This window comes from Astatotilapia calliptera, chromosome 19 (genome assembly GCF_900246225.1).
Source record: "Astatotilapia calliptera chromosome 19, fAstCal1.2, whole genome shotgun sequence".
Lineage (NCBI taxonomy): Eukaryota > Metazoa > Chordata > Actinopteri > Cichliformes > Cichlidae > Astatotilapia > Astatotilapia calliptera.
Window position 1 is genome coordinate 24141697 of NC_039320.1, and position 141299 is coordinate 24282995.

The window sequence follows — 141299 nt, forward strand, 5'->3', positions numbered from 1 at the left end:
GGGCTGTGGGGAGGGCGGAGGGGTTACTGACAGGTCTGGTGGACAGATAACAGAGCAGGAAGCCCTCTAACATCTCATCCCCTGTGTTCTCTCAAATTCTCAAGATAACCCCGGTCCCCTGGCACTTAATCCTAACCTTTCTGACACTGGTTTTGCTGGAAAAGTCTTCCATCTGAACCACACTTAATCACATGCTGAACTTTTCCCTCTTGTTAATCCTCCCAGTCAAGTGACAAAGGGTCAGCTGAGTAAGCCGAGAAGTAATTCAGAGCTAAAAGTGTGGAAAGGCTGGCAACGAATTCAATAAAAGCTGCAGGCAAGTAGGCCGGTAATTCGTGCAGCATTATGAAGTGTCTGGCAAGCACTTTTCTTTGTCTCCTCCATCACAAAAGGATTTAAAACAAAGGGTGAAAGCTGACGTGGATGATCAGTAGCCCAGCTTTTACTTTCCTCTTGTCTAGTTTGTCTCTTCACGTCTTGTCTGGCCACAAAAGAGAGAACTAGTTTTCTGCTTCCTGTCTGCTTGTATTTAGTAAAAACAGAGTAAATGGAATTACTCATAAACATTGTCTCTGACTTATTTATAGGAAACAATACGCAGCACTGACCGAGTTTATGTTTAGCTGTCAAAAATGCAGTCTTGACGAGTCATTTGATCCTGGAATTTTCTTGGTATCTAAGCTGCTTGAGGACCTGGGAGCAACACAAGGTTTCTCCATACAATCCTCAATGAGGCACTACTGCCCTCTGCAGGAAATAAAAGTGACTACTGCCAAAAATGCCGAGCTTTTCCGCCAGGCCTGGGCAAACCTGTCTCTCAAGGGATAAGAAGTTTACTGAAGGGTTTCTGTTACAGGCTGGAGGGATGAGGAGAAAAGCACACTGGAAAACAAATGTGGCTCTGGTTATTTCATAAGGAGTTTCTTAGGAAAATGCTTAGCCTGCCTGTTTTGTCGGAGGCAAAGTGAAACAAAACTCTTATCTTTTTTAATTTTAATGATTACATGTGCTTTCAGTAGAAAGCCTGTGACATCATAGCTCAAAGGTCTGTCATATCTAAGAGAAACAGTATCCCAAGTGAGGGCTGTAGTTACAAATTTAGTGTCCAATCGCGCGGTGTCCGATGTTTGACTGGCATATCTAAGGGCCACTAGCCAGATTGGGAGCCAGAGGGAGAGAGTGAAAGCAGACAAGGCGATAGAGAGTCTTAGAGTGAAACAGTCTAAGAGATAAAAGTAGAAAGCAAAGAGTTGGACCACACATTGAAGGAGGCACAAATAGAGAAGAAGCAATCAGCTGCTTACACCTAACTGACCAGGAAAGACGCTGTCCCGAACCTCTGTGGCCATGTCTGACTGTGAGGGGCTCCCTATGGGTAAGAGGAGCCTGAGTCTGCGTGACTTTTGCATGGGAATGTTTACGCATGTGTTCGAGAGAGATATATGAGAGTGCACATCTTGCAGGTCTGGAAATTGGATTCTGTATCATCTGCATTTGCTTCTCTGTTTTCTTTCACTGTGTGTACATTTGAAGGAGGGGAAGGATTTGGGGAGGGGAGGAAGGGGGTGGTGGTGTGTGTGTGTGGGGGGGGGGGGGGGGGGGGGAGCAAGTGGGAGGGGTGGGTGTCTTTCTCAGCCCATCCTGTTTTAGTCTAAACCCTCTGCTGGGACAGCTCACCCAGCAAATATTCAACTGCAGCGAGGAGCCTGTTCAGCTTGAGGCCTTATATGGAAACTTGGAGCGAATTCCCTTTTGGTTTCATCAAAATAATGCAGAATGACTGCCCATAAGTTTTAATGTGAGATGTGCAGGGAAGGAGAGAGAGAGAGGAGGATGAAGGTCAGGTTGGATTAAGGCAGGGAAGTCCCGGCAAAGCTGCGCATTTTGTCGGTTTCTCCAATTGTTCCTGTGAGAAGGATGTTTGGATACAGCAGTGCTACATGTGTGCCACAGCATTAAGCTAAAGGTCATTTTTGTGCAAGTGCAGCCAAGCTAAGAGAAGAGATGAGGCCTTACTGCTTCCAACAGAAACAATCAGTTATAAATAGAAGCCTTTCCCCTTGTCTGGTCCTTTCACTCCTGCACTCTCTCACTCATGTTTCATTCTCACCTCTGTCTACCCCCCCCCCCCCCCCCCCCCCCCCACACACACACACACACACACACACACACACACACACGCCCCCATTCTCACTGTGGGTCGTGCATGACTCTTTCTTCGGTGTAATTAAACGCGACTCAGCAGAATGAGAAGCCTTTGAAGTCGGTAGTTATATAAACTGCAGCTTTGAGACGAGCAGCCAAGATTTTTTGTGATTGTGTTTAATGAAGAGCTGACCACGCGGTGGCCACGCCTCCTTATCCTATGATATCATTCCCTATTGCATTTGCCAGGAAATGGCATCAAACCCGATAAGCTAAATCACTTCCAAGCTCTCATTTCAATGCAGATTCATTTTTAGCCCCTCCCCCTTCCCTCTTTCTTGCCCTTTCTGTCCTGCTGATTTCATAACTCAATAAAATTCCATAACTTTAAAAGGCTTCTGCTGCAGATCTATATTTCCAGCTTTACACTCCAGTTTTTATGCTGTTTAAAACTAATGTGCTCAGCACGTGCATATTAAGTTCGTTCATTCATTCCACACGCGGCAGTGACTCAGATGTCTTGCACAGGCTTTAAACCTTTTATCCACACATTCTGTATCTTTTTGAAATCTTTGCAGTGCAATTTTTAGGTTTAGTTAAACATGTGTTTCATATTTTAAACAGCCTGTTTCAAGAGCAGATGTTTGTGTGCAAAGATGACAAAGCAATGGTGCACGCATGTCTGGGAATGAAGATGTTATCTGTAGGAAGCGGTGTTTGGGAAACAGCACTTGGAGAAATAAACAGTTTAAAACAGCAGCCTAACGGTCAGTGAGTCTGATATAGGGACGCGTTCGAGTTCAGTTTCTGTAAACAAACTCCTTAAAGAAATGCACATTATGTATTCATGCTTGAGTAATATCACATGTGTGCATTTAAAGCATGGCTTGTACTGATGATTAAAATGTATTTCTTAATCCTCATTAGTTAGTTTTGGGGACACCATGGACCTGAACCATGTGGTCCTCTTGTTGCATGTTATCTGTGTGCATGCGTTGGTTTTCTCACGTTGGCATGTGTGGCAAACAACCACACACTCTCACATCCACAACCACAGTCAACACACAACAACAGTCTGACTCTCTTAGATGGTCTGGTGACATATTAAGGTTGTATCTTGCTTTTTTTGTCCATAGCTGGGCCAGCTCTTGGATTTATGTAAGCATCCTGCTCATGCTTTAAAATTAAGTGTAACTATATAGTGTAGAAACTACGTGATATGCAGAGAGGGTAGATTAAATTGTTCATATCATGTTCGAGTGAAGTAAGTCAATAATACAGCAATGTTAAATCTGGCAACACCGCACATGATTTCATCTCGCGCGCTTTGGATGGTGGTTTGGTGAAGGCATCCATCTCAGTCAAGTTGAGCAGCCGCCTCTACTTTTTTGGGTATACCGATAAAAGGAAATTGGGCGGTTGTTACATTTACAAAAGTCTAACTTGTAATTTGAACAAAATAATGTCTTGTGTGTTTGGTGAACGTAATTAAATTATGTAGGATTTGTATGAAATTCAACAACTTAATTAGTTCTTGTTGAGGTGATCTGATACAATCTAGTAAGAGTGATTAGTTGCTGGACTCATGAAATTCACAAGATCACATGAGATTTCAAACTGCAGGAAAATCACTGGAGTTATAAGAGGCAGACAACTACACACACACGGACACACACCACGTTTATGCTATCGCCATTTGTTGTGGTTTAACCTGTCAAGGACAAAAACATACTGAAAATTCTGCATCAAGCCTTGAAATCATAGCTTTCCTGCTTTTGTTAAGCTGTTGCCTCACAGCAAGAAGGTCCTTGGTTCAAATCCCAATTCTGGCGGATTTGCAGTGGGTTCTCTCTGGGTATTCTGGTTTCCTCCCACAGTTAAACATCATGTAGTTATTAGAGTTGTTAAGTTTGCCGATGACACCACAGTGCTCGGACTTATATCCAACAACGATGAGACAAACTACAGGACAGAGGTGCAACAACTAGAGTCATGGTGCCACGACAATAACTTGGTCTTAAACACCAAAAAGACCAAGGAGATCATTGTAGATTTCCGGAGGAAGGGTCATAACAACCATCTGCCTCTCTTCATTGGCAGTGAGGCGGTGGAGAGGGTGAGCAGTTTTAAATTCTTGGGGGTAACTGTGACCGAGGACCTGTCCTGGGGCAACCATATCACCTTAGTTGCACGGAAGGCCCAACAGCACCTCTACTACCTGAGGAGACTACGGAGCGCACACATTCCCAGATCTCTGATGTTGAACTTCTATAACTGTGCCATCAGCAGCGTCCTGACGCATGGATTTCTAGTGTGGTTCCCCAGCTGCACCAAGGCCGACCAGCAAGCACTCCAGCGGGTGGTGAAAGAAGCTGGCAGAATTATTGGAACAAGTCTGCCAGAGATTAGTAATATCTTCCCCACTCGCTGTCTGAGGAGGGTGCACAGTATCCTGCGGGACCAACATCACCCTGCGCGCCACCTTTTCCACCTGCTGCCCTCAGGGAGAAGGTACAGGTCTATACAGGCCAGAACATCCAGACTGGCCAACAGCCTGTATCCACAGGCTGTGAGGCTCCTGAATTCTGCCCCCCTCCCCTCTCTGCCCCCCTCTCACGGACAATAACCATATCCAACTTCTTAATAGCACTGAACTGGTTTGCATTGGTGCATCATATCTTTATTCTCTCTTCCCCCCCCCCCCCCCCCCCCCTTTCTTAAATAGACAACCATCATATCTCACAGTACAATAATATTGAACGGGTTGCATTGTTGCATTTTGTCATGTTTCTCAGGTCTTTGTCTGAATGTCCTATGAACATTACCTGTCTTGTTCTCATGTTGTTGCTAAGGATTGTCTCATTGCACTGAAGTCACACTGGGTTAAATATTTACACTTGGGTTTTAAGGGGTATTTGTTTGTTTGTTTTTTACGGGTTGTACGGAAGCCCCAAACGCAATTTCATTGTTCTTTGACAATGACAATAAATAAATACTTGACTTGACTTGGTGATTCCAAATTGCCCATGAATGTGAGTGCAAATGGTTGCTTGTCTCTATGTGATAGACTGTCCAGGTTGTACCCTGCCTCTTAACCTATCACTTTGGGGTTATGCCCCAGCCCCCTGCAACCCGGATAAAGATAGGAGGATGGTAGTAGTAAATCCATTCAATTTTTATGTAAACCAGACTCTAGACCTTGTTGAACATTGTGTAATATGAAGAAAGCATGTAGTATTTAAGTGACCAATTACTATTGGAGTAAAAGTTATTGAATAGTGTTGGGATAAAATGACAAAATTGTGAAGGATTAAAATATTCTAAGAGCTCAACTTACTTCATCTAAACATGTTTCAATCATCCACTATTGAATTAAGTAAATCCAACACTTTTTTTAGTGTATAACAACTAAGATGAGATACTTAATGCAGAATTAAGTGATACTGCCGTCAAAATGTCTAATGAAAACAGTCCTCATGTTGCAAAAAATCACAAAACATAGCGGCTGATAATCAATTTGATTTTCCTTTTTTCTGTGTGTTAATACTTGCCTACAATTAATAGTTGTAGTCCTACTACTGTCCCATAGGTGGCAGTATTGGTATGCTGAATGAGTGGCTGTGGTAGTGGTCATAGAATAAAGGCAAAGCAAAGGGCCATAAAAGGTGGCAAGTTCAGCCCCGTTTTATGGGGCTGGGAAAGTGAAATAAAATGGAACAAAAGTACATCTGAAAAGCAGCTCCGGCTGCTGTGTGTCACTTAACTGAGACTTTTGGGGACAGAAATAGAAAGTGACAGAAAATGTTGAGCATCGAGCCACATTAGATGCAGTATACCTGGACGCTCTTGAGTGTGCATGTCTTTGTGGCGAGTGGGAAGCTTGTAAGAGTATGTGTGTCTCTGTGTGTGTGTGTTCAGAAATGCAGATGACAGTTAAAGATGGCGTCATGCACGACTCTCTGACGTCAGACCTCCATCTGTGCCCTGAATATGAGCACAAGTGGCTCTGCTGATGTGGAACCTTTTTCTTGGTTCATTTGTCATGTGGGCTTTGGAGCAATGACCTGCAGTTCTGAGTGAGTTTCCTGCCACGAATTACCATAAATTCTCGAGCAGAGGCTTACTTTAGCCCAGGTTATTTAAGGCTGAACTGAAGAAGAACTGCGATGCTGTGACTTTAAAAGGGACAGGAAAGGATTGACCGGCAGGTTCAGCGAAAAATCATTCGATTCAAGACCAATGAACATAAAAGTTGTTACAAAAAAACGCAGAGTGGAAAGACATCAGAGAGTTGTAGTATACGGCTGTTGAGGGTGGTGCATGAGCGAAGGAGAGAGCCAGAGTTGGTTGTTCAGGAAATGGGGGGAGGGAGTGGATGGGTGTTTCAGCGGCCGAGTCAGATTTGATTAATGTTGTCGTTGCTTGAGAGAACACACAGCTCCGAACACTCTTGGATACACACTGTGTGTCCATATTACGCACCACAGCGCTGCTGGGTTTTCATGGTGGTGATGAGGTGGATTTAGATTCCTGTCCTTTAGATGAGTAGAACAATTTTCACAGTAGTAGAAAGCTGATGAATTCCAATCCCTCCCACTGACCTGCACGGGGCTCTTTTCTGATTTTTAATGGCCCCGCACGGCAATGGTTGCAAAGACTTTCATGGATTGCAGTCCATTGAATTACACCAGTCCTGTTCTACCTCTGTGTCCGAATTATGCCTCATTAACATATAGATTAGATTTAGAGAAGTCAGTCTGGTTTATAAACCTTCTTTCCCACTTCCATACCATCATTAGTGTGAAGGCGACGGGGTCAGGCAGGGTTGGGGAGGAGGCGGGAAGAGGTATCAAAGGTTGACAAGAAGCAATGAAGGCTGAGGTAATACCCACAGTATGATTTTAAAGGGTGTCACGATGTTATGAATTTCATAACGTTGTAGCAGAAGATCAAGTTCTCCTCTTTTCACACTTTTTTCCGCTCAGATCATCTGCTTTTTTCTTCCTGCCTTTCAGCTCAAAACAGTCCTCTCAAAGGTGTCTCAAAGCGTGTTTAGTGAAAATTCAATTCTGTTCTCCACACATTTACAATCTCTTTTGAGGATGCCTCTTTCATCCTGGAAGAAAAGCAGTGTCCTCTTTCAGTTTACTTATAGATCTTTCCTTTCATCCACATTAAGATTTTTTTCTTTAAAGGTTTTTCTTTATCCAAAATGAGAGTTTAGATATTGAAGGAGATATAAACTGTGTGCACTGTAAACCCCAAACTGCATTAGCTGTTCATCACATTGGTTATTCTAAACCAAAGGTGAGGTTTTTTTTTAATCTTAACCGTGTATGAAAACTTTAATCTCCATCTGTATTTAACATAAAATGTATCTAAAGATCCTTACTTATTTTTAAACTGTCTTCCAAACCTTTTCTCTTGAGCTTAATTGAGAGAAATGAAAAACACACAGCACTGATATGACGCTTATGTGCTACTGTACGTCCTAAAAACAATAATGACGGTATTTATGGTCGACATCCAAAGGTTCTCTTGGAGGTTCTGTTTGTATAAAAGTTGAAAATGTGTGGAGATTTTAAAAAATGACAAATCTGTTGAGTTAAGCTTTGGCTTTAGAAGCACTTCCTGATTTTACAGCTGCAAACCATGAACACTTGTAAAGCTCGACTCAGTATCAGATTACACTGAGCTGAGTATTATTGTTGGAAAGCACTGATCAAGTTTACATCTGCTGAACAGAAAAAGAGACAGCATACATGAATACTTGCACTCTATGTGTTTGTTGCTCTATTAATATTTTCTTTACCTTTACCTTTCTTTACCTATATTTAAAGGTTAAAACAGATTGGCCTGCATTGACTGTAGCTCCAGCACAACTTCTAGGCTTGCAGTTAATCGATTAAAATAAATAAATGCATTGACACTGACTAACAAAACATATCTACACAACTCCTACTTTATTATAAATCTGTGTAAATAAATACGAGGCTCTGTGGATATTACAGAGACTGGCAGTGGATTTGATTTGAACATGAGTAATGCTGTTAAGAGTTCATGACGAAAGGAGTGCATTAAAACACAAGTGGTGACCCAGTTTTCCTGAATGGTAACATCATAATTTGGCACTGCTGCTGCTTGTGTGGCTCACAAGAGTGCACTATGCTGTGTGGCTGCTATTTGATTTAGCCATGCTCCTCTCTGTTATGTTTGCAACATTTGCGAGCCGACTGTCTTCAGAGGACAATTAGATGAAGTATTTAATTTTAGCAAAAGCAGATGGCTCCAATTGCTTACTGCAGGATATTCATCTCTAACAGTGTTAGCCACGCTAGCATCGTCACAGGAGGCACTGGTGTCTGTGGCATACATTTGCATTTGCATCTAGCTTCATGTAGTGGTGATACAATTTCTATGGCAGGGGAGGAACTGCTTTATTGGGATAAGTAACTGTGCATGTGTCAAGCTGTGTATTTTAAAACAGTGTATGTCCTTATAATCTATGTGATGCAGGCTTTTCTGGTTTCTCAAACAGCGCTGCTAACACTCTGGATCCCCCACTCACCCACGCCCCCTCTGAATCTAGGTCACATTTCTACCACATAATTCATGATAACAGAAACTCTTAACAATGTATCATCCTTGCAAATTCTTGTTGATCTGACAGGGTTAAACTAAACTATCTGCCGTTCTCTCTTATGCAGTGGAGCCAGCGGACTGTCAGGTTCTTCCCACATCGTGTCGGGCTGGACCTTGATAAATGAAACATCAGCTGAAATCACCGAGATATGCAGTACCATGTAGGCAGCCCTTGAAGCTAATAATGCCCGACACACGGGTACCATAGTTCATAATTAAGTGTCATAAAATATGTTTTATTCTGCACTCAGAGGCTCTTCTGTTAAGAATGTATTAGAAATGACAGCTTATTTTTTTCCCAGCATGTGGGGGATGATGTCTTTTCAACAGACTCTCGGCTGATTTGCTATTCCCTCTCACACTCAGCTATTAAAAAGAGTAAGCCTGTCAGTCACAGAGAGTAACCGGTCGTCATTTAGGTACATCAGTGGCACCACTGATTTTAAAGGATATCAAACAGGCCAAAATATTACAGTTCCTAGAGGGGAAATTTGGATATTTCAGTTCAAGAAAAAGTACACTACTAAAAAAAAACATAAAGGATTTTTTTTTATCAGACAACAGCATCAAATCAGTTAAAGTTGTGGGATAGTGATCTGGTCATTAAAACAGGTGGTTTTACAGGTTAGGCCACTGGAAGTTTTGCTTTCCTCATCCTCCTTTCTGACTGTTTTTTCACTAGTTTTAGGTTTGACTAGGGTCAGTGTCACTATTGTTAGCATGAGGTGATACCTGGACCCTATAGAGGTTGCGCAGGTAGTCCAACTCCTCCAGGATGGCACATGTGCCATTGCCAGGAGTTTTCTTGTGCCCCCTGGCACAGTCTCAAGAGCAGGGAGGAGATTCCAGAGACAGGTAGTTACTCTACTAGAGCTGGACAGGGCTGTAGAAGGAACTTAACCCATCAGCACAGCATTGCCCAGCTTCATGTGGCGAGAGTATGCAGGCAGATATAGGAATTGATACCATTGATTGGCCCCCACACTCACCTAATCTAAATCCAATAGAACACCTCTGGGATATAATGTTTCGGTCCATACGACACAACTTAGATTTTTGTTTTCTGGGGTTTTCCCATTGAGATCTGGTGTGTTTCCAAAGTTTTCCTTTAGTTTTTTGAGCAGTGAACATAAAGTTAAATTCATTGTTTCAATCTTTATTGTTTCTCTGTTTCTTCAAAAAAAGCCATGCTGGAGACTCTGCATGAACAGCACTGCTATCATGCAGTTTAGTCAGTTTATACCTGCTTGACCACATGCTAACCCTAGTTACCAGTTGCCATTAGCACAGCACAAAGCAAGGCAGGAGTTAAATCACTGTACGATTTAAAATGTGGCCGTGTTGATGGGACAAAAGAGCAGGTTAAGGTTAAGCGATAGACTAAGACATCCTGAGGGAATTATGAGTATCTGTCGAGGCGTTTGAGACTGTTATTTTCATTTCATTTGTAAACCAGCTTGTCACGCAAGAAGGACAAGGAAAGAGATTGTAAAAGTCATGACTCACATATGCATTCTCTGGCGACCATGAATGTCTGAACCACATTTTATGCGTGTCATCTCTGAGGCATATTTACAGCAGTGCACCAAAAGATCGCTTTGAAATGAAAACCTGCAGTATTTTGCTGTCACTTCCACTGTGGGATGATGAGTTAACACAACAGCTAAAGAGCCAAGTGAATGTTCTCACAACCACGGAAGTAAATGAGAAACACTCGTTTAATGTGGAGGGTTTTATGCTCGCTCTTTCCTTTTGGCTCATCTTGTCCTTGGCACAAGCTCATAGTGGCTGACCTTTGCTACCTGCTGCTACATTTACATTTTAGATTTAACACTTCTCCTCTTTCCATGTGAAAATGTAGCTAGTCAACCTTTGTATATAGTTTTAAAAAAAAAAAGGATAGGTTAAAATTGTACTTGATGTAATGTTTAACTATTATAGCTGGAACAACCCTCAAAGCTGCAGCCCAAAAACACAATCACTAAGATGTGTGTATGGTCTTTAGCTGGCCAAAAAATCTGGGAAACCTGATCCTACATGTGTCCATAGGCTTTGTTTAAACTCTGTGTTTATATAAATCAATGGGAGCCCAGGTTGAAATAATTTGTGGTGTAAAGCACAAAGCAGCCCAATAACCAGGACAGACACACAGATGGTGGCTGGATCATGCAGAGGATTGACCTTGTTTCCTCTTCAGCTCTGGATTTGATTGTGTATAATCCTGGCCCACTGACAGACTGACTGATCATCTGTTGATAATAAAAAAATGTCAGCAGTTTCTTTTTTCTTTCTGAAACAAAAATAAGTTTTAAAAAATGAACAGCACGCTAAATGTTGAATGTGACCTTCAAGTGCCTCATGGGAACAAAAGGAGTAAAAACAGAGCCAGTTGAGAAAGCAATGGAGAACTACAGGCATGATGCCAAGCTGCCAAGTTAAAAGTGCTTTTAAACAAATGACGCTAACCCCTGTTAAATGTATCATGCAAATAAAGTTGAGCATGTGCTTTAAAACTACCATGCATTCCCCTAATTTTCCACTGAACTAACCATGTGCCCAACAGTATAGTATTATTATGGAATAAAAAGAAAGTAAGGATAATTAAAGAAAGGATTAAAGAAAAAGCAGTAGCAATTAGAGTAAATCTGTGGTTTATGCTTTTGTTTCTTGGCCACTAGGGGGCAATAAAATCAGCAGACCACAACACAAAGGTATCATCGCTTTTTTAAGCTGTTATGGCTAACAGTTAGAAGTTAGAACAGTTAGCAGTAGAAAACATATAGCCACTATATCTTTTTATGAAGTGTAGCCACTTTAAAAAAAAAAACATTAACTAAAAATATTTAGCTGATAAATCCCCCTGTTTGTCAGGTTTTGTTGTTTGCATGTCTAACTGACTGCACAGATTGTGTGTTTTAGAGGCCGTGCACACGCAGTATTTGTTAATAGAAGTGGAATAGCCTCACAGTAAGTGCAGCACTGTCCCGCTTGTCTTACAAGTGGTTCACTGATGGGCAGTGAGGGTGGGAGCAATGGACTGAAAAGGGATGGAGCAGCAGCACCAGCACACTTCACCACCTGCCACCCTCTGAGTTGTAGGTGGGGTCAAGAGCCCCATGGGGCAGGATTTTGGAGGGAATATACTCTCCTCTGGCACAAGCATATGCACAGAGAGACAGATACACATAAAACCAGACCCTCTAATCTAGATCCCACATCAGACCCTGCAGTGAGATGCTACAATGGGATTTACCATAATCTGAGCCCCTTCAGACAAAACACCACTGTGACCTGCAGTCTTTCAGAACAAAGCACAAAGGGTGCATGTTTTGCTTGTTCTTCTAGCAGAGAACTGCAAGGAATTCCTTGTTTTATCTCAATCAAAACACTGGATGTTGTACTACTCAGGACTAAAAATACACAGACTGTATATTAATGCAGGACAGCTGGGTGCACAGTTATATTCTGTGGTTGTTGATAAGAATATTAACTGAAGACAGTGCAAAGGTAAGACTTTTTACATTGTAGCATTCTTGCGAATAAAGAGCGAAAATGCAGCACGGGTCTACAAAGAGCACCTTGTTTCCTTGCATAATCCTGTCTGCTGGTGAGCTTAGTCGATCTGCTGTGGGCTCGATGTTATTGTGTAATAAGTGAAGCCAAGTGCAATGTTTTCCCCGAGGTTGAAGCCGTGGAGGGCCTCGAACCATAAACTGATCACTGCATGCCTTTCATCCTCCTTTCCTCCCATGCTTCTTAATTCAGATAAAACTGAGGTTATTGTACTCGGCCCTGAAAATCTTAGAAATATGGTATCTAACCAGATTCTTACTCTGGATGGCATTACCTTGGCCTCCAGTAACGCTGTGAGGAACCTTGGAGTCATTTTTGACCAGGACATGTCCTTCAATGCACATATTTAACAAATATGTAAGACTGCTTTCCTCCATTTGTGCAACATCTCTAAAATTAGAAATATCCTGTCTCAGAGTGACGCTGAAAAACTAGTTCATGCATTTATTACTTCCAGGCTGGACGACTGTAATTCATTATTATCAGGATGTCCTAAAAACTCACTGAAAAGCCTTCAGCTAATCCAAAATGCTGCAGCAAGAGTCCTGACAGGGACTAGAAAGAGAGAGCAGATTTCTCCTGTTTTGGCTTCCCTTCATTGGCTTCCTGTTAAATCCAGAATTGAATTCAAAATCCTGCTCCTCACATACAAGGTCTTAAATAATCAGGCCCCATCTTATCTTAATGACCTTGTAGTACCATATCACCCTATTAGAGCACTTCGCTCTCACTCTGCAGGCCTACTTGTTGTTCCTAGAGTATTTAAAAGTAGAATGGGAGGCAGAGCCTTCAGTTTTCAGGCCCCTCTTCTGTGGAACCAGCTTCCAGTTTGGATTCGGGAGACAGATACTATCGCTACTTTCAAGATTAGGCTTAAAACTTTCCTTTTTGCTAAAGCATATAGTTAGGGCTGGACCAGGTGATCCTGAATCCTCCCTTAGTTATGCTGCAATAGACATAGGCTGCCGGGGATTCCCATGATGCATTGAGTTTTTCCTTTCCAGTCACCTTTCTCACTCACTATGTATTAACAGACCTCTCTGCATTGAATCATATCTGTTATTAACCTCTGTCTCTCTTCCACAGCATGTCTTTCATCCTGTCTTCCTTCTCTCACCCCAACCGGTCGCAGCAGATGGCCCCGCCCCTCCCTGAGCCTGGTTCTGCTGGAGGTTTCTTCCTGTTAAAAGGGAGTTTTTCCTTCCCACTGTCGCCAAAGTGCTTGCTCATAGGGGGTCATATGATTGTTGGGTTTTTCTCTGTATCTATGAAGCGCCTTGAGGCGACTTTTGTTGTGATTTGGCGCTATATAAATAAAATTGAATTGAATTGAACTTTTAAAAGGTCAAATCTAGCAGGGTCACCTTTAAACCAGAGATATCGTGACAGGTACCTGCACCAACAGAGCATCGTGTTGACTGATAGTATCACGTGTTCTGGACTGCTATGAAAAACATCATGTATCCTTTCATGGGCTCGTCCCTCTGCTCTCTTTAGAGCTTCCCTGCCTTTGTGTGACTTTTGTCGGCTTTGCCTTGTGATCTCGGGGGGAAAAAATGGGGGAAGTGTTTCCAACATGAATATAGGCCACAGACACTGTGTTCTTAGGCTTTATTAGTTTTCCCATCAAGCCTGAATTATAAATAATGCAGTGAGACCCCTCCTCTCCTGCACATACAAAACCCTCTCTCTGTGTCCCTTTTTTTCTATAGGGTGCCCCCACCCTCACAAAACTCCCACCCTGCTCACTTTTTAATTTGCTCCTTCTTTCTACACCCAGCACCCTCCTCGAGCACCACTCAATTTCTTTTTCCTCCTCCCCCCTCTACCCTCCATTTATTTCTCTCTTTCCTCAATCCCCTATAGTCTCCCTTTCATTCTCTCCCCCTCTCGTCCTTGTTTTAAGGAACCCTCGGTCTCTGCGCAGTCTGCAGCAGGGCAGATAAGACGGACAGAGGACAGAATGATAATCGTGTTTAGTCACAGCTGAGATCCCCTTGGCAAGGTTCAGCTCAAACGCTTGGAGGAGGTGACGTCGGTTTTGTTGTGGTGTGTCCCCATGTGACTCCGTACTCACACCTACAGTATATGTGACGTTGCTGTGCATGTGAGAGCAGGAGGATAACATACCAGCTACTCCTTGCTGACTTCTCTTTCAGCTCTTTTTTTCTCCTGCCTCCTGTCTAATCTCTGTTTTCTTCTCCCCAATGCCCTTGTCTCATTCCTCTCCCACTTTGCCCTTGCTTCTCCATATTTCCCCATCTGCTTTCTTTCTTTCTTCCTCTATTTCCTCTCCTGCCATTCCTCCTTTCTCTTGAAGTCTCCTTCCTCTACCATGTCCTCTCTTCTCCCCTTTCCTCCTCTCCTCCGCTCCGCTCCCACTAAAGCTGGAGGAGGAGGAGGCTGTAGCTGACAGGCCCAGCCCCCTGCGCTCTGACTCGTCCACGCTGTGTGTGACGGGAAGGCTGGGCTGTCCCGAGCATTATCTTAACACTCACACAGCTCCTGACACACAAACATACACACATATACACAGCGACAGCCTGTGCCAGAGCTCGCCTGCGCTGTCAGCTCAAGCCCTCTTAAAGCTGTTTTTTTTCTCTTCTCTCTCTCTTCTGGAGATCAGCGAGAGCTAATGACACACAGCTGTCTCTCCTGAACGCTGGAGAAATAAGGACAAGAGGAGCCAGGGGAAGGGAAGGAGAGGACGATCACAGGGGAAAGAAAAAGAAAACACGACCGGCAGCCTCTTAACTTGTGTCCCTGTTCAGTCATTCTTCTGCAGGGAGTGTTTTCTGCTGTAGTTCAGGACTTTTCTTTTCTTTTTTTTGTGAGAGAGGGGGATTGGGAAAAAAAGAGGGGCTGGAGTTCACATGACATAATCGGAGTGAATGGGTTGCCATGGTGACTCACCCAGGGAGCCTGACCCGTACAGAGTGAATGGAGGGAGCGCCTTGGACGCCAAGTGAGCGATAAACTAAAGTAGGGGAATCACCAGAGAGAGAGAGAAGGAGCGAAGGAGTGGTGGGATACCAGAGGGAGGACAGAGGTGCCGAGCAGAGGCTGAGAATGGAGGACGGTTTTTCCAGCTACAGCAGTTTATATGACACCTCATCACTGCTACAGTTCTGCAACGGTAAAACTAAACTAACCCTTCATATACTCCCATCCCTCTCTACTATGAACTGCATGCTGCTTTCTGGATTTGACATGTCACCAGCTGACTGGTGTGACTTGACACCCTGCAGAGGTGTTAGATGTTGCAGACATGAGCTGGGTTTTTTTTGTAAAACTATAACATTTTCCATCATTGTTTAGATCTGGATGCTCTTCAATTGATTAATCACTAGACTTACTGTCAAACAGACGGATGTTTAAGTCAAAGCAGGCGCTCCCGGGTTGACATTTACAGGATGAAAGAAAAACTAAAAGCACTGCAGATTTAACAGGAAGTGTTTGAAATCAAGGCCGGGCTGATGTCAACAGCCTCCATCAGGAGAGAGCTAATAAACAAAGAGGAAGGGAGGATGAGAAACAGTCCTTTGCTCACAGCGCTGCCCCGGCTCTGCTCGATGTGATGAAGGGCTTGTTATGAATGTATACACAGTGTACGTATTCTGCAGTTTGCCGAATGAGACAAAACGGTGTGACAGAACAGGACACTCCTTCTCGCCTGCTGCAACGTGATTTCTTTGCTGGCACAGGGAGAAACCGTACTTCAGGCTGATAATGTTATGGGTGGGAGAGGGTGACTCAGGGAAGAGCGAAGAGCAGCATGACACATCAATATTAGGATTCATTTCCAAGATGCGCCCATTCTTCTTGACGACTGAGCCCTCGTGTGAGACGTATGCTCAGTTTATGTATCGACAGCATACTTTAAGTGATGCCTGCATTTATCCCAGTACAACGGGACAGTTTTTTCTTTCTGTACGGCTCAGTTTGTTCATAGTCACTGCTGGTGTGTACCAACTACAGTGACACACACATAAGGGGATTATCCCCAACACAACCTGTGTCTGTGATAGGGAGCAGCAGAGGGAGTTTAAACCACACTGTTTTGTTGTTGTTACTAACATGTGCTTTAAAATGTTGATCACATGGAAAGGGGGAACACTCACTTCACCCTCTTTTATTGTGCTTGTCCGTAGCAGTGACTGTGATGTCGTGGTTAGCGTGAGCTATCACTGCTGAAGGATGGAGTAACATAATTGCCATTGGTGGATAATGAGAAAATCAATAATATTTACTGTGCTGTGTAAGCACCAGCAATCAGTGAGATGAGGGGAATACCACTGGCCAACCGAGCAAATCAGAGGTGTGGAATTGCACTGACGAATGTCCCACCAGGGTTACTGGTCGCTTCAGTATTTTAATGCATAACTGATGAGGTGAAACTACTTAAAAGCTTTCACCCCATATGGATTTCCTTTATTAAATTTATAGCCAGCCACAGCAGCTTAGATACAGACAAAGAGGGGGGTAAAAAGGGGTAAGAGAAGGGTATCGAGTAGAGAAGAAAAGCATCTTCATCCATAAATGTGTTTTCTTTTTACCCTGTTTACCCTTTGGAAGTCCTTTCATAAGACTTGGAGGAAAACTGGGCACCATTACAGGGTTACAAAAATGATAAAATCAAGCATAACGAAACCAGCTGTTGGATAAAACAAAGCACATAAGTATGTAATACAAAATCCTTTGAATTCACAGAAGCAGAATAATGAAGCCCTAGTGTAAAATAGGAGACTGATTAAAAATGGTGCTTCGTTTTTCCTGGTGTCTACAGTCACAGGGAATAATAAGGAACAAGGATATGTGAAAAAAGACGAGGCATCAGGCCAAATCTAGTTTGTACATGATCGAATGTTTCCTGGTCATTCCTGTGTGATGAGTAAAGTGCTGTCAGTGCCAGTGATAAGAAGAGACATTGGTTTGGTTGGACTGACCTGAAAAACAGGTGTAGCAGCGAGTGTAGAAGAACAGGAGGCCTGCAGTTTCCTCCTAGGAATTGCCTGACCTTTATAGCAGTGGCAGGTACGGCTTTTCTGATGTGTCAGACTCGAGGTTTAGTTTTAGTGAAGGGTGAAAAAGTGTGACGTCGGAGCAGTAAAGGACAGCTGCACCACATTACCACTTCATTGACTTGAGTTACTCCATGCTAAATGATTTTTTCCCTCTCTTCATGCTGCACGTTTTGCCAAGTCATGACCGTGAGCAGATTTGAGTTGTCCAACACCGCAAGGTTGTTCGTGTTAATTTTCTGAAGGGATGTCAGTGAAGTAAGACATGCCGCTCAGAGGCTGTTGCCAGGGATTTTCCGACCTCTACCTTCTTGCTTTCTCTCTCTGCCTCGCTACACAAACGCACACGCAAACTGAGGAAGCAGCATCTTGTTTGTTGTTTCGACAGTCCGCTTAGTGCACGAGCTTCACTTTAAACCAAAAAAAAAGAATATATCTGTGTTTGTGGCGGTCCAAGTTGGATCTGTTGTGTGTATGGAGTGTACTCACACATCTGCTCGGCCACTGTGGGCTTTGTTTGGTCCTGTAGGCCAAAATGACATCATGCTGCTCTGCTTCTGCCATCCAGCTGAACCCAGATCAGCAAAAGTCAATGATGTCATTCATTCCCCTCTTTTTTTTTTTCCATTTCTCTGGCCCGTGTGTTGTGGAGCATCCAACCAGACTAATGTTCAGAGACTAGGTCAGCTAAACTGCATTCAGGCTGCACGCTTTGTCCTTGGGAGCTCAGGGTTATCTTAGGCTAAATGAAAATTAGCGCCATTACACTGTCATCACACACAGGTGAAGAAGGACGTGAATCCTTTTTTTTCCTTTTAAAAATCTCATTTCAAACACCTTAGTTCTGCAGAACAGGTTTACATTGAATTAGCCTGTTTTCTTGGGCTGGTAATACTATTGCCGATGTCCTGAAGTCAAACTGGTGTGGTTCTTGCCCATTTTAAGTGAGTGTTTGTGCATCACTTCCAAGTGCCGTCCCAGTGGTTTCCTGTTCTGCCTGCATATACTTCATTATTCACACATATGGTCTAGATTTCTTTAATAACACGATTTTGACACAGCAAAAGAAATCTGACTGCAGCATGAAAATGCAGCATGTAGATGCCACAGCTAAAACATCCAAAGCCACCAGACTAAAACATCAGTTAATGCGATTCCTAAAAATCCAGTAAATCCAGCTCACTTATGACAGTATAATACTGATGATGACATCCTGAGGGTCATCTCACAGGGTCCAACATTGCCATTCTAACTATTATTAATCACCTGTTCATTTATCTTTTGAGCTAATAAAACCTGATTAAACATCTCTTTATGTCTATGCTCCACGCTGGCAGTGAGTGCGCTCACCTAACCATCACTGGCTCCTTGGCAACTTAACACACCAGCAGCAGAGGGGGCAGGGCGAAGAAGAAAAGACTGGAGCCAAAAAAAACAAAACATAAAGAAAACATCGCGATAACAGTTCATAAGAAAAAATAAGGATGTTAGAATTAGTAGGAGGGCAGACGGATGGAGCAGACGTGTAGGGGAAGGAGGGAAATTAATAAAGACGGAGAACGCTTTGATGTTTGTTGGAGGAATCTTGATACGCAGCAGAGGTGACACGACTTCACCCAGTCTCCCCCACTTCTTGGCTGTGGCTCTGTGGGTATGTCCATCCAAACCCTGACTGATGATGGCACGTGGAGAGGGATTAGGATTAAAGCCCCGCTCACGTTACCGTCCACAGTAGCCAAGAAGGGATGGCAGACAGGAGGATGAGGTGAATGTATTTGTGTTAGAGCGGTTGGAGTCCATTTAGTTTTGAAAAGCCAGTTCAAGCAGTTTCTTCATTTCTCTTTTACGTATCAATTATGGGCCTTTTGCATGTTTTTAGTTTCCCTGGTTTTCTCCATTCTGACTTTATTTATTCCTTTATTTCTCTTTGATTATTCCATATCCATCTATCCAACTATCCATCAAAGCCTACTAAAACTCATTGCAAACTGGCCTGTGCTCTGAAATTTCTTCCACTCTGATAAAACTGCACAAAAACATCAATGTAGAAACATTAAGAAGAAAGTATTAGGAAATTATGTGTCTCTGTGCCATCAGTCATCTGTAACTGCCCTACGCGTAAAGCAGTCTAATAAATATCGACGTGAACGGGTTAACTCATCCAAAGCTGCTGATTCATGCAAAGTTTGATATTGATTTCCTATGGCCGTGTCAGTGAGAGCATAGACACACACACACACACACCACTCTCTATTTAGTCTAATTTTTTCCCTCTCTCAAGCCCAGCGCGCCTGGAGTTCTTTCATTTCTAAAACTCTGACTCTTCTGCCCTTCGCTTCTCGAGCTCTTCCCCTCTCCCTCATCCCTACGTCAGACTTTCTCAGGCTCTTTGTTTGATCTTGTGCGAGTGCCCCAAGTGGAGCTCAGAGTGCTTTTCTGTTTTGTGTTTTTTTTTGTTTTTTTTAAATCTGCAGACAGTCAGATATTGAGCCAGGCCACTTAGGCTTCAGTACTCACGAGTCACACCGCCCCCCCGCCCCCTCTCTACTCCTTATCTCCCTGTTTCTTTCTCACTTTTCTCCTGATAAGCTTTGCCTCGCACTTTTTTCTTGAATAGGGGCACATTGGCTGCTAACAGATAAAAAAGAAAAGTGGCTCTGTACTTACCGTCATTGAATGTTTGTATGTTTACAGCTACATCGAGCTGCTTTTGAGATTTGTGAGAAATTCATGCCTCCTATGTAGTGCGAACTGTTCATTTCATGGCAGCCTTGACGCAGCTATTCATGAAATCTCTATCTTAAATACTTCTAAATATGGCATCCCGTAGTGTGCACTCCACTGTGTGCACAGTGGAGAATTTATCTGCGTATTGCAGCATGTTGTATAAAATCTGCATGGAAGAGGAAGATTAGGCCATGAGCCAGGATCCCACTGAGCAATTTTTGGCACAAATGTGTCCACCCTCAGTTATATAGCGTGTTACTGACATCTGTCGAGTACATGCATACATGCAGAGGTCAATGAAAAGCCAAATCTGCCTTAAAAGCCAAAGGAATAGTACAAAGTATGTCTATAAGATTATGTATGAAAGAAAGAAACATGCATGGCACACAGTAATGTATTCCTTTGTTATCTTAGTTGACCCGCTGATCAGTTGGGCTTTAAAATGTTTCATCTCTATTGCGTTAATAGCAATTTTTCTTCAATTTCTGCAATTCAAATTTAACTGCTTTATATTACAACATAAGGTGCTTGAGACATGATATCTTCTTATCTAATTATGATTTGTAATCATGTGAGGAGAAAATATAACATATGTGTACCCAGTATATTAAAGATCTGTCTTCACTTCAGGGGTATTTCCTTTCTTCTATAAAACAGAAAGCTCTTTTGACTAAGTAAAATATAGTTTTATCCCTGCCTTTCCTTTTTATTGAGACATTTTAGGTGCTCAGATATTGTTGCATGATTGTCTTGTGATCAGCAGAACAATCACTGGAAACAGCTTCTTGGAGAGCAACTAGGAATTAGATGAAATTTTTGTCAAGTGCTTCTTCTCTTCTCTGTCTACCATTCTTCTCTTTTCCTCCACTGACACACATCCAAGCAGCCTCATCTCATGACCTACTAAAACAATCAGGCATGTAAAGCAGGATCATGTGAGTTCCTGTGCTAAATATATACACTGACTCCGTGTATATGTGCGTGTGCATCTCACTAATGCTTCTGGCAGAGTACTGCTCTCTGTTATGTATGCGCTTGTGGTTGTGTATGAGTGTCTATGTGTCTGTTTTCAGGTTCAGTGTGCACATGTGCATGCACAACCTTCCAATGTCAGTACAGGAGGCATGCAGGCAAGCATGAGTCCTTGAACGGTATGTCAGGGATGCATAAAAATACCCCTAAAAAGTGCCGGAAACAGGATCATGTACTCCATCAGTGAGTAGGATGCTCTCAATCTGCACTGTAACACTAAATGTGCTCAGCAGAGCGCAGAATTTTACCTGTGGGGGAGGGTGACCACTAATAAATCACTCAGGTCAGCAAAATCCCAAAGATGTGGCATTATTTTTAGTTTTTGTTTCATGCTCAAAGTATTCCCAAGGCTGTTGTTCCCAATCAGAGAGATATAATGCATAAAGGATTTGGTTACGTATTCTTTAATCTGAATGTTACACAAAAACGTAAAGGTATTTAAATTAAGTTACTATGCAAATTATTTCCAGCACAGATCATCTGCGCACTGGTATGTGTACATGCATTCATGTGCGCACATGCATGTCTGTGTATGAATGTCTGTGCATGGATCTCACTCTTAATCCTGCACCACCAAGCCCTCTTATAGTAATTAAAGATCACTTCTGTAGCCTGGAAAAGATGAGTGTAGGTTTGACTGTGTTGTGCAATTATTTCTATAAGCGTATTGATTCGTCACGGACCAAAGATTTGGCAACACCTCTGTTTTTAAACCTTGGCCGGTTGTAAGGTGAATAGATATAATTAACCTCCTGGTATCCGTGGTGCAGCTCCCAGGGGCTGCTCAGCACTCTAATTGGTCTCTTACATCTGCTGTTAATGGAAGAACGACGGGGAGAGCGCCAGCTCTGAGTGTGAGGGTGTATCCCCCATTGCACGCATTCAGCCGGCCTCTAACAGATGGGCTGGGGAAAAGAGGAGAATCCCATTAGAAATTCATCAAGATCACAGGTGCAGAGATGAGAGGAAAGGGGTTATTTGGGTTGTTTCCTTGTCTACTGACAGCCCAATTTTGTTGTTAGATGGCAGTTGTTTTGGTCCAAAAATGCTTTTGATTCTTTGCTTTCAGTTCTAGGACAGCTACCAGCGAGTGATTTCAGGACTCCTTCATGGTGGGCGTGCATGTCACATTTTGCTCTTACAATGGAAGCATAGATGTTTTCAAGACACATTTCACAAGAGAAAAATCAACAGTTATAGAGGCAGAAATCTACTGCTGTCAGACTCCTTCTCAAAGCCAGAGTGTCAAAACTGTACCGGGGTATCATCACAAAGGCCAAGTGGTGGTGGATGGGTGTAGTCCAAGTTGTTGGTGTGGATGTGTGTGGTGTGAGACTATGACCAGATGGTCTCTAACTTTTACCTTAAAAATTTGTTTGTCTCTGTATGTATCCTAATGGCAAACTGTGGGGCTGTAACAGGATTCGGCAGGTGTTTATAAGGATGTCTGTGGCTAGATGTTAAAGATGCCGCTGATCCAAACGAGATGTACTAAGAGCATCTGAAGTATGCACACATTGCAATTTGTATGCTCTAACTCTGGCTGATGTATAAACATTAAATATTATAGAAGATTAGTGAAGTCATGATTGTGGTTGGTTTCCTCCCGAGACTGTGTCACAGACCCAGTGTTTGGTCATGTTCTCAAGTTTGGAGTCCTCAATGAATATGTTTGCATTTGAGTTTCTATTTAGATTTTTCCTGCATTTTCCAGAGTTTCGAGTTTAGATTTTTGTGTTTGTTGTATTTATGGATTGTTCCATTCTATTATTTATTTGTTTTTTGGTATTTTTCAGTTTTACTTTGAAAGTCAGTTGCCTCTTGAGTCTTTCTTTGATGGTTGCCAGGATTGTCTGTAGCTGGATGCCATTCTCCAGCTTCTCCACTTACCTCTGTGTATAAATAGTCCCGTCCTTCCTCCTAGTCTTTGCCATAGTCCTTGCATTTTCCTATAAAAGTTGGTCCTGGCTGCCTGTAAGGGATTCTGTTGTGACCTGAACAATGGTTTGCCTTTTGTTTTCTGATTTAGTAAGTCTACCTTAAATCTAGTGTCTTCAGTATATGGTCTGATTTAAGAGCGGACACCCGGCATAGACAGACTGACAAAAAAATGCTAGTTGGTCAGATCAGTGAACTAGGAGAAGAATTTAAAGGATGTTTTGGTCCTCCTAAACTATTTAGAGCAGCCACTGAAATTAAGAAACTGCAAGTACTGCTTCTACTTTTACTCTTTAGTTTATTCCGTTTTGAAGCCACAGAAGATCACGAGACCATTACTACTGACGACTCTTTAATAGCTCTTTTCCACCTTTATAGTTCCAACAATGTTTTATTACAGCTCACTGAATTGCGTGTTTATCTAATCAGATGTTTGAACCATTCATTTCATCAGAAAACTGTATAAAAATGTGTCTCACATAATCAGCTTAAACTCCCCTGTCTCATCTGTGGCTGCAGGGAGAAGAGAAAATCTAATAATGTGGCCTGTCAGGTTCACTTGTCAGGTTCACTCAAACTAAACACAGTTGGATGTGACTCGGGTTTCTAGGTGCTGTCAAAACTCCAAAAATGCAAACAGAGCTGGTTTAGTTGATGGCAAGAACAGAGAATAATAATAATTTTAAAGTTAAAGCGAATATACTGAAAGAGACATGTAGTATTTATAGGGCAGAATCCAGACACTGAGTTACAAACAAAGGAAAACCTCTGCTTACACACCAAAGTCTGTTTGTAATAATTCTCCTCAGTTTTGTTCTGTAATGATCTTGTTTGCTGCCAGCAGTGCCACTGTATGTTCTCTCCCCTCCAGATGGCAGATATACGATTGGCCTGTGCTCAGTGTGGCAACAGTCTCTGGCACACTGTCTCTCTGTATGTGTGTGAGACCATTTCTGCACCATGGAAGTCTGGTATCCCATAACAACAATGTTACTGGATGGGACAACACCAGTATACACACACTGGATGGAACAAGTATCCCGCCTCCTGTTCCTTCCTGGTTGTTTGTTACTGCGGGACAAAGCCGTGTTTTATGTAGACGAAGGCTGAGACTGAGAAACGGGCTTGTGTTGGAGCCTGGAGCTGCTGCCAACCATGACTTTGTGCTTCTGTGGTCTGCTTCATCCCTAAAAGTCACAGCAATAAAAAGGATGTCTTTCTTCGGCTGTTTATTACCGTTTTAGTTTTATTCAGATTTAGACAGGGATGTTATATAAAGTTCAGCATATTGCTTTGTAAGTTCAGAAGCTGGGGCTTCATGTCTCATATATAGTATTTGACATATTTTTTCTCATGATAGTAACATTAGAAAAAGACTGAAGTTTGCCATGTTTAAAACAGTGTCCCACTTGGACACTTTGGACAGGCAAGATCAAAATAAAGATGTTTGGCCGTAATGTTCAAAACCAAACACAGCATATCAACACAAACACCTGATACCAACTATCAAACACGGTAGCGGAGGGATGATGAATTGGGCTTGTTTTAAAGCCACAGGACCTGGGCACCTTTCAGTCATCGAGTTAACTACAAACTTTTCTGTATGTCAAAGTATTCCAAATTCAAATATAAGGCCTTCTGTTTGGCAGCTAAAACTTGGGCCAAATTGGGTCATGCAACATCTGATTGAAATGTTAGAGCATGATCTTAAGAGAGCTGTGCGTAAACAAATGTCTGCAAACCTCAATGATGTGTTGGTCTCATTGTTTTCTCTGATATATATATATATCTTTTATCTGATTCCTGCAAAACTAAGGGAATTTAAGGCAACTAAGACAGTAAGCATCTCAGCATGTTAACAATATCAGCATGAGGATATCAGAGTACAATACTGGCTGTAGGCTTATATATGTGTTTGCAATAGTTTAATTCTAATAATAATAATAGTAAGAAGAAGAGTTCTAATTATGAAGCTTTGGCAGTGTTTGAGAATGTCTAGACTTCACGTGTGCACATTGCGGTTCGTTCCGATGGAGCTTTGGGGCTTCAGCTACATCTTAGTCTATTGACGCTTCAAGTATCCCACACTCTGAAAGCCCCACCTCTTGAAACAGTCTACCACTAGGAGTTAATCTCTAATTGGGCGAACAGCGTGGACAAGAGCAGGAAAAATGAGGGAGATAAATGCTAGAGAAAGATAATAAAAACATTTTACTGCCAAGTCCTCTTTACGTTTAATCCTTCAGGCTCACTTTTTCTTCCCACAGTCAATTTATTTCCTGCTTTGTTTCAAGAATTCATCCCACAAGACTTTCAGGAGAGAGGAGAGCAGACAAATAGAGAGGTGAAAGAGGTTAGAGACCGAAGGAGGGAGAATAAAATTCAGCCTGCTGCTAAGCTCAACCCCCCCCCCCCCCCCCCCCCCCCCCCCGAGTTTAAGGATCACTAGCATTGAGCAAGATCTGCTCCACAAATCCAGCATAATCCCTCTGCCACACTGTGACCACTTCCTCTTTGACAGAGGAGAGTGTGTGTGTGTGTTGGAGGGAGTGTGTTTGTGTGAAGCCGAGTGGAGTTCATGTATGTCATGTGCTCGAGGTAAATCTGCCTTGATTAGGCCTCTTTTATGTAGTTTCTTTTTCTTTTTTCTGGAGTGTTTCTTTCTAAATCACTGGGGAATTACAGGGCTTGAGCAGGTGTTTATATTTGTTATTTCAGATCCTCTCACATCTGAAACACGCATCCATGTCCTGGCCTTAGGCCTTGTTGTTACGGAGACTTTGTGGTTGACAGCGACTGAATTTGATGTTGTTCATTGGAACGTTGACAGCAAATACCACATGGTTAAATTGGACCTATCGGTGGGCTGAGCTTCAGTGCTCATAGCCTGAAACAGTCTGAAACTGAGGATTGATGACTTGTAAATATGCTGACTTCATTACAGGAAAGTTCCGTGTTTAACATGGGCATCCACTGAAACTGTATAGTTACATAGTCTAGATATGTGACAGAATAAAGGAAAAAATGCACAATAAGCTCCTTTAACGTGGATTGTGGAGACAAGTTCAAGAGATTTATGAGAAAAGCCTTCCATTTTTTCTGCCTTCCTCCATTTCTCTAATAATTGGTGTGCAGTCCCACAGGAGGCAGGGGAATAGTACTGATGGTGTTTAATACATTATCTGATCAATCACTCAGAAAAATAAGCAGCACTTAACACCATCTATTTGTAAATCACCGCCGCCAGCATTTCAGCTCCTGTGCAGTATGTTGGATGTGTGTAGGTGTGATGGTGAGAGGAGCAAGGTGGAGCTAGCTCCCGTCTGACCTCACTCTGACCCCAGGAAGGATGTAGCTGATGTCAGGAAGGAAGGGTTTAACATCTTCTTACAAGGACAGTAGGATCTCTCAGAGGGGGGTCTTTTGGCCCCAATTCATACCCCTGTTTGACCCAGACTCACTCTTTCTGACCCCTGTGTGTGCAAAGACACACACTTACACATGCACACAGCTCCATCTTTCATTCTTGTCTTTGTCAGCCTATTTGGGTCTTTCAGTGCTACCGTTTTGACAGGACAAAGAAGCTTTTCCTCCGTTGTTTATCATCTCCATCTTCCTCTCAGTGGTTCCTCCTCTTTAATCTCCTCCCAGGTTGCCTGTGAGGGCTTCCCTTTCTCTTATCCACCTCTAGATATTTATTACCTCTTAAGCCCCGGTCAGGCAAAAGCCCTCAGTGGCAGCTTGTAAACTGCATCTGTCTCCCTAATCTGACCAGTTGATTAGCTAAAGCTATCAGGTCGTCCCCTGCTCTCTCCTGCAGGTGACACAGGGGATTGATGGGCTTTTAAGTAACTCTCAGTCTGTTGTTTCTCTCTTTCCTCATTTTTCTCTCCAGTCTGTAACTGTAACTAAACTCTCCGACCTCCTGACAGGCACCTGATGGATCATTTCAGTCGTCCCTGAGGCACACTGTAACTGTGTAAATGCGTCACTTTTAAGCACAACACTTTTCTTGTCTTGTACTGTGCATAACATTAGAAAAAAATAATCATCACACATGTTATTAGTCTTCCACTTAGTTCTAGTATTGTGCTGAAGTGCCCTGAAAGTTGACATTAAGTTATCATGAGGTAGTAACAAAGTGCCATCATTAGCTGAAATTCAGAACTAATTGTCAAAGTAGCATGTTGATTTGCTACATTAAGGTAAATGTGCTAAAAATATGCTAATATCACACCCACGTTTCATCAGAGTGCTTACTGAAATTAGCATTCAGGTCAAAGCACCACCTGCTCTGTGATCACGGCCACACACCCACCTTTATTCTCTCTCATTTAGCTCTGTATTTCTCATGCCTGTCCTTAAATCGCTGCCTCCTTTCATTCCTTTGTGCTGCTCAATGGTGATAAAGTCCAGACCTCCATTAGTGAATCATGCTGAAGACTGGTTGTTTATTAAGTGTGACTCAATTTGGAGCAGCTGAACTGGCGCTGTGGCAGTAACACCACCTGGTCTATGTGCGTCTGTGTTGTGAAATTAAAAAGGGGGGGGGGGTAAAAAAAGCTGGCAAGCTGGAGCACAAGCAAGTAGCAAAAAGATGCACCAAAGCTGCAGCGATATCAGATCTGCCCTTCTGCCTGAAAAACAGGAATAGTTGTCAAAATGTTGTGACAACCTGTTTCCTGCAGCCTCTCGCTCTTTTGATCTGGTGGTTCTCTGCAAACACTGGTTGCGGCTTTTTCGGTACCTCCCATTGTGGCACAGCTTAACCTGGCAGCTGAACTTTCCATCAAATCAGTTTAGCTTTATTGTTTGGATCTTCTGCACCGCTGAGAGTAAAGAAAACAGACATCAATCACTCTGTTTGTCAGCGGGTTATTGGCAAAGTGAGCACGAGTGCTCGAACACATGGGGAGACAGCTGCTATAGCATGACATTTCCTCCAAGGGAATGTCCCTAACCTTGTCTTTTTTCCCTTCCTCGTGTCTGTATGTGCATTCATATCCTTACATATTTTACATATTGAAGGAGTGACTCAGCTAAAAAGGCTCCTGCAGAATTTATGAGGCCGCTGTGCTTTGCTCCCCTTTATGCTCGTCATAAGCATTTTCCACATCTATTTTTACTCCTTTAGCGTATCGATTCTTTGGAAAGCACGAGTCCAGAAGAAGGGGAAATGAGTCAAAGCATGTGTGCCCTCCTCCTCCAGTGTTCATTATTGATGACAGTGAGGTCAGTAAATAAGGCGGAGATGCAAGCTGGAGTGTTGGGTTATTTTAGAGCTGTAAAAAAAATGAACTGAAGAGCGTTTTTCATTTAATCCCCGTGGCTGCAGTGATGGACAAGCACTTAAGCAGGCTGCTGGTTCTGCCAGAATCACATCTACTTGCAGGAGGAAGGTAATAGGGAGCAGGGTGTCAAAATGCATTACGGCGAGCAGACAGATGGGCTCTGAGATCCGCCTCGGATTTGTGACCCAGCCGGGTATTGACCAGATAACAAAATAGGGACAGAAAGAAAAAGTCAGATAGAAGCTGGAGCAGACTGACAGAAATGAAGTGATTTAAGCAGATGGCTGACAGGTGTGAATACCACACTGGTGCAGCAATCTTGTTTTGTGGTGATGGATTTGCTGTTAAATGAAGATTGACATCTTACTGATACTGAGTCTCTGGGCAGAAGGCATGTGACCTGAGCCCCAGACAGAGCTGAGCAAATTTAGCTAAATCGGCTCTCTGTGTGATCGCGCTGTCGGCACATAAGCATCACGCCATCAACACATATTCCTCCATATGAAAACAAACTTGTCTGACCTTTTCCGATTCTGGTTGTAGCTGTAAACATGTTAGTGGGCGTTAACTCGGCCCAGATGTTGGAACCAAGGCAGAAAGTGGCATATGTTGGGATGGTAGCACAGGGCTGGGTGGAAACGGGGCCGTGACAGCCAGTCATTGTGCTTCGGTATTACACTGTCATTGTGTCAGTGTTGGGAGCAGACCCACGACAGATGCTCGACAGATAATAGAAGCGTTATCTCTGGATGTTCACTCAGTGACACACTGTTGCATGTAAATATGAACAAGGATTGCTTCAAAGAGAGAATCTCAGGTGAGCTAAATGTTATTAAGATCTGTGGAAAAGGCTTTGTCAGTGTGTGTCTGTGGAAAAGAAGGAGCGAGATTGCGATTTTGCTTATGAAACAAGAAAGCATATCCTTGGAGTAGAAATCTGTCTGTATGAGCGTATAATGAGACAGACATATTTCTCATTGAACCTGTAAAGCTTCTGCTGTCGGTGTAATGTAAAAGATTGCACACCTGCAGTTTTCATCAGATGCCATTTCTCCACAGCGGGGGTTTCATTATAGGATTCTCACCAGGCGGTGAAAATATTAGAAGGTGCATACAAATAATACCTATATCAAGTGTGTTACAGGCTTTGATGCCATAAAAAATACCTGTCACATGACCTGAATTCTAAAGTCAGCAACTCTGTTAACTCTGTTTGTGTTTGTAAGCACTCTACTCTGGACATGGCGATAGTTGCTTGCTCAAATATCTTTTCACAGATACTCATGGTTGAAGATGAATAATAACGACATTGCTGATCTCTATTCCTCATTAGCAGGTAAACATACAAATAACCATTGGTTGGTTGGTGGCCATGAATCTTCATAGATATTTATCTCCCACTTAAAGTCATTTTAATTTGTGTAATTAGAACAGTTAAACTCAGACTTAGGGTCTTTATGTGATAAGTAAACAGGGTAAGACGCCTATAAACAGAGAATGGACGGACAGGCTTGATGTTCTACTCGATCGATTCCTGACTTGTCAAAGAAGTCGACTGTGCCGGTGTTGTGCCAAAAAGTGATTGTCTGCCAAAAACTGATTTCCGGTATTTGCCAAAAACTGATTGCTCGTATTTAAACTGCTATAAGTAACTTGTTGGGCTATAATATGTGAAATATATGTCAAATGCATCCCTCATGGATGACATAAAGTCAACTTGAGCCACAAACAACATTCGTGTAACAAGGTAGAGTTGTAAAGATACTTGAAAAACAGATATTGTTTTAATTCTCTATATAACCCCTTTGTAAACCCTGTTCACCAAAGTCTATTTATGAACATAGGTAAAGATATTACACATAAAAAATACACAGAAACATTGGAAATCAGTTTTTGGCAGACAATCACTTTTTGGCACAACACCGGCTCAGGTGTGGATATGAAAAGTGGAGGTCAGTAGTTTTTTACTTTTAAACAAGTTTTTGACAGATTTCTAAAATATTTCTGTCTTCTTGTTTTTTGACAGAAGGTCTAATAATTTTTTAAGCACTATACTTATGTTAGTCCAGTCTCAAAACACAGTTAGCATTATTATTGCAACCTTTCAGGGAAATCTCAAGTCAGCAGTAATGTGTAGCCGTGTGCACAGCTGTAGTCTGTGTTTGTGTGTCGACTGTAATTGCTTGATTCAGCCATTCTGTACGTATGCAGATTTCCATTTTATGCTACAAGCTTCACGTGCCCCATCTGCTTAATGCGCCAGTTCATCATCTTGTCTAATCGAGGGTCTCCTTGACCGAAGCGATTCATAACCAGCTAACGGTGAATTTTGCTCGCTAATGGAATTTCCCACTTGTAAACAAATCGGTGAAATTGCCTTTCCGGCATGTTTTGACAATTAGATTACAGCGACTTCGTTGGATCTTATGGGATTATACACTTATGAATACTTATGATGTAAAATTGTAAGAAAAGGAGTTTGACAGTCCTAAAGTCGCACACTCTTTTGTGTTATTTGTGCTTAAATGTTTGCCATTCATTTTGGAAGAAAATTTAAATTTGAGTAAAGAATTATTTATTTCAAATTAATAATCAAGTATTACAATTTCACTAACGACTCTTTGTTCTATTTAGATCATATTTGGTAGGAAGTTGTCTTTATGTTATTAGTGTCATTGATCCAAATGTGTGTTTTTATTTATCTAATTATTTTATGGAACTAAAAATACTGCAGTTTTTCTGAATTTCTATCTACAAGTGAATATTTGGGGAACTCACGCCTCCGCAGAGCAGCTTTTGCTTCCTTAGAGCATCATCACACCCGTTTTGTTTCACCAGATTGTCTGAAAACAAACACATTTCAGTTTGTCTGAGACACTGTTGCGCTACATTGTTTGAGAATGTTATTTACAGAGGTCAGAAGCCTTTTTCACGATTTCCATAATGTCACCAAGCAGTTGGGGTCTAACTCAGATTCCCAGCAGAAACAAGGCTGCAGATCTGTCTAATCACCAGATGCCTGCTCTCTAATGCATAATGCATCAGGCTGTTATTACAAGTCTGCAGGGAAAACACAGCAGTGATTTACATTAATAATTCATCAAACCCCTGTGACATCAAAGTCTTAATGGAGGAGACCCTGCATTAAGATGCGCGTGTGTGTGTGTGTGTGATCATTAATGAAGTGGACCCTGGTGGCCTATGCTTGGCCTTTATTAGTGTGTCAGGTGGAGAGGTGGTAATAATGTGTTAAGTTAGTTTAAGATCAGAGAACAGACACTAAAACCAGGCTGGCGAACAGTCTTCATAGTCAAAGATGCTGAAAGTATAAAAGGATAAAAGTGAGTTCAGGGTTTGAAAGTTGTAGCCGCCTGTACTGATAATGTGACATTATCTGAAAAACCACTGTTTACTTTTCTCATTAGTTTTCTGCGTTTTCTAACGTGAGCTCACTGCGTCCTCAGATGACAGTGCGTCAGCGGCCAGCAGTATGGAGGTGACCGACCGCATCGCCTCCCTGGAGCAGAGGGTCCAGATGCAGGAGGATGAGATTCAGCTGCTCAAGTCCGCTCTAGCTGACGTGGTCCGCAGACTCAATGTGTCTGAAGAGCAGCAGGCCATGGGTGCACGCAGAGGACCCACCAAAGGTAACATACAGTCCAGCACAAAGCCTAGGGGCTTGCTATTATAGTATATGCATCACACACAGACTGGCTTGCACACGTGGTTTTTCAGGACTCTTGGGTCTGTTTTTCCACTCTGACCTGTCGATGCTGATCTTCAAATCCCGCTAGTTTTCTTTCATCTGACTCATCGCTCTCCTCTCCTTCCTGTCCCATCTTCTCTTGGACTGTGTTGTCTTGTTGAATGCTTTTGCCTTACATGTATAGACCCCGCTATGATGAGAAAATCTCCCTCAGCAGACAGCAATGTTGGGAAGCCAGGTAGGCTCACTGTGTAGCCTGACTGCACTAACCAGACCTGGTATTGTGTCACTGCCTGCCCTGCTACTATTATCCTAAATATATAGTATTTCACCAGGAAATGCACAGTTGCATTCAATACGGCTCACTGCACTGTGATCCGAGTTTGAAGACAGATCTTTGTGGGAATTTGTGTCAGCACAAAAACTGTTTTATGAGGTTTTGTTTGATAAGAGCCAGGCTAGCGTTCTCCTTTGTTTCCTGTCTTTCTGGTAAGCTCACTAGCTGCTGGCTGTAGCTTCCCACTGAACAGAGGCTGTATTGATTTTCACAACTCTCTCTCTGGAATGAAAAGGAATAAGAAAGCATCCCAACCTATTCGGCTGAGGTGTAGAGTTAAATCAACACCTCCCTGACACAGGCTCAGTTTATTTTCCAAAGTCCAGAATGTGATTCACCTTCACGAATGGTTTTATCATAAGTCAAAGGCACAGTTGCTAAACCTTAAAATGCCTCACTCTGATGATCTCTCCACCTGGTGTCACACAGCTGCATGCTCTTCTCATCTGTGCTGAAAACATTGCATAAACTTTAAAAAAAGCGAGCCCCAGAGAGTGATAAAAGGTAGACTTTTTTCACATGTTTTTTGCATTTTTATTGCTTAACAATACTGCATGCATCGATTTTTCAGTGGAGATGTGTAAACTTTGGTCATGAAATCGTGCTGTCACTCCTGAGGCTGATAAAGGCTGCATGGGAAATCAGCTGCACTTCATGTGTTTCAAGTCCTCACATGTGCTTTAGAGTAATGAAGCAAAAGCAGATTAGGATTCTTAGCTGCTGACAGCTCCATTCTCAGGAGTGAGTCTGGACGGATGGAGTTTCAGTTTGATTGGGGAAGTGGAGGATGACTCGGACTCATTGTTCCCCACCAGCAGTCTGCTTTCCCTCGACTGAAGCACAGTGATCTGATTCAGAAAGTTTAACCCAGTCGGGCTGACTGCATGTGGACAATCGTGTACACAGAGGAGCACATGCATTTGTCTTCTTTGACATGCTAACAAAATTACAAACCTCGTTTTGCCCCTGCTGCGTAATTACTACATGAAAGATAACAGAGGGAGTGTGTGCACAGGCCTGAGTATCAATGTGTGTCTGGATGAAGCAGTGTCTATTAAATATTTATCACTGCAGATAAAGCTGCAGCTTGGATCTGTTAGTCTATGCTGCCTGAATGAATTGTGTGTGTGCGTGCGTGTGCGTCGGTGGGTGGGTGTGTGTGTCAGTTTTTCTGATACCACTCCATTTTCTACAAACTGTATTCCATCTCAATGAGAAACCTTTAAAACAATTACATTTAAATTTAGTTTACTTGTTTATATATAATCACTTAATCTTCTCCCTCTTTTTTAACCTGAAGATATAAAACACTGTGCAGTTATTTCCCATCTCTGAACCCTCACATTGGAATTATATTTACATTTGGGAAACAAAACCCTGAAAGTCAAACTACGCTCACTGGCCAGTTCATTAGTTACCCCTTGCTAGTACCGGGTTGGAGCACATTTTGTCTTCAAAGCTGCCTTAATGGTATGAATCCAACAATTCCATATTGATTTGGAATCTGCTGCACATCCGTAATTGGAATCTCCCCGTCCACCACATCCCAAAGGAGGACCCTAACATCCTATCCAAATATCACAGCGGAATAGGCAACGCTTTTTCAGTAATCTTTTGCCCAGTGTTGGTGAGCCTGAGTGAACTGTAGCCTCAGTTTCTTATTCTTCACTAACAAGATTGGTAACTGGTGTGGTCTTCTGCTACTGTAGCCCATCTGCTTCAAGGTTGTGTGTTCAGGGATGTTTCCTTCTTCATGCCTTTGTTGAGTTACTGTTGCATTCCTATCAGCTTGAAGCAGTCTGACCGTTCTTCTCTGACCTCAGGCATCAATGAGGCATTTTCACCCAGGAGCCTGAAGCTCATTGGACACTTTCTATTTTTCAGGCCATTCTCTGTAACACTAAAGGTGGTTGCGTGGCATAATCGCAGCAGATGAGCAGTTTCTCAAACCGACCAATGAGTCAAGGTCATGCATTGAGCTACTGCCAAGTGATTGGCTGGTTAGATATTTGTGTTAACAAGCAGTTGAGCAAGTGTATCTAATGAAATGACCAGTGAGTATATACTGTGTATATTAAATGACACAAACGTGTCTAGGCCAGTGGCAACCCTGGGGGCATTTTTGGGAAAACCAGCACTACTGTACATTTCATTTATCCGTGTTTCTACAAAAACATGAAGAAATATTTCAATAAATCCATGACATGGCAGCGCATGGTTTGACTCGGCATGGCATGTGTCCAGGACTTATCAATCCTCAGCTCCTTTTGCCCCAGCAGGAAGCCCCCCCACCCCCACCCTCCCCAAACCCATGGTCACTCTAAGAAAAAAGTAATTTTCACATGTTGAGAGTTCAGCTAAAAGCAAAGTAAACTATCTTCAAATCAAGAATTCTGAGTTTAATTGTTTGTTGACTCCAAATTCAATGAATGTGTAGACAAATAACCGAGGTGGCAGTACATACAGCATTATTTTAAATACACTACAGGTGCTGACTCTGATACTGGTTCTTTCTGAACGCGTCATGTCGTCCTCTTTCTTCCAGCCAGGCCAATGATCGCCACCCTGCCGTTACGGCCCACAGTAAACAACGGGACCGTCCTACCAAAGAAAGGCAGCGGGACTCTGCCATCCCCATCTGGATCTGGATCCAGGAAGGACACCAGCGCGCCAGCCAACAAGACGTAAGGAAACCCAGTATGACTGTAAATGTATTTGAGCATTTTTTTCCTCTGCTCTTCTTTGTCTGTTCATTATAATCGATTTTAAGGAGGCTATCGGCATTTCTGGAAACCTTTTGCTTCCTTAGAGCAACTTGAAGGTGTGGACTGTCAGAGTCAGCAGATTTTGTCTTGTTTTTCTACAAAATCCCAAGCGTCATTAAAACCGCTGGAATGATTTATTGTTCTTCACCCCAGAAGTTTTATGTGTCTCGACATTTCTTCCCTCATGTCTGCCTGTGCCACGCCAGGTCATTTCAACCATAAATCGTCACATTTCTGGCTTTTTATCATCCACACACATTGACATTTAACAGCCCTGATAAAGGGAGACGAAGCATTTTCATCATCTGCTGCTCTGTGTTCTTTGTGCGTCCGTGCGTTTACAGGTGAATATGGAGTGCAGGTTATCAATCTTGCCTGCCAGCATAACAATCGCCTTTCCCCATTCTCTGATGACATTAACTAAATCAGATGAAGCTTGGCACACAGCAGGGGCCTGCTCCAGTCCACGCAAATGTTAACTCTGCTTCTCCGCCTCTCTTTTAGAAGTATTAAACTCAGGAGCTCAAGCTTTGACACTGAAAATATCTTTTTTTAAATGTATATTTCATTATATATATATCCAACCCTGAATAGTCATAGTTTTAGGGTTGTCTAGTTCCAGGCTTGGCATCGTGACATGAAACAGCACTTTCTTAGTTGAAGGATGATGAGTGGCACTGGAGACTAATGATTAGCCCAACTGTTTTTACTTGTTATGTTGGCATGGCTGTGAATCAGTGTTATGGGTCTCTTGCTACTTGTTAGGGAAAATCAAATCCATCTTCCCTGTGGAGGCAACGTCAGGCTAAAGATGGAAATAGAGTGAACGCTGATAACACAATAGCAGCAAATCTTATACCCCTTAAAGTCTTTAGTTTTTAGTTGTATTCCAAGATAGAGTTATTTCTCATCAGATATCTCTTCCGTGTAGTCTCCTGTATTGTGCTGGGTCCTTCCCATCTTTTTCCTGTCTTCATTGTCTGTCTCTGATTATATGTCGTTTCCCACTGTGATGCATTCTGTTTATGTCTCATTCACCTATGTTGTTATGTCCTGCCACTCTGTCCAGTTTCTCCTCCCTGTCTCGTTCCTCCAGAATTCTCTATCTGCCCCTCAGGTGAGACTATCACCACGTTACAGTATGCTGTAGATTTATACAGCGCTTAACTGATCTAACACATGCTTAACTTGATCTCCAGTTTTTAAAATTGCTCACTAAATTATATGAATTTTTTTTTTATTCGGTGTGATTAATCATATGTTTTTTAAGTCTTTGGTGCAGTGTGTGTGTTATTTGCTGTGCCTGTGTGGGATTACTTAAACTGCAGACTGATCACAATCCCATCAGCACTGGTGTACACAGAACAGCCTTCAAAGCCCTGTGGTCCAATTACTGTGATTCCTCATGGGATAACGCGGCAAACAACGGTGTCTCTCTTTCTCTCACTCTTCTTTCCATCCTGTTCTCTTCTTTAATGAACAAACACACACAGAAGTTATCCCAGAAGGGATAACAGCCACCGGCCAGTTTTAGAATTTGAATAGACTTTCCTCCCATAGGGTGGATTAGGTGACTCGGCCTGCTGGTCATTGGATTGCTGATGGAGCCTTTTTATTGTTGTGAATGGGCAGGCTGCCGGCACCACCAATATGCAGATTTACAGAGGTCTGTGCAAATGCTGTGGTTATTATAATCACAGAGGAGTAAACACAGTAAAACTCTGAGGAAACGGCACTGTGCGGTTTTGTAAAAAGTTGTTTCTTTCTTCTTCCCAACTTTTATTGGACCTGATGTCCTCAACTTTCCTGTTTTGCTGTTAGTGAGGTAGCAGTGTTTGCTAAGCAGGCCCAATGATCAGTGGTTCTTCACACTGGGCTGCAAGGACCCTCTGCAGGTTAACAACCGATAACCATTCTCAAGGTGTAACAAACCTCTACTGCTGCTGAACAGTTTGACCTCCTAGTGAATGGAGATGGCGTGAGTAAATGAACATCTCTATTCATGCTACCATTATAAAGGTGTCCCTGGATGATGTCCTTGCCTGAAAGGGGTGCATGGCCCCAAAAAGTTTGAGCTTTAATAATCTTCTAAGAAAGATGCTTCGAGTCCTGAAAGGTGTTCTTAATCTCCTCAAACAACTTTGCTCATACTGCTTACTTGTAATCAGTAATACTAATATTACATAATATTCACACACTCTGATAGGAGCATCTCAGGGTTCAGTATTTTACCTAAGGATACTTCAGCATCCAGGCTGGAGGCTCAAACCACCAACCTTTCAATTAGTGCACAGCCGCTCTACATCCTGAGCCACAGCCAGGAGGTAGAGCGGGGATAAAGCTATTCTAGTACTTAAGTTGTGTAGTAATGCAGCAAAAGCAGCAACAAGCAGGGTTTATTTATGTAATGAATTAATCCAGAATTAAATTAATCTGTATTACTTAGTATTTAGCCGTCTGCCAGCTTTGCCCTATTTGTGAGTGGCCGGTTGTCTCTAGGTGCCAGACGGGGACAAATCTGAGCTGATTAAGGGGGGGAAAATGTATACATCTGGATGAAAACTTTACCAGATGGCATTTTCAGAAAAAGCAGCATCCGGTAAGTTTTGTGACCTATTTCTTGTGACTTTGTCTTCCATCCTTTTAATCACAGCACTGTGAGGAGAGCCAATTCTAATGAACAAATGGGGACACTCAATCGGAAAGATTCAGGTGACTCCAAGGGCAACCGAACCCGAGCCGGATCCACCGGAAGCAACTCCAGCGGCAAAAGGAGTGACAGGTTAGGCAGAACCGGCAGTGAATCAGTTTTTCTCCATTCGGCGCCACATGGAAGCTAAGATGTATAACAATGTTTGTGTTTTGCAAACCAGAAACTACAAGGTTTTTCTTATAAGGCTCTTTCAAATTAAAACATACAGTAGCGATGGTTTACCCAAAGTTGGGGTGCTGATTGACAGCTGTCTGTTTACTCGTTTACTTTGCAGCAAACAGAGGGACCCAGTGTTCAATGCAGGTAAGAAGCATCTCCTTTATGGCTGTCTGGCCTTGATGACTATGGGTTTCCAAGCTATGGTCCAACTCATTGAGAGCCATTACTACGGAAGCGTAGAGCTGCCACCCAGGCAAAAGAAAAATACAAGTGTATCACGTTATAACGTGAAAGGTTTATTGTTCTAACAAGATACTTTTCCTGTTTGTACAATATACTATCATGTTTGTACAATATACTTTTCACGTTTGAACAACATAATATCACGTTATTACAATATACATAATTATCACGTTCGTACAATATAATTATCACGTTCGTACAATATAATATTTATATTGTACGAACGTGATAATTATATTGTACGAACGTGATCATATATTGTACAAACGTAAAAAAAAATACCATTACAATAACATTTTTTATTGTAAGAACGTAAAACGTGTTGCATTCGGAAACCCAAATCCATGGTAGTTGTGGAGAGTGCACGCTCGTCAGAACTGGCACTTAACTTTGAATGCCCTGCTTTCAACATGGACACAAACACTGATAGCCCACTTCTGAGATTTCTTCGGAATCGTGGTGTACCTGAGGACTGTCTCTTACGAATGCTACAAGAACACGTAAGTGCACTCTTGAGGGGGAAACTTGTAAAACTCGCTTTTTACGAAGTTACAGCGTCTAAAAATGTGACATATTGCTAAGTTAGCAACCACAGCGGTTTTCGCTTCTCTCGCTTTGACTGCGTAAGGACGTAACGGTAGGCTGCATTGGTGTGGATCTTTAATATGGAATGGAAAATGTAAAACAAATTAACCCGCTGTATAAAACTGGGTCGTTGTATGACCACATGTTACTACTTAACCCGTATGCAGATTCCAGGTTTCTTAAATATATCGCTATATTATGTGATGCACAATGTTTCCTTGTTTATCTAAAAACAAATGAATTAAACTGTGTTTATATTGATATTTGTCTTCAATTAAAAAAAAACAGTGAGTTCAACCCTTTGTGCTCTGTGCAACTGAAAGATACGTGAATACTAATTTACTTTTTCAAAGGTGGGCGTTGTATATACTGTAATATTTCTATTAATAACATGTTAGAGAATCTCATTAATGTTGCTGCCATAGAGAGAGGAAAAGAATAAATGCTAAATATTGATGGCTGCCACTAAAATAATAACAGACAATTATCAAAACACATGTGAAATTTACATACATTTTTTTAGTGAGGTACCTCATGTGGTGTGGCAGCAGGTATACCTTGTACTTCTGTATAGTAATAAATATCCCTGTTATTACAGATTGATGCCACAGTGATTGATTTCATGGATGACAAGACCCTGTCTGATTACATCCCAACATATGGTGACCGGATAGCTGCCAGACGGTTCTGCTTGGAAAACAGTGGTGCAAGTACTAAGGAATCAAGAAAAAACTCATTGCTCGAAAAATTGAAGGAAAAGATGGGAATCAATGAAAATGAGAAGAAACCTGATCATGAGGAGGCATTTGTTTCTAAGAGAAAAAGAACATATGCAAAAAACAACAAATGGGCTGAGAAAAAGACACGAAAAATTGAGTTAGGGTGGATCCATGAAGGTAAGCAAGTGAGAAAGCGCAGAGGAGGAGGAACAAGGACCTTTGATGTGCCCAAAGACTCCAAAAAAGCTGACATATTACAGTATGCTAAAGATCTTTTCTTTCCAAGTGGAAAAAGCAAATTTGGAAGATGGGAAGTGTTCAGTCATGACATATTAGACTATCAGGAAGAGGCCGTATTTGATGAAGATGTCACAGTTGGAGAACTCTATTCAGCACTTAAAATGGGAATGTTGAGATTTTACTTGTGCACAAGAAGATTTTCCAATGATGAAGATGATGAAGAAGTTTATGATAGAGGGAAAACACATGTAAACAATGTTACACAACTGACTGACTCACATCAAGGAGATGAAGAAGCTTCTCACACTGTTGTGATCTCATCATCAGAATCTAGGAATGCTGATGAAGATGTATTATTAGACACATCTGAGGTAATGATTGGACCCTACCTTGGAGAGCCTCTGCCTTGTCAACTTGATGACACTGTAATAGATGAACCATTCCTGCAGTTTGAGGAAGATGATCTGGTCATCACATCCATTACACTTCCTCCAACAAACACAGCAGTCAGTAGTCCAGAAACATCTATAAGCAATGAAGCAATAAGCTCTGCAGGATCATATGATGTTGTCTGTGTTACCATCAAACTTCACAGGGTTACTATTCTGGAGGAGATGATCAGCCAGTTCAAAGATCCAACACTCCTCATACACCCTCTAAAATACACCTACATTGATGAAAAAGGAGCTGACGCAGATGGCGTATCAAGAGATGTGTATGCTGCATTTTGGTCAGAGTTTGTGGACAACACAGCTGAAGGAGAGGAGTTCAGAGTGCCATCACTGTCTCCTAAATGGCAGGAAGAAGAGTGGAAATCCATGGGTAGAATTTTACTGAAGGGATTTCAAGACCATGGATATTTCCCTTGTCGCCTTGCTCCTGTTTTCACAGTGGCACTCATCTTCGGTGAGAATCAAGTATCAGATGATCTGCTGTTTGAAAGTCTTCTCTTTTACCTAAGTCAATCAGATAGGGATCTGATAACAAGGGCACTAAAAGAAGATCTTTCAGATGAAGACAGGGATGAAGTGCTGGATCTCATGGATCGCCTGGATGTATCAGTGCTTCCAACCAAAGAGAACTTAAAAGGCCTTCTTCTGAAAGTCGCACACAAACAATTAATCCAAAAACCAGCATATGCCGCAGAGAAAATGTCCTTAGTTGCAAGCTACTTCCTAAAAGAAGCTTTTCAAAGCCCACAAGATGTCCTACAAATGTATGAGGATAAAAAGCCAACAACGAGAAAGCTTTTGAAGTTGCTTACTGCCTCTCCCACCACTCAAGCAGAGAAGCAGAGCTTCAGATTTCTGCACCAGTACATCAGAGGACTTGACGATACAGGGCTCAGAAGGATGTTCAGGTTTCTTACTGGGTCAGATGTCATCTGTGTTGACAAGGTTGAGGTACTGTTCACGCCTGTGGATGGACTGGCACGACGACCTGTGGCACACACATGCGGCCCTCTTCTGGAACTACCATGGACATACACGTCCTACCCAGAACTACGAAATGAACTGAACAATGTTTTGGCTGCTAAAAGCTCTTATGAGTTCAGCATAGCTTGATTAAAGTCCATCATGTTTAAACCAAAGAATGAAAGGTTTGCACTAACAATGACTGGCTATGAAGCTCTAAAGTTTGTTAAACCCACAAACAGGGAACACATCATTGTATAAAAAAAGAAAGAGCTTAAATTTCAGGGAAGTGTTTTATTTCATATTTGAATTTATTTTCAAAAATTGTGGATAACATCAATTTGTTTCCACCATGAAAAATGTAAATTTCAGTTTAAATTTTCATACTTAAAAGTTTTACTAGTTTAAATGTTAACTAATTATGTTTAATAAGTTCATATGGTTAGCAGCAAGTGGTGAACTATGCTTATTATTAGTTCTTATCATGTGTCAAGGTCCTTTTCCACAGGTCTGTGGTGCAGTTTTGTAGGATACAAGATGTCTGCTAGAGGGGATGTTTTGTTTAGTAATAATTCAAAAGACTTAATATTAATTATTTTCAAGTATATTTTTTTTACCTTTCCACCAGTCATTTGTTTAGAACATATTTTAAGGGAATAACTTTGGAAGGCAATGTGTTTGATGCAATAGTTGACTGGAATAAAAGACAGAAAATTGGCACATAAGTTAAGTTTTGTAGTGTTTATCAAGAGTCCGTGTTTTCTTCTCCTTGAACACAAATAAAAGGGAGGTTAACATCTAACACTATTTGTTAATTATTAAATAATGCAGAATTTGTACATTTACCAGTTTACAAGAAACTGTTCGTGGATGAATAGCAGTTGCACAATGTGTTCAGTAAAATTGAAAACAATATTTCATGAATGATAATGTATAGGATCAGCAGTTTAAAAAATGTTTTTTTGACAGTCTTAAAACAGAAATCAGATATAATAGAAATTCCGTTAAAAAATAATTGGAAATGCCAAAAGGTTGGAGTACGCAGATTTGGTTAAATATATTTAGACATGCTTGCTTGCTACTATCTTGAACCGAAAATCCAAACAAAATAATAATGAATGTCTTTTCTATTGTTTATTGCACAAATAAAACATTGTACCCAAAAATATATGCGTAAAAATTCCCAAAGCCCAATTATATTTAGGTTTATAAGTCCTTCAGTATATAGGCTCTCAGGAAGAGATACAGTTCAATGGATTCATCTGCTGTGCTTGGTGGAAGTAAGAAGTTCTCTGACATTATAAGGCAACACAAGCTGAAAACGGTTTCATCACAGGTATAAGGTCCTCTCTGTTGGCCTTCTTGCTTACAAGCATCCACTGCCTCCCGAGAAACCTCTTTCAGATGATCCTGTCCTCCAAAGAGATGAGGGATGGTGTACATGAGAATCGGACGTCCACTTGGAGCAACTGCATTTCTGCTTCTGCGTATTATGTGGGTGTTCCACATATGTGCAACTTGCTGCAGCTCTTCCTATTAAATATTAAAAATTAAAAAATCTCATATCAGTAAAAGAACACATTTCTCTTGGCTCAACATGTTACCCAAAACGGCGCTGGCACGGCTGGCAACCTTAACCCAATTTCCCTCGGGATGAATAAAGTACGATCAATCAATCAATCAATCAATCAATCAATCAATCAATCAATCAAACAATCAGTCAATCAATCAATCAATCAAAAGCACCACACAATGACAGTCGGAAAAACAGAGTTTATCAAAAATACTCAACAACAAGAATAACAGTGGTAGACACGTGATACTTTGGAAAATTTTAAGTAATTATTAAACGTGAATTGTTTTAGACAGTGCGATTTTATGTTTCTGGCCAGTGAAATATGCATTTTTTTTCATATCCTCAACGGAGTGATAATAGGGATGGTGCATGGTAGGTGTTAAAGCAAACTTTTTATTCTCTCTCCGTGTCTCTCTTTCTCTCTAACACACACACACACACACACACACACACACACACACACACACACACACACACACACACACACACACACACACAATGACTCATTAAAAGAATATAAACATGGTTACATACCTCGATGACGTTCAGGCACGTAAACAATATGAGCTGCTTGTCCAAAAAACATCCAGAAAAGCAATCATGGTCTTTTAGTTCCTGGAGACGATTTATCCAGTGCTGAGCATGATGTCGTCTCAGAAAGGCCCACCAGCCTTCAATACGCTGATTGTGATTGCTGGATCCAGTAATAAAACAGTTTCTGACATTCGGATCCATAGTCCAGCGCAAGAATCGTTGCATCTCGGCCATTATGACATTTTCTGTTCCCAAATCAGAGCGAATCCTAGCAGGTGTTCCCATCCTCTTTTCAACTTCTGCTATGAAATATCCAGCAATGACTTTGGGATCATTGTTTGTTGAATAGGCATGAAGCCAAATCATAACTCTCGAAAACCCATCAATAGCTCCATTTATACAGATTCCAAAAGGCTTCAGTTTGTCATAGGAGTCAACATGCCACATGAAATTTGGTCCAGGATTTACATACGTGCGTCGCATTAGGCGATTTCTGCGTCGTTGCTCAACACCGTAAGGGTCAAGATATTTCAGTAAATGTCTCACAGTACTCTGCGTGACAACATAACCTGCCTGAATGCAGTTCAGGTGATGTAGTTTGTATCCATGGAGCCTCCCATGTCCCTCCAGTTGATCAATAAGAAATCGTGCCACCTCAATCGGATCGGACTCATTCTTTCTCCTGTACAGTCCCATGCGTTTTAGGTTTCTTCTAAGTGTCCGCATGCTTATCACAATACTGTCCAAACTGCTCAATAACAGCAAAATCTCCCCATGCCTCAATCCAAGCATAAAATAGAACTTAATTAATTCCAATAAACGAGCCATTTTCTCGCACTCTGATCTGCACTGTCACCCACTTCACTATGTTTTACACTTCCGTATCTTTACGGCAATATATCATGCTCGAACAATAAAATATGTTATAACGTGAAAATTTTATTGTTCAAACAATATAATTATCACGTTCGTACAATATAATATTTATATTGTACGAACGTGATAATTATATTGTACGAACGTGATAATTATGTATATTGTAATAACGTGATATTATGTTGTTCAAACGTGAAAAGTATATTGTACAAACATGATAGTATATTGTACAAACAGGAAAAGTATCTTGTTAGAACAATAAACCTTTCACGTTATAACGTGATACACTTGTATTTTTCTTTTGCCTGGGTGGCAGCTCTACGCTTCCGTACATTACATAAAAGATGCTCAGTGGTTCTCTGTGTCAGTCGGAGGTCAATGCATTTTTTTAGAAATCCTGTTAAAATACAGAATTATGTATTCACTTTTTTGTTTATCCCTAAAAGGAAGCAGTGCAAGAGATGCCTTGAACTGTTTTCTGTACCCAGTCGACCACTGACGGCTAACACACAATGCTTTGTCTTAGTGTTCATTTTCTCCATTATTTCCTCCCTCACAAGTAACAAGCATCCTACATCCTCATCTTCAAATTGCCATTTGTCTTTTTTTTTTTTTTGTAATAAGTTCTTCCTGCTTCTTATGTTAAACTGAACTTTTGGTTGCACTGCTAAACAGTTTGTCATTTATACTCAGTTAAAAAAGCAGATCCTAATATTGTCCAGTGAGCTGATAAACTTCCTCTGCTTTTGTTGAAGAGATTCAAATGCATAAATATATCAATAGCAAGCCTTCAGGGGCTTTTCCAAGTAAATCAGAACTTTACAGGAAACTTTTTAAGGGTTTGTCTTTGAGGCCACAAATAATGATATAAAGTACACTCCTGGGTAAACTGTTATAGCTAATTGCATTGGCATTTGCTATAGTAACTTTCTAGCTAATTAAATTAGCGGCCAGGTGATTTCCATAAAACGATATAAACGTTTTTAATAGCGGAAGGAGTGCAAGGTTAATATGACTCACGTAATATGTGATATTAGTGCAGCAATGAGAAAAAGTACGGTGGCCCTGAAAGGTCAAATGTGTAACTTAAGAAAACACCAGCAAAAATTCTGCAAAAGTACACAAAATAAAATAGAAAAACCTTACAAAAAACTAAACAAAACTCACAAAACAGAACGTGTTTTGGGGGGACAATAATGTGACGGAACACCAGCGGAAGTGACATGCTAACAGTTAACGGCTAAAAGCAAACAAGCATCTACAGAATTATATGAGTTATGAGACTAAAACAGTCAGCCCCTTGTATCTTTTTCCTCCTCACAACACTGAGGCGTCTTCCGCTTCTTTTAAGTTTGTCTCAGGGCGATTCTTCCCATGTTTTGGTTTCTGTCACTTATGCAGCCGTTCCGTCATGGTAATGCTTCCCCCAAGAACACAAGTTTTCGGTTTTCTTTACTTCCATTGTGGGTCTTTTTTTGGATTTTTTTTTTTCTTATCTGCATTTCTGTTGTGTTTTGTGTACTTTAGCAGCATTTTTTTTTATTTGCTGGTGTTTTCTTAAATCGTAGTGCATTTAACCTCTCTGAGTTACTGTAAATTTTAAAAAGTTAAAAACATACAAGCATCTAACAGCTGAAAAATTCCTCTCAAGAAAATCCTTCAATCTGATGCTTTGAATCTTTTTGAATCATGCACCTCACAAGTGAACCAGGTCTTACACGGTGTATCCTTTGAACAAAATCCAGAAAGCACATTGTAACAAGACAATGGGACTGAATATAAAATTAGATGAGTATTGATCAGAATTTCCATATCCAGCATGCTATTGATTTCTGCCTAAATTGCACCGCTGCGTTTCATCTGGTTCCATATTTACTCGGCTCGATCTACAGAACGAGACAAAGCTTTACCAGGTTTCTGTCTGTGTTATGAAAAGATAAAACAGCGTGCAGCTTACTGATCCACCACATGTCACAAACTGCCTTAAATATTCAGAAGTTTAAGGCCATAGTTTAAAAAAAAAAGAAAAACAGCAATTTACGACACAAAAAATGATCGAATGAGCCAGTCAATATTCCCGCTAATTTATTTCACTTATGTCATGCTCTGATGATTTAGGCTAATTGATCATAGGCAGCTTGATAGGCATAACCTATCACTATGTGACAATAAACCAATGTGAGCAATAATTGCAGTCTTAGCTTTTATCTCATGCTTGCCTGCAGGACATGAACGTAAAATGGTACATTTGATATTCAGTAAAAAATAGTCTTTGTCCTCACATTAAACTAATCTAACAAAATAGACATTTTTCTTTGTTTTTAGCTTAACAAGGACTAAAAGGGTTAGTAGATGGGGGTCAGGTGGGGGCTTTAATTTAATTATTCACTTACAGTGTAGGAGCAGAGGGTGGAGCACCAGGAAACGAGCATTGATTCTTTTGGCCATTTAAGGAAAGTAGCCATTAGGAATGAGGCTGATTCATTAAGAACATTACGGAGAGAAGCTGCTGTTCATTAAAACCAGTAAACAGGAAGTTCACTCATATTAGGACAGACCAGGAAGTGAGGAAGCGATGCCACGCCTCACCTGGTGCTTGTGTGTCTCTCTGTGACCTTTACAAGGAATGCGACGTGTGACCCACTGCAAAGGTAGGCCACTCACCCCCGTCCCCTAATACACATCCGCTCCCAGTTATCCACAGCTCTCTGGACACTGCAGACAATTTGTTCTGATCTCTGAACACATATCACTTTTGCTCTAAGCCTCAAAAGCTATTTTACTCTTCTGGATAAAATATGGAGTGTAACTCTGAAATTTCAACTCATAGTTTTGTTCACCTCCAACTTTTAGGTATCTAAAACTTTCGCAGTACACAGAAAGCTGTCCAGACAGGGGCGGGAGTGGGTTCACAAAAACTGTGTGAACATAGCCTTCCCTGGATTAATTAACATAAAAACGCCCACACCTCCTACCTAACCTCCACCGAGTGCTGCATCAGAGTGGGATTGCAGTGTTTGCAGTTTACTTATTATTCAGCTGTGGGCGAAGCTGCCGCCTTACCACAGTTGTGCCTGTTTGCTCACAGCCTCACTTTCGCTCACAGGCATTTAGTCTCTGTCACCATAGTAACCACACAAAGATTTCTGACACTTGCTGCCTCGCAGTCGCTTTGAGTTTTTCTGCAAACTCTTTAAATCCTCTGTTCTCAGATCCTTCGCTTCAGTTCAGAGCATGTAGATTTGCCACTGCTTATTACCTCCCCACCCTCAAAGTGAATATTTGCATTACAAACACACTGAGTATCTGATTTTGGGTAGTTCCTATTGAAGTCTGTTTGATTTTTTTTTTTCAGCTTGTAGTTTTCTCACACAGCCTGACGAGTGTGAGTGTGTGTTTGGGTGTGTGTACGTGTGTGTTTGTGTGTGTGTGGTCCCCTTCAGATGAGTGTTTGAACAAAACTGACCAAAGTGAAAGCCAAGCCCACTTCTTTAAAGATATATTGGTGTTTGCACAGCCTTGTTACAGGGGAATGTAATCTTTAAAACAAACAATGAGATGATTGTGAACATTTTGTTGCTAAAAGCATCTGGTTCCAACGTTTCAGGCTAGTGACTTCTTAAAATGAAGTCGTGTGTGTGTGTGTGTGTGTGTGTGTGTGTGTGTGTGTGTGTGTAGCCTCTTGTCGCAGACTGGACGTATTTGTGTTTTTGAGAAGTTAACCCCCAAAAAGGTCTTGTTTACCCCCTAAACCTTTCATGTTAATGTTTTAATTAAAATAAAACCTGAAAAAAACAACACTGAAGTTAGACTTTCAGTCCAATTTGATTAATCGGAAATTCAGCAATAAAGCTTTTTTTTAAATGTAATTAAGAGATTATAGCCCCATAAAATATAGCAGTTATAAAATATATGGTCTTTTTTTGTAACACCATTTTCTTTATTTTGCAATCTCTTCCAAAGGCTGTAAATTATGATCTCCATTTATAGTAAAATAGAGGATAATGCAGGGAATGCTTTTAGGGCGTGGCTACCCGCAATTGTGCTATGTCTTAGTTTTTTAAACCAGAAATGATACCCAAGGCACAAATCTGACTGAGAAACCCAGATGGCCAGAACCAGTATTGTCAACTCAAAGCATTAATATGCAAACCAGTTGACAACCATGACTGCTGCCATCATTTATATACAGTTTATGTAAAGGCTCCAAAACAAGGTTTCGAATGACTGAGGGGGAGATCTTATATGAGACCAACTAAAAATGACAAATTTAATTTGCATTGCTCAACAGATACTAAATTACTACTTTTCTAAATATATCCCAGTCTTCAACAATATGCTGGCTTAAATTGGGAATAATTTCCATAGTTTCCCTGTGTCCTACCAGTTTCATAATTCTTGTACTTAATGTAAAAAAAACTTCATGTGTCTAACTTCTTGCATTTCTTGATCCTGCTTTGTCCCTATTTTGCCCTCTTCATCTGTCCGGCCCTGACAACCTCTATTGCCCCGCTTCATCAACAACTCCCCTGCTCTTTCTCCTTATCTATGTTATAGTCACAGTACAGATTTACCTCAGCCGCTCTACAAAGTTGACTGGGAAAGGCAGCGTCCCTGCAGCTTCAGGGGTAACAACCCGTTCAGCCGCCAACACACAACAAACCTCAGAAATCAGCAGGGCCAAAAAAGGCAACTCTGCTAAGGTTTCAGTGGCCAGAACGACCCCGAATTTTAGCATCCAGTTGAGGAAGACCGGGAGCCTGTCATCCTACTCTCCCCTTAATACACCCAGCTACCGCAGCCCTATTAAATCCCCCAGCCAGTACTTCCAGATTTGTTATTAGCAAACATAAGCAAGCTTATCTAGAGAGGACAGCATGTTTTATGTCTAAAGTAATAAAGGAAGATTCATGATTTTAAACCTGATCTTTCCCTTTAAAAACAACACAAGGAAAGAATCAGAGAAAAAGCAGCAAAATGAGTACAAAAACCTTTAAAGCCATCAATTTGATCCATTAGTCAACCTTTCTGATTATCTGTTAACATTAAAGTTTTGTTCATTTTGGTTTCCTTCTGCATGGTTTATTTTGCATGTTTTAAAATGATTTCTCAGTGTTTCCTCTTCTAAGCCTCAATCTGTTTTTTTTTTCTTTTCACTGCTTCTTGTGTCTGCGTTTCATGTTGGTCAATCTCTGCTGTGAGCTGAATATTCCTGAGTTGTGAAGATTTTTAACAAAGTGTTTGCAGTTTTATTTTGTGCTGCTTCTTGTCATATATGTGTTTTGAAATGGCCAATAAAAGTCCGTTAAAAAGCTGTTTGTCTTCCCAAGCTCTGTCATTTTTTGATCATCTCACATCACTTCATCCTCTCGTCTTGTCTTACACTCAGTATTATCACCCTTGTCATTCACACCATAATGGATGTATTAAGTAGCAGTGCTGTGTGTGCTTCTGTTTTGCCGTATAGTAAAAAAAATGACACTGTAAGTGATTTAATTCCACCCAGGATTCAGGGGTTCTGTGTTTGTGCATCTAAACATTATCTCACCGATTATTCTTGTTGCCTTTTCTAGAGGAGGGTTATGTGAAAATGTATTTGAAAGGACGCCCCGTCACCATGTACATGCCCAAAGACCAAGTGGACAGCTACTGCCTGGAGGCAAGAGCAGAGCTACCTAGCAACAAACTCAAGCTGGACTGGGTGTATCCTTTTACTGCAACCTATTTGCCAAATACCGGAGGCAGGGAGCTTGTGTGAGAGCATTTTGACATGTTTTGAACAGAAAAAGTTCAAGTATAATCCCACTTTCTGATTTGGAAAGTTTCTCAAAGTAATCATCTGAGGAAATCCACATTGTGATGTAGTTGTGGGAGTTAAGAGGAGGAAGGCGCGAGCCTGTCTTTTTGCTTTCCCTGCTTGTCAGAGCAGATCTGTTCAGATGTTCATTTTCACTGGATTGTGCTGCCGCTGTCGGAGCCGGGCTCATCGCTCTGCGGCCTGGAGTCAGTAATAACCTGCGCACAGCTGGCAGGCTAAAGCACGGCCAGTCAGCAGCTCCTCTTGTGCTGTTTTATTTTTACTTTGTGTCACTGCGGTTTTATTTCTTTGCTTCTTTTGTTCGTTGATGAAGGAGTGAATATAGCTGGTTGTTAAGCCTGTCACAAACCCAGAGGCAAAACAGAAAATGATCAAATCTGATAAGGAAAGCACAAACAACAAACACACCGACAGAAATACAAACGTGGGCCGTGCATTTTGGATATGATGAATTACCCATTTTTAAAATGGACCTATATAGCTTTTGGTTGTTTTCTTTTGCAGTGAAGAATGTCCACATTAAACATGCCGAAAGTGTAATTCAACAATAATATGAATAGAGCAGCATGTAATGCTTTAAAAAGCTCTAAACGCTTGGTTTCAGACCGTTTTCCTTGGATCTACATGATGTCAAAGAGACTGAAATCTTTAATGCAGTCATCTCAGCCTTAGAAGCCCCTCCCACCCACTGTTCAAGTGTTCTGTTTGCAAGTGGCAGCCAATCAGAAGAAAGGCGAGATTAGCTCACTCAGTGGATGAAATGAAAAGAATGAAGACAAAGGATTCCTTTTCGCTATGAATCATGCAAAGCTAATTTTATAGTCTATTATTTTTGCTTCTCCTGATCTCAGTTTTAATCCACACAGTTTAAATTTATGAATGCTACACAAATGAAAGCACATAGCTGTTTGTGATTAAAGAAAACAGAGCAAAACATGTGTTATAGACCCATTTAGGGTTTTCCTTTCTTTCATTCCTTGACCGCTTTCTTGTTCAGCTATGGCTACCGTGGTCGAGACTGTCGCTCCAACCTTTACTTGCTCCCCACTGGAGAAACGGTGTATTTCATCGCCTCCGTGGTCGTCCTGTTTAACGTGGACGAGCGGTTGCAGAGACACTACACTGGACACACAGACGACATCAAATGGTAAGAGACGTCAGCAGCCCAGATCGAGTCTTTAATCTCGCTCTCATCTCTTTGCTCCTTTTGTATCTCCTATCCCTGAAAAATACACAACTGACTCATGTAACTACAGCAGGCGAAGTAACAGGTGCACTCAAGTGTTGCATTCAGGCACAAGGCTGAAAGTATATTTGTAGGAAAGCTCGGAGTGCAGTGAGAGTAACCTTGAGCAGTCACTGCCATGATTATGTTATCACACGCTGAGGTTAATAAAAGTTCATCTTATTAATCACCAGTTTGGATTACAGATCAGAGGATGAATCAGAGAGATTCTCGCTCCTTTTAAGACAAAGTGTTTGAACTTCCTGCGAGTGGTGCTGCACCGCCAAAGCCCCCAAAGGAATTCATCTTAATATGTTTAATTTCCCTCCACAGTTTGACGCAGACAGCGTGTGGTAGCTACAGCGAATATCATATTCATATCTTTAAAAATCTCACTCACCAAAAGCGGCCTTTCATGTCCTGGGAGCACATGGCTCATCTTTATTCAAACGGTCCTTTGATGTCAAAAAGCCTGTTTTCACGTCTACTTTTCACATCTTTCTCTCCACCAGCCTGGCTGTCCACCCTGATAAAATCACCATAGCAACTGGGCAGGTGGCGGGCACCTCCTCAGACGGAAAAGTAAGTAAGATCTGCTCCTTATGTTTTATCAAGTTATCTGTTATCATTTTTGATTTATTGTGTTTGGCTGTAAATTCTATTTTCTTGAAGGAACAGATTTACCTAATTCTGGCAGAGAGTTCCTGCATCCAGCGGTCACTTTTTTAGGTACACCTTACTCTTACAGAGTTGGACCCCTTTTTTCCTTCCAAACTGCTTTAATTGTCTATGGAAACATTTCTCAAAGATGTTGGTTCATGTTGACATGATAACATCACACAGATGCTGCAGAAATGTTGGAGCACAGCCATGATGCAACCTAAACAGCCTTTGGGTTGTGGTGGAGATCTGGTGGCTGTGGAGAGCATTTGTGAGCAGTGAACTCATCGCCGTGTTCAAGAAACTAGCGTAACCCTGGCTGATTAGATATTTGCATTAATAAGCAGCTGAGCTGTATCTAATAAAGTGGCCAGCGAGTGCATTTTTCTCAGTGAATTTGCTTCTTCAAGCCGTACGTCACATCAAACTGATGTGTTGTGCCGATGGTTGTGTGCACTCCCTGTCTGGCAGCAGCTGGCTCCTCACGTTCGTGTGTGGGACTCCGTCAGCCTCAACACCCTCCATGTTCTGGGCACCGGCTTCTTTGACAGAGCGCTCGTCTGCTTGGCTTTCTCCAAGTCGGTGAGGAAACCCCCTCTGACACACTTAAATAAATAAATTAGTGACTTCATAAATTAATTACAGTGTCACAAACTGCATGAACTGATGTATAAATTGTGACATAAGTTCATATTTTGTTTAAATTTCTTTTGTTTTTTATTAACCTTGGTTTCCCATTTAGTTTGTTCTATATTTAATTAATTCTTCATTTCTACTGCAAGGACAGGCGCTGTCATTCACAGCAGGTCGGAGGTTAACTTCACCTCTGTTGGTTTATCAGTGCCAAGCTCACAATATATAGTTCAAGCACTCAGATAATCTAGTAAAAATTAATACTGTCAGTAAATTAGTCTTAAATTATTCATTGGCTACATTAATTTTTAATATGTTTTTATTACATTTAATGAATTGATCATTTATTTATTGAGTCCATTTATTACTTTATTCATTTTTTATTTTGACAGTTCCAGTTCTCTGTAAAATTAACCTCTTTATTTTCAAAACACTTTTAATGTCAGAACGGAGGAAACACACTTTGTGTCGTCGACGACTCCAACGACCACGTCCTCTCTGTGTGGGACTGGCAGAAAGAGGACAGACTGGCTGAAGTTAAGGTATCTGCACATGTATTGTGTGATTTCTTTGTGTTTGTGTTTGTGTGTGATTGCCTCAGTAGGCTCAGTGTTTAATGTTTCTCCTGAGCTTCATTCTTTCTTTTCTTTTTTTTCCCACGTGTTTTGGCTCAGTGCTCCAACGAGTCGGTGTTTGCTGCGGACTTTCACCCCACAGACAGCAACATCGTGGTGACGTGTGGCAAGTCCCATCTATATTTCTGGAACCTGGAGAAAGGCATGCTGGTCAAGAAGCAGGGACTGTTTGAGGTAGGACTGTTCCTCACATGTTAGGAAGCATATTCACATCTAGAGTCATGACAGTATGTAACGTCATGAGTTGTTGCGTTGCCATATATAGAAATTTGGGGGTAGCTGAGCAAAATTCAGTTCATGTATGTTCTTGTGTTTACTGCAGAAACAAGAGAAGCCCAAGTTTGTGTTGTGCGTGACCTTCGCGGAAAATGGAGACGCTATAACCGGAGACTCGAGTGGGAACATCCTGGTGTGGGGAAAAGGTACTTGACTGTTTCACGCTCGCCTGTGAAAAGGATCATGTCTGTAGGGTGTACACAGTGAGTGAGTCTGCAGAGAAAGAGAGCGTACCACGGCTGAAAATAGGGGTGTGGTCAAAAATAGAAAAAGCTGTGTGCTTTCACAGAAGAAGTGTGCGTCAGAAGCACAACGAAAAAATGGACAATAATGATTCTGTCTGCGAAGGATTTTGTGGTTATAAGCTCGAAGATGCATCACTGTGGTGGTGGAATCAGGAGACTAGGAGTCAAAGATGTGTCTCAATCTGAACTGTTTTATATAAAAGGAAAAAAAGGTGCAGGAGATGTGCAGTCTTACAGTTTTATACCCTCATCACACCATCTGTCTCTGTCAGTTTATCTTCCCTCTGCGTACAGTCGACCTTTACGCCCTTCTCTGTCCCATCTTCATTGTGCAGGCACTAATCGCATCAGCCACGTCATCCAAGGAGCTCACGAAGGCAGCATCTTTGCTCTGTGCATGCTGAGGAACGGCACTCTGGTGTCTGGGGGGAAAGACCGCAGGCTCATTTCCTGGGACAGCAGCTACCAGCAGACACAAACGGTGGAGGTGAGAAAGCATAAACGCTCTGAGGCAAATGCAAAGTTTATAAATTACACATAATTTTACAGATGGGGTACACTAGTCATGCTGTTAAGCATTTGACAGAATCCTTGGGTTTTTAATGCTTAGTTGCTCAGCTCTATAGCTCTTAATGATGCACCAGAAGCACACACTGTTAAGATGTATCAATAAAATGTTAAGCTGAATATCAAGCACCTTCCTCCAAGTAGGTCTCAGTCTGGAATATTAGCCAGAATTTGCATGCATGCCTGAGGCGGCTGACTATGCATTCTGAATACTGCATCTTATTATAAATATTACAGAGGATAAGATGGATTTGTGCTTTCAAAGAGATTCACAGGCATTTATAGCAATGACACTCGGGGTTCACATTGACTGTATTATTATTATAAATTAGCTTGTCTTGCCTGAGGCAGCTGTTAGGTTCCAGGTGAAGCGGTGCTGTGCATGATCGCTGCTTTTTCTCTACAGGTGCCTGAGTTGTTTGGTCCCATCCGGACTATAGCAGAGGGCAGAGGGGAGAGTGTGCTCATCGGGACCACAAAGAACTTTGTTTTGAAAGGCAGTTTGGATGGAGAGTTCATGCCCATTACACAGGTACATGCAGCAGTCAGGTTTATCTCTACATTGGCTGTCCAATAGGAGGGTTCCTTCTTCTTCCTTTCCTTAGAACCTACTACTAGCTCATCTCAAGTTCATGCAGATGAAAATCAAATTTTAATGAATAAATGAATGTGTTTGATTAAGTTACAACAGGATGTGTTCAAATGCTTTGCACAACCCCAAAACAGTAGTTTGCTGATTAGTTTTATCAGCTTTGTTTCTTTCTCTTTCTTTCTCTTCTTTTCTGCAGGGTCACACTGATGAGTTGTGGGGTTTAGCCATCCATCCCTGGAAACCTCAGTTCCTGACCTGTGGGTATGACAGGCAGGTCTGTCTGTGGGACTCAAGCTCCCATCAGCTGATCTGGTCCAAGAGCCTGGAAGTAAGTTTAGGCAACACTGGCCCCTGGGGTCAGTCACTGGAATTACACAGCAAACATATGAAGATCATTTTTATGTCTATTAGAATAAACAGGACATCAAGTAGCAAAAGTGCATGTACAAATTTACAGCAAAGCTATCAGCATAACATTATTTATACTTTATATAAATTTGGATTATTTGAATTATTGATCACATTAAAGATTCCCTCCAAATACATTTCATAACACAATTCAGTAAAAAATAAATCTTCTTTTTCTATTGCATCTATTTCTTCTCTCTTGCTAAAGAAATCAATTTATATGTGTGATCCCAGTCATACGAGTGAGATGTGAAGTGCTTAACTGATTCCGATTTTGATTAGCATGATGGTATACATCTTCTACATGACTGAGATCATCATTTTCAATGTCTGCGCACTGTAGACTACAAAAGTAGAGCTCACAAAATCATGCTCATATGTACCAAACGCATCTTAAATTTAAGGCAAGCAGTGAAACCAGGAGATAAACGTAAAATCTGCACACAAGTGAATCTGCATAGTGAGGTAACAATAATCAAAACCCATTAATGAGTGAAGGGGTGGACTTTAAATGTCATATTCTTTCTTCTTCTCACAGGATGCTGCACAGTCAGCAGGTTTCCATCCTTCTGGAGCTGTGGTTGCTGTAGGAACCCAGACGGGCAGGTATAGACACCATCACCAAAAAGCATTTAGTGCCAATGCGCTTGGTTAAGAGATACAGCCTTTACTTTACAGCTAAAAAAAAAGTATTTGTAAGATTTTGATTGGTTCTGTCATCAATCCTGCAGGTGGCTGGTACTGGACACAGACTCTAAGGATTTAGTCACAATGCACACAGATGGGAATGAGCAGCTGTCGGTTATGCGCTATGGGCCAGGTATGGTGTTAATCTCATGTTTGTGTATTAATGTTAGGAAAATTAAGAAGACTACACAGAAGACTTGTATGTGTTGTAGTTTATGTTGATTGAAGAGAGCTAAAACTGCCAAAATCAAAACAAAAGAAGTCATATACTCATGAGCCACTTTATTAGGTACACCTCTCTTCGACCCCATTTTGCCTCCAGAACAGGCTTAATTGTTTGCGGCATCGATTCAACAATGAGCTGGAAACATACTGACATGATAGCAAATATCACGTTCCATCCTGTCCCAAAGGTGCTCTACTTCATTGAGAGCTGGTGACTGTGGAGGCCGTTTGAATACGGTGAACTCAAAGCCAGTTTGAGTGTTGTGACATGGCACATTGTCTTGCAGCTATCAGACGATGGGTTCACTGTGGTCATAAAGGGATGGACATGGTCATTTGTGGAGTTTAAACAATGATCACTTGGTACTAAAGGATGCCAAGAAAATATCCCCAGTACTATTACACCAGAATCAGCCTGAACCAAAAATACAGGGCAGGGTGGATCCCTGCTGTTATATTGTTTATGTGAAATCCGCTTAAGCTTAAAGCAGTCTGGCCATTCTTCTCTGACCTTTGGCATCAAAAATGCACTTTCGCCCAGAGAACTGCTGCTCACTGAATATTTTCTCCTTTTCCAACCATTCTCTGTAAACCCTGGAGATGGTTGTGTGGGAAAATCCCACGTCAGCAGTTTCGAAACACTCCTGCCTGGCACCAACAGTCACATAAATCACCCTTCTTCTCCAGTCTGGTGCTCAGATTGAACTTCAGCAGTCTTGACCATGTCTACATGCCTAAATGACTGAGATGCTGCCATGTGATTGGCTAATTATAGCCTTCTTGTTAACAAGAAGTGGAACAGGTGTACCTAATGAAGTGATCAGTGAGTGTATATGAATTACCAAGTAATATTGTTATAAAAACCAAAAGGTTAATACAACCAGCTAACTGCGCTAACACGTTGACGCCGTGCAGCCCCGCACGGGGTGATCGGCGTTAACTCGCTAACGGAGATTTGCTGCATTAATGCAGTTAAACGTCATTTTAACGAGATTAACGCTACCAGCACTAATATATACATTCAAAAATTACATTAGATTATTTAGTTTTAAATGAATTTTGCAAATATCTGATATTGTGCCAAGAGTGTGAGAATGCTTTGATCCATATTTTCCTATATTAGGTAATGAACATCTGCTATACCTGCAGCATCAGATGTATCGCCTGCCTCCTCACAGTGGATATCCATCTACAACAGTCTAGTTAATTATTTGCCATTTGCAAACCTGTTTTTTAATTTATATTTCATTTTATGACCTCTAATGTTCCTCTTTTCTTCATCTTATATAGATGGTAACTTCCTGGCCATCGGATCCCACGACAACTACATCTATATCTACGCTGTGGCAGAAAATGGGAGGAAGTACAGTCGAGTGGGGAAGTGCTCGGTGAGCACCTGTATTTATAATCCCCCTCATCCTTTATTTCAAGTTCCTTTCTGCTTCACCTTTATCTTTAGCTCCCTCCTCAGTTCTGCATTTCAGTGCTTTCTGGATGTGTGTTTACAGAGAACCGGCAAAGTCATAAATAACAACCCCCAGAGTCATACCCTGCTGAGACTATGCATCAACATTTCTAGGATTATTTATAGTTCTTGGATACCCATACTGACTCCACTCTGAAAATACTGTGAAGTGTGTGTTGCTGTGTGTGTCTGAGATGCATTTTTAAACTTTTCTAACTTCTCCCAGGGTCACTCCAGTTTCATCACTCATCTGGACTGGTCTGTGGACTCTCAGTACCTGGTATCAAATTCCGGCGACTATGAGATACTGTACTGTAAGTCACTTATCCTCAGGTTTCCTTTAGGATTGATATAATCCTTAAAAATGCCACGAAATCTAGTAAAGTTGGCCTAAAATGATTTTTCCCCTTTCATGCATTCATGAAACTAGTCACTGTGCAAAACTGTGTTCACAACCTGCTCTGAGGTAGCAGGAGAGCACAAACTTGGTTGTGCATTTGAGCAATCTTACGGTAGTTAGTTTCGTAAGATGTTGAGTGTAAAGTTTTCAGTCACAGTAATTTGGAGTTGGCATGCCCAACAGCACCCATTCTAAGCCACGCTAAGACCTGTTTTGTATTTGCTTTGTATTTGTTTCCTCAGGGATCCCATCAGTGTGTAAACAGGTGGTCAGCGTGGAGACAACCAGAGATATTGAGTGGGCCACCCACACCTGCACTCTGGGCTTCCAGGTCTTTGGTAAGTGGCGGATCCTTTGATCTCCCTCTTTACGTGTATGTTGGTGTTTAATTGTGCATTCAGTAGACATTTCCGGCGCCCTCTGCTTCCCCAGGCCTGTGGCCCGACGGCTCAGACGGCACCGACATCAACGCCGTGTGCAGATCCAACGATAAGAGCCTCCTGGTTACCGGAGACGACTTTGGGAAGGTCCACCTCTTCTCATACCCCTGCTCACAGTTCAGGGTGAGATGCTGCTCACGGTGATGTTAAGCAGGATATTCGGCTCAGTATCGAAAAACAGTGTTGTTTTTGTTTCTTTCCAGGCTCCCAGCCATGTTTACGGTGGCCACAGCAGTCACGTGACCAATGTAACCTTCCTGTATGATGACAGCTACCTGGTGTCGACAGGTGGGAAGGACATGAGCGTGATGCAGTGGAGGATAGTCTGAGCGAGCACAGAAATGGATACTGTCCAGCTTCTCGCTGCTGCTGCTGCTGCTGCTGCGGCTGAAGCAAAGTGAACCAAACTGCACTAAACTGAACCAAACCAAACTGAAACGAACTCATACGCTAACACAGATGTGGATCTGAATTAACTGAAGTGGTTTTGATTGAAGAGAAACTTTTTGACCTGAGGTTTCCTTTCCCCGATCCACACACAGATCCTAACTGCGACAAACTGTCGGGGGTCTGACATGCGCCTGCTTGAAAGACAAAAATCCTCTTATTTCCCCCTTTCTCTGTCTCCGCACTACATGTAAAAAGAAAAGAAATCTCCCCCTCACGTACTGTAGCCTTGCACCCAGCGACATTAAACAAAACAAATCAAACGGATCAATGCGAAAACCAAAGGCCCTGTCTGACCCGATGGGTGCGTTTTTACAGTTTGGCTTCACTGTCCTTGTGTAGTACACACTCCTGCCACCAGATAATGGACTGAAGAGGTTTGTTTTGCTGCCTTTCAGAGCCCCTCCAGACTGAACTGGAGATCCGAGAACACTGCAACAAAAACTGTGCACAGAAAGAAATACAGTGTGATTTTTTTCTAATTGTCAAACTTTTATTTTGTATTTAACAACTCAGGAAAGCACTAGTGAAGCAAGGCCCTTCCCCGTTTTGTTAACACTGTCACATCAGAAAGAGTCTCTGAAAAAACATCTCACTAAAATATCCAAACGTCTCATTAACGGTTAATATTAGATCCAACTTTTGTTCAGCTTTGTTGGTTTTGTGGGACTGAGGAGGATACTGTGAGTGAGGAGGTTGTTACCCACTATTTAAAACCAGAAGGATCTAATAAGAAATTTATTTGAACATATTCAAATTGTTTGCGCTTCCATCTCTTTACACAGGACCCCTTTCCTATTATTTATTGATTGTGCGTAAAATCCTTCACTGCCAGCTTGATTTCCTTTGACCCTTTTTCCTGCAATAAATCTCTGTTTAGATCGGTAGATGTACTAAAAAGCTTGAAACTGATCTGAGGACGTTGTGGGTGAAATATACACTATTTTGGTTTGCTAGGTTTCTCTGACTTTTGCCTGGAGTGCAAGGAGAATCAAAATGAAGCGTATGCTGAGGTTTTCAGTGATGTGAAGCCCTTTCAAATCTGTGTCTTTCCACTTTTTATTGTACCTACATCAGTTTATGAAGGGGAAGAATGAGACCATTACACTGTAACTGTCTGATGTGCTTCTCAGCTGTGCGCCATCAGTCACTGGCAAGGTATTTAACAGAACTGTTGAGATGTTTTTTGGGGGTTTTTTCTATAATGCACTGCTTCTGCCTGATTTAAAAAAAAAATACAGCAGGTCTATTAAGCTAATTAACATTTAGCACTTACTGGAGCTTTTCATAAACCAATGTCTGCTCTCAGGCTTTAAAGCTGTCTGCCATCCGATCAGTGGTACGATGTGTAGCATGTCACACTCCTTATGGTTAACAGAAAAGCCAAATGAGCACACGTGCATGAGTAAATGGGACTTTTTTTTACGTGATAATTGGTTGGGGTTTAGCTGATTTTAGTGTGAACATAGCTGCTGCTGTTATGAGGCACACTGAGGTGGTTTAAAAATCCTGAAGGCTGGCTGATTGTTTTATCGGTTTATGTCCTTTTATCAGGAAAATTTCAGATCTTTTAACAACAGTGATTTAAAGCTGCCACTCTACAGAGTGAATGTAACATTTATTTGTCTTACCACTTTAACACTTGGGGCTGCAAAATACCATTGAACATTAAAATCTCTCTGGAAGTAAATGATGAAATACAAATGATCTTTTGTCTTATATTTTTCACTTTTCTCTTTTTTATTTGTTTAATTCTTTCTTTGACATGTGGCTTTTGTTTTATTGAAAATTCTAACAAAGGAAATCCACTCACAGGGACTATAGAGTGGAAATTGAAATCTGCTAGTCGTAAAAACAAAAAACAAAAAAAATGACAACAACATTTCACTCTAAAGCAGAATACAACATTTGTAGTACCTGTAGACGCCCTGGAGGGCTAAAATTGCCCAAATCAAAAATAAATAAAAAAATAAAAATAATAATAATAATAATAATAATTATATATATATATATATATATATATATATATATATATATATATATATATATATATATATATATATATATATATATATATATAAATAAAAGGTGGAATTAAATGCAACATAAAATAATTAATACATAAATTAATAATTAATAATTGGATAATAAATTCAATGCTAATATAAATGTAACTGGTACATGTACAAGCTCCAGTATTCTTTGTTGTGTTTTGCTATAGGTCACGAAAAGAAAATGAGACAATCCCTTTTAAGGTCTTCTAAGTATAGAAATGGAAAAAATCATTCATTGTAGCCCATTGGTAGGTGGTTGCTGAGCAACCTCATGATATCATAATGCATAATGCACGGTTGAAGTTTTGTGGAGGTAAACAGGATGCCACTGTCGTAAAATTAAAAAGGACAGTGTGCTTTAATAAGGCATTGTGCGTGCATAAATTCTTAAAACATCATTTTAGCCCACTGAAAGGTGGTTGCTAGACAACGTGACAATATCATTAGATCTGATATAGATAAGAACCTTCAGGGATCTAATGCTGTGTCCACACTGGAAGCACTTCACAGCAGCGTGATAACTTCAGGCAACTACGGGAGAAATAAACACTGGGGATGCAAAGTGAGCGGAACCTCACATAAGTTTTTCTCAACTTGTGAGTGATTGAAGAGACTACCAGTGAGGATTCTCTTGACTAACATATGACCTGATGACTTGGTAGTAAACTTGGTAGTAGTACATTAAGACAATTATTTTCCACCACACCAGCCAAGCACCTCAGTTCTCTATAGCAACTATTCGAGGGAGTAATTTCTGTTAAGAGCCTGAGGTTAGTTAGAAAGAACAAAGCTGACCTCATAAAATAGTTGGAAAAAATTCAATAGAAATTAATAAAAGAAATGTAAAAAGCAAAAAAATATTTTAAGAAAATAATCATGTAAATGCAATGATGCAGGGCTGAGATAGATTGTGGTCGCCCGACCAGAGGACGTCGGGCTAGCGATTTTGCAAGCCCTGATGCGTAAATCAATAAATAGAATGTAAAATCAAATTGGAAGACGAATAAATAGAGGTTTAATTAAACGGTAAAGAAATACACAAGCAAATCAAAATAAATATAAATATTTGTGTGTGTGTGTGTGTGTGTGTGTGTGTGTGTGTGTGTGTGTGTGTGTGTGTGTGTGTGTGTGTGTGTGTGTGTGTGTTTACTAACAATCATTTGTTTAGTTAGCTTTATTTTTGGCTCATGTGGTCCTCCATACATTAGGGGGCTAGACCAGACTACTTGTTTGCCTGCTGAGACTCTGACGGGTGGGGTACTTAGGGGGCGTCAGTTCCCTGCATGTGTGCGTCTTGGCCGCAGGTGGGCAGCATTGAGCCGGTCGGCTCGCACCCCCTCCCCTCTCCCTTTGCACGCCGTATTAGCATTTTCCCCAAAATCTGTCCATCTCACCAAAACACTCCGAATGGGAAGAAAATATGGCATGAAGGAGGCGGCTGACGACCACGGTTCACCGTCTTCTACCGAGCGCGAGCACCGACTGAACATGGACTTAAGGACACGCGGCGTAAGCAGCAGCGCGTGCGGAGAGCAGAGACAACGGAGCACAAAGCGGATGGAAGAAAACGCTCGGGTTGTCGCTTAGCGTTTCACGACCCATCCTCAGCCTGTGATATCGCCACAGACGCGCAGAGAGGACACAAGGTGGAGGCCGGCGGGCTGCTCCGAGCCTCACACGAGGGTATATACTGAAATAATAGCGGGACGTATTGAGCAGCCTCATCAGTGCCATCAGCCCCGGTTGAATAAAAGAGGAGGAAAATGAGGTAAGCACCGTATCGTGCGCTGTCATGGCAGATGCGCAGCGACACGGAGCCCTCTCCGGGGCTACATCTGCATTTCCACAATAACCTCGCTGGAATGATCATTTACTGAATAACTGCAGCATCTTCTCATATTTTATTGCCAGTTTTTCCTCCGGGTGCCCACCCACCCGGCCTCATCCCCTTCACCCACCTTCCATACGTGCGCCCTTTAACTGTGCGCTTTTATGTCATATTGTTAAATGGCGAATTATCGAAATGACTTCTCCGCTTTCCACCCCCCTCCACCCCCTTCTTTGTCACCGCCGGACCCACCCAGCGCATTGAAGGCAGGATTCAGGCCAGGTTGATGTTGTCATGGAAACGACAGCATCATGTATTTCCCTACATAAGCAATTCGGGTGCACCCGGTGAAGTGATAAAAAAAATAATAAAATACTGCTTTCGTTAAATGTGATTGATGCACCGCCGGGGTGAGTGGCTGCAGGAGGGGAGTGTGTTGGTGTGGTGGGTGGGGGACAGGATAAATGAGGGTGCTTATAACCGTGGCAAGAGGAGGAGGAGGGTGTTTATTCCGGTGGTTGCTAGGCAGGTTAACAGACCCCCACCCCCTCACCCACTTCCCATATACACCTACAGAAACCATGATGGTTGCATATATGCATACTATCCAGTCTGTGGCTCTTTTTGAAGTCATTCTACATCTGAGCTTATGGGCGGTATTTTGAGCCCTTTCCTGGTTGTGCTGGTATGCAGAACGCGCTGAGGCCCAGATCTTCTTCTTCAGCAGGAGGAGCAGCAGTCTTTATACTCTGTGCTATTTATGAAGCAGTCCTTTTATGTTTTCCCCTTCCTGCCTTAGTTTGACTCCTCCATGTCTCCGTAGCTGCAGTCAGCCTGCACCATTCCGTTTTACAGCCTCAGATTTACTCTGACAGCTCTCCTCAGATACAGTGCACTCTCGCTCTGCTTTTCCTGTAGCTACCAGTGTTGGTCTGTATCTTTGTGAGAGAGTCTGCTGAGAGTCTGTGGAATCAAAAAGGAAAAGGAAAAAGAGAGAGAAAGGGAACAAAAAATGGGATAAATCATATTTGTGAAGTGCTTCTGTTTTTTTATTTCCAGTCCCAATAATTCACCGTCATCCTGTAACCTCACCCAGCACAAAGCCAGTGGCTCAACTGCTCCAAGACGTAAACATGCAAGATTCATATCTTCCAGTCCAGTCAGATGAGCACGCCGTTTCCTCTTTTTCTGTAAAGCAACGCTGCTTGTATCCCATCCTGTGTGTTTGTCTTCACCCGAGGCAGATCTGCTCTTTGACTCAGGCCCAAAAGGGAAGTCTTAAATCTCCACAAAGCATCAGCGAGGGGCGACCTGGCTTTTATTTTTGCAGGGTTAAAGGAAAAAAAAAAAAAAGAATTACATTCAATGGGCCCATTTGTTCAACCTCGCCGCTTCCATTTGCTGCATTTATGTGAGGGTGCGCATGCATTCATGTATGTGGATGTGGATGCCCATGCACTCCTGTACACACGAGAGTGGAGTTATTTTTAGAGATTTCATTAAGGGGCGCTTCTTCTCTACCGTCAGTCTAGACCTGGCTGTTTCTGCATGCTTGTGCGTGCGTGTTACGAGTAGGCAGAGTGGATTGGGAGGAAGAACCGTGAGCGTGCATGTAGGCGTCTGTCCATTGCTATTATAGGACAGGATTATTTCTGAAGGGCTCGTTGTGGTGATTCACTGTGCAAAAAGTAGAAAGAGCGAGTGCACTCACTGCAAGGTAAAACGCTGAGTTATGCCTCCTACTGCAGGCTGCTGCCCTCTGAGCTGATCAGAGAGCAGCTCCACGAGAGACGGCATCACCGCAGCCACAGCGCTCCCATTTGTGATACAATGATAAAGCCTGGATTTCAGGGGAAAGGAAAATGGCTTTTAGCTAGCAGTAATAGTGACAACTGAATATCACAAATGATTAATTGACTCTCACATGGAAATCCTTTATGAATCTACCCTTATCTGGTTGTTTTCTATCTGCTCCTGTACATCATCCATAAGGCTGTGTCCTTTGGCGTGGTGGAGGTCAAACAGGTTCAGCCTAACCTTTAGTCTCTCCATTTTCACTCCCCAAGGGTTTTGCTAGATCCAAATATTGATTAGTATTAATTCCAAGGCTGGTATTGGTATCAGATCAATATTAACTCTCCAAAAGTAATCAATCAATATGGACGATACTTTTCTATCCTCTAAGTTCAGTATGTAGCCCCCTGGATTGTGTTAAATAATTCTTACATGAAATACAATAAAAGCTGAAAAGTGGAGTTTTTTGTGTGAACTCATTACTGTGGAAAGTAAAAATCACCATGATTTAGTAATCATTAAAATGTCTTCAAAATCAGCAAACTGATGACAATGATTCATCTTATAAATCAAGACACGCTGCTCTCTTCTTAAAGGTTAAAAGTTCTGGTATCAGTATTGGTATCTGGCCCTGTATTTACTTGCAGTAACAACATTTTAACACTTTTTTTCTGTTTGTTGTGGAGTTCAAAGTCTGCTTGAAAGTTTTCGCTTAGGCCTCAGCCGAATGTCACTAATCCTGGATGCACATGAACTCAGACCTTCTGGGTGCCACTTTAGAACCCCGGATCCGTTGTGTGTTTCTGGCTATTTTCTTAAATCCATAAAGCTTCCTAATCTTTCAGTGGATCGCTCTTTGTTTGTTTCCTACACCTCGGCTCACTGCTGCAAAGAAGCTTAAAAGCCTTTAAGTTTGCTCCTGCCAGATGGACCGCCGTTGGAGGGCGAATTCTGATAAAAGCCACAGGGATGCCGCGAATATTACGCCACATCGGGGAAACTTTTGTTGCTCGTTACGCTCTGTTGTTCCTGCAGAGAACGGGAATGTTGTGTCCATTATGATATCTGAGCTGAATGAATGAACTGTTGCTGTTGTTTCCTCTTCTGTAGTTAATTAGTGATAAAAGGCTGACATGCAGAATCTATTTAAAGCTCCGGTATAGAAAGGGGAGTGTAAAAGCGCTCCTGTTTCCAATACAGGCTAACATGTAATTTCCATCCAGTGGAAATTATTCCTCGGAGGTTGAAAGACGACGACTCGGTCCCCGAAGCAGAGGGAGGTGACTGGTCTGCGCTGGTCACATGTTCTCTCTCTCTCTCTTGCATTCCCTTACTCTGTTGCAACACTCCTCATCTCTCTCGCTCACTCCTTCCCTCCTACTCTCTCTGTGTCTCATGCTCATGACTGCCTTGCTGGCGTAGTAGATTTTTTCTCTTTTTTTTAACTTTTTTAGAGGGATGTGAAGAGGGGAAAGACTGAGTTGACTGCAGCAGAGTTGGACAGCATGCGTATTGCTCTCTCTTCTCAAGGTTGACATTTCCCCCTCTCCTCCATAATCTCCCTTTTTTATACTTCCTTCCATCCCGTGCTCGAGGACTGTGCCCTCTTCTCCTGCGACATGTATTCCCTGGACGACTTCGGGTAAGGCAAAATGACTCATCAGTGATCGTCTCTTCTCTGTGTTTTTGGAGTTGTGTGAGTAAAGCTAAGGTTGGCTTTGGGTTGTGCGGTAATGATGTAGCCTCCTTCACTCTGTGGTGTTTCTGTTTGAAGCCTGGCTCAGCTTGCAGACCACACAATCTGTTTGCTCCTTGAAACAGAATTGTGCGCCTGCAAGAAAAACCCCTATTTCACCAAGCCCGACATGCCGCTGAATATGTTGAATTGGAGGAAAAGCTTGGAAAAAAATCTCCTCCAGGAGTTGCTGACTTTCTCTCCTTTCCTTTTTTCCACCCCTCTGCCTGTGATTCTTTGGAGCCAGCTGTTGCAGAGAAGTCTGATTGGTTACCCTCTAGCAGTCTTTCATTGGTTCAGTCTTTTCCTGGCAAATAAAGGAATGAGTTTCTTGCTGCCTGCCATTGAATCTGCTCAGCTGCTTACTCTTGTTCACGGGACTGATCCCATCTGACTCGTTGCATGTGCGTGCGTTTGAGAAAGGAAGTCGAGAAGAAAGAGATAGAAAGTGTTAATCTGACTGGCTGATTGAGTGAGACTCTCAAGAGAGGGTATAGTCCAGTATAATGTGGCCCTGCCAGATTAGAGCGGGTCATGGCGATTTGTTAAAGCACAAATACAGATACAGAGCCGAGTGGGGCAGAAGAGATAAGACTGATGGTTTACACTTGACCGCGTGCACTCTAGTAATCTCCATCACAGGGAAGATCTCTCAGCATCTCTCACAGTATGCTCACTATTTATGACAGTGTCATTCTGATTGTAATGTGGAAATAAAAACAAAAGTTGTCCAAAACGTAACCTCAAATTGTGAAATCAAACCTAATGCTCCGTTTTTCTACCGTCCAGACCTCGGCCCATTCTTATTCCCATCAACGACACAGGATACAAAGAAAAATACGAGCTCCGCAGGGTTGTATATTATTCTCCGGCTGAGAATGTTAATCAATCTGAACAGGCTAACGCTCGCTCTGTTCTTCCTGTGTTCTCGTTTGTGTAACCTACAAAGTATTTTCTCTCCAAACGGAAGCGGCGGATCCCTTTAAGGATCAGGATTAGTGACGGTGACGAGGACTGGAGAAGGTGGAGGAGAGTGGTGGGGGAAGGGTAAGACAGTGAAATGTGGGGTTGCCATCCATATTGTACTGTATGTGATCACAGTCGGTTAGCCTGAGGCCCAACTGGCATCTACAGGGTAATGAATAAGTGATGGTATTATGGAGGTCAGTGTGCTGATTTTACACATTACAGATGATCCGCCTGAATCTTTGTATGTACGATGAGATTTCCCAGTGTCGGTGGTTATTTCAGTTATTTCACTGTTCTCAAACATCGTGTGATGACGAGCTAAAAGATGTGACTACAGTTAAGTTACTGTTTCCCTGGCACAGAAAGAGGAACAGCAACTGGTATCTCAGGAGTAATGAATAAGTTACGGTATTATGGGGTTAGTGTGGGAACACTATTGACTATCAGGCAAACTGTTCATGTTTCATGATTAGTGCATCCCTGGTGTCGGTCTTTATTCAGCTCTACTTTATGTCTAGTTTTTCTTTCAGTGCTTTCAAATTAATTACGCTTTTTTTTTTTTGTTAAAATTCTGCACTTGAAAAGGACTTTGAGATTTTGAAAAATTTTGACATTTTCAGTGATTACCAGCAAAAAAAGAAAAAACAAACAAGCAAAAATAAATCAATTACAAAAGGTTTTTTTAGCTTTTCATAAGCGTATATGAGAGTAATGTTGTGAATCATCAAACACCCCATGACTATCACAATACTTCACCTATTGAGGCTTCTGCTGCACTGGAAGCCTCAGTAAAAGAATTTACTGCAATTTTTAACATTTTGCAATAAAATATCACCTTTTTTTAAACTGCAAATTATAATTTCGAATTTTAACTGTTAGTATATTTTTTTTATCTCACTTCAGTTATTTGAATGGGGTCAGTTTGGCTATTACATGCAATCTGATTGTGATGATACAGCAGTTAACTGTGATAAATCACTGAAAATAATATATCTGCTGTTGTGTACATGGACAGAAATTCACATTTAACTTTCACATTTGCGCTCTGCAGCCTTCCTGTTCCAACAAGAATAAAACCAGTTGAGTGGAGATTTTTTCAGACTGGCAACACGTTGGAAATCTGTCTGTATCTTTGAGTGTTTGCAGTCAGTCCAACCAAGACTGCGACTGCAGAAAGGTTGCCATCTATCAGGTATGTCAGGAAGTGCTGTGTGGCAGGCAGGAGTTGGACCCAAGATGCAGGCACTCAGACTCGAGGGATGAACTCAAAAAACTCAGCTTTATTTGCTGACAGGGGAAAAGCATACAAAACTAAACTACACAGGGAAAATATAAACTTACACTTTGCAGGGAGGCACACGAGGAAACACACAGCTTGAGGGACGACACGACACTGACTCAGAGAAACACAGGGTTTAAATACACTGGGAAGTAAAGAGGGGAATGAGACACAGAAGGAGGGCACAGCTGGGGGAAATCAGAACTGACGAGACAAGGAAGCGTAAGCTGAACACATTCATATAAGACACGGACCTTCAAAGTAAAACAGGAAGTATAACACAGAGACGCGAACTTGACACGGTAGAGACAGCAACTAAGAAACACAGAGACATAACCATAAGGCAAAGAACCAAAAAACTAGAGATGATAAATAATACACAGAGGGAAATCCTGAAACACAAGAAGCTCAAAACATGCGAAGACACAGACCAAGAAACGCAGACTTTACACAGAACAAAAGGGGGCACAGGAAAACAACAGGGGCAAACTAGAAACCATAAAATAAATCACACAAGTACTCGACAAAATACAAAAATCACAAAAGAACTAAAAACGCTGGGTCAGGAGACCCAGGATCCTGACAAGGTAAGGCAACCTTGATCAAAAGTGCTTGTGAGTGTGCAGTGACTTCAAGCTCTGGGAAACCATTTAGTCACCAATAGTTGCAGTCGGTCACAAAATGTGAAAAAATTCAATAAAATCATCAGAACGCTGCCAAGTTTTTGTGTAGAGGTAAGAATGTTCCTGTCTTATTTTCCCTCATGTGACTGAGCCATTAGCTTACTCTGATTAGGAGGTATTTTAGTGTCCAGTGTTGGATGGTTAATCAGTTCATTTAATGTAAGTTTGCTCAGCTAACATTAACTCGGGCTGGTGATGCATGAGATGAGCCCTCTGTGTAATAAAACTCCCAGACTATTTAATTTAATTTAATAAAATTTAGATATTTGGTGTCCCTGTATCGATACAATATTGTCATGCAAAATATTGCAACACTATGCTTTAATTGCTATCGTCCTATTTTTTAAAATAAATATTATTTTGCTGTGGCATACATTTATCGGAAAAATCCTAAATAGAAAGAATAATAGCACCCTATGATCACTGTGAATGTGTCTTTTTCTTTCTAAGCAACAATGTGGCCTTCATGTTTGATTTTCGATGCGCTCACTTTCCCTGCAGCAGTTTAGCTCTTTCCTATTATCAGTTTATAAATGTTAGTGAGCAGGCAGTGTCTCCTCCTCTGGGCACAACAGAGCCTCGTCTGCCACAGATCGAGCTTGTTAACATTTACCCGTCCGGCCACAGAAACGTCCTGCGGTCCAGCTGGGCCATCTGAGCCGCACACGAGCCAAGAGTAATTTCACTTGGCATGGCTGTTACCCCTGAATAACAAATCGCTGTTGATCGTGACCCCGGTTTAACCAATGTCAACGTGACACAGAGTGCCCTGTCACGCATCTTGGTGGTGGGACTCTGTCGTTTGGGTTGTTTGCTCTCTGAGCGGCATATGATGTCAGCCGTTAGAGCCGAGCGCATGTGAACCAGAGAGGTCAAAGGGTAATGCTCTGTCATCTTAACACTGGACTGCTGTCAGCCCAAGGTTGTGTGGATTTGTGTGTGAGAGCTTGAGAGGGAGATCGTTTATTTGTAGCCTGCAGGACAGCACACAGTGGACAGGGTCCTTTGCCAGAATCAAACCGGGAACGTTCTCTACCTCTGGTTTTATTACATTTGGATCGAATACTGCCGCTCCGCTCAACAATAACACCGATGCCTTCCAAAATGCCCCCACCTCCCTTTGCTGTCTCACCCAGGGAATCTAAACCAGATTGAGCGTTAGCTTGTGAGTTATTCAATAGCTTTTAATGGACATTTAGCACATACACACGCATGCACGCACACACATGCACACACCACCTCCAGTTAATGTGCATGCCCCGTGAGTGTTCATCCACTGTCCTCAGAGGTGGAGGACATCCCAGTCAATAGTAGCTGACCACAGTATAGACCACTGGTTGTTAATTCGGGCTCGGCTTATTTGGGTAGCTATGGCAACGGCAGGTCAGGAGGAGGGGCGGTTGGAGATAACAGCAGGACCCCCCCCCCTTCATACATCCAGTAAACTGTAGTGTGTGTTTGGATTTGTTAGGGGAGGGGGGGGTGCTGCTGGTTGAGACGGATATGAGGTAATCTCCCTTGGGTTTTCAGTACAACAATAGCGCAGAGGTTCAGTGACAATCGCACATTCACAATCGTGTGTTAGGGATCGCTGGCTGGTCAGTGACTTCATCTCTGCCAGTCTGTCTGTCCGTCATCGCCTTTGTTCCTGGATGGAGGGGCCATCCGTCTGGATGTGAATGCAGCACTGCGAGAACTCGGGAATGTTCTAAATCTCATTTCGCTTCTAAGTGGATGATTTTAGTTACTCATGCAGCTGTTGCTCTTGTGCGTAATTTCTCGCAGGCTTTCAGGAGAGGATTAAACCGCTTTTAATAGGTTAGAGTTTAAATGTAACGCAGCAGCACAGAAGGGAGTTTGTGTTATAGAGTGACGCTGCTGCTGCTGCTGCTTTGTTTTGTTTTCCTGTTGACCAGCATGGACATACACCGGTTGCAAGCGCTGCGTTACTGCCTTCCTCAGAGTGTCAGTGACTCGGGATTGTTTTACAGCCACATCGCTGCCAGGTTTGTGCTGACACTTTGTTTGACGTCTGTCTGATCATTTCTACTTCCTGTAAGTAAGTCAGTGAGGATGAAGGGTGAAGATAGGAAGGAAGATGAAGGAAGGATGTCAAAGATGAGATAAAAACAGTTTGGGATGAGTAAAAAAAGTCTGATTGTTTAGTCGATGAGGTTTGATTATCGTCCACAAAGAAAGCACTGTAATATTCCAGCAGCACAGACGGACAAATCTTTCCCTGCTGTATTTTAATCAGAGCTGAAATACTAATCTGTCATCTTAATCTGGCCTCAGCAAACTGACACAGAATGGAGGCTATTTTGGATTAGTTATTGTGTGCATGGAGAATGTTAACTTTGCCATAAAGGTGGAATGAATCAGCTCTCTGTTTTTATGTTAAAAGTGCACAAAAGTGTGCAAAGTTTTGACTCTGATGTGTTTTGATGACTGTTCGCCTGATTGCAGCATTCCCATCAAAGCCAGAGATGCTGCCAGAAAGATGCGGTTCAGCGTGTGCACGTGATGCGACGCCGAGCATCTTCTTTATTCTAAACACGCTGCAGCTTCACACAGAGCATCTCTGAATAGAAGAGCTCTGTAAGGGCTCTATACATGTTTAATTCACACACGTGTTAAAGACTGCTTAGCTTCCGGCTAGAAAGGCAGCCTTTCAGGCCAGTGCACTTCCCCCCTCTCTCTCCTGGACGATGAAAGATCGAGGGAAGACATGGAAAAAGAGAGAAAGAGGGATATTTGGTCGCTGCTGATGTTCCAAATGAGAGCGGTAGGATCAAACAGCTCTGTTGGCTGCCTTGTTATCACGAGGGAGAAGAAGAACGAAAGGGGGAGGCTGGGGGTGTGAAAATAAAGGACAATGAGGATTTTATGACGAGATGTGCAGCCGCTGCTTAAAACTGACTTCCCGTCTAATACATGCAACTCCTGTTGTGTCTGCTGCAGCACTGAACACTGAAAATGCATACGATATTGTGAGCAATGTTAAATTTTTAAGTAAGAACGGGCATTTCATACAAAAGTACTGTTTCATATTCATTCTAAACTGCTCTTCAGAAATTGTCCCCCGACTCCAAACTCCTCTCAGATGGATATGTATCCTCGTGGTAGATTTATAGCCCCTTATTTTTCACACACATTATTGGCTTTTCGTCTTTCGTCTGGTTTGAATTGAAGATTTATTTGGGGGTATTTTAGCGTTTATTGGTGGTTGGGACAGTGAAGCAGATAGGAAAGGAGGGGGAACAACATGCAGGAAAAGCCTGGGGTGGAATCAAACTCATGTGCCACAGTGGCCTTGTGCCACCTACCTAAGCCAGCCAACCCAGGACCTGAACTCTATATTTTAAGATAAGCAATAGTTGTGTATCTGTTTCTATTTATTTTTCTTATAATTAATTGACTCCTCGAGTATTTTAAAATCATTTTATTTATTTGACCTGTAGAGGATATTCATTTAAACCTAAACCTGAATGAACAGGGAGAGAAGTGGCAGTGATAGGGGCAGAAACACAGACTGAAGAAGGACACCAAGTACACAAAATATACAACATATAGATATCAAGTGTAATAAGCAAACTGTCTGATCATTGTTTATGTTTTACATGGCTCTGAATGAAAAGGATTGTGCTGCAGAAGGATTCAAACAACTGAACCTTTTCCACAGAACAACTGGGGCATTTGGCTAAGAACATAAGCACATTAATGCAGTTTGAAATTAATGCCATTAAGACCACATCACTCTGTTCTCTCTCATTTAGGCTTAGTTGCATTTTGCAATATTGTGCAGTATTCGTATATGAGTGGGGCAGGGGTCAGATAAATGCCCTGTGATCTATTAAGAGTGAGGCACAACATGATGGATCTGGGATGTGAAAGCCTTTGTGAATCGGCTGTGTGCTGTTGCTTTAAAATAGTCTTAGTTGTCTACTTAGCGGGACTGTGATACACGAGTTCAAAGGTCTTTTGAATAAGTACACCTCTGCTGTAGAATTAAATATATGTTACATTTGTTTTTCAGATTTCCAACTCTATATTTTTACTCTTGAACTCAGGAAAAGTACTTAAGGTGTTTTCACAGCTACACAAAAACCATCCTTTTCTGGGTGCAGCTGTCTGTAAAAAGCCCGTTTAGCTCCTCTCCCTTTAAGCCACACTTTTTCCGATTGGTCAACCCTCTGTAAAAGGAGATTTAAAGAGCTAAACAGCATGTGGGCGGGGCTCCAGGGCTCATATATTAAGGATATCCGCTCTCACTGACATCATACAGAGACAAGAGTGAAAAAAATCATGTCTGATACAGATTGTTTAGAGCAGTCTAAAGCCTGAGCTTCTCCCTCGTAGGCATTATTTGTACACTTACCCTCATTTTTTGAAAAACGTGGTCCATATTTGATATAATCTTCCATTATTATGGGACTAAATCTGTGACGGACATTAAAGAAAAGCAGAAATGGTCCCTTTAAGAGTCAGATTTGGCATGCTTGGCAAAATGCAGACAGCAAAAACACTGTAATTATAACTCTGTGAGTGTGTGTCACTCTTATTTATTTTTAATGACTGTGCTCCATATAGTTTAGTAGCAGTGTTAGGTTACATGCGGCAGTTACTACAACCCCTGCAATCTGGCCCCTGCCTCATATCTCACTGCATCCTTTAAACAGACTAAGTGTGTATAGCTTGCCGGGTTACCAGTGACCCAGCTTCACACTGTGTGTGAGCCACAGTGAGCTTGTGCTGTTTTTAGTTCCTCGGGCCTCCTTCCCTGCCTGTGCCTGTGAACACTACTTTCCCCCATGGAGCAGATTAGAGGTCTTGTACGAGAGTTAAGCCCGGGTTAATTTAGATTTAAGGCTGCAGTGAGGTAATGATCTGCCTGCTATGCTCTGTCTCTAATCCAGACAGACCTCTTCCTTCTGTCAGCCAGACCCCTTCACCCACTTAAACACACACACACAAAGAGAGAGTGGCATCCCGTCTCTAAATGTATGGCTTTGCCCTGCTCTAAAGCCACGGGGGCTATAATCCTCATTGTGAGCATAATAATAACACTAAACTGGATCCTTACTTTACAACCAATCTCTCTGTCCCTGTTTCTGGCCCTTCACTAAAAATATCTGTTACCATGTAATGGTGTATGTACACTATGGGTACCATAATATACTGTGTGTGGGTGTATAATTATGTATTTCTCTTCCTGTTTGGAAAAAAAAGGGGCAGCACCTCACATCACATCATAAGACTGACTGCCTCACCCTTAACGAGAAGATACTAAGAACCGAGGTGGATTTCTGGCTACTGTGCATGGTGTTAGTGGGTTATGTCTCTCCTTGTAGTTACAATTAATAATGTTTCAATGGAAACTTTTACAACAGTGGTTGCACTGTTGGTTGTTTGACTTCCTGACCTTTCCTACAACCAAATTTCCAATATGGGAGCAAATTCCTCTGCAGGAATGAAACATTTTTCACTTGAGGCTACTAATGTTTATTTCCCAAACATCTCCCTGACACTGACTGCATTTCTTTATTAGCTACAGCACCAACAAGGGATGCATAAAGCTGTGTAATTATCACTTCTGCTGCCTCTCTGGGTGCTTTATTCTCTCTCGGCTGGCTTTCGTTGTGCGGGAGGTTATGGTGGGTTTTTGTTTTTTTTAGGCTACTTAATTAGCATGAAATGAAACTCATTAGTTGGATAGATTAAGCTGTATTTGTGGCACCTCCAAGTTGCAGTGAATGATAACTGATGTGACAGTTGACAGAGTAATTAAGTGAGATTTATGGTGACGTGAAAGGCTGGGGGAAAGCAGAGGTGCTGAAAAAGACCTCGGGTATGATAGCATGGCATGTGTCTTATGTTTGGTCTCACTGCTTCTCCTTTTAGTTAATTAATTTTAGATAAAAGTTCTCCCGTATTATTAACCATGGCCAAAGTTTCAAATAGTATCCTCTATTGTGGTACATATGTAAAAATATACAGTAGGGAGCTGTACATTTTTATAGTAGATTACTGTTTTTTTCCCCTGCCAACGACAGAACTAATTGGATGGAAATGTTTAAGCACAAGTCATTAATTCAGAAGTGTTGTCATGGTTACTGCAGTCATTTTAGTTTTGCTGTGATTGTTGTGGGCGTGTGATGTGGTTCCCATTGATTACGTGCCTAAAAATAGTGTAGAGAAAAAAGTGTTATAGTTTAGCTAAAAATGGGCCACCGTGAACCAGAGTTCAACTTAGAGTAGTTGTTACTATGAGCAGTACAAGGGAGTAGGAGAAGAAATTGTTGTAATTTAACATGCAAATTTCTTGCAGTGCAGTGTTATTCCAGGAAAATTTAAAGGGAAAACTAACCTTCACTAACCTCTTTTTCTGTCATAGATTTGTCATGCATTTGTATCAACAGATCTCTGCTGACGGTGTATTTCTGTGACGCTTTAGTGTCCTTTAATAGTGTTTTTGACATCTAGTTTTCACAGAAACAAAGGCCTAACAATCCGATCCACGGTCATGAGCCGGCCATGCAGGGTCGTGCTTAATGACTCATCAGTTGTTCAGATCTGTTCGGGTGCCTTCCACTGTGAACCAGCAGGATGAAACAATTACCCCAGATACAAAAGCTAATTGCCATGATAACAGAAGCCCTGCCCCCCGGGTGCTACCCAAAGAAGACGCCTCGTGCAACCCACCACGACCCACTCGCATCCCTGCCAAGGTAGCACTAAATACAGCCAGTGATCTAATCTTTGATTTGCCAGACCTCACAGAAATATGAAACTTCTGTTTCTAATATGTCTCGACCCCTAACGTATGCTCTTAGTATTTTCTGGTCGTGATCAGTTTGAGGAGTCATTTCTGAAAATAACTGATCTCTGAGGGGAAACACTCAAATTGTATAATATAGGATTTGTGTGGAGGAGGGTGGGGTGAGGCAGGCACATATGTCTAACCATGTGTGCAGGGAAGTGCTTTGCTTAATTCAGAAGCCTGGGAATGTGGCCTCATTTTTACCGCTCGCCTATGAGGCTTTATTTGACATGAGGAAGGCTTCAGTGCACCAGAAGCCTTCATAGCTTTCTCTGTTCTTCTTTTATTTCTTTTCAATCACTGCCACTGTTCTCTTCTGCTACTTTTTCTTCTCACCGCACTCGGGCTGCCTTTGGGGTGGATTTATTATTCAGCTTTAGCCTACTTATTCCAGAAAAAACAAGGTGCAACGCTCAGATGGGATCTATTGGGAAAATCGCATCCACTTTTTCCAGGAAAGAACTTGAATATTCAGAGTACTTGTTTCCTCTGCACCAATACAAATACACCAGCCACTTTATTAGTTACAACTAGGAAGTCCTGGATTGGACTGCCGCTCGCCTTCAGAACTGCTTCAGTTCTTTATGGTATAGATTCAACAGTTGCTGGAAACATTTCTCAGAGATGCTGGTCCATATTTTGCACACAGTTGCTGCAGATTTGTTGGCTGCACATTCATGATCCAATCTCCTGTTCGACCACATCCCAAAGATGGTCTGTTGGATTGAGATCTGGTGGCTACGGAGGCCTTAAAGTGTCATCATCATTTGTGACTTCCAATTGTAAGCAGCCATTGATACAAAGAAGGATGAATGCATGCTTTCATGTTATTTACACCAAATTCTGACATTGCTATCTGATTGCTCAAGCAGAAATCGAGACTCATCAGTTCAGGCAATATTTTCCAGTATTGTGCTGTCCAGTCAAAACAGCATACAAATTGTAGCCTCCCTTTTGCTGTTCTTTCTGACAGGAGTAGCACCTGGTGTGGTCGTCTGCTGCCATAGTGCTTCTATGTGCATTGAGAGATGCTCTTCTGCATACCTACTACTTACTATTGCCTTCCTATCAGACCAAAGTAATCTGGCCACTCTCTTTTTGTCATGGTCCTGCGACCATGACTCAGTGACTTTATGTTTATGTACTTATTGTTATTACTTTCATTATTATTCATGGCTGTTTTGGGATGGTTTGTGTTTGGGATTTTAGACACTGGGTTCTGGGTTTGTGCTCCCTCTGTTGGTCCCTGGTGTTAGTGTTCCCCTGTCTCGTCAGGTTAATCAGGTCCAGCTGTTTCCCCCATCTGTGTGTGATTTCCCAGTGTCTCTTTGTGTATTTATACCGTGTGATTTCCTCTGCTCCTCGTCGCGTCGTCTGTGTTCCTACCTGTGTTCATCCTCTGTGTTACCCTGCGTACCCTGCATCTACCCTGTGAAATCCTCTGCGTGCTCTCCCTGCTGTTCTCCCTTCGTGTTCAGGTTTGCCACTCCTTTGTGTAGTTTCACCCAGTTTAGTTCATCCGTAGTTCTGTTTTGCCATCTCCTCTTTATGTTTGTTATTATCAATAAATCACCCTCACACCTGAATGAGTGCTGCGCTTTGAGTCCTCCTTCCACTCTCCACACGGCCGCTGCCCCGGACCGTGACACTTTTGATTTTTGCCCAGAGAACTGTGGATATTTTGTCTTTTTTTTTAGACGATTCGTTAAAAGGTTGTGCAAACATATCAGCAGTTTTTGAAATACTCACCAGCACGTCTGACCCCAACACTTACCTAAATCACCTTTTTTCCACATTCTGATGTTTAGTTTGAACTTCAGCAGTGGGTCATTTTCACATGTCTACATGCCTAAATGCTTTGAGTTCCTGCCATGTGATTGGCTGATTAGATATTTGTGTTAACAAGCAGTTCAACAGGTGGAGCCAGTTTAGAGGCATCACTTAGAGTTAAAAACTGTCTAAATTCTTTCATCTTTAATAAAACGATCAGCATTGCTGCTTTACCAGGTGTAACTATAAACTTCCAGGCATCCATGAAAACAAAAGTTATTACATTTAACGGAGTTAGAAGTTAGCAGGAAGCTAGCGGAAGTTAGCTCGCTAGTTTCGCTAGTTACCTAAGCATGATATAGCATGTTCTGACTGAGAGATTTCTGAAAAAAATCAAACGTACAGCTCTGCTATCACTTCCAACATAAATGAAGACAGGAAACTAAACAGCAGTGACGTTTGTAGGGTTACTGAAGTTGGGCTAGCTGGTATATAATGATGTGCTACGTGATCGCTAGCGACACAGCTATGTTAGCATAACATAAACAGTGAAGCTGGAGGACGAACACTAACACTTTTCCACTTATAAAAGTTAACGTGAAGGTTCTTCATGGTTAGAGACAAATGCAATCGCATGGCAGGATGCTGTAAACGGACCAAACTTCAGTCAGGAGAACAACTGAGATAATCCATCCACAATACGAGGTTAGTCATTACTATACTGCAACAACATGGGAATAGAGCAGCTGCCAGAGAATTCAACATTAATGAATCAATGGTACAGAAGTGGAGGAAGCAAGAAGAATGAGTTTAATAAAGTTTGATTTATCTGACTGCTTTGTTTCGCTTAATGTGCCTTATAATCCTGTGCACCTTATGGTCCGAAAAATGCGTACTGCACACTGCAGTTTAATGTTGCAAAGCACCTCTTTTTAACTTCAGTGGATATTATACATGGTTATGCTCAGGATATGTCAGCCCATTTCTACTGGAAATGCCTTTTGGTTAAACTTTCAGCAAGGAATTTGCATTTGCACTGTTACATTTTTATAAAGCTTTAATGTACATAAAAACCAGCTTCTTGTTTAAGTGAAAATAAATGGAAGGTTGTCTTTTTGCGCTAGTAATGTTGTGGAGTTGTATTTTGTCTCGCATCAATTATATTATTGATTGTATATTAAATAAAACATGAATGTACAGGCTTATAGAACTGCTTTCTGCTGAATGCAGGTCTCATTAGCCTGTCAATATAATGTAAAAAACACATGTATTTCTTTTTCTATTCATGAGTTATGAATTATGCACTTTAAAGATATAAGATGTAGTCAATAAAGAACATAAGAGTGGCCTGGAGTCTGAAACTGCCCAAATGATCAATGCACTATAGTTCATGCAAGCTTTCTGCACTTTGATGAAATCGCTTTCATTAGCCATAATCAATACTTTTAATTTAGCATGCATGTAAAAGGTCACTTGTAATGATGAGGCCATAGTGAAATATTACCTTACTCTGCATGTCCTCTGAGCTCTACACAGCTCAACGATTTCTGTCTTTTACATTTTAACATGGCACATAAATAAAGTGCAGATGTGACATTTTAAAAGCAGACTGCTATATAAACAAAAAAGCCTGCTGCAGCCGTAATGTATGTCACAGAAATGTGCCAAAAAAATCAGTCTTTCACAGAAGAACTTTCTGGTCTATGTTGGCTGTCTCAGTTACATAAAATGAGCCTGGCTCCTGCGTTATAACATGCTACTGCCAGCCCAATTGCAATTATTCATGCAGTTTTTTAAGCTACTCTTCGTATTGTTTAGTCTTAGCTTAGCTTTATTATCACACCTGCAAAGTGTCTACCTATTTTCAGCTACTTATATCTGCAGTCTTATTCATTTGGTCACTACCCACAGCTTGGGACCATAAATGGGGGTGGTAGGCCTGTTCAAAAATAGTGTTAAGAATTGATTAAGTATAAACCTCAATATTCCGCTGTCCTCTGTACAACCTTGAACATCAGTTTGATTCAACATGTTAATTTTAATGTCACTGATTTTGATATTTAGCCACAGCTGACCTTTTTCAGATTATGCCATATCGCCTTTCGTCACAAACACATAGTCACAGCCTCTCCTGTGTGTCATCTCTTACTCAGTCATCTTTGCTTTCTGCCTGAAAATCAACCAGTTCACTTTCTTTTTTAAGGTGAGCTATCATTCTAATTTACAGATTTGTATTCTTATTCTTAGACTACCTATTTTTATTACACTGGGCCTTAATTCTGCACCTCAGTTCATCTGCTGTCCTCTCCTCCTCCCACTTCAAGCTCGCTTTCTTCTGACTTGATGCCTCTGGATTTCAGAAGGCTTAAACAACAGATTGCTGGGTTCATAGCCAGAGTTTTATGCCTAAGATGATCATATTAAAGATATCTCCTCGCTTTCACATCATGCGGATTCTTAACTGGAAATACAAACTGCCTGAAAGCAAGCGCATAGAGAGGTTTGAAGCCTCTGCTTTCAGTTCACCGGCATCATTTGCACAGTTTGTATTGTTGCGTTCTTTGAAACTGAGCATTTTTAATATGAGCATCTACTATCCTCATGCTCTACCTATTTTCTTTTCTCTCTTGTTCCTTGCCATATGATCTATACTCCAGCACCCCCAAATAGTAGATCACACACAGAAGCATTTAGCACACTATCGAAATTGGTGAGAGCTCCTGTGTTATGGTCCTAATTCACACTTTTATACTCCTACAGTCCTCCTGTTTTTCCCTTTTTTTGCTTTATATCACATGATGTGTTGATTGAGTAACATGCAATGTCTAAGGATCAACTAGACAAGACGGACATTTTTTTTTTTTAACTTGTTGAGGAGAACTGAAACCATCCAACCTCTGGCACAAACTGCTCCAGAAATAGGGTCTGTTTTTGTAAGAAGATCCATCGCAGAGATGCAGCCGCCTCCCTTTTCCCCGCCCTGATCTGCCCCACTGGGACTGCGGTGGTCTGTCAGATCTCTGAAGTGGAGAGAAGTGTCTGTTATGTGATTAGAGGGTCCGTTAAACGTATTTAGAGGCCGTTTGTACTTGTCCCGCATCGTTTTGCATTGCTAGATTATAAGTTGATTTTAACTCTAAGCTTGGCTAAGCAGAAGCAATGTGTTTGTATCTATTTTAGATGCCAAGAAATGTGGAGGTTAAGGATGAATCATACCTATCAAATACACAAATCAACCTGCCCAATACTGTACGGCCCTCATCGTGCCACCAAAACAGCTCTGACCCATCAGGTCATAAACATGGGAGCCTTTTGGTCCACTTGGTTGTGGGTTAAGTCTTCAGTATTTTCAACACATGCTTGATCAGATTTGGATCGTGGGAGTTTGTGTGTTTTCATTCCTAAATAACATTCACTCAGTTGCCAGGACTCCTGATTTTTCCAGCATATCATTGCAGTGCAATGGCATGATCGGTGTTATTCAGGGGTTTTAATTTTGTCTGATAAAACTTGCAATTCTTTCCTGCAGCGGATTGCTTTGTGTTTCAGATTTGTGCTATTTTCAGGGGACTTCATATTTCCGTCTGCCCGCCTGAATTTCCTGTTTCATTTTGAAGTTCCTGTTTGTCCCCAGACAGAGATTTTTTTTTATTGTGTAACCATTTTCCAGGCATCAGCGCTCACTTTTGTCTTGCTTTTTACTCTCACATGGAGATATTGCTGCCGGTTAGCTCAACAGCAGTTGTGCAGTGGGGAGAGATGGATACTTGACAGAGGGAGGGAGGTTGTAACCGTGGGAGTCCGTCTGTCAAGCGAGTTTTAAAGTCTCCTCCCTTAGGAGCGCTGCGATGTGCTGCTCACTTTGTTCAGACATTTTTACCCAAAAATGATGCACTCGACACAGCTGTCATGTGTCAGAGCGGTGCTTTTATTTTGACATTCCCAGATAAGTGGTTTCGAAGGGATCGGAAAACATTTTGACAGCAGGTTATTTTATACCACTAATAACATTTCTTATTTTACAACGTCTTTATCAGAAAACATCACTTCCTTGTCTGACTTACATTTTCTGAATAATATAGGAATTTACTGCATGGGTGAATCCAATAGAAAATGCTGCTATCTCATCATCGCTGACTTTTTTGTGAGGCTGTTAAAACAACCACAAGGGAACCAGAGAGCAGCTGATTGCAGGAAAGTAAGAGGAAGCCGGCTGAGACCGAACATGTTAGTGCTGCACCGGGGGGTCTCTCAGGTGTCATGCTGTCTTCCTCCTGCAGAGCGGCACGTTGAAGGAAAGGATGTCAGAGAAGGGTCTCATACGGTGGCATTTCAGCGCTGATGTCCTCAGAGCCTTTGCAGCAAATCGTGGCTCCTAATAAATTCTGTGCAAACCAACCTTCTTTTCACATCTCCTGTATTCTAATTTTTGCCTTGTATTCTAATTTTTGCCTCATAACTTTTGCACTGTCCACTTCCTGCTGTGACAAAACAAATTTCCCACGTGTGGGACTAATAAAGGTTATCTTATCTTATCTTAACTTATCTTAGCCGTCTGTTATTTTTATTGATCATTTAATTTTAGTAAATTGTTCTGTCTGTAACAAGGTGGCATATAATAAGTTCAGTGGCACTTTTAAATATTCTCTCTGCAATTTTGCATGCATTTTTTTGTCTTTTCAGTCATTTGAAAGTCTCAGTTGACTATATTCATATTGAATTATATATTCTATATTAAAACCATATCCAAACTGTAAACCTAAAGGCAGCTACAGTTTGTTCATTTATCCATTTTTGAAAGGACAAATGGGACCGGCACGCCCTGAATAATTCACAGCCTTTAATTGTGCAAGCATAAGAGAGCAGCTGTGTCAGCTGCTGAGAACCTTGACATTATTGCCAATTGATCCACTTGCCAACCAAAGGACGAGAGGACATAGACTGTATATAAAAGATGGACACAACAGACTTACACACTAAATATCTAATCTAACAGAGAAAAAGGTCATGCAATAGGAACCGCTCCTTAAAGCGTACCATGCCCTTTTTGTTGTATGTGTTCTTCTGACTGAGGCCATATTTTACCAAATGAACTTTATATTTCATTTAGTTGAAATGAACAATTGAGATGGTAAACTGATTTTTGCTCAGGTCATAAATCAAGTAAGAAATAGGGTCATTTTCCCATAGACTTCTGTACAGTCTTGATTTCTTTTATAGCTATAGCCGCCCCTTGTACCGGATGAAGGCGTCACTTTTCAGTCCCAGGTGCAATGAGAGGCCTCTTATAAATATAGTCTATGGTACCTCCCTGTGAAATGTGAGGAGTTTGCTGATTTCCTATATTGTTAAAGCTGGAATGAATTCTGTGATTTGTAATCTGTTTCTGAATATTTTTGCCAGCTAATCCACTCCTTCAGTGTGGGAAGTTTTGTTATGCTCTATGTTATTTTTCACAAACTGTTGCAGAGTTTAAGGCAATGTGCACACAACCAGCGCTTTGTTAGTTTTCTTTCTCCGGCCCTCACACCTTCAGGCTGCTAATGTGTCTAACGTCCAGAGAGTGTCAATCTCTGAGGTGCTGAAAGTGGAAATTTCAGGAACTTGAAGTTGTCACCTGTTCTTTTCCTCGCCACCTTCTCACATGTGCTTCCACGCTGTGGCTTCAGCAGCATGAGTTCACTTTTAGGAGCGCGTGCTGCTAAAGTCAAGGCGGTCGCCACACGCAAAAAAACGAGTTAAACTTTTACAAAGCTGCGTCCGCTGTAACTGATAATTTTGTGATGTGACTTGTGTAAGCCACATCAGTCAGTGGCCAAATGCATCTCTACACTGAAGTAATTTCTTTGCAGTTCTGTGGTTGTGAACACGGTTATTTAATGCTCACTGGTAGCCGTGTGTCCTCTGACTTTTCATTAGCTTCTTACCAAGGGTGCCTGTAGCTGGCAACATGTGTGCTGATCAAACACATGTTTTTAACACAGTGTGTCATTAGCCAGCACGCCACACACACTCACACACACCCTTCTGCATCGATGCCTGTTTTGTTTTTTTATGAAACTGCACCACAGTAAAGGCCACAAGGAAAAGGGGAATTTTCCAGAGTTTAGTTTTAGTTTGAGGTCTTGTTTATAGATTTTAAAAACAGCAACCCGTCCTTTACTCAGCACATGCACGGCACATATATAAGCTGTCAGATTCCTACAGTGGCAAAATGTTCCTCCTTAAGTGGTGACTGAAAAAAGGTGTGGCTCGCCAGTCCCAGTGGCCCTCGGCTCACCAGAAAATTACACACTAAATCTGTTTCACTGGTTTTATTTTATTGACTGCCGTTATATTTGCTTTTAAGGTCAACGCTGACAGTATAAAGAGTGAAACGAAGCACTTTTTCTAGGATGTTTACCAGACCTTCTGATCTTGTGTTCCCTCTCCCCTTCTTCTATACCAGTGAACAGAGTATCTGCCAGGCGCGGGCCTCTGTGATGGTCTACGATGATGCCAGTAAGAAATGGGTGCCCATCAAGCCTGGGCAACAGGGCTTCAGCCGAATCAACATCTACCACAATACTGCCAACAACACCTTCAGAGTGGTGGGCGTTAAACTGCAGGACCAGCAGGTGAGAGTCACAAGCAACCAGCAGCGCACGTCGCATGACGAGTGGATGTTTCGCTGGATAGTGTTAGTGACAATTCAGTATAAATACAAATCTATTGATTTTTCTATTTCCATATAAGGTTGTAGATTACTATTATTTTTATAATTTACTGTATCACTAAAACAGAGAGGATTTCCAATTATACACTCACCAGCTACTTTATTAGGTACGCTTTGCTAGTCCTGAGTTGGACTTCCTCTAACCTTAAGAACTAGCTTAATTCTTAATTTTTTATTCAGCAACTCTCACATCTGGAGACACAGATGTTGCTTGACAAAGACATGATAGCATCACACAGTCCTGGAGACTTGTCTGGTGCATGTTGATTATGTCCAGCACATCCCAGAAGCACTCTGTTGGATGTAGATCTGGTGACTGTGGAAGTAGAGAGAACTCAAACGGCATCTCAAGATGTAGCCTCAGTTTCCTTTTGTTAGCTGGCATTAGTGGCACCTGGTGTGGATGCTGTAGAACATCTGCTTCAAGCATCAAAATGCTGGACATTCAGAGATGGTCTTCTGCACTGATACTTACTGATTGTAACAAGTAGATATTTGAGTTTCTGTTGCCAACCATCAACTCAAAGCCGCCTGGTCATTATCCTCTGACGTCTGGCATCAATAACTAAACTGCTGCTCACTGGATGTTTTTGTCTTTTTGGACCAATCTGAAATTCCAGCAGATGAACAGTTTCTGAGATACTCAGACTATCTGACACCAGACATCATGCCACATTGAAAATCACTTAAGCCAACTTTTTCCTTCATTCTGATGCTCGATTTTAACTTCATCAGGTCGTCTCGACCATGTTTACATGCGTAAATCCATTCAGTTGCTGCAAAGAAACACTGCTGATATTCATGACTGGATTTGTGTTTTCACTCCTGTTTTAATGGTTCTTTAGTTTTATATGGTTCAGACTGCTGATTTCGTTTATCTTCATGCAGTTGTTATTGTGTCATACGCATGCAAGATAATAGCTCATGGTTTATAGATTGCATTTCAGAAAATGTAATCCCTCTTTTGCTCTGCACGTGGACTAGTTTAATGGCCGGCTGAGGCATACCTGCTCAGACGTGACTACAAATAAACTATAAACCAGGAAGCTTCAGCTACAAAAAAATCTTCCCTGCTCACGGGTCTGCATATTCATATTCATCATAAAGATGCAGTTAAATAGTTTTTATAAGGTTCTTAATAAGAGCAATCAATAAATCATTGCTACAGTCTACATACTAAATAAATACTATGCTAAACCCTGTCCCTTATAAACACATGTTTATTCCCCTTTTTTTTAGAATAGTTAAGCCTGCAAGAATATTTATTAAGTAGGGGTGTTTTTTAACACATTTCACCGTGTATCTTCAGTATCATATGTATTTTCAGCTGTATCTTAATTTAATCGTTATAAGCTTTGATCTTCAAGTCCCTGTAAGCTTGTTTTTCTGTAGTTTGACCACAAGTGTGCAGTATAGAGTGAAATACAACATGATCTGAACAGAGACAGTTTGTTCATCATCTATCATTTGATCTGGAATAAAATGTACAAGATACATGATCTTGTTAAAGGCACTCAGATTATTATCAGACCGTTTAAAAGCAGGAATTCTTCAGTTCTTTAGATAGATGATATTTCGGAGATTGTGCTGCACACTTTACACAGAATATGCAGTACGGAGCTGCTGCTGCTGGGTGCGTTCAGCATTACAAGTCTAGAAGGACTTTGTTTAATGCTTTCAGTTTACTCAGACAGATCATCACTAAAATGATTTAAAAGAAGAAAATGTGGACAAAATAAAGATCATTAATCCCCCAAATGAGACAAAAACAACCTGAAATCTTTAACAAACAAGTTTTTACCTCTGTATTTGTTTATAGTTTCATTAGAGAGACAAGTCGGAGCCCAACATAGGTTTGAAACAAAAACTGTGACATTAATAAAATCATTTAATCTACGCAGCTGAATTCCTGCTAAACATTTCAGAATAGGCCTCATCCTCTGATGAACTGCTAACATTGAGTCTGATGGCTGTCGATCATGTTACAGACAGAAGCCGTCGTCGTAATAGCATATTTAGGATGTTCATCATAAGAGGTTTTATTGCTGTTGCTATAACTACAGTTATAAATTTTTTCCAAGTACTTATATCTTGTATGAATAAGGTTCATTGCCTGGGTCTACCTGCTATGACCTTTAGCATAATAATCAAAAATCTAGCTATTCCAGTTAGGATGAACTTCTTTATAATGTTAGCAGAGCTTACTGCCTTCATAAAAAGCAGGTAGACATGTATTTATTTAAGGATTTTTCTGGACAGCTCATATATATGTTCAGCATGTCACTGGTTAATATTATGCTCATCGGGTATGCAAGTAATTCCTGTGAGCACAGCAGCCTCATCCACTGTCTGCTGAAAGGAGGGTTCCCCTAAATGGATATAGCTTTTTCAGCCAGGATGAACTGAAAGCTCAGTATAAGATAAATAAATTGAACTCTGAGTCTTGTAAAAGTATGTCAGGAGAGTCATTAATAAAACATATGGATGTGAAAATTAGAATAATACATCTACTTTAACAATAATAAATTCTAACCTTGGCAGAACTAATTGGCAAATATTGAGTTCCTGTCTTAGATGATCACATTCACGTACACCGATTCTTTTCTTTCTTCCAACAAAGGTGGTGATCAACTATTCCATAGTGAAGGGCCTGAAGTACAATCAGGCCACCCCGACCTTCCATCAGTGGCGTGATGCCCGGCAGGTCTACGGGCTGAACTTTGCCAGTAAGGAGGAGGCCACCACCTTCTCCAACGCCATGCTGTTCGCCCTCAACGTCCTCAGCTCACCTGACAGCGGAGGTGAGCATTTGTCAGTAATGGAATAAGCACATGTTCTTGATCACTGTTGCTCCTTTTTCTAGCTATTTAAGCATTCACTCAGTTACCTTTTTATCATTCAGATTTCTCATTAGAAACAGGCATTCTGCTTTTGCGTTTCACTTCCTGGCAGGCTAAGGACATTTTCCGAATGCTTGATTCAAATTAAATCGTTCCTCTCTCCGCAGTGAAACGGGAGATGAAAGCTTCTGAGCTGTTAGCTGTTGGTGTTGGAGAACTTTAATGTTTTAAGTGGAACTTCAGGAGGATTTTGGGTCGTACTTCAGGCAGCTGTCTTCAGTTGTTCATCTGTGATCAATTTACATCTATTTTTATCTGAAAAGAATGTCAGGTTACTGCAATGAAATGATCCAGGTTGTTTTCAGCTTGTTTTCATTACCTGGGTGTTCTTCAGTATGGGTACTTGCTCATTCGGGGAAAGATTTGCACAGACAGCATGAGCTGGTTTAAGATACAATACATGAATATAGCAAGAAAGTATGTATGGCTGATAATAAAGCCGTTACACCCTCAGAGGTCTAACTGCTATGCTAAGCTCTACTACACCCTGCTGGTTAAATGTATGTACTGCAGGTACAGGCTCAACGGTAAGCCAAACAGCAGGCATGAATTGAGTCCCTGGATTAATATTTTTTATTATATGTATTTGTGCACAGAACCATTCTAGAGATTTAAGGATTCAGATCCCGTTTCTGTTCTGACTCCAAAAAAATGTATTGCTTTGAGTGGTGCCAACCGTAACTTCAGGTTTCATGCAGATCCACCCTTGACCTTTCAAGAGACAAACGAAAATACATAGAAAAGAAAACAAAAAAAATTGATCGCATGATCTCCTCAGCAGAGGTAAAAATAACAACATGAAAGGGCTGTTGGTGGCTGCCTGAAATTTGAGATTTTTCAATGTTTTTTTTTAGAAAATGACAAAAAAGAGATCAGGATATTTTAGTTCTTTGTACAGCTAACTGAATAAATTCAGTTCAGGCCTAAATTCAGTTTAGGCCTGAACTGAATTTGACACTAACCTCACACTTATCTCTGGTTTACTAAATAGCTCCTGAGTATCTCTAGTTACAAGCTACTTATAAGCTCTGTGTGTGTGTATGTGTGTGTGAGTGTCTGTGCATAGATACTGTGGAGATACTGAGAGAGAATATCTGTGAGTGTTTAACTGCGGTGTCATCCCATCCCACCCTTGTGACCCACCCCCCATTGGTGGCTAAAATATCTCATAGGGAGCCTGAATGTCGTACCCCGTCATGCTCATGTGGCAGCTCTCCTTTTTTTGGGTGCATTTCGATGTGGGATCATGGGCCTCAACATGCAAGGCATTTCTGCTCCTGGGACACATATCTGTTCCTACTCGACAACGCTGTTTGTGCTAAGCTTCCACACTGACACTCTAGTGTCACGCAGTACTGATCGCTGGTAGGCTGTGGAAAGTTTCCCACCATGATCACTCCAGAGGTTTCACCTGGAGTCCTCAGGCAGGTTTCTTCAGCCATCATCATCCTCAGTAAGTGCCATACATGCATGACTGATTAAATCATCCAGCAGTTATGGATATCTTTGATCGTCTGAGACTGTTGGAAACATGGAGGGAAGTTAAATATTCACCATTTCTTTTGATAGGAATAGTTTGGTTATGAAGGTAATTGTGCATTGTGTTCCCTTCAGTGGTGAAATGTGTGCACTTTGGTCTAATATTGAGCAACTTCAGCTTTGTTTCAGTGTTTTTACATCCTTGTACTTCCTCTACATTACATTCCATGTTAAACATCCAACACATTCAGTTCAGTTCATTTTCAGATCTTTCTTTGTCTGCCATTTGTTAGATTCTCCACTCTGCTCTTCTCTAAATACCTCCTGAGACTCACAGGTGTGTCCAGTATTTTACATGAAAGGAAATTTCAAGATACAGATTTCCAGCTAATCATTGTCAGAACCCTAGATTTGTCTTTCTTTCCCTTTGAAGGTCTGCTGTGAACCTGCACTAAGTTACCACACTCAAGAAAAAGTTGTTACACATTGACCAGGTACACCAATAAAATGCTACATTTACTTGAGTAGTGTTTTTATTGCAGGGCTTTTAGTTGATCTATCAGCACTTTGTCTTTTAAGCAAAAAAAAAAGAATTATGGGTACACTCAGTTAAACTGCAGGGATTTCAATCTGCTCAGTTAGGAAGGAAAAAAAACATTGTGAATCCTTTTGGCCTGCTCTGGTGCAAATGAAAGGAACAACGAAATAGAGTGGTTTAGCCACAGACCAATGCTCTCTCTTTATCCTGCCTCACTGATTTTTCTCTAGTCTTGCTTTTTGTTTGTGACCTTGTCACTGCTGGTAGCATCAGACCTGCAACCCATTTAGGTGGCAGGGGCTTCCTACCAGCCCTCTGCCCCCAGGATGGCTGCTAGGAAGGCTTGCTGTGTCTTCCAGCACAGTCTCGAGATTGTGAAGTAGATCCCATTATATGAGGAGAGCTGGGCAGGGCTGTAGAGTGGACAGCACCGGGTTATGAGCACATTTCCCACTAAAGATGTGGGGGCCTTGTGTCACCCTCATGGAGTCCGATTAGAGCAGTTTGGTGAGAAATCTGCACATAGCCCGATGGAGGTCATTTATTAGGGTTCTGGCAGTGATCCTCCTCTCACAAAGAAGCAGATACAGGTCCTGCTGCTGCGTTGATACCCTTCTCTGGCCTTGTCCAGCTCGCCTTGTGTAACAGACACACTTGAGACTAACCTAGGAGACACAGCAGACCTTCCTGTGACAGCATCCTGAAGCAGGTGGATTATCGGTGCCACATGAATGGGCTGCAGGTACTGTCACGAGGAGTAAAGAGAGAACAATGGTCTGTGGCTACCACCTGTAAAACATTTCCCTTTTTCGGGGTCTTCTTGTTGCTTTCTCTTCAGTGCACCTGCTGTCAATTTCATTTGCACCAAAAGCAGGTGAATGAATTCACAATGGTTAGTGTTTGCTAACCAAGCATACTGCTTTGACTGACCTTCTGTCATATTGTGATAATCAAGTGTTCTCTTTTTTACTGAGCAATGCATTTAAGGAGCTATTTTACATCACTGGTTGTAGTGATGGTTGTAGCTTACCGGCCAGACGGCTGACGATCTGTCCAGACACTCACAGTCTGTGATTACAAGCAGTAAAAGTATCATACATTTGCACTGTCAGCCATAATGAGGCTATGAAGTCTACCTGAGTTGTTGCACACATCGGGAAAGGAGAAGCAGAATCTCATTACACTCTGTGATGAATTCATGGTAGTTTCTACTTGAGTAAATGAGGCAGGTTATCTAAACTGACAGCTTAGTGGAAAGTACAAATCAGAGTCATATTTACATAATACTTAAAGTAATTTATTTGTGGTGATAGAAAGCATTGTGTATCCATTTGTCTGTTTTTGTCACCTCGTGCCTACGTCTATGGTAGCTGTTGTTTGTAATGTGTTATCTGTGTGTGTGTGTGTGTGTGTGTGTGTGTGTGTGTGTGTGTGTGTGTGTGTGTGTGTGTGTGTGTGTGTGTCTGTGTGTGTGTTAATGGAAGGGAGGGGGAGGAAGAGCTGCTTCTTTGTTTTTATCATCACATCTAATGTACACACAGTCAGTGGGCTCCTTAGTTCCAGTAAAATGTCTACAAGCATGATCAGGTCCCATCCTCCCCCGGGGCTCCATGTTCTTCCCTTGCCCTCACCATGACAACAGGAAGAAGCATATACGATGCTTCGTGTCAACAGCAGAAATACAAACAAACCCACATTTATACATATTCATGGACACACAAACAGCACAGCGCAGGCTGACGAGTGTCTCGTTAACATCTGCGACGTTACTATTTGTTGAAGGGTTGTGAAGTCTTGATATTGTGTTAACTGGCTCGTGTTTCACGATTGAGTCCCTGAAGTATCACTTTAAAAGTAATACATGCTGTAGATGTTAGCATGTGCATGAAGGAAAGTTAATAATTACCACGAGATAACGAGCTGAATTTATGGGAGCGTCAAAGACACGTTCAAGTCTTCTGTCGCTTCTGTCTTCTGTGCGTATGGTTAAAGCTAAAGAGCCATTAAAAGAATCGAAAACCAAACCGTTTTCAATTTGTCAGCATGAATTGTAGCTTGTGGTAACTGACAAGTGAGCCCTGGATTTAAATTTCTTTCTCGGCATTGCGCCCAAGTATTCTCACTGTACCGGTTCGACAGGTACACCTGTTCAGCTGCTCGTTAAAGCAGAAATTTAGTCAGCATTATGTCATGCAGGTGAAGGATGTTGAAAAGAGAAACTATTGAGCAGTGTTGTTGCCAGAGGTCAGAGGAAAATGGCTAGACTGCTTTGACCTATTAAGAAGGTGACAGTAACTCAAATAACCATTTGTTACAACCAAAGTATGCAGAAGATTCTGAAAGCACAACACCTTGAAGCAGACAGGCTACAGCAGCCCACTCCCATCAGCTAAGAGCAGAAAAGTGAGGCTACAATTTGTACGTGTTTTCCACTGCACAACAGAAGGAAAACTGTTGTCTGGTCTGATGAGTCTTGATATCTGTTGGAGGATTCGGATGGTGTGGTCAGAATTTGAGTAAACAACATGAAAACGTGGCTTCATCCTGCCTCGTAATAATGGTTCAGGCTGCTGCTGCTGATGTAACGGCGTGGGGGAAATGATCCAGACTGAGCGTCTCAAGCTGCGACTGTGCCCAGTGTTGACCGCCTGCTGCCCCACATCCTCCAGACGCAGCGAACGGAAATATCACCCGTCGGTGATCTTGATGTCACGGTGGGCGTTGAAGTTTAATGACTGGTATTCTGGTGATATGTGATAAGCGCTCCCCCCGTTAATAGCTGCTCCAGAATGAGGTGCTGACTCCTTCGCTCTGTCTGTAGTTGGTCAACAAGCAAAAGTGCTAAACTGAGATGATCATGTGGCTGATGTTGATTATCCAAAACCAGCTACTAACAAGAGAGATTAGATGTATTTTACTAAATGAATTTTGCTGTTTTGCACTATATGCAGTATTTTTTAGATTTTTCTGTCGGGTTTCTGTTTGTTCCACTTGTTTCAGTTCTTTTCTCTCGTGTTTCACAGTTGAAATTTCTGTGGCTGGCAACTTGTTCAGCAATTATAAACAGCTTGCAGGCCTCCAGGGCAGTGCCTCACATGATGCTGTTGCTATCTGTTTATTCAGCTTCTCTCCCTGAGCACACTACTTAACTGTTTTCTGTCATTTGAGTCCTTTTTTATGTGGTTTGTCTCAATATGAAAAAAACTCCCTGTTGAACTGAGAAATGTTGAACATTTTTGAAGCTGTCTTTGCTTTTTTTTCTGTCGGTGCGGTCACAAACGAGTGTTTGGTATGTGGTGCTATAAGGGGTGATATTCAGCACAAAGGGGAAAGTGTTGGAGATGAATAAAACAGTAATAAGGGCTTACGTGTACACGCATAGAAGCTGATTATTTCTGTGGTTTAATTGCTTTTTTTTCCTCTTATTTTGTGTCTTTCAGGCCCAGTCGTGCAGCGCCAAAATGGGCCCTCCTCGGACGAAAACGAAGCACAGAGGAGGTAAACTTTTACAATGAGAGCACGAGCAGAAATAGTGTAAAACATGTAAAGCTAGTGGAAGACTTTACAAAACAGTAAGCTAGTCTGTAGATCCAAACTCGCTAGTTAATGTTAAATGTGTAAGTATTAAATGGGACCTATTATGCTTTTTCTTATTTTCTGTCATATTTTTATACCGTTACAGTGGTGCATGCTCATTTTTGAGCCAATGATTCAAATAGTCCAGTCAGCATGCACAGGTAATCCCTTTGGGCCTGCGAGGCTTTAGAGCCCTGTAGACACTCTTTGATCTGAATGATGTCACTAACAGCAAACATGTCAGGCATTGGCTGTAAATACAGAAGCGATCCATCGTATTTTACAATCTCCTGTTTGCGAGGGTTAACCAATCAGGAGAAAGTTGGTTTCAAGGATGAGGGATGGGAGCTAAAGCAAGGTTAGGGTGCCTTCTGGGCACCTGCTGGGCGAGGTGTTCTGGCCATGTCCTAACAAGAAGAAGGACCCGGGGTAGACTCAGGACTCAGGTGATTATGTTTCTTGGCTGGCCTGGGAACCCCTCTGTGTTGCCACGGATACGCTGGTAGCACTGGCTGGGCTAGACGGAGGTCTGGGCTCTTCTATTTAGGCTGCTGCCCCGCATCCTGGCCACAGATAAGATGTAGAAAATGGATAGGGGTTGACAAACGCCTAGTCTAGGACGAACAATGGAACATTTTGAATCATGACGAGTTTCTATAGCAGAGTGTAAGGATATAAATGGAGGTAGCTTCCAGTTCAAGAAAATAAAATCAATGTGGAAGTGTCTTAAACCTGCATTCTAACTGAAGGCCACCAGATGGCGATAGCTGTGGTTGCAAGAAGATTTGCGCTCCACTATAAGTCTATGGGAGAATAGTTTTCTGACTTGACCTCAGTAAACACTTTCCTGTTGAGTTTATGGGCTTAGTCAGTCATTGTGGGTCATATTGAATAAAAACTGAAATTTGTTTTCTAAATCTTTGTCATGATAGGTTTCAAAACGGAGGATTATCTTATTAACAACTGGTTAGCTAATGAGCCAACTGTTTACAATGAGACCTTTAGAAATGATTGGATGATGTCACGGTAGATGCGTCTGCTTGTTATACCATCTGTGATTTTAAATTAGCATAACAGGTCCCCTTTAAAACGATTAGTAGTGTTTTTAACAGAGACACAGTCAAAGCTACACATTAGGCTGATTTATCGCCACAAACTGCAGCTTTAAAGAGTCGTGAAAACCTTGCACTTGATAGGATGATGGAGCAACATCAGATGCACAAGGAGAGGGAGCGACGGACGTCAGGATCAGGTGAGGTTTAGACAAACACACCCACACCCTCATATATAAACATGCACTCTTTTTGACACTCGCGCTCACACTCACACACTAACAGGAAGCTCTAGAGACCAAAATGAATGGAAGGGTTTGTATTCACCTAGCTACACAAACATTTTACTGACTCTGGCTGTCAGTAAACAAACTGTTTGCCCCGCTTTTTGCGTTTTTGTTTTTTTGTTTTTTTCCATTACATGATGGACGTTATCGCCATTTAGTCAGGCAAAGCACACTTTACTTTCCCAGAGCAAACAAGTGATTTCATCATTAATACATAGCAGAGATTCCATGCTAGCAGGTCCTAGAGGTAAATAGGCTTCCCCAGTGTGGTTTGTGTTAGTGTTTCCCCCCTTAGTTTCAACCACGACTCCCCAGTCTGTATGCCCTTATGCTTTTTTGAACCCATGCACACATATAAATGTTCAAGTCTGCCTGTTAAATATCCATACAGACTTAAACATCCTCCTTTTGTCCCTGCCGCCACCGGCAATATCAGTGCTCCCCTGCCCCTGCAACATGCTCTACTGCCATCTCTTTCTTCCAGCTACTGTTGGGGGGGGGAAATGCCATATGCTTTCCGATCATGGCTCAGTCATGTTGCATTCTGCTGCTTGTTCTTTTTACAATATTTTGATTCTTTCTTATTTGCTATTGGCTTCTGTTTTTTGGACTGCTCCTGATTTTCTCATCATTACTTGCTTGGTTGCTCAGTTGGTTGCTTTTCATTCTTCTCACGTTTATCTCTTTTCTGTTTTCCTTTGTTTGTTGCCCTCCTTCGTCTGCATCTCCTCCTCTTCCTCCTCCTCTCTCTCTCTCCTCTCTCTGTCTTTCTCTCTCTGCCCGTCACAGTCGTTTCCACTCTCCAATATAAAGTGTCCACCCCTCCCATCCACCCAGACACTCCTCCCGAGTACAGACATTACAGAGCTAGCACACTGCCACCCTCCTACGTCCGCGTGGCATCCTCCTCTCCTCCCACCTCCGCCTCCATGTCTCCCTCTCAGGAGAAGGAGGCGGGAGCCGCTAGGGACAAGGCCCAGCTCTCCTCCCAGCTCTCCACCTCGCTCGCATCAGCCTTTTCCCCAGTCCAGGCAGGAGTGACCACCCAGGGCCGACAGGTCCGTCAGATCCCCCTATCTCCACCCACCGCAGCCCGCCACCTTCACCTTCAACAGCAACAACAGCAACAAGACACCATGCTGCCCCCTAAACACGGCACCTGGTCTGCTTCACACTTGCAGCAAATGTACGCCCAGTTTCCCCAGTCCTCGTCCCCCCCAGTAATGATGGCCATGCCGGTGAAGCAGGGTTTGCCCCCGCAGCCGGTCCTCCCGGTGGCTCACCCCCTCCCACCTGTAAGCACTAGGATGAAGCCCCCACCTTTCGATCCCAATACCGTTACAACCCCTCACCAATACCCTCAGCACCACCCACACCCTCACTCCAACGGCCAGCCAGACGATTCCTACTCCCCTCATTCTCAGCACCTGCCACTCACACCACAGTACTGCGAGGCCATCCCACTGCCCCCTCTCACAAGTCAGACACCCCCAGGCCCTCCCCCCAGCCACCAGCCCCAGTACCCATCCACTTTCCACCCACAGCAGCAGCAACAACAACAGCATCAGCAGCAGCAGGTGTACCACCAGCAGGCCCAGCCCCCTACCACCACCACCACCTCTTCCTCCTCCTCCTCGCCCCCCTCTTACACTGCCATGTCTGACGGGGGCTCGCCCAAGAAGACCCCCTCCCCTGTCCCCCAGCCAACCCCCATGACCAGCAGCAGTAAGTATGAGGAGGAGAGCGGAGGAGGTAGTCCCTCAGCAGAGGGACATGTTTACATAGTGTGTGTAAATAGTGTATGTGTATGTGTGTGTGTAGAATAGGTTGTTAAATGCACCACACCTGCACTGTTAGACAAGAACATGAAAAATATATGTGTGGTATCAGCAGTTAAAGCCCAAACACACCCAGAGGTCCACCCACAGTTTTCTCACAGGGTGTCATCAGACTACTTCTCAGGATTGCTAGGGTGTGAACGTAGTCTGCTTAATCTGTGTAAAGCTGTCCCACTTACAGGGCGAGACGTGCAGTGCTGTCCAGTCGTTTTAGGCACTAAAAGTAAAGAGAAGATATTTTAATATGACACGGATTCATCCATTTAGAAAACAAAACAAAACGTCACCTTCTGCCTTTAAAACAACCAAGTTCTCCTTTCGCACTCTCACACATTTTCACTGTGCTTGGCAGGAATGTTTTCAAATCTTGCATAACTCTCCGCACTCCTTCTGCCATTATAAGCTCTCTCGGTTGCTTCAGCCTCTTTATTCCCGACTCACAGCGATCCGCTCCACAGTATGTTTAGGATTGATGTCATTCTAACCGAACAAATTCCCTGTTGGTATCTTATGATTGATATAAGTCTAAACTGCCTAAAACCTTTGCACAGTGCTGCTCACAATGAGTCATGTGTTATTAGTGCTATTGGTTTTATGACAGTGTAATTCCCAGGAGAACTTCAACCAACTTCCGTCTCACCAGGTATATAATCAAGCAGAAATGTAATATACTTGTGTAGGTGTGCAGAGCCTTTAAGACAAACATTTACGCGCCTCTTTTTATAAATATACATATTTCCGTCAATGTAGCTCAATGCAGCAGAACAATAGGCCTTTGCTGCTGACAATTTCTTCAAGATTCCCAGCAAATCATGCTTCACACAGTTACAGCGCACAACCCTAAAATTGAAGAAACACAGGAATTCAGGATTGTATTGACCTGAAGTCGTTCCTGCTGTGCAGGTTTTTCACTTTGCCTGATTTGACTATCTGCCGTTATCAAACAAAATACATTTGAAGCTACTGTCAGATCTTTGGTTTTATTCCTGGTCCTGGAATTATTCAAAGCCTGTAGGAAAATTTAAAGCATACCTCTATCATCAGCTGGCTTTCACATAACCTTCCCACAAAATAAATATATATATATATATATATATATATATATATATATATATATATATATATATATATATATATATATATATATATATATATATATATATATGTCAGGCCCCCAACCTTTAATCAGGATTTAATCTTACTCCTCCCAAGTGTTCTCATCTCTGCACGTAACCCATCTCTGCTTTCTATTGCACCTCCTTCAGCCGCAGCTCCAGCACCTATGGCTGGTCCTCCAGCCCCACCACCACCACCTGGTCCACCACCCCCAATGGCCGTGCCGCCACCCATGCCCCCTCCATTACCCGCTGGTGGAGGGCCTCCTGGTGGCCCACCTGGGGTCCAACACCAACCCTCAGGACTGGCTGCGGCACTGGCTGGAGCCAAGCTACGTAAAGTGAATAGGGTGAGCCTCCCTGCTTTAGTCTGAGGAGGTTCAGACTAAAGCAAGGGAATGTTATTAGCATATTTTAGGCAGAAAGGTTCCACCTACCCCCACGGGAGAAAAAAAGGAAACCTGTTTTGTAATGTGTCTGTGTTTAGGATGAGAGCAGCCCTCCTGGTTCTAGTGGCAAAAGTGACTCCAACCGGTCTAGCGGTGGCAGTGGCGGCGGAGGGGAGGGACTGATGCAGGAGATGAATGCCTTACTAGCACGCAGGTCAAACAACTTTCTAAACACACACAAACTTTTTACCCCTTCACCTGTCAGATCATGCAGTGACACAGAAACCTGTTCCGTTAGCCTTTTTGTTTTCCTTACAGTAAATATCTATCGAAAAAAATGTTTCTGGGTTCGTATCATATCCGTGTCACAATCTATTCATACTAGTTTCTGAATTCTCACTGAAAGCTCACTCTTTTTACACAGTTTCCTCATTCCCTTTTCTCTTTTAGACGAAAAGCTTCTGAGAAACCTGATGAAGTAAGTTTTGTGCTTAAAGATATAGCTCAACATTTTTGGGAATTTCCCTTATTTTCTTTATCATCGAGAGCTGGTAGAAAAGATACCAGTTTCAATTCATTCTTTTAAATGTGAGACTCAAGCCTAGAGAGATATCCAACCTTTGAAAAACAGATGATAACAGCTAAACTAACAAGTTATTGACAGATCTTATGTTTAGCATAGAGATTACAGACCTGATATAAAACATGGACCTCGCCACAGTTACCTGGACTTATATTTTTAGCACTGTAATTGTTGTTGCTTATTTTTTTTGGAGCCAGAAGTTATCATTTTTGGATCAACGATTGGAGTCAAACTGGGAAATTGCATGCATAAAGTTTATCTGTGCATCACATGGCCATGGATGGCTTCTCAGTGCTTGGAGCTAAGTAGCATATAAATAGAATAGCAAAGATTCACTCACCAAAACTGTGAGTCTTATCTGTCTTATCTGATGATTAGATCATTTACACTAAAAAGCCCCAACACTTGTCACTTGTCAGTCAGCACATTCATGCCCTTAGTAACGCATGACTTAAAGGCGCAATCCAGTTCAGCTGATGAGTTATGAAAGAAACTCATCCCCCACACACTAAAGGGATAAATAAGCTGTGGAGAACAGGGTGTAAACACGACTTCTAAAGGTCTAAATCTGAGCATTTTAACATGGGACTGACTCAGTGTTAGCACTGGTCTCAAGCGACCAGTCCAGGAATTGTAGTTTTTGTGTCATGAACTAGCTGTGTGGAGGCAGATGAGGACCCAAACCCAAAACTCACGGAGACAGGAACTGAACTCAAAATCACTGCTTTATTGCAGGCCTTACAACGAAACAGAACTAAACTGGGAATACTAACAGAAGACCGAGGGAACACAGAAAGACACACAGGTTCAGGGAGGAGACATTGATGACGCAACCCTGAACTGAGGGAGACATGCACATAAACACACAGAGGGTTAACGAGGGAAGTGGGAGCACACGGGGAACACCGCTGACACAGATAATCGTAACGAGACAGGGCAGGAGTAACACAACATGACACATACTGATGAGAGACTGTCAAAGTAAAACAGGAAGTACACAGAGGTTCAGACAGGAGGAGAGAGAGCACAGACATAACGGGCTGGGGAAAACATTGAATGAAACACAAGGAGGGGAAACGAGGGCTCACAGATACACAGAGGGGCACACAGGGGGTAATCAAATAAGGAACATCTTTAACAGAACCTAGGAACCACGGCATAAGGAACAAAATACAAAAATACAAGAAAACTAAGAATGCTGGGCCAACATGGCCCAGGACCATGACATTTTGGCATTTTGCTATTTTTCCATTTGTTGCTGGCATGATTGGTATCAGTGTTTAAATAAAGCTCTAGAAGCGTGACTAGGATATTTTCCAAAATGTGCATTGTTTTAAGGATGTTTTTTAAATATTTCAGAGATGTATGAAATTACTTACGGTTATTAACAAAACTCAATGTCTGATAATCAATATCTGTCTCTCCTTGAAGGATGACTCAGGTGGTCGGGGATCAGGTCAGCAGAACTCAACAGGTATTAACACTGATGCTTTATCGGCTTTATCTGCACATATTTCAGTATATTTTAGTCCGTGGCGTAGCCCCGTTATCTGATTGTAAGTATTTTACTCTGCAAGATGCTGTGAAGAGGCCATGGGAGCGATCCAACTCTGCAGAAAAGTCCTCACTGGTGTCCAGGTCTGTAGATAAGAGGAGGAGCAATGTTCTGAATATGAAATGGATATCAAACCTCTAGCATTACCCACAGGGATTTAGGCATAAATTTGTTTCACTGGAGCAACAGTGAAGTGTTGAAAATTCACTTTTATCAATGCAAATGATAAAAATATGTAGCCTGTTCTACTTCACTGTCCACTGTGTTTTTAGTCACTTCACCCATTTGCCTTTCAGAGTAAGGCCCATCGGCAGCACTAGTGAAGCAGACACAGAGTTTGACAGGATGAAACAGGTTGGTTTAACTTCCCATGTAGCATAAAGCGCATTATGGGTTCACCCTGCGAAACTGAAATAAGACTCACGAGCTTGTTTACTGCCCCGCAGGAGATTTTGGACGAAGTCGTGCGCGAGTTGCATAAAGTGAAAGACGAGATCATTAACGGTAAGCAGCAGCCGTCCTTGTAAAGTTAAACAGCAGTGTAGCCTTTTTTTTTCTTAAATTGTTTTTTTTATTTTCTCTCAGCCATCAGACAAGAAATTGGCAGAATCAGTACATCCTAATCTCATCCGAGCGTACAGATGGAAGAGGAGGAGCAGGAGGAGGAGAGCGACGGAGGAGCTGGAGGAGGACGGACACGCAGATGCACAGACGCGAGGACCAGGGAATGTTCTCTCAATGTTTCTGTGACCTCATAGACGCCATCGTTCGAGTTGCAGAGACGTTGTGGCAACATTTAAGTCTGCTGGACAGCAACAATAAAAAGAAGAAACAGAGACAAGAGAGCGCGGATTAACGAGAGGGACGAGCAGAAGAAATGTGGGGATGGATTAAAGGAAGACTGACGTACAGGTTGAACTCAAACAGAGGTTGACAGATGGACTAAAAGAAGAAGTGAGGAAAAGAAGGACGTTCGTGCTGAGTTTTGGTGTTGTGGTCCTCTCTGTGCACCTAGACTCAGTCAGCCCAGTGTTGCAACTCTTTGTTTGCCGTTCAGTCCAAGTCTTAAGAAGAAAATATTTTTGTTTTCTAAGTTTTTACTGTTTTATTATTTAAAAAATGTGGTGATAATGATGATGATGCTGTTGATGACAATGAGTATTTTATTGATATTCTAGAGGGAGAAAGGAATCTTGCACACCCTACGTCAGCCTTTTATATTTTCTATTGTTTTTGTTTAGTTTATCCCTAACTCGTTGACGATAACAAGCACAATATGGGCACAGTGGCTCCGCATACCCACCTGCCCTCAACTGGCATATTTAAAAAAGAAAGAAAGAAAAAAAAGACTTTTTACGACCTTGCTCATACTGGCGTTGTGTATCTAACCTTTAAGAAAAAAATAGCTTAAACCACTTGAATTACCTTAATTTCCACCATATTTAAAGGCATAACAATTTTTTTTGTTTTTAGCAATGAATCAGACAACACACAAAAAGTCTGCTCTGCAACTCCAGTGTGACCGAGGTTTCTCTGTAACTGTTCGGACGTGCGAGATCACTGAAACTCGGGGATCATTCACAAAAAACAGGCCGATAACTTTAAATGTGCCACCTGGTTTTACCTAGGTATAAAAAAAAAAATGTAGTATTATATATATTAGTCACCCTATGCTTTGTGAACCCCACCCCCCACCAAGTATGCATGAATACCCCATCTCTATGAATAAGTTTATTTGGTTTGGGGACAAAAAAAAAAAAAAAAAGACACACACATGCAAAAATCTATATAAACGGTGGTACATTTACTATAGTGGTTTGTTTCTATGAACGTTCCCTTTCTACAAGATGTTAACCTTGATGATGGTAGCAATGTGGGGAGAAAAAAAAAGTGAAGAGGATTGGTTGCTCTGGCAATATGCAAACCTAGCTAAGTGCAAGAGATGAAAAGTAGGCCTTTGTGATGGTAGCTAAATGTGTATTTGCAGGAAGGCTTTGGATGAATATCAGTTGTTGCATTCTGTTCACTCTGTCCGCTCTCAACTACGTTCTCATTTAAAAAGCTGGAAGTAAATTCATTCATTCAAAAAAAAAAAAAAAAATTGTCAGCTACACAGTATCCTGCTCACTGTGTGTGTGTGTGTGTGTGTGTGTGTGTGTGTGTGTGTGTGTGTGTCTCACTATCTTCGAGTTTGTCTTAAGCTTGAAGGCATATTTTTCTTCGGATACCACAGTGACAAAAGCATTAACACACTCAGGAATGCAGAGTTTCTCCTTATAAAGACTTTTTATGTAGTGCATTTTTTTAAATAGAACTTTTATAAACAAGATAATGCTTAAGACTGAATATACATTAGGTTGAACAGTCAGTGGGTGGACAAAACAACACAAACCCTGCATAAAAACAGTAGCCATGCTTGTAATTTACCGTTTGTGGTGGCTTGTGATTCTTGTAGATGCTTTCTTTTTCACCCCTGTGCTTCTTGTCATTTCACACGCTGGTATTTTATTCTAAGGATAAGCGGATGCGAATGGATGGATGGATGGAATTTTATTCTTTATACCAGTTAGTGTGTCACTAGAAAATAATTTAAAATGGCAAACACTAAATCCAAAAACAGAAAAGCTGTATGATCAAAGAGTGGTCATAAGAGGCTCCTTAGCAACACCGATGTAAATGAATACTTCATGAACATGTGTTCAACCTGAAGAAACACCAGTATGGTCATTTAACAAGCCTAACACTCTGAGATAAAATCCTTGTACGGCGATGCAGCTGCAACCAAGCAGAACGAGGCATCACAGAAGAAAAGGCTCCTCTTACTGGAAGGTAAGTTTCAATGCTTATTTTCCACTTCAGCATTGTTCTGCATGACGGATGTGCAGCTGCTAATCTAAGCGATTGTGCTTCTGCAGAAACTCTCACGAGGCTTGACGAACGCTTACAATCAGGAAAACTAAACGGCATGGGGTAGTGACATCTCCATAAAACCACATGAGAATGTATGTGACCTTTATCCCGAAGTTATGGCTTTATGTCGCCTTCAGTCACAGATAAGAAAAAATTTACCTTCTTTTTTTCCGCAATTCTTCTTTGTGCTTTCTGGGTACAAGTAGATTTCCACATTGCACAATGACACTGGCTGTCTTTTTATAGCAGGAATAAATAACATCCAGTCATATGAGGTGAAATCTCATTTGTGTAAAATATGCAGCTGAAATGTGCACATTGCCTTATAGTAACACGAGTGCAGCACTGATTAGATAACAATGTCAAACATGTTATTGGGCTTACGTATGGTAACATCCACACTATGCAACAAAACTAGACTTTCTGTTGTGGTTAGCCGACGTCTGACAACTACAATTCACATTCTTGCTTAGCAGATCAATCAATCAATCGGAGATCTATTCCTGTTTGCTCAGCTTGTACTCCCGTTTGATTCTGGAATAGGGCCCGATGCTGTCGTCAAACACAAAGTCCCACAATACACGGCTCCAGGAAGTGTGTTGAGGCAGGGAGTCGTAATACTCGGCTGCGATTTCCTTGACCTGCCAGTTAAAAAAAAAAAAACAGAAGTTAAAAATGAAAGAGAAGAAATATCAGTGAGAAAGAAGGTGGTGTAGAAAGAGTAAATATTGCAAATGGTGAGTGTAAAGCCTGCATCTGAAGTGCAGAGTTAATGTGTTTAGGATTTGAGGGCTTTTATTTATTCGACCTAATTCGACATGACTGTATTTGACTAGAACAAGTGCAAACAGAACAGCATATTGTATGATATTACACAAAACAGTACGTCGGGGTGAATGCAGCTCGACATATCCTGACTGAAATGTTTTACTAGACAATGAAAAGGGGGGCGTGAATGGGGGTTAAAATGTAACTAAACAAAATAGATTTTTAAAGAGTTCTTTAAACTCGTGGTCAACAAACCTAAAGGCAGTTAACTTGTATTAAGTGCCAACACTGTCCTGATAGAGGCGGCAGTTAATCATTTAAAAAACCTGCCCATTAAGCTCATAAATACTTGCAGTTAATGGGAAAAAGAAATTAGATTTTTGGCATTTCCCAGTGTCTGTTGTATTTAGGTTCTAAAAGTCAGGAGAGGCCCATATCATCTGTCCACAGTATTCAGTGATATAACTGTGCTCATTTTTCTACGCTCAGTACATTCAAGTCCAAAGTTATAAGTTATACTGTTATAAATCTATTTCTAACAGTAATATGTTCTCACCTGAGGTAGTTTACTGCCGGGTATGCTGGGAAAGTCGTGGTGCTCCATGTGATACCCAACATTGAAGGTAATCAAGTTCAACGCTCCATAGTAGGAATATGTCTCATGTCCTTTAAGGAACATGTAGTGCTCAGCTATGAAATGTCCAGAGATCGGATGCAGTCCCATACCCAAGATAGATCCTGCAATGAGGTAAACGATGGGCTTCACCCCCCATAAATAGTAGATAATTAGGTCTACTACAAGCTGAACCATTGCATTCTGGATCTCAAGCCGACCGACTGGCTTTGGGTTGACCACTAATGGGCGCAGGGCGTAGAATAATGGCTGGAGGAAGAGCCAGAGGATCTTCCTGGCTGGGGTGCAGAAGAACCATCCCTCAAAGTCTGTAGGTATGTCAACATCAAGCTGGTCCCCTCCAAGATACCGGTGGTGGTCGATGTGGTACTTTTTGAAGGCGGCAGAGTAGGGCAGCCCGATGGGTAGGTTTGCCCACATGGCGAACCAGCGGTTCCACTTCGCCAGCTTGTTACCAAAAGCCACGTTGTGGGAGATGTCGTGGATAGCCAGAGTCAGGGAGTGATTAATACAGCCTCCAAATGCATAGGCCCAGAAGAAGATCCATTTCCAGGAGAGGTCCTGGACCAGGAAGCAGGCCAGGAATTGGGTCAGGACCATGCCCGATACCACCCACTTCAACTGGGGGTCTGGACCCATCAGAGACTTGATCTGTGGATATTTGGCTGAGGAGAGAAGCAAGAAAAAAAGAGGGATGGAAAAGAGCAAAGGCAGGAGTAATGCGATTGTTGAAAAAGAAAGAAAGAATCGCAGGAGTGGCAGAGGACATGTGAGGAAAGGGAATAATAGATTAAAGGAAGCAGTGAAGAAAATGAGGATAAAAGAAATGAATTAATTATTTTTTCTGAAACAGTGACTTGCACAGCATATGTTTCACAGTAATTTTCCTAAGGTTGCTCTCAGCAAACAAGCTGTGAGGTAGCTGCCCTTCTCTTGGGAAAACCATGCTGAGAAAAGTCAGCTTTAATTGGCAGAGGTGTTGTTTTGCTGCAGGAAATGAAACTCAGGGAGAAACAAAAGAGCATTTGAAAAATCATTCTTTTTTTTTCTTTTTTCTTTTTTAAAAAAAAAGACTTTTACAATTAAAAAAATTTAAATAATTAGGTCATACAGGTTCTGATTTGTTGCACTGGCCCCACCTTATGGGAACAGCAAAGAAATTTGGGCAGGTAAGTGAAAAAGCTTTGTGCCAAGTGATTCGGCTACTAAGACTTTACAATCACGCCATACAGAGCATATCCTATCATGCATTACATCAAAGTTAGCCACACACCATCGCGGGATGTTGCATGCAAATCTGACCTACTTCCTTAGTTTCAGGTTGTGTAATGTCTCTATGCAAAACTTTCTTACCTTGGTGACTAATAGATTAAAGATACTGGGGCTGGGTCCCCGTGACCGTTTCATATTTTGATAGTCTCCTCTACGGACCAAATCCCCTTTATTCTATGAATGTTTACCCAACAAGAATTCCCTGTTGCTTCCCTGCAGTCTCCCATTGTGAAACAATCATTCATCAACATACAAGCATTACATCAGCATTAGTATTGCTTTCAAATCTGTGGCTCAATGTGAGCTCACCTCCAGAGCGTCCTTCCCTTTTTCCTAATTAAAGCCGTTTATGGACCATAAATTTTCAGATGCTGTCACAGCCTGCCTCCAGGGTATGAAGTTAAATCAATGACCAGGCATCATAAAACTCCAGTAATAACTTCTTAATGTGCCCATGCAGAACACATGTTGTAAAGCCATTAGAGAATTTTGACTTCATCATGTCAAACAAGAAAGGCCTTTCATTTGCCTTACTGTTAGATCATTTTCCAGCATAGAGTATCAGCCAAAATTAATTCACACATTATTCTGTTCAACATGTGGTGGTTGATCACATGTGTGGTCTCATAAGCATCTGTAATGGCAGGTACTGCTGTCCTTTGAATGTGCAGTATAATGTTAAGTTTATGGCCTGTGAGTCCCGCCTGAACCTTCAGTCTGCAGATGTGGAAAAAAAAGAGCCATTTAATTTATTAAACTGTTCAAAAGGTGCCCCTTCCATCAAATGGTAAAGTAAAAGGATCTGAAGCACAATTACCTCTAACACATTTCTCCACCACATCCTTGTCCCCTCAGAGCAGAGGACAATAAACAGTTTAATAATTTAGGATTTTGTAGTGTCAAGAAACCCACCACCTACTAGGTGTGTCTTTCACACCCAAGTAAGCATGCAAATACTGGGTAAAGCCAAGATTAAATACACTTCAGCAGCAGAGCTTTTAAAATGGATCAAATGACGGATCAGATAACCTATTAGTTTGTGATACATATTTTATAGGCAAGGGAAAAATAAAAAGAAATAAAATGGAAACTCCAAACAGTTTGGATACATTCTGTTGGCTCATTCGTGTCATGATTAAAGGATTTCCCAGGAACCTGTAAAACCTTTCTTATCATTTAAGGAGTAGCATTCAGAGTGTGACAGTCATGATTTGGAAAAGTGAACTGTCACTACATTCCTATTATTTCACAAGTTAGGGGGTTTCGAAAAAAAGAAATGTTGAAGTGAATTAAATGTGTCACTATCACGAGCTTGAAACATGCAAATCCTCTTTTATAACCCGCGTTTCCTTTTAAGAAATAACTGACTTTAGTTTTAAAACCGCAATCAAAAGTAAACATGAAGACTGCAACATCAGATTTGAAATTCCACTCACAGCACGCTGTACTCGTATTTATTTAATTGTTCGTTTGCATTGATTTTAACTGGAGTACACTCCAGGTACACGCTATACCTTCGCCAATAAATACACGGATTTAAAGTAATAAGTAAATCGATCTCGTCGCACCTAAAACAGTACAAGTATGCGTAACTTCAAGTACAAGTAATAAAACTATGTGTTTATCATGAGCGGCATGTTCGTTTCTACGTTTTCACTGCATCCACTGTGAGCTGATAGCTCGTTAAGCAACTGCTTGTAAACAGGTTTAACCGGCTACAGTTTTATAAGTAGAGTATAGACAGGGAAAAAAAAACTTTGACCTCAACTGTTAACACGTTGACTTCTAAAGCGCAGTTTCTGGCGGATTTTAAAAAACAATCTGGACTTTTTTGGGTTGTTTTAAAAAAATATAATCTTCTGTCATTTCTTACCCAGAATTTCCTTTCTTCTTGAAGTGTGCGGCTGGTCAGTGTAGACCCATTCAAAGTCGCCTCTTCCACCTGTCTTCCCCATGGCTATCTACTCTGCGTGTGAGGCATCCGGCTCCGTGTCATCAAACCTTCGAAGTATCGGGACACACCCACCTTGACAGGTTGCAGACAGAAGGTTTAGGGTGTGGTCTCACGCCCCTCCTCCGAAAGTTGACGCAGGGCAAACCTGCTTGTGCACCTGCTGAAATGTATGCAACCCCGCAGCGAGTGTTTTCTGTCGTGGAGACTAGAAACCTTTTTTAATATGTTGTATTAAGGGGAGGTGGGACTGTAGTGGTACTACAGTAGGCATATACTCTCAAAGAATGAGTGAAGAATTTAACTGGAAAACACACACAGCTTACACACAGTTACATATTGTAACTGTCAAGGTCAGAATTTTTGCTTTAAGGTTAGATATCAGTGTTTATGTGCTTCTTTTGTTACATTTCCAACTCATTTGTTACACACATTATTAGGCACAAATTATCTGGCATGGAAAAAATAGCAAGCTTTCCCGCTTTTCAGTTATTTGCTGCTTTTTTGTTTGATGTATTTGTAAATTGAATATTTCTAAGTTTGATAAGAAAAACAAAAACAATAACTTGTCCCCTTTATTTAATTTATAAACTGGATCATCAAAAAACGCATTTTACTATATGATAAAAAAAACCACAAACTGTGAACCCATAATGTATAATGATGTGTATGTTACAAATAAAGACATTCATAGAAGATGTGTATTATGCACATTTATATTTATTTCATAAAAATGTGTGTGTAATAATCTGTGAACTAAACATAATCTACCTGTCAGGGCACTTTTTCCTTGAATCTCGCGAGATTTCAGAACTGGAGCGTTGTGGCGGCGAGAATACACTAGTGAGACTGTGGAGTTGTTGTCGGAGAGAGCGAGAGGGGGGGCAGATAGAGAGTAGAGAGGAGGGAAGGCTAGAGTGTAAAATAAATAGCAATAGGAAGAAGCAATACACGAAAGTTATCATGGCATCGGGGGACACCCTGTACATAGAAACGGATGGCTCAGAAATGCCGGCCGAAATAGTTGAATTGCACGAAATCGAAGTAGAGACAATCGAGACCACAGTTGTTGGAGACGACGGTGAGCACCAGCCTATGATCGCCTTACAGCCTCTCGATACAGATGATCCGAACTCGATTCACCCGCACCAGGAGGTGATTTTGGTGCAGACGAGAGAAGAAGTGGTGGGTGAGGATGACTCCGAACTGCACACAGATGATGGTTTCGAGGACCAAATTCTTATCCCAGTGCCCGCCGTGGAGGAGGACTATATCGAACAGACTCTGGTTACTGTGGCCGGGAAAAGCTCGTCAACAGGCCGGATGAAGAAGGCTGGAAGCGGAAAGAAATCGGGCAAAAAGAGCTACCTGAGTGGGGGAGAAATGGGCAGAAAATGGGAACAGAAGCAGGTCCAGATAAAGACGTTGGAGGGGGAATTTTCAGTCACTATGTGGGCATCGGGTAAGTTAAGTGAATTCCTGCAAGCTGGCGCCTCGCTTTGTTCTCAGGATGTGTGTCGTGTGACTGGGCCCTGCTGGGGCCTTGTCCTCCGCCAAAGTAGGAAACATTCCCCAACTCCGAGCCACTTAAACTCCATTTGAAATGTTTTTGTTTTTATGGGAAGCCATGTTTTATGTGTCGATGGGCGCCGCCATATTTCCCCGGTCTAGAAAGTATGGCGGCCCGAAAAAATGGCGTTTATTTGGCCGACGAAGATGGCGGCGAGAGTGGGAGCGAGTGCAGCTAGCTCCGCTAGGCCGCTGTGGCGCAGTTCAGTTCAGCTCAGCGAAGTCGGTGGAGGTGGTGCATTCAGGAACCCCTCAAACATTACAGTTTTTCCTCTTTAGTCACGCGTTTTTAGTCACATGATTTTAAAAGTACAATAAACTATGTATTTTGTTTCGGAAACTGTATCATGTTTTTTAATTCTTTGCGTGAACCCTAAAAAGTGTGATTTTATCAGCTTGATATAGAAACTGGTTTTGAACTGGCTATTCAACACATGGAGAAAATGAAAATTGAGATGATTAAAAAAAAACACCGAGTTTTAATTTAAATTTTATTTGGAAAACATTTTTTGTAAACTTTGTGCAGCCAACCTCACCTTACTTGCGTTTCTACAGTGAATCGTTATGTATTTAACGCAAAATCTTTTAAATTTTCTGTTTTTCCTCACATTTTATGTTGAATAGACTGTCACACAAATGCACCATTCATACTGTTTGGAAAACTGTTTATAGTGTACTTTTGAGATTAAACCATTTGCAACTCAACAGAAATCACCTATTTAGCAACAACCGGATTTTCCGTAATATTTAAGTAGGAAATTAGTGAGGGCACATTGAGCTCAAAATGCACTGTTGTAGTTATGGATTTCTTTTAAAAACTGTTCCTCTATCTTTTAGATGACAAAAAGGACATAGACCACGAGGAGCAAATCACAGGAGAAAACTCTCCTCCAGATTATTCGGAATACATGACAGGGAAAAAGCTTCCTCCTGGAGGCATCCCAGGCATTGACCTGTCAGACCCCAAACAGCTGGCAGAGTTTGCAAGGTAAGTGGTGATAATGTTGAAACACATTGCAGCTTTCAAAACAAAACTGTATTGGCTCCATGAAAGACAGACAAGCAACACTGCTGAAAACTCTGCAGACCTGATAGATTAGATGCAGTTTTGCACACTCTAGTTTTGTTTTGTGTGAAGTGCAACATTGAGCATAAATGCAACTCCACTTTAACACATGTAAATGCATGCATTTACATATGTTAAAATGCAAAAAAAAAATAGCACTGTATGCAAATAAATGCTATTTATCTGTTTTCTGGGGGGTTTTCTAATGCTAGTTTACATGCAGCTAGTTTACATGCAGCTACTTCCATTTCTGTTGCAGAATGAAGCCGAGAAAAGTAAAAGAAGATGACGCGCCCAGGACGATAGCCTGTCCACACAAAGTGCGTGTGCTCTGCATGTTGCAGCTCAGAAGTTTGCTGATTGCTGTGTATTTGTTATGACACCTCTTTTGAGAATATGCAAGTGTGTTATGCATTGGCATGCCATTATGTGCAAACAAGTTAAACTAACTGTGTTTCCTCTTCCCTGTCAGGGATGTACCAAGATGTTCAGGGACAACTCTGCAATGAGGAAACACTTGCACACCCACGGACCTCGGGTGCACGTCTGCGCAGAGTGCGGCAAAGCGTTTGTCGAGAGTTCGAAATTGAAGAGGCACCAACTCGTACACACGGGAGAGAAACCTTTCCAGGTGAGGTCTCACACGTGGCAGGCTGTCAGTTATTTGGCTTTCTCAGACAGCCTGCAAATATTTACTTTGATTTAATAGTAGGACATAAAAATACTTATGGAAGTGTTTACCTTACTCAGCTGGGTTTGTGTGTTTTAAGAGTGGTTATATGCAAATTTTGCTATTTCATCATAAGGCTACTGAGCTAAGTTATACATGAGCTAAGTTGAGACATGAAGTAGCATTAACACTCTCTCTGTCTCTTTCCCAGTGCACATTTGAGGGCTGTGGCAAGCGGTTCTCCCTGGACTTTAACTTGCGCACACATGTGCGTATTCACACTGGAGACCGTCCGTATGTTTGCCCCTTTGATGGCTGCAACAAAAAATTTGCCCAGTCCACCAACCTGAAGTCTCACATCCTCACACACGCCAAAGCCAAAAATAACCAGTGAATGAGCCGCGCTTCAGACGAACGACAACACAAGGAAACACTGGAGGATTTGACCTGTATGTCCGCTCCTTCGACAGCCAAATGATCCCTTGGCCTGCTTTGTTGTGACATAAGAAGTCCCTTTGTGTTGCCTCTAGGGTAAAACGTTTAAACGGAAAAAGGCGTCTTCACAAACTTTTTGATACACAGAGGTTTTCAACAAGCAACTTGTGAGAACCCCAACCCCCTCAGGCCTCTTACCCTACTTTGGCTCTACCTGGATGGAACAACTTAACAGTTTCTTCTTGTGGAGATGTTATTTCATGGATCTGCACCCAAGAAACTTATTTATATCTTAAGACGAGCAGTTTAAAAAAAAAAAATGTTTTTGCAATATTCTTCAAATTTGCGTCAATCCTTAGCAATGACATATTTTCAATTTTGTACTTTTCCCCAAGTGTGCATATTGTACACTAATGAACAAAGCCCTTTTCAGACATGGGATCTGTGAAAGTAATGGTTTTCTGTCCTTCAAATGTAGGTCATTTTTATGTTTATGTTTTTCTCAAAGTTTTATTTAGACACACATGACAGTGATTGGCAGAGTCGCAGTACGCATGCAGTACTTGCCCTTCCTGGAAAAGCCTTGTTGACTCTGTGACAGCAGGTTTTCTCAGGATCGACTCTTTTCACTGTGTTTTTAGTTTCTTCTGTCATTGTCACTAAGAGCAGGTTGTGTGTATATGTGCTGCTCAGAGAGCTGCACACAGGCTCAGAGAAAGAGAGATGTCTCTTCTGTTTATTGAAAGAGGAATGTCTTTATCATAAATTAGAACCTGATTTTGGAGAGATTTGTATGTATTGCTGTTGAGGGCATTCCCTCATGAGTTCAGCTTCAAAGAAAAGTTTAAATGGAATCATGCACAGTCAAAATCACTCAGATGCTCCTCTCTTAATTTGACTGCATGCATTCAGATTTGTCTTGAAAAGTTAGAAGTAAACGTTTCCAGGTCCGACCTAACAAGATTGCCATTTAAGGATAAGTGAACATGCACTTGGGCAGGTGACGCATTCAGGTGCCCTCAAAATTAAAGAAAGGGATTGCATGTCTGAAAGGGGCTGTAGACTCTGTGGTGATGTATGTAGTCAGATTGTCTCTGTAGCTCTTCTTCGAAGAGGTTTCGGTTTGTTTTACCCTTTCTTCCTCACGAGTGTGTTTCGAGGATGTGACTGGGTGGTCTCTGCATATTTTCATTTTCTACAACACAATATCCTGTAGATCATAGACATGTGATTTTCAATAGTAATCAGTGATTAAAATGTTTCCCCCTTGCACTACCAATGCAAAACGGTGTCATTTGTTCTCAGTTTGAAATCATTCTCAAATATTTTATACTTAATTTAAAAAACAAAACTAAAACCTCCATTGTCATATAACTGGGATACTTGTACATGTTTGATACTATAGAATAATAACAATGTAACAGGTTAACTTGTCGAAGTCTTTCACAGGGAATTACCGAACTTTGGTTTCCTCTTTCATTCAAATAGAAATAAATAAGTGGAACTTCTTTTTGTTTAATCCTTTTCCATAGTGCGTACACACAAATGGTAGTTTTGTCAACTTTTGCAGTTACAAAGGTTCATCTGTAAAAATTTGTTTGTCGGCTTGTTTTTCTTCGCGTGCCAGGATACTGAAAACAGTAGAGGCCAGAGGCCGTGTTGACATTTGCATTGGAAATGACAGGGCAGAATTTTCAACTTTAACCAGTTTGCATAAGGTCTTTAGTCATAACCCACTTATATTACATTTATCTATTTACACTTATTTTCAATGCATAATTTGCAGATTATTCTTGATTAATAATAAATTAAAATGTTAGCTTCAAAGTGTGGCGATTGATGAATTCACCCACAGGTAAATGATGATTGAGACTGGGAGGAGACAAAAATCCCTGAGAGGGTTGTGCCACAAAGGCTGATTGTTGTAAAGTCAAATATGTAGCTCCGGCTCCTGTGGCAACCCATTGTGACAGCCAAAGGAAGCTCTAATAAGCTCACATTTCCAAACTGCAACCATCATAACATACTTTCAAACATCGAGGATAATACTGAACACCCATCTGACATTTTGTTGTACATAATCTGGCTTTAATCAGTCCACAAAAATAGTAAAGGCAGTGCTTTCACAACAAGTACAACAATGCTGGTGGGTAGAATTGCTGAATCACTTCAAATCCACATATTACAACACATCTTGTCATTTCACAGCAGCAAATCAAGATTTCAAAGGTCCTCTTAATCAGCACACCACAAAGTATGTTCCCCTTTTTAGTGCACATACATGAGCGGTGTTTTAAAAATCTCAAACAACACGATGACTTGTACCTAGTTTATCCCTGCCGAGTAGTTAGGAAGTCTCATTCCCTGTACAGATCAGATATTAATCCAGCTCACAGTCATTAAGAATCAACAGCACTATTTTAAAACAAGCTGTGCATAAGAAGTGATTACAGTATATATTTCCACCTTTTCAATAAAGTTATTTAATCTTTTTGCATAGCCAACTGTACGTCCTCACTGTGTATCTAAAGGGATAGATGTAAAGCCAAGAATATCTCAAATCTGGGTCAGTTATAAATGCAGTGAACAGCAGAAAATGGCAGCTGTAGTGCAGTATTAAAAAACTACCACTATAATTATCCCTGGCAAACATACTTGAACAGTTTGAAGCCTTAAAATGAGAGGTGATGCAATTATCCTTAAATGATTCAGCAAACAAAAATCTTTAGGAGTTCAATAATCCTTCAACTTCAAACGTATACCTGAATAAAACCAAAAGAGGCAACCTAGAGTATAGCTATTCGACCCTTTTGCCTTTGGCATTGTGTGTCTGCCGTCTACTCTCAGAGCAGGCGCTGGTGGGTTATTTGCAGCTAATCACTCAGGAGGACAGCCAGCAGGGCAGGATAGTTTGGCGTACCCCAGCCGGTAACAGGATCCCACGAAGGTGCGGCACAGAAACCCTGCCCTTGAACCTGCTCGTCCAGACAGCCATAGTGGCAACCTTCAGTTACCTTGAGACAAAAGTGAACGGCATTTAGGAAACAGACCTCGACCATGGATATTTGGTTTCTTGTTTTAAAAAAATGCCTTAGTGAACACCCGTCATAACAGTAGCAGCGTAAACAAAGCTTGTTTTTCGGTTAAAGCGTCGCAGTGTCTATGTTGTGTAATCTATACAAGTGGAGCATTCTTCAATAGTTTGGTAACAACAAGAGTCCTCCAATAATTACTTCAAGTACTTATCTACAGTAATAGTATAATTAGCTGCACTTACATCAAATAAGGCCTTTCCATTCAGCTTATAGAGTCGGGGGTTGAGGAAGCCCAGGGCAGGCAGGCCCTTCATGAAACGTTGATCATTGATGAGGGAAAGCATACCTCCGACTACAGGGGTCGATGCCTGGATGGGTAAGCAATGCATGTGAGATACAATGAGCCACAAGAAGCAGACATTCAAAGCAAGTGATTTAAGGTAAGTGCAGACTGTTGGTGGTGCAGCAGGTGGTGAATGGGGGTGGCTACACTCTGTAAACACAAACATTTCTTTAACTGAAATAAACCTCCCATGATGTGTAAGGCTTTTGTACCAAATGTAAAGGAATCTGAAGAGCGCAACATGGGGGAATGAAGCATCGACCTTTTAGACCTTCACTCATTTTAAAGCAAATCCCCTGTAGCTATTGAGTTTGCCTGCTCAGATCCATCCTAACTGCACAGAGTCTGTTCTGGAAACTACAGGTACAGGTATAGATATTTATGTACAGATGTATGATTGTGCATTTTTGTTGTATGCATATCAGTGTGTAGGTATGAATGCACTTGTCTTACTCTATATGAGCCATTGGCTGGTGATTTGAAAGTCAGATGAATATTTCTATTATTCATTAGACGGGACCAACTCAATTTCAACCACAGAATCTGTGTTATTTATATAGAGATGTCTAATGTATTTGTTATGTTGCTTCGATGAATGTCCATACACGTCAAGTGTACTTTGTTGGAAATAAACTTATCTGTCCAAAAAAACTAAACCTGCAACATTTTAGGAGCCCATAGAGGAAAAAAGGCACCAGCTTCGTTTAGTCTGTCAGTTTGCCCATTGGGCTAATTTTATGGTTCTTCTGTTTCTTTTTTCCTCCTCTGCTACATTGTCAATTCTCTATTTGCTACAAAGGATACTGACCGAGGTCCCCGACACCCACGGGACAGGCACTCTGTTGATGACCACCCAGTAATTATCAGATAGGGCAGCCATGTCTGGGTAAGCCCTTCCGCTGGTATTGAAGTATGACTTAGGAGGGAGGGATGCCGCTACAGTCTTTAGATAGCTATTCACCGCAGTGGTCTGTGGGAACACACACAGAGCACAGATAGCACTGTTTACACTGACTTTTGGGGGGGGAAAAAACACACGATGATCACTGGATACATAAATGAACGGAGATGTATCATGTATCACTAAAGGCTGATGATTTTACCTGGTAGTCGGGCATCTTAAAGATGTTGCTGAAGCCTCCACCACTGATTGAGTCTGTGACTTCATACGTGACCTTATAGGGGTTCTTGAAGGATGTGCCTCCTACTGTAGTCACATATGGGCTGGAAACAAGAAGCTCTTTAAATCAGATTTTTTTTAATATAGTAAACTATCTGTTGCAAATAATTACACGCTGCTTTAGTTTCACAAAACTGGAGTTGATGTTTTACCTTGAGGCAGGGAAACTGGGCCTGAAGGTGTTTTCTTTCCCCAGATGTCTGCATCCAGCACCACTGTCACCTGAACACGACACAAGATCAGGGTGATTATAAGTGAGGTGGCAGGTGATGGTGCAGTAAATTTTACTAATGACTGGCAGCCTATTGACTGTTGCTTTGGAGCCGTGATAAAAAGCAAGCAGAACAAAAAGGTATCGCGTACACATGCCGTGCCATCAGGGGTTCAGTATGAAACAATGGTGCTGTATTCATGTTTCAAGTGACATAATGATCTGACAATGAGAGTGACTTTACAGTCAGGTGACATATTGCCAAGGAGACAAAGCCTCTTATTTTCTTTACACGATCAGGTAAAGAATTCCCCAGTTATTCAAGTCAAGTCTCATTTTTAACCAAGGTGACGAAAACCACAAAAAGCACCACAACATGTCACACACATGTTACTATTACAAATGTTACTGTTATTACTGACCAGAAGCAAAGAGCAATGAGATTCCTCTGACGCCGGCCTTCATGAACTCTGTGTTGATGCGTGTCATGTAGGCTGCAGAAAGACTGTCTTCATCATCTCCATAGCTGATAGTGTGAACCCAGGGCAGGTCAGTCATGTTGCTGAGCAAAATCATCCACTGGAGGAAAGGCTCCTGGGACTCATGGCGACCTGGAGGCACAGCAGAACAATTTAAAGGGAAAAAAGAAACGTTACTCTGTGTGGAGGTTGGTTTTTTTTCTTGCTTTTAACTCCAAGCTCTGACCTCTTTGCTAAAGGGTTTATCATTTCTATATCATGATTTTGTTTTGAATAATCTAAAAACCGAAAGACAAACTCTTTCTCATACCTGGATTGGTGAAGACCCAAGTGGAGATGTTTGCCCCTGTGCTCATGATGTACTCTACATCCAGACTGGCCTCTATACCAGCTTTTCCTCCCCCCTGGGTTCCTACAACTCGATCCACCTCAGACCGATGCTGGAAGGCACCACCGAACATGGCCATGAACTCAGCCAAGTCAGCGGGATGGTAATATTGCTCCAAAAACTAAAAGAGAAAGCAGCTAGCTACAGTGAAAAATTACACCACGTTATAGTCAGATTAAAGACTTGGAGCTGAAGGTTATATGGCTAGTTGCAACATTTAACCTTTCATCCCTTAAATAATAAGGTGAGTGTATCATACTTGAGCTACAGCTTGGCTGTTGTTCTGAACTGATCCCACATCAGCTGATGTTAGATTGTAGCGAGTCCTTAAAACAGCAGGAGTCACCCCGAGGTGAAACCCTGCCTTAGACTTCTGCTTCTTGCTGAGATCCAGTCCCTTAGGAGGAAGACGGTGAAGTCCTCCAACTGCAGAAGCATACACAAATTTAACAAAAAAATTAAATCCCACATCCACTTCCTTAACCACTTATGTACTTCAGAGTCACGGGGGCGGCAGTGTCAATGCAGATCCAAACCTAATCATATGAGATGCTCTCATAAAGTTCAAAGACTTTGCCATAAAAAATGATGAAGTCTTTGAACCCAAATATATCTCCTCACCTGCATCTCAAACCCACTTTTTGTGTAGTTTCTATTTATTCCTTTTTTGATTAGTCACTGAAGTGCCATTCTGACCACTTGCACATTGGTATTTACGATTTCAACAGAAATATCCGAGAGAAACCCACAACTTCTGTGTAAAAAATTACCCTGTGGCTAAGCACCGGCACCCACACACCAAGCAACAGTTTCTAAGGAAAAAGTGGTTAGCAGCGTCACCTTACACCAGCAAGGTTTCTGATTTCAATTCTGGCTGTAGTTAAGGTGGTTAGAATAAAGCACTATATGATGATTAAAAGTGTGATTTGTAGGACTTTAACAGGTCATTAACACTGCAGAAGCACTGAATACATGTAAACACACACACACAGGTCAGGGTCAAACTTGGGTTCTACTGTAACACCCTGAAGCTTGTGAAGGAGAATATTTGGTGCCACACTGGAGTTTTCTTGGCCACAATGACAATTTAAGTAACCACCCAAAAATTTAGGTCCTATGCGACACTATCCTCTTCCCCAAAATAAAATTCCTGGTAAAAAGAAATGTAATGAAAAGGTTATTGAGGATCCAGTGGGCAGTAGTGACATCTATTCAAGTGGACTGAACGGGACAAAGAAGCGATCTAAAAAAAAAGTTTTTGCAGCAAAATGTGAGTAGGTGTATTTTTTTGCAAGCAATCGTAGAACTTTATGACCTAGGTCTAAAAAAAACCAACATAATAATTAGCAGCTTTTGAAATGGAGCTCACCAAAGTCAAGGTGATGATGAACGTCATCGGGAACCGAGTATGGAGCTGAAGACCTCACTAAATAATGTCCATCTCTCATATAACGGTGAAATCTGCTTCCTGGAAGTAACCTCTCTGCAGTCCTGAGGGAAAAAAGCAAACAAAAGAATTCAGTACAACTATCATTTACTGTCATTACCATGCAAACACATGCAAGTCCATTTATGTGTGTTTAAAAAGGAAACAATGTAAAACAGATAAAACAGGAACTTCTAGTAAGTGAAATCGACTCCTTGTCTCAGCCTTGATTTATGAATTTCATTTTACTCCAGGTCAATGTCTGATTTTTTTTTTAACCCAAAACCGCATAAAGAGGAACTATATCACAAGATACAAGCATTAGTGGGAGATTTACACTGCTACAGAACTCGTGTTGAAGAAGTGACTTTGCGCTTTAACTGTGTCATGAGCAAGTGAGTTGAGTAAGCAGAACAAATGCTGCCAAAGAAATATGCTTACTCTGCAGTCATGGTGCACTGCAAAAAGTCCTGAGTGCGAATCGTAAGGCAGTTTGTAATCCCATGACTCTGCAGCCAGCGATGCACCACTTTCTCGGTCAGGTCAGAGGGACGCACGAGGGAGGCTACTTCCTCTAGACTGAGATGCTTACCTGGAGTGCAAACGAGCACAGGTTAACGTTTAAAGGAGTATTTCTTTCTGTTTTTAAAATGTTGCAGTTATCGGATAGATCCATACCATACTGAACTGAGTCAGGGTCTGACACCAGCCTGAGCTTTTCCTCCAGCAGGTGAACATTCTGCTGCTTTAGGGCAAAGGTCAGTTCGAGCTCTTCTGTGGGACCAACCCGATCCACATGAGCCCACTCCTGTGGTATCCTGTGTAAAGAGGAATAAAAATTTTGAAAATGTATTTTAACAGTCAGAAATTAATGGCAAGCATTTAAATGGCTGGGAGACCTGGTATAACAGACTTATTAATAAACACGGCACCCAGTAATTAATTACATATGAATCATACCTCACTTTACAGTCTATAGCTAGCAGAAATCCAGATGTAACTTAAAGTAAATAATACATATCATAACAGATTTAAAATTGTATGTTTGCTCACAAGACATCCTGGTCTGACTCCAGATATCCACTCCAGACCACCGAACTGAATAAAAAGGGCAAGGAGAAGACCAGTCTGCTGGAAGAAAGGAGAAATCAAAGCATTGAAAATCAGATACACCCAAAACAAACCCGGAAGTTTTGTCAAAACTACAATTAGCACCTAGTGTTATTTCAGGTCGGTAACAAAACATGTCTTGGTGCATCTTTGACGTCTCAATGTGATTCAGGTAAGAAGGTAAAATTAAAATCATACGCATTTCTTCATGCCTTCATGCACACATAGCGTTATGCTAATGCTACATCTATTACAGAAAAGCGCGGTTTAGTTTATTACAGCTTTAACGTCCCACGGCCACTTTAACCTGCTACATTAGCAGCAGCTATAGGTCACCAGTGACGTAAAAAACGTGGGTTAGCTACGTTTAAACAGTTCACGGTATCGCACTCTTCATTATTTATGTAAATAAGCTCTGAAGTTATCTAAAGCACTCACAGTTTGTTCATGGTGTCCTCTCCTGTTTCAGATTTCCAAACTCAAGCGACCAGGTTAGTGTATGCGCACTAGTCATGTGACTTTGTTTTCACGTGATTAGCAACCGCTGCCCCCCCCTTCCCCCTCCCACCACCGATCCTTTAACACGTTTGTAATGTAGTATGTTCTGCTAACTTTTATTTTTGGTTTATTTATGTTTGTTTTGTTTTTTTTACTGCACGTAAACGCTGCTCCTTAACAGTATTCAAATAGAAAAAGTAAACTGGGTTCAAATCTGTGTCACAGCTTCACTTTTGCTGGTTTGGAGGCAAGTTTTGTAAATTTCCTGCTATGGTTTGGATATTTCTGTCCACTCACACTTCTCCTTCACCACTGTGGACTTGGAATGAAAGAAAAATTGTCTCCCCAACTAAAAGCAAAAGAACAAAAACAAAAAAACTAGCTAACTTAAAATAACTAGACGGTAGAAAATAACTAAAATAATATTGCAAACTTAAAAAACCTAACTATAATAACACATACCAGTGTGGAAAGACTAAATTGAATAATACACATATATTTACTAAGTTTGTATTGTAAGTCTGGTATATTTCTGTTGTGGTACAGTACTGTGCAAAAGCCTGGAGTCAGCTCTCATATCTCAATATTTTGCTTCCAAGTACCCAGTCCTTGTACCTGGCCTTTTTCAGAGGAATGCTTTCTTTGTTTGTTAAACCACTTAACACTGACTTATGAATCGTTCAAAGATAAAACAGGCACTTAACTCAAGGACTGAACCAGCGTTGTGTCTACACATAACAGACAGGTCAACAGCAAAGAACTAATTTTAAATGGTTTCTTTAGGCACTTTGTTACTAGCAGCCTGTCACAATAGGCACACAGTTTTGCAGCATTAAATAGTATTTTGCACCAACAAGGTGATTCCTAAAGAACTGTTAGCTAAAAACTTGGCATATCTTGGCATGGTGTGCAAAAAAATTGAGGAAAAAATTGAAAGTGGATAAGAAACGGCAGGCCTAAAAAAAAAAAGATCCACAGCAGGAAAAGCAGTTAGTGAAGGTTATATCCTTCAGAAAAAGGAAAAATCCAGCAAAGACCTGAGAAATGCATCTGCTATTCACTGAAGCCTCATCACAAATGTGGCTTCAGTGAATAGCCACAGGAAACAGCAAGAAAATGAGGACTGGGATAGGTCTTTTCTATTAGAACTGGACTGATCTTATGGAGGGATTAATCCAGTTTTGACATTTCTGGCTCATCATCATCAGTATGTACAGAAGAGAAATCTTGTGGTACAGTATCTGTACAATGAAAATGAAAATTCTTAAAGAATCAAGCACCTTCTTACCTTACAGACCCAAAATACTGTATCACCTGAATAGAGTACTTTGCTCTACTTTTCATTCCTAGATTTAAAAGTAGAATAGGAAGCAGAGCAGAGAGGCCCCTCTCCTGTGGAACCAGCTCTCAGATTTGGGAGACAGACACCCTCTCTACTTTTAAGATTAGGCATAAAACTTTTCTTTTTGACAAAGCATAAAGTTGGGACTGAATCCCTTAGTTAAACTACAAAAGGCTTAGGTTGCTGGGGCTCCCATGATGCACTTTTTCTTCTTGACTCACTATGTGTTTATACGCCACTCTCATTTAAATATTAGTTATTAATAACTCTTTGGCTCTCTTCCAGTGTCTTTTTGTTCTGTTTCATTACCTCCAATCAGTCGCGACAGATGACTGACCGCCGTTCCGCTTGAGGTTTCTTCCTGTTAAAAGGAAGTTTTTCCTTCCCACTGTCATCAAGTGCTTGCTCATTGGGATCTGATTGTTGGGAGTTTTTCTGTATTACTGTAGGGTCTTTACCTTACAGTATAAAGCACACAGACAACTGTTGTTGTGATTTAATGCTATATAAATAAAACTGTACTGAACTGAATTTTAATCAGTGGTGTTAAGGATCTTGTCATAATTATGAATGTGGACAGTACCATGTGGAAGCATTACTGAAGCAGTGTGAAATCGTCTTGACAAAGAACAGAATAAAAGGCAGCCAAAAGAAAGTGTTGAATTTCCTTCAGGAAGCCTGTAGAACTCATCCTGAAGACTACTTGAGCACATCAACACCAACAACCTCTGTGCAACTAAAGCATAAAACAATAATTAACAATGGGGGAAAAAAAGGTTTATTATAAGTAACCCTTTGGTATATATAAAAAAAAAAAATGCAGATACACAAAAACTATATTTACAAGGATGTACTGCAAGACAGCAGCAGTTCTTTTTTTATTCTCTATTAAAATTGATTTTACATTTGCAACTATTAAATGTAGACCACATTGTCTCAACACAAAAATATTTATACGTTACAACATTGGAAGTTATGTACATTGAAGTGGTGAGGAAGACTGGCAACAGATGTTTGGCTGTTCATGTCTCAAGGTGGGGGGATCCCACCTTTCCTCTGCTAATTTTGACTCATTTGAAGAATTTCAGATTTAAAAATAAAATGAACAACATGACATTTCATTTCTGGCTTTGATCAGTCGTTATCTGAGAAGTAGAAATCCTCCTCCTCTTCTTCACTTTCAGACAGCGCCTCATTGTTTCCAGGGAACATCTCCCAAACCACGAATGTATCGTTTTCTAGTGCAAAAGAGGGGAAAAATAAATAAAACAGGTGGGTCAAAGACAAAAAACCAAAACTCTACCTGTAAAGTTATGAACTCTTTTCCTTTTATCTATATATTCCTTTTGTACAACTGTTACCTAATTCTTAAGGACACTTACCCGTGTTGCCACATCTTCTCATTTTTCTTTTGGCTGATGGTGTGGGTGTGAATCTCTGAAAGTCAAAAGAAATACAGTGTTGTGTGAAACAAACTTCCATGATGAAAAATGTCACAAATTACGCCAAATCTGTTAGGAAAGAAGTACCTTTGAAGGAAGTGGGAGCTTGCAGGCGTTAAACTGATTTTTTTTAATCCTCTTCTGCAGTTGATACACGTACTTATCGTCATTGTCCCTTTAAAATCGAGGCAAAAATTAAGTGAAAACGTTGTTTTCCTGCACTCATCTCATTTCAGGTTAGAACAGACGTTCGCCCACCTGTTTGGAGAACCCATCATGCCTGGAGTGATATGCAGACACTGAGGAGTCTTTACTTCAGGGAAACGTGCCGACATTGGGGTCAAGGGTTCCAGGTCCGACACTGCCAAGTCTTCTTCGTCCTCGGAATACAAGGAAGGGAGCTGCGTGTCGAGGCACGGTCAAGAGGAATGGTTAGTTGTTGTTTAGTGTAACGACTACTCATAAAAATCCTGTGAAAGGGAGACAAACCTCAAAGCGCTTGTTCTGCATGTATTCAGAGCTGAAAACGTCATCAACATTGTCCCTGGGCATAGTCTCCAAAAACTGACGCACTTGCTGTTTTCTCTTTAGGGTTCCCACTCGGGCTGATATCACAGGATGATCTGTAACCAAACACAGGCAGATAGGCATCACCGGCTAAGGCTATGTAAGGGTGCTAAATTTGTGTATACTTTGTTCAAATCTGTGTAACAAAACAAGCTCTAGACTGTATTTAAATTTTAAAGAATTTATTACTCAAAGAGAAAACAGTAGATCAATAATGAAGGTACCTGTTGGCTGTATGCATGAGATTGTCCCATTTTACTTAAAGAGTATAATGGGACACAAAGTAGTGAATAGTGAAGTAATACTTTTCAATGCTGGAAAAATATCCCTCAAAGTTATTAATGAAACACCTTAAAATGGTACACAAATTAACTAACTTGCACAGTCGACATCCCAGAAGTGTCTATTCCCTACCTGGAGCTTGGGGCGGCTCAACCTTTTTCTTTTTGGGTTTCGTGGCTTTCTTAGCAGGACTGTACGATGCTCCCTGGGATGTGTGCTGGCTGTGGCACTCTTCTGCAGAACGGGTTCCCACCATCCGTGCTACCTTTGCCCAGTAATTTGCCATGTGCTTAGGATAGTAAGACACAGCCCTGGCAAACAGAACATAGAAAAACACGATTATAACCACAAGAGAGCGACAAGGCTTTACTGCGGATACAAAACTCACTCTTGTAGTCTCATCAGCTCTGCCTCTGTCCACTTATCCTCATCGTGCTCCGGCGGTATGCTGCCCTTGTTCGTACTGTGTTTCTTGCTGGATTGCGTGGGCGCAGCCAAAGTCTTTGTGGGTGCTGGTGCTCTGGTGCATTTGCTTGACTTGTGTTTTGGTTTGTGCCTCATCAAGTTATCTGAATCCTCTGACTTGGTGGATGAGGACCCATGTTTTGGCTGAGGCCTGCTACGAGCATTTCTACTGCTTTTACTGTGCGCTCCTTTCCTTTCCCTCCGTCTCCTTGTGGGTAACTCATCGTCCAATGACAGATTCTGGGATGTTTCATCATTCACTGGGGGAGATTCTAGGGGATTTGTGATCCGTTTTCTTGTATTTACTCTTTTTGTAGGCCTGCGAGTGGCATGTGACCCATATTTTTGGGACTTCAGTGCTGAATGCTCTCTGTTATCTTTTTCCTCTTCAGATCCTGGTGAGTTGTTTGTGGCAGAGCTGTGGCTCGACTTTGACTCCCTGTGAGTGCTCCTGCTGTCTTTACTGTGTCCTCGCTTCTTCCTCTTAATAGATAACTCATCATCTGATGACAGATGCTGTAATGTTTTAACTGAAGGAGTTTCTGGGGAATTTATGACAGCCTGTTTACTTTTAGATAATCTTGCTGAAGCACTACAGCTGCCCTGTGACTGTTTCTGTGATCTCTGTGCTGAAGACTTTTCATTATCACTGTGGTGTTTTAGGACAGTGTCCACATGTAGTTCTCTTTCTTTAGCAGGACACTTTTGGCCAGACCTTGTTATTCTTCCTGCCCCCTCCTCAGGGCTTATTAGTAGCTCTGCAGCAGGTTCGAGAAAATCAGAGTGATTCCTGTCTGGTTTAGCCTTGACTCTGTTGCGTCTGTGAAGAGGAGCCTTGACCTTCCTCAGTAGTACTGATGCCTCCTTTTCACCTAGGATCAGAGAACACAGTTTTATGCAACATGTACTTTAAAATCTCACACTGCTATGACTAAAGCTCCAAGAGCGTCTTTACCTTCACTGCAGGGCAAGAACACACGGACGGGCTCCTGCGACATCCCTGTAGACAATGTTGTATTGACCTCCTGTGGAATATCAAAATGAATATAGTTGAAGTAACTCACCCTTAATTATAACACACACAAGCCCAACTTTAGGTGCTTACAGAGTTGCAGATGGAGGTATTATAACATTCATGGATGGTAACGTTCATGAACGCATCTAGAATGACGCGCCCTCCTTTCCAGTACTCCAAAGGTGGTTTGATTACTCGACCGCTTCGAGACACTTTCATGCTAGAGGAGGGGGCACCCATGGGAGGGCAGGATTCAGCTAGAGAGAATTAACAGAGAAAGTAAAATTACTTTATTGTAAAAACAAAAACAACAACAATTTATTCATGCCCCCAAATCCACTAAAAACAAACAAACAAACAAACACGTCACCAGGTTTGTATCGTGTACTTACATGTCATAAAGGAAGTTTGCTGGTTCAAAGAACTGTTGATGAGGGAGGCCTCCGATTTTTTCTTCGATTTGATACCACTACTTTCACTTTTCTTCTGTCTTCCTCTGCCTTGGTTGCTACAGGAAAACAAAATTTAGGTCTTAACCAAGCCCAAAGGTGTAAAACAACCAATCTAAACAAATTATACAAAAAATAATTAATTTAGTCACAATCCCCCTGCAAAAACAAACACAATATATTGACCGCAAGAGCAGGGATGTGAAATTAGTGTTCTTACTCTCTCGACTCTGTCAGCATCTTGTTGTAAAGCGCCTTCCAGTCAGCAGGAAAACCCTTTTCAAACTTTTTCAAAAACCACCTGGGAAACTCTGGGAAAAAAGAAAGAGTAAATCCATGTAATACCATGCATAGGACTCTCTCTATACAGCTTTGCTTCACCCTTTTATCCATTTTTAATTTCTTCCCACGCACAATTGGAAAAAGGTTCAAGTCAGCTTACCGGGTTCAACTTTCAAGTTCATCTTCCCAACCAGGATGTAAACCCTGCCGGAGATGGTCTTTATCATAGAATTAGAAACCCTGTGCATGATGACGTTACTGTTCCATGGTATGTTGTCTTCCCTGGGAGGAAATGACCAGCAGTTAACTATGAACCTCATTAAAATCTTTTGGATGAAACCAAAAAAATGTCTAAGTCTAATGTCTAAATGTCTATCAAATGAGAAAAGCAACCTGACATCATGTCATTCTCCTCATTCACAAAGTTCAAAATTACATCAAACAACACTTACCCGTGGATTCCATCAACAAAGAGGCCCTTGCTGTTCTTCCTCAGGAACCACTTTTTGAGATAAATCACACTCTCCTACCAAAGGAGGGAAACAAGGGGACAATGATGAACCAGAGAAAACTTGTATAGGGAAATGCAAACTGCCGCTGACCTACTTTTTCAATTTGCTCTTGAAATGTAAATGTATCAGTAACTGTTTTTCTTCAAACAGTTTTCAGGCTCAACCGACACAAGGCCTGCCATTTGTTCACTTATATTTCATTAATAGGCATTTGCTTTACTCACGCTGGGGAATGTTGCTTGCTTAGGCCACTTGTTGCACTTGAACACAGTCTCTTGTCTCTTCGGAATCAAGATCTTCGGAGAATTGAGCACGAGCGGGTCTTCGAGCAAAACGGGCTTCGACGACACAGCCGAGGTCAGAGCGTCAGCTGACTCTGATATGTGCCGGCTTACAGGAACATCACTTTCTGAGGTGTTTGTAAACACACTGTCGTCCCTCTCACCAACACTGTGAGGTGTGGAGAGAGGGCTGTCTCCGGACTTAAGGGAGTTACCTATGGGAAAGATATTGTGCCATAAGCAAAGGTGTGTTGTGCACAGTGACCTGGGAAAACTCAAACTATATCTATAGAAACTGCTTAAACCGGATGTGCTGCTTTTTTAACACCATGGCACACTCACCTGCATTAAAGATGTCCCTCGTGGTATTGATAGCTTCATGAACTCCCCGCAGTTCCCTTTTGCTTTCTCTCTCCTTCATATAAGCAAACATCTTAGCTGGAGACATTATAGGAATTTTTTCCAAAACAACACCACAGCCTGTTTCAAAACAGAAGAAATATTTTATTATTATTCTATTGTAGACGTCTACCAGGTGATTTCTATACACCTCTATATTCTGATGTAAGGTGGGGAAAGGCAGGAAAAAATGTCTCACGTCTCTCTGCCACGGATTTTCTTGGTGTAAACATGTCTTCGGGGATCCTCTCTGGTTGGTCAGTGGAGCATCCTCTGATGTTCATCCAGGTGCTGTGGGTGTTCTCCTCGCTGACAGCAGGGGCTTTCCTCTGCCGAGGCTGACATGTGAGTTCATTTCTCACCTCCTCAGTGCTGTTGGTGTTGACTTTGTTAAACTCCTGCTGCTCCCATTTTCTCTTCCTCAGCCTCTTCACCATGGGGGAAAAGGCACTGGCTGTAGACAGGGGTTTGTGGAGAGGAGCGCATTCTTCATCAGAAGCAATGCTCTTGCAGTCACTTTCGACAGGTTGAACCTTCAACGGAGTCGTGCTGGAGAGGATGAACTGATCCGCGTCTCTGACCTGAGGAGGTTCTTTGTGGATATGATTAGTCAGAAAGAGAGGGTGAGATATGGCTGTCGACTCCAGGAAACGTCTCTCGCTTCTTGTGCATCCAAGTCCCATTTCAACCACTGGAAGCGTTTCCTCCAAAGGTTTGCGGATAAAGTCTGAATACGAATACGGAGAGGTTTTCTGTGGACTCTTAATGGGCGAGAGAATCAAAGGCTGGGCTTCGTTGCCGAACCTCTGATTCTCATCGAACTCCTCGGTCACCCAGATCCTCTGCTGCTGCTTCCTGGGCGACTTTAAATTAACTCTGTACTCCTCTCGAGCGTTGTTCGGCGGACCGTTGTCGTCTTTTGCGCACATCGCTTCCTTTTGCACCTTGGATTTGAGCTTAGCAAAAACTTTGGCCGGAGATTCAAACTGCGGTTTTGTCTGTTGTAATAAATGAAAATACGAAGCCATGATTCTCGAGCTGAAGTTACCTGACTGTAGATCCGAGGCGTTAGCTAGCAGCTAACGAGCTAGCCCGCAAATTTTAAATTTCTCATCACCGCCGCCTTTGGCTCAAACCGTGTGACGTACTTTCACAACAAGTACGTCACTGCCGCTCATCTCTGGAGTTTTGTTTTTATGAATAAAACTTTATTTAAAAGTTTGAAAACGTATTCTTGCAGTCTGTAAGGTTTTTTTTTTTTAATTTTTATTATTTAACACGAAAATACAAATAAATATGATACTTTTATTACTCACCAAAGGTTGAGCATGTAAAAAAAAAGTAAATAATAATAATAAATGGATAAACGAAGAACTATACATATATAATATTCAATATAATTCAATCTAAAAATGTCAATTAAATTTAAGACTAAAAAAATGATAACCAGTGTAATATGACTTCAGAAAAGTAACTGATAATTAATTTCTTTATGAAGAATTTTTAAAAAAGAAGATGACTCTTTCACGTGATACATACAGAAAACATAAATACATAATGTTAATTTCTTTCCCTTTGTAATTTTCCCCCCAAAAAATAATATTTGCTGTTGAGTTGATATATATATATATATATATATATATATATATATATATATATATATATATATATATATATATATATATATAGCAATGTAATTGATATGTTTGTGTATTTTAACTTATATTTGTTCTTTATCATGTAGTTTAAATTATTAAATTCTTCTAGTTTTACACACACATTCTATTCTCTTTAATTGTAGCCATGTATTACTCTAACCACTTTCCATTTGTGGATAAGAGCTCCCCAAGAGTAAAATCACTTAACTTAAAGTCTTTATTTGCATAGCAAATAATATAAAAAGATATATCTAATATTAGATTCAGACAGCTTTTCCTTAACTTTAAGGATTTATCTGTAAAAGCAATAATATTTTGGAAATTTTTATGTATTTAATTAATTTATATGTCATAATTCATAGGCCTAGCAACTTATCATACTTTCCATTGGTACTTGTACTTAAGGAGAATACTATAACGCAATTAGTATGCACAGGCCTTATTTATTGTACTCTTTTTATTGTACAGCGCTTTGTGACGGTTTTTCTGTAAAACGCGCTTAATAAATAAACTTTACTATCTTGATAACATGCATATACATGCAAAAATATGCAAAACCTGACCGTTTCTGTTGTAACTCACAGACAGTTTTGATTTTTTTTTAACCCCTGCATTTTCTCCCCTGCAGAGGGCAGTAATGAGTAAAGAACCCACAAAAGTCCAGGGAGGAAAAAACAGCACCGAAGAAGAAGGTGCCTTACCACGCAGGCGCAATCTTAGTGACATTACCGTGTTGAGTGTGTTGTGCTAAAAATTAATAGGTGGGGAATTTTTTTTTGTATTTCCGTTATTCTGACTGGGCTAGATAACGGTACACTTTAAATGAAGGCGCGTGAATAACAGACTGCTGCAAACATTGGGATATAAAGTGCTTTTTGGCTGCCTTCAAACCGACGTTGAGCGAGTAAAGTGATGCAACATGGCAGCAGCGGCTGTCAATAGGGGCTTTCTTTCAGCATTAAGGACTCAAAGTTGGTGTCAGACCCGAGGACTTAACTCGTTAGCTGAGAGGACAACCAGTCGTGTCTCTGCTGTGATATGTAACCATGAGGCTGCAGGAGGACACACAAGCCTGGACAGGAGAGCTCAAGCTGGGGAGAGAAGAAGAAGAAACGGTCGGGACAGCAACAGAAGCTCCTCTTTGCTCACCTCTGTGTCGGTGGGTTTGGGGCTCTGTGGTGCGGTGCTTCTGGACACTGAAAAAGACCAAAAGGGGGACAAAGAATTGGCAATATCCCGGGGATTTCTCCAGCACATCCTCCCATCGGCTCAGTGCGCTTCTCCCTTCAAACCAGACAGCCCCCGATTTAAGTACAACTTCATTGCAGATGTGGTGGAAAAATCTGCTCCAGCTGTGGTGTACATTGAAATCGTGGGCAGGTGAGTTAACTAGAGAGGTGCCATTGACGGTAATAAATGTCAGTGAGTTTTTTTTCCTGTGTCTGCGTGTGACTTATTCGGTTATGTTCCTAAATCAAGATTTCAGACAGCTGTGAGAGCACACACTGGAGTTAAACACTCAGTCCCAGAAGCTGATCTTGCTTGCCCGGACATGTACCAGAAAACACGAGAAAAGGGTCTTGTTTGTCTGTTTGTTTTTGTTTTGTTTTGTTTATTACAGATGTAACAGAAAAGGACCCAAAGCATTTGTGATTTTATTTTCAAAAAACATCATCAGCTGCTGATATACTTTAGCAGTGGATAGTCTTGTTTTTATCAGTAAGTGGAATCAGGTAAAGTCCTGACAGTCAATCCCCACCTTTACTTTTTGTGTCACAATAACCTTTTACTGTGTGTGTTTAACTTGAGCAACAGTTCTCATAAAGGAGATCTGCTTTTACCTATTTTCAGTCCAGTCCTTTTACCTGACCTTTTTCCTGAAGAGTTTTTCTTTTTTCTTTTTATTGTTGGTTAAGCTACGTAATGCTGACTGATGAAGCTGAAGTAAGATTAAAAAGGCACTTAACTCACTGGAGGAATAATGGACAACTTGCCTGAGAACCAGTTTTTGAATTGTGTTTTTAGGCACTTTGTTAATGCAGCTTGTCAAAAAAACACATAGTTTTTTTTTTCTTTAACTGAATCTATGCAAAATGCCAAAGATAAGAGTTTGAAAAGCATGAAGTAGTATTTTTGAATCAAGATGACTCCAAAAAGGTATTAGCTGAAAAATATGTCTGTGAAGGTTCTCAGTCATCCAGGTCATCGTTGTCTAAGGAGCTTGGAAAGAAAAGCGTCTGGACTTCTTTAAGTTACTTGAAGACGTTTCACCTCTCATCCGAGAAGCTTCTTCAGTTCTAAGGTCAAATGGTGGAGAGTCCCAGATATAAACCTAGTGGGAGTAACCCCCCACAGAGGGACAAAAGGACCCCCTGATGATCCTCTAATCGCCTGAGCCAAGGTGTGAAACTGGGTGTGGGTCCCAATCAGCCAGAGTTTCGGGTGTGTTCATTGTGAAACCTGGCCCCACCTTATCATGGGCCAGGTTTCACAATGAACTCATTTTTGTCCACACCCAGTTTCACACCTTGGCTCAGGCGATTAGAGGATCATCAGGGGGTCCTTTTGTCCCTCTGTGGGGGGATTCTCCCACTAGGTTTATATCTGGGACTCTCCACCATTTGACCTTAGAACTGAAGAAGCTTCTCGGATGAGAGGTGAAACGTCTTCAAGCAACTTAAAGAAGTCCAGACGCTTTTCTTTGCAAGCTCCTTTGACTATTAGCTGAAAACATGACACATCTCAGCAGTGCGTCCTTAAAAAAATTGAGGAACCTGGACAAGTGGAGGACGTTTCCTTTTTTCTTTTTTTTTCTTTTTTTAAAGAAGAAGTGACAGGCCTGTCTAACAGTCTGTCTAAATAAAATTCAAAAGAAGACAAAATCCAGCAAAAAACCTGACACAAGACCTGAGAGATGCATCTTTAAAACACAGTGCACTGCATTTCAGCCTGTGATGTTGGGGATGTCAAAATTTATGCAATCGCAAACAGAAAAGTAGCGTCAGATCTTGATGCTACATGCTACATCTGCCAATCCATCTTTTGATTAGTGACAGCTCTATTTTTTTATTTTTTTCAGTATCACAATGATGTCAAACAAAATCAAGCATATCTGGGTAGAAAAACAAAGACTATTACTGAAAACTACAAAAATGATTACAAGAGAACTTGGAGTGTGTTGATGAATGAAGGTGATCACACCAAATATTGACTTTAAAACTAATTAGAACTGTACAAACACCGTTTTTGCCTCATATACCGTTACTCTATGTTTGCACATGTTTCAGTAAAAACAAGGAACTTATATTCCTTTTTCCTAGACACACATAAAGAAATGAGGGGTGGCTCAAGACTTTTGCACAATACGGTATCTCCTGCCATATAAACTAACCCTGAGAAACCAGGGTCAGTAAGATAAGCTGCATTTACTTCTTTACAGACACCCGTTCTCAGGACGAGAGGTCCCAGTGTCAAACGGCTCCGGTTTTATCATCAGCAGCGATGGTCTCATCATCACCAATGCCCACGTTGTAGCCAACAAGCGAGGCGTCCGTGTGAAGCTCACCAATGGAGAGACGTACAATGCCATCGTGCAGGATGTCGACCCTGTGGCGGACATCGCCACCATCAAAATCTCTGCAAGGGTGAGCAAGAAAATACAGGCCAGTCTCAGTGAAAGGAGCTAAACTAGCATGTGTGCTTTCACCACAGACAGAGAAACACAGAGCTTTATTTCAGATGCTCTTTCTCTCCCCTGACATGCAGAACCCGTTACCCACTCTCACACTCAGCCAGTCGTCTGACATCCGACAGGGAGAGTTTGTGGTTGCCATGGGAAGCCCATTTTCGTTACAAAATACAATCACATCGGGGATTGTCAGCTCAGTGCAGAGAGGCAGTAAGGAGCTGGGCCTGTCCAACTCCAACATGGAGTACATACAGACCGATGCAACCATTGATGTGAGTACTTGAATAGAATATATTTAAACTGGAATATGTTGATAGTGTATTTTCAGTGACTCAGGCATCTCCTGTCGTGTTTCTAAATGCCACATTTGACTAATTGTTTTTCAGTTTGGAAATTCTGGAGGTCCCCTCATTAATCTGGTGAGTCACAAGTCCTGTTTGTGTGTCTCACTCTCACACACTCACTCTCTCTCTCTCTTTGTGATGCAATACAGTGGCAAAACCATTGCTTTGCAGCCTGTTTCCGATTGATGTATTCTAGTCTATTGAAGTGTTTATTTTAAGTCACACAGCATGCAGTGCTGGAATTAAAGTGCTCTCCAGTAAGTAGTCATAAAATGTGCCTTGATTTCAGCCACAGGTATATACAAACAAATGCTGATTGGGCTAACACCACAGAAACTAAAACCATGATAATACTTTGAGTGTTTACTGAGCACACCCATTAAACACTCAGTGTCCTGGTGAAAGAAGTGTGGGGTTGATGTGCGATTAGCCCGAACAATTTAAATGGCCAAGTCATCTCAGTTGATGATGTGCCAGGTGTTTGTTGACTAAATGTTGTTGGATCTGATCTCATAGTTCCGCAAATCAGAGTGCCTTATCTCTCCTTTTATTAGGATGGTGAAGTCATTGGTATAAACACCATTAAGGTTACCGCTGGCATCTCCTTTGCAATTCCGTCTGATCGTGTGAGGCTTTTTCTGGAGAAAGCAGCCAAAAGAAAAAGTAAGAAAACGATCAAGAATCAAAAGCAATGCATCGCATCTTTTTATGTGGCTTTCTACCTCATGGTGTTATAAAAAATATGTTAGAAAACCTGCAGTCTTTCATGAAGTTCACACATCTTTTCTCACCTCTCCCAGGCACTTGGTTTCATAAGGATGAGACGAAGCAGCGGTACATTGGTGTTATAATGCTGACGCTGACGCAGAGGTAAATGTAGCGAGCGATGCCCCGTTAGAGCAGCAGTGCGCAGTGTTTGATCTAAAACAAGGTGTTTTCTGTGTGTTCCTTTAGGATCATTGCTGAGCTGAGGTTGAGAGACTCATCTTTTCCGGATGTGACTCACGGTATCCTGATTCACAGGGTAATCAAGGGCTCTCCAGCTTACAGGTAAGCATAAAGGATGCTTCTTCTTTCAGCTCCTCAAGTTCAGCAACTTATATTGAGGTTGCTTTAATCTAATACATGTGTTTGTGGTTGTAATTAAGATGCAGGCATATGTGAGATGTTTGTACAGACTTATAGTGACTTGGTGCACACAGAATAAATTTTTACTTTTGTCATTATTGCTGTATTAAGGGGAATTTACAGTGGCCCTGAGGGTTCAAATGCATAGCAACTTAAGAAAGCACCAGGAAATAGATGAAAAACACAAAGTCGAAGTTGAATGAAACACAGTAAATGTAGACAAAAAAAATCTCACAAAACACAATGTTTTTGGGGACACAATGTGACGGACAACTGCAGAAGTGACAGAAACCAAAACGTGCGAAGGATTGCACTGAGACATCAGGATTCATCTGTGTGAAGAAAAGGCAAAGTTATGTGTGTGTTAATAGCAGGATTCATAACTGAAGAGGGTCTTTTTGTTTTTAAAGCTGTAGATATACGTTATACGTTTGTTTTTGTTGGTATATAATTGTCGTATGTCTTGTTTCAGAGCTGGCATGCAAGCCGGAGACATTGTGCTGGAGATAAACGGGGCCAAGGTGAACACCTCAGAGGAGATCTATGAGGCCGTCCGCAGCAGCGACAAAATCACTATGCAGGTGCAGCGAGGACAAGAGATACTCCGCCTTCACATAACTCCTGATTATATAGATTAATGCAAACTGCATTATTTCATGTCAGCCGCTGGACAGAATGAGTTGTTAGCTTGTGTACACCAGAAAACTGTGAAACCTTACAGTGACTGTGTTCAAAAGAAAATGTTTGCTGTTTAATAAATTAGATTTTATGTAAAAGTTTTCTTATATTCTCCAGTATTTCACTAACATTTGGAGAGGTGTCAGCTTACAGTGAATGTGTAGGCATTTTAGCCATAGTAAGTGTTACCTGTTTAAAACTACACTGGTGCAGTCTTCATGGTGCCATTTTTCATTAAATGATAAAAGCCATGCTCACTGTTTATTCACGGAGGGGTTCTTAGTGAATTCTACCTCTTCTTTCTTACTTATTGCTCAGAGTAGCCAAACTTGTGTCTCTTGTAATGATTTGTGTCAAATGCATTATTTGTAAAATAAAAGCTCACGGAGCCTGAGAGGGTGCACTTTATTAAAGCCATTTAATGTTGTTAGGACAGCAAAAGGAAGCAAGAGAGACCCAACACTATGGCAAGGATGAATGGTATTAAACTGACTACCATTACATGAGCACAGAAGTCACAAATGTTGCCGCTATGATGATGATAGTAACATATGAAGTCGCACTGATTTAAACTGCTTTGAGTATGTCACACACAGTAAAGACCAAAAAGGAAAAAATTACATGAATTCAATTCATGAATGTTTAAAATGCCAATTCTGCATGAGAAGTAAACGTGAGGAGGTTATTCAGATTTCATTGAGCACTCTGAAGCCATAATGAGCAAAATAAAATTTCCCTGGTATATGTACAGTAACACACACTTACAGTAAAGTAATAAAGTGACATGTACTGGACTGCTACACAATTTCATGTATTAACCTCAAAGACTGATAGCTAATAAATTGAGATAACATTTATTAAACAATATTTTAAACAATATATTCATACTTCTGGACTAAAGACATCTTATTAGGTACGAGTACTACAACATACAAGTATGGGAGGAAAAATACAATTGTTCAAACCCCATTAAAACTACTTTAAAAAGGCTTAATATATATTGCTGGTAATATTTTTTCTTTTTAAGAAAATATAAATTGTGCGACTGAAGCTTACAATACACTGCTGGCAGTGGCGCCAGATTCTGTGGTGACCAGCTGGGAATGGGTCATCCGTCAAGGCGCCGTGTGCTGAGAAACTCCCAGGAAGAGAGGAAAGAAGAAAAAACTAACCAAGAAAGGACAGCTGGACATCACGCGATGCCTGAATCGCTCGCACTTAAACCCAATTGCTGCTATGGTGTTTGTCACGGTGGAATGCTGCAAATATCACAAGATGTGCACAAACAGCAGCCAAACTATAATAAACTCATACAGATACATAAATAAGTGGGGGTGGGAGGTCTTGGAAACGTGTGTTTGTGTTTTGGAGGGGGCGTTGGGGGTTTGGTTGACAATGTGAGGAACAAATTGTAGTGTCCAGTCTAGTCCAGCAGTGAGCAGGCTAAATATTGACTCAGTTGATGTGGTCCAAAGCACGAAGCAGCTCCTCTCCCTGCAGTAAGTACTGACCCTGTAAGGGTGCATTCACCTCGCAGTCGTCGCGGGTGAGGAGCGGCAGGCCGAAGGAGGAACTGGTGGCCTCTGAAGTGCTGCCAAGCAGGCGACTTGCCAAATCTAAGATCGGAAAAGATCCAGTTGAATCTTTGATGTTCAATTTCAAGTAACACAGTAACACTACTTACAAAAAAGAACTAGTTTATTCACCTGAAGACAGCAGAACGATGGTCCTGGTTGTACCAGACCCTGAAGGCTTCAGCTTTTTGCCCTTTTCAACCTGCTGCTGGAGCGAAGTTCCCTGAAAAATAAATACATAAATAAATAAATAAATACGGTCCCACTTCCAGAAGTCAGATTATACCGACTATGCGTATGTGCTGAGGACTAACCTGTTCTATAATCTCTTTTAGGTCACAAATTTTTCTTTTGCGCTGTGCATTCTGAACTGCGAGGGTCCTCAGCGGCATCTCTTTCTCCAAATGTGGGGCTCTGCAGCACACAAAAAGTAGGCCTTAACTAGCCTCTAAAAAAGGCCATAAAAATGTAATTTGGCCAAAAAAATTAAAACGTTTAAGAGATGTTACCCATTTGCCAAGATGGTGGGAGGATGAGGAGCATCTACAGGCTCCACAGGTGGTGCTGGGGAAGCTGTGCGACTGCCTGGCGCACTGAAGGGGGAGCTGGGATAGCTGTGGATTGGAGTACTCTCAAGGGACTTGACTGATCCACAAGACAAAGGCTCTCCTGGGGGCAGGCTGAGCAGCTGGAAATCATCATCCATGGGAATGTATGGAGCTAACATCTCCAGATCAAAGTCCTCCGTTTCCTTATGAGGAAACAAAAAATCAAATGGATAAGAATACAGAAAACTCTGGTGTTTATGTGATTCATGACTAACTTAATTTAAAAAAAAAAAAAAAGTAAAAAGTGATGCTTTTTCTAGATTTACTACCTGTGTGTTGAAGGGTGTTTTGGGCTCTGTATCAATAGCAAACAGCTTCTCAACCAAGTCTAGCTTGAAGTCCGAGTTCATCTCTGAATCCATGGGGAAGCAGAAGTCCAGTGGACTGCCGGGCTAAAAAGAAGAGAAGTCAAAGGTCATTTTTTTCTAATAGATATTACTGAGTGGTTAAAAATATTAACTGTCAATGTCTTATGTTGACAACAAAATAGTAAGTCAGTTTTACCGCTGGGGGCCTGTGGCTGGTTGTGGTAGTAGACTGGGCTGGAGCATAGCTCTCAGACTTTGAATCTTCAGAGTTAGTGCTGGAAACATCCAGAGGCTCACTGGGTGGCAGAGGGGAAAGAGGCAGAACCAGCTTGTCATCTGTGGAGGGAAGCATTACATCGTTGTAGAGAGGGACATCCTTCAGAAGATGGATATCTGATTCTGTACCTGAGGGTAGACAAGGTCAGAATCGTTTCATTTAGCAAGAAATAAACCAAGTTATGCTGTTTAAAGAAGTTTAAGTATGTTTAGTCGGGTACTAACCGGGGCAGCTGAAGTGCAGGGAGACGATCGTGTCTCCGGCAGCTGGTGCCAGCATGGTGAGGGCTTCAGGCTCTCCCTTTAGGTGGTCATACAGGTTAATCGGCAGCTGGGTGACTGCCGAATCAGTAAGGATTTTGAGTATGTTCATCTTTGGGCTTTTCACCACCTCCTCCTCCTTCTGCACTTCCTCCTCCTTCTCCAGTTCAGCCTTCTTTGGCTGGACTGGAGAGAGCTCGACCTGGCTGATCTCGACTACAAGCTGGTCTTCCTCCTGCTGTTCCTCCTTTACCGGCTTCAAATCTGCGGTCTGCTTCACTGACAAGATCAGTTTCTCCTCCTGGATGCCACTACAACAGAGGAAGGACACGATGAAATTATGCTGCTGTAAAATTACTACCAGTGTATCTCAAGTAAAAAGATAATCCTAACCCTTACCCTTAGGTAAGGGTTAGGATTATTGTGTTTCCTCTGAAAGAATGACTTCAGTGAGACTTCAGTGTACCTGAGCACGAAGTTGACACAGACAACACACTGTGGCTGGGAGTTCTTGTTGTTGTAAATGACAGTGGCCTGTGTTTCCACCCACACGAAGCCTCCTTTCTTAGCCAACATTCGGTACTGGCCTGTGCAGACTTGGCCTTTTGCAAACACTAAAAACATCAGGGGGAAAAAGAAAAAAAAAAAAAGAGGAGAGAAAAAAAATTAAGTTAGGCAAAATTAAACAGCTAACATCTGTTTTAAACTTTTAAATCCAATTATGTTTAACATTTTTGTTTATTCTTACAGTTTTGGTGGGTCTTGGTAAGGTGGTCTGAATCCAGAGCATGGTAGTACTCATACACAGAACGATCCAACAGGTCCTCTGGATCATAACCCATGAGATCAGTGATCCTAGAGAAACAAACAATTTATTTAGATTGAATTCTGTAGTACCTACACTGAGCACTAGATGGCTCTGTGTCACTACACTACAATAGATAGAGCGACGCTGATGAGCGGCAATAGCCAGAACATAGGTTTAAGGAGCTGATTTAGATTTGATCCCTGTATCTTAAGCATATAAGACTTACTCCCACTGGCAAACTAACCTCTCATCACAGTACGTGAACTTCATGTCCATCGTGTGGCGGCTGAGGAAGGTCTTGGTGTCCAGAGGGACCTCAATGTTGGAGGGGTGCGGGATTGGATCGCAGATCAAAACCAGGTAGGGCACAGGTGGCTCCTTTTGCCCGTTGGTGCCCTCTTCGTCCGGGCTGTCATAAACGCGCACGTGACCTGTGCAGTGAAGCACCTGCAGGAGGACAACAGTTGTGTGATGATTATGGGATGTACTTTTGTGTGACCACAACATATTTTTTTTACTTTCAGTCCTTTGACATAATCTGTAAATGAGAAGCATTGCAAATTTGAGTATGTTCATTTCCTTCACACAGTAACATTGTCTGCCATAACTCAATGTAGTTTGCATCATTCACTTTTATGGATGCAAACTAGTTTTCAAACACACTGATCATAAGCTACGCTGACTTTATTCTCCCTCAGTCATCAGCACCTACAAAAATGACATCACGTGGACAGCTGCTTACTAGTCTTGTTTTCATCACTCCTCCCTGCTCTTTAGCCCACAATAGCTGTCATCACGTGGCTTTATTATTGCCAACAGCACAGTGGTCCAGCTCAAAGGAGGCCAGGCTTTATTAAAATGTTCTGTGAAATGTGATTGACTCAGCCAGCAGCTGTGGTGTTGACAAACCGAGATGAACAACGCACATTGGAAACGGCAACACAAATAAATATATTATCACTTATTACATTACTGCTTCTGATGGCAGGTCTGCGAGTGTGTTCCCACCACAGCCTACCTTCCATGTAGCAGATTTGACGTTGACAGTGCGGCCCCTGCTCGTGAGGGTGCACTTCATCCGCAGAAAGAAGCTACGCTCTGTATTTGGCTCCTTGGATTTCTTGGAGCCTGAAATCACAGAAGCAGGAATAATGGAGCCACAATTACAAAAGGGGGGAAGCTGCTTCTTACATGCTGTTTCAATGGTGACCACTTCCATTTATTACTGCCTCTATTTTAAATCTTCATATTTCAGTGTTGGGCAACTGCCAATTTGCATACAGGAGACACCAGGGTGCAAAAGTGGTTGCTGCAACGCTACCAGCCGTTATAAGTGCACATACCATCAGTGTGCAGTGAGTCCAAATCCAAGCAGTACAGAACCACGTGTGGGTTCCAATTAGACCTACTGTTAACAAATTACCAGTCACACCAATGTTATGAACCACAGGTGTAAGCACAATTTGTGATTCACCACAATCACAAAACTATAAGCTGACATGACCTCATTGACCGTGCTGACCTCGTGACTAGATAGAGGAAATGATCAATTGTTCTCACAGCTTCTTGGTATGAATTTATCGGCTCAGATTGAACTGCGCTTCCTGCTAATTGGTTGACCTGACACAGTGCTGCGCTCGTTTATTTCTCCCTTCCTCTGTGTTGTAGGTTTCATAAAGAGACACTACTCACCGGGTCTGTGGATGAGCATCTCCCTCAGCTCCTCTTGGTCACAGGGATGTGTGAAGTCAAACACACTGTGTCCAGTCAAGTCAAACTGCAGAGTACAGAGAGAGAGAGACAAAAATGCTTAGTAACAGTTAACAAATACAGGATCTAACCTTTTTCTAGAAAGAACCAAATTTCAAATCACTTTAATTCCAAAGACACACAATTCAGATCTGTATTTGCACAAAATTAACTGTAGAAAATACTGTACTATATTATACAGTCAACGCAAAAACTCCTCCGCCCTGAATTTTGCACTTTTGTCTCCTCCGATCAATCTCTTGCTCTGTGCTTCTCCCTTCTGACACAGCAGGTCAAATCAAACCAACCTGTGCAAGCCCGAGGCACTTGCTGACATTCTCGGAGAGATAGATCATATCTCCATCCTCGGACAGCACCATCAGAAAGCCCTCCAGAGCTTTTAGGTAGGAGCTGTTTAGCTGAATATCAAGCTCTGCATCTTCCTCTGTTGTTGGCTCATCTAGAGGAGAAAACAGAAGGAGGAGAGGAGGGAGAATTTGAGGTAGAGGGAGGCAGGGGGGAAAAGCAAAGGAAAAGGAGATCAGGTAAATGGCATGGAAATATCCTATTATTATTATTATATCACAACACGTTGTTGGCAGAGTTTATTATAAACAATTTAAATTTACACTACGGACCTGTAACTGAAACCTTATGGGGCTACATGACATAAACAACAATGGCTGCACAATTCAATAATCAGAAGAGTGTAAAGAAACAACTGTGCACCAAGCTGAACTTCTCATTATTAGGTGGAATAGCATACAGATATATACAGATACCTACCAGTGGAAAGCAGTTTTCTCATGCGCAGGTAACTGATGGCGAGTCTCATGATTGAGGCCTTGTCCAGGCTGGAGCTGACACTGTGGGGCAGGGGCAGCTGCTGGGCCAGCTCGTAAAACACCTCTGACTCCTTCCCACGCCGACATCGTGCTGCATCCCTTGATTTCTCCTTCCTGCGCTCTGAGCTCGCTCTGCTGGACAAAGGTAGTGGATCAGCCACAGCTCTGACACATACCGGGTTTGTTATGCACACTGCTAGACCTGACATCCCTCCTTTCTACAGCCTACAGTGTCTAGAGAATGCTGCGGCAGCTGGAGTCTGCAACAAGCAACCTCACGGCCAAGCCACCGTCTAGACCCCCGTCAGACTCATTTACATGCATAGCTATCTGCAAGCATCTTATTGGCTGTTGACCAAAAGAAACTGAGTCCTCCCACTCAAAGTGATTGGCTAGGAGGATAGTCATAGATTCTCCTGTCTCTTGGTGCACGGCCAAGCTACAGTGCAACATCAATCATCATGATGTTTACAA

General features: G+C 41.6%; 9 protein-coding genes and 1 long non-coding RNA gene across 25 annotated transcripts in view; 4 read left to right on the forward strand and 6 right to left on the reverse strand.

The window, feature by feature from the left end:
• Positions 1-1138: 1138 nt before the first annotated feature.
• eml1 (EMAP like 1) lies at positions 1139-60664 on the forward strand. 11 transcript variants are annotated; one of them, XM_026151054.1, is made up of 25 exons: positions 1139-1375; positions 31834-32016; positions 32260-32313; positions 34958-35096; positions 36247-36294; positions 37831-37959; positions 38165-38193; positions 46862-46888; positions 49811-49940; positions 51053-51202; positions 51793-51862; positions 52412-52522; positions 53020-53115; positions 53248-53382; positions 53531-53630; positions 54065-54216; positions 54703-54828; positions 55085-55216; positions 55835-55902; positions 56028-56116; positions 57499-57596; positions 57900-57987; positions 58316-58411; positions 58506-58636; positions 58717-60664. In XM_026151054.1, the coding sequence occupies exons 1-25, from the start codon at positions 1348-1350 to the stop codon at positions 58840-58842; spliced, it is 2535 nt and encodes an 844-aa protein (XP_026006839.1). In that variant the 5' UTR covers positions 1139-1347; the 3' UTR covers positions 58843-60664. The 11 variants fall into 11 exon arrangements, with proteins under 11 accessions (XP_026006839.1, XP_026006834.1, XP_026006836.1 ...); XM_026151049.1 differs by lacking the exon at positions 1139-1375 and adding an exon at positions 14817-15496; XM_026151051.1 differs by lacking the exon at positions 1139-1375 and adding an exon at positions 14817-15496 and having other exon boundaries at positions 52415-52522.
• On the reverse strand, positions 31567-31844 carry LOC113011549 (uncharacterized). The gene is made up of 2 exons (XR_003270568.1): positions 31783-31844; positions 31567-31688 (listed from the first exon to the last, which is right to left on the reverse strand). It is a non-coding gene; the product is annotated as an uncharacterized LOC113011549 (long non-coding RNA).
• On the reverse strand, positions 42372-44321 carry LOC113011548 (uncharacterized). The gene is made up of 2 exons (XM_026151061.1): positions 43362-44321; positions 42372-42784 (listed from the first exon to the last, which is right to left on the reverse strand). Exons 1-2 carry the CDS (start codon positions 44187-44189, stop codon positions 42458-42460), a joined length of 1155 nt encoding a protein of 384 aa, XP_026006846.1. The 5' UTR covers positions 44190-44321; the 3' UTR covers positions 42372-42457.
• A 1569-nt stretch (positions 60665-62233) lies between the features above and the next one.
• evla (Enah/Vasp-like a) lies at positions 62234-101686 on the forward strand. 4 transcript variants are annotated; one of them, XM_026151763.1, is made up of 14 exons: positions 62234-62782; positions 84341-84509; positions 87228-87408; positions 92965-93022; positions 94297-94352; positions 95229-96164; positions 97543-97742; positions 97880-97995; positions 98232-98259; positions 99796-99838; positions 99942-100002; positions 100216-100273; positions 100366-100423; positions 100505-101686. In XM_026151763.1, exons 1-14 carry the CDS (start codon positions 62778-62780, stop codon positions 100540-100542), a joined length of 2007 nt encoding a protein of 668 aa, XP_026007548.1. In that variant the 5' UTR covers positions 62234-62777; the 3' UTR covers positions 100543-101686. The 4 variants fall into 4 exon arrangements, with proteins under 4 accessions (XP_026007548.1, XP_026007547.1, XP_026007546.1 ...); XM_026151762.1 differs by lacking the exon at positions 62234-62782 and adding an exon at positions 65249-66278; XM_026151761.1 differs by lacking the exon at positions 62234-62782 and adding an exon at positions 70840-71308.
• Positions 101687-102186: 500 nt separating this feature from the next.
• degs2 (delta(4)-desaturase, sphingolipid 2) lies at positions 102187-107909 on the reverse strand. Its single transcript, XM_026152801.1, has 3 exons — positions 107377-107909; positions 104154-104896; positions 102187-103470 (listed from the first exon to the last, which is right to left on the reverse strand). The coding sequence occupies exons 1-3, from the start codon at positions 107456-107458 to the stop codon at positions 103327-103329; spliced, it is 969 nt and encodes a 322-aa protein (XP_026008586.1). The 5' UTR covers positions 107459-107909; the 3' UTR covers positions 102187-103326.
• Positions 107910-108288: 379 nt separating this feature from the next.
• yy1a (YY1 transcription factor a) lies at positions 108289-112480 on the forward strand. Its single transcript, XM_026151746.1, has 5 exons — positions 108289-108916; positions 109861-110011; positions 110349-110409; positions 110562-110720; positions 110971-112480. Exons 1-5 carry the CDS (start codon positions 108418-108420, stop codon positions 111151-111153), a joined length of 1053 nt encoding a protein of 350 aa, XP_026007531.1. The 5' UTR covers positions 108289-108417; the 3' UTR covers positions 111154-112480.
• Positions 112481-113260: 780 nt separating this feature from the next.
• On the reverse strand, positions 113261-119886 carry tpp1 (tripeptidyl peptidase I). Of its 2 annotated transcripts, none has more exons than XM_026151744.1 (13): positions 119805-119886; positions 119310-119384; positions 118935-119074; positions 118698-118848; positions 118200-118321; positions 117090-117256; positions 116753-116951; positions 116386-116574; positions 115905-115974; positions 115676-115796; positions 115381-115542; positions 114472-114597; positions 113261-114208 (listed from the first exon to the last, which is right to left on the reverse strand). In XM_026151744.1, exons 1-13 carry the CDS (start codon positions 119813-119815, stop codon positions 114068-114070), a joined length of 1674 nt encoding a protein of 557 aa, XP_026007529.1. In that variant the 5' UTR covers positions 119816-119886; the 3' UTR covers positions 113261-114067. The 2 variants fall into 2 exon arrangements, with proteins under 2 accessions (XP_026007529.1, XP_026007528.1); XM_026151743.1 differs by having other exon boundaries at positions 119310-119387.
• Positions 119887-122041: 2155 nt separating this feature from the next.
• On the reverse strand, positions 122042-128073 carry mis18bp1 (MIS18 binding protein 1). Its single transcript, XM_026151742.1, has 16 exons — positions 127100-128073; positions 126844-126981; positions 126445-126716; positions 126161-126234; positions 125869-125990; positions 125647-125737; positions 125370-125485; positions 125068-125234; positions 124918-124987; positions 123886-124834; positions 123630-123808; positions 123138-123271; positions 122907-123049; positions 122736-122823; positions 122589-122643; positions 122042-122444 (listed from the first exon to the last, which is right to left on the reverse strand). The coding sequence occupies exons 1-16, from the start codon at positions 127926-127928 to the stop codon at positions 122341-122343; spliced, it is 3531 nt and encodes a 1176-aa protein (XP_026007527.1). The 5' UTR covers positions 127929-128073; the 3' UTR covers positions 122042-122340.
• A 1112-nt stretch (positions 128074-129185) lies between these two features.
• On the forward strand, positions 129186-134790 carry LOC113011653 (serine protease HTRA2, mitochondrial-like). The gene is made up of 8 exons (XM_026151268.1): positions 129186-129938; positions 131998-132202; positions 132324-132518; positions 132633-132665; positions 133145-133253; positions 133391-133460; positions 133545-133640; positions 134191-134790. The coding sequence occupies exons 1-8, from the start codon at positions 129478-129480 to the stop codon at positions 134354-134356; spliced, it is 1335 nt and encodes a 444-aa protein (XP_026007053.1). The 5' UTR covers positions 129186-129477; the 3' UTR covers positions 134357-134790.
• A 5-nt stretch (positions 134791-134795) lies between these two features.
• hif1aa (hypoxia inducible factor 1 subunit alpha a) overlaps positions 134796-141299 on the reverse strand; it is a 14291-nt gene continuing 7787 nt past the window's right edge. The window contains exons 2-15 of one of the 2 annotated variants that reach the window (XM_026151266.1): positions 140767-140960; positions 140289-140440; positions 139924-140008; positions 139250-139359; positions 138476-138678; positions 138172-138278; positions 137890-138037; positions 137388-137734; positions 137083-137291; positions 136848-136970; positions 136480-136721; positions 136285-136384; positions 136103-136193; positions 134796-136012 (exon numbers count right to left, since the gene is read on the reverse strand). In XM_026151266.1, coding sequence (XP_026007051.1) covers positions 135852-136012; positions 136103-136193; positions 136285-136384; positions 136480-136721; positions 136848-136970; positions 137083-137291; positions 137388-137734; positions 137890-138037; positions 138172-138278; positions 138476-138678; positions 139250-139359; positions 139924-140008; positions 140289-140440; positions 140767-140960 — 2272 coding nt within the window. In that variant the 3' untranslated portion in view covers positions 134796-135851. The remainder of the gene's footprint in view (positions 136013-136102; positions 136194-136284; positions 136385-136479; positions 136722-136847; positions 136971-137082; positions 137292-137387; positions 137735-137889; positions 138038-138171; positions 138279-138475; positions 138679-139249; positions 139360-139923; positions 140009-140288; positions 140441-140766; positions 140961-141299) is intronic. The other variant, XM_026151267.1, reaches the window with a different exon arrangement.

What these genes read in the sequence shown, in the direction of transcription:
- evla (XM_026151761.1), top strand. Translation starts at nt 71,220, where the DNA reads ATGGACATACACCGGTTGCAAGCGCTGCGTTACTGCCTTCCTCAGAGT. An exon ending in GCGACGGACGTCAGGATCAG is followed by an intron (nt 94,353 to 95,228) that starts GTGAGGTTTAGA and finishes TGCCCGTCACAG; the next exon opens with TCGTTTCCACTCTCCAATAT. An exon ending in AAGTCCTCACTGGTGTCCAG is followed by an intron (nt 100,003 to 100,215) that starts GTCTGTAGATAA and finishes TTTGCCTTTCAG; the next exon opens with AGTAAGGCCCATCGGCAGCA.
- eml1 (XM_026151049.1), top strand. Translation starts at nt 15,430, where the DNA reads ATGGAGGACGGTTTTTCCAGCTACAGCAGTTTATATGACACCTCATCA. An exon ending in AGCGCGCCAGCCAACAAGAC is followed by an intron (nt 35,097 to 36,246) that starts GTAAGGAAACCC and finishes CACTCTGTCCAG; the next exon opens with TTTCTCCTCCCTGTCTCGTT. An exon ending in CGACTATGAGATACTGTACT is followed by an intron (nt 57,988 to 58,315) that starts GTAAGTCACTTA and finishes TTGTTTCCTCAG; the next exon opens with GGATCCCATCAGTGTGTAAA.
- tpp1 (XM_026151743.1), bottom strand. An exon ending in GAGTCAGACCAGGATGTCTT is followed by an intron (nt 119,075 to 119,309) that starts GTGAGCAAACAT and finishes CTCTTTACACAG; the next exon opens with GATACCACAGGAGTGGGCTC. An exon ending in ATGGAAAGGCCTTATTTGAT is followed by an intron (nt 114,209 to 114,471) that starts GTAAGTGCAGCT and finishes TTTTGTCTCAAG; the next exon opens with GTAACTGAAGGTTGCCACTA.
- degs2 (XM_026152801.1), bottom strand. Translation starts at nt 107,458, where the DNA reads ATGGGGAAGACAGGTGGAAGAGGCGACTTTGAATGGGTCTACACTGAC. An exon ending in AAGAAGAAAGGAAATTCTGG is followed by an intron (nt 104,897 to 107,376) that starts GTAAGAAATGAC and finishes TTCTCTCCTCAG; the next exon opens with CCAAATATCCACAGATCAAG. An exon ending in CCGGCAGTAAACTACCTCAG is followed by an intron (nt 103,471 to 104,153) that starts GTGAGAACATAT and finishes TTTAACTGGCAG; the next exon opens with GTCAAGGAAATCGCAGCCGA.
- LOC113011653 (XM_026151268.1), top strand. Translation starts at nt 129,478, where the DNA reads ATGGCAGCAGCGGCTGTCAATAGGGGCTTTCTTTCAGCATTAAGGACT. An exon ending in AGACCGATGCAACCATTGAT is followed by an intron (nt 132,519 to 132,632) that starts GTGAGTACTTGA and finishes ATTGTTTTTCAG; the next exon opens with TTTGGAAATTCTGGAGGTCC. An exon ending in GAAAGCAGCCAAAAGAAAAA is followed by an intron (nt 133,254 to 133,390) that starts GTAAGAAAACGA and finishes CACCTCTCCCAG; the next exon opens with GCACTTGGTTTCATAAGGAT.
- mis18bp1 (XM_026151742.1), bottom strand. Translation starts at nt 127,928, where the DNA reads ATGGCTTCGTATTTTCATTTATTACAACAGACAAAACCGCAGTTTGAA. An exon ending in GTTCTTGCCCTGCAGTGAAG is followed by an intron (nt 124,835 to 124,917) that starts GTAAAGACGCTC and finishes CTCTGATCCTAG; the next exon opens with GTGAAAAGGAGGCATCAGTA. An exon ending in GAGCTGATGAGACTACAAGA is followed by an intron (nt 123,809 to 123,885) that starts GTGAGTTTTGTA and finishes TCTGTTTGCCAG; the next exon opens with GGCTGTGTCTTACTATCCTA.
- yy1a (XM_026151746.1), top strand. Translation starts at nt 108,418, where the DNA reads ATGGCATCGGGGGACACCCTGTACATAGAAACGGATGGCTCAGAAATG. An exon ending in CAGCTGGCAGAGTTTGCAAG is followed by an intron (nt 110,012 to 110,348) that starts GTAAGTGGTGAT and finishes TTTCTGTTGCAG; the next exon opens with AATGAAGCCGAGAAAAGTAA. An exon ending in CGATAGCCTGTCCACACAAA is followed by an intron (nt 110,410 to 110,561) that starts GTGCGTGTGCTC and finishes CTTCCCTGTCAG; the next exon opens with GGATGTACCAAGATGTTCAG.
- LOC113011548 (XM_026151061.1), bottom strand. Translation starts at nt 44,189, where the DNA reads ATGGCTCGTTTATTGGAATTAATTAAGTTCTATTTTATGCTTGGATTG. An exon ending in CGTGCCTGAACGTCATCGAG is followed by an intron (nt 42,785 to 43,361) that starts GTATGTAACCAT and finishes AATATTTAATAG; the next exon opens with GAAGAGCTGCAGCAAGTTGC.